The 144,179-nt window shown below is 39.1% G+C and overlaps 1 pseudogene; it reads right to left on the bottom strand.

Annotated features, from left to right (window-relative positions):
• Nucleotides 1-82,491: 82,491 nt before the first annotated feature.
• On the bottom strand, nucleotides 82,492-129,332 carry LOC114237080 (centromere protein V-like protein 3; annotated as a pseudogene).
• Nucleotides 129,333-144,179: the final 14,847 nt, after the last annotated feature.

The following is a 144,179-nucleotide window of genomic DNA, read 5'->3' as shown; positions in this document are numbered from 1 at the left end:
TTATTTTCCCTTTGTCCACTTAAATATATTGTGGGGGGATACTTGGAGACTATGGAAATATCCTGTTCTACCATCATTGATGATTCTTCCCTAAACCCACTAATATATGATGGTTGAAAAATCATGCGTTTCCAACTCCATCATTTCCCCCCATTTACTAGTTGGGATTCTTCTGCAATGAAGAGCTTTTCTCTGACCCTCATTTGTGAATTATTCATGTCTTCATTGATATCCTATGAGCTCATGGACATATATTTTATTCACTGGGTATATTCAACCCATTACCATCGCGATTCAGTTTGATGCTCCAGTTTGCCCAGATTTGGTCAGTGGAACAATGGAAGCCCCGTAAATCTTGTTCCTGTATCCTTTTAGATGTACCCCTATTTTTCTTTGAAAATTTCTTTTGGTACAGCAAGATATTCCTGGCTCTTCTTGTACTTTCCCTGTTCCGGCCCTGGAATCCGCCATTTCCCAAGGAGCTCTGGTTTCTTTAGTGTAGAATGGTATTTAGAATCAAGTCTGTGCTTTTAACTATTGTTCTCTTACTGGCAGTATGAATTTACACCCCCGTACATTTCCCTTAACTTCGTTACCCAATATGTGGAATTGGCATAAAAATAGGAATTTTTTTTTTTTTTTTGGCCGTGTTGCGCAGCTCGTGAGATCTTAGTTCCCTGACCAGGGGTCAAACCCAGGCCCCAGCAGTGAAAGCGCTGAGTCCTAACCAATGGACCACCGGGGGATTCCCCAAAACAGGGTTTTTGTTATTGGTATGTTGTAAGGTTTAGATACAGTAATGAAGCATGTAGTACAGTGCTTGGCACACAGGTAGTTTTAAACAAATAGCATAATTTCAGCATCAAAAAGAATAATAATAATGGTTTATCACCCAATGAATAAAATAAGAATCTATAAGTCCATTTGAAAATGTGTGGTAGCTATTTTCATCATCATTTTGGTTACTACCAAGTACTTCTGACTGTCAGTAAGAGATGCCTCTGGGAAAGACCTCAGGTTTGCAATAGTAGCCTTGTCAAGTCAAGGCCAACTCAACAGCATCACAGAGCTTGCAAAAATAGAAGCATGAAGAATGATTGCAGAAGCAGGCCTCAGGCCTCGGTGACTGACACCACTTCAGTATTAGAAACAAGGGACGTGAAGAGAAGGGTACCAGCTACTCCTACAGCCTGCTTCTGGCACCCAGGACCTCCCTTATCATGGCCCTAAGAGCACTGTGCTGTAAACAGTTGTTTGTCTGCTTCATTCATTAGACTGTGAGCCGACGATGGATGTAACTTGTTTGTGACTTATTCTCGGCCCCTGAAACAGTACCTGTCAGATAGGAGACATTCGGCAAATGTTTGCCGACTGAATGAATGGAAGTGTTGAGCAGTTTCGAATATCTCATTAGGATAACTAAGGAGAGGAGGAAACTAAGGCTCAAGAAGGTAGAGAAGTATCCCCAAGGTCATACAACTAGTAAGAGAGAGAGGTGGAATTCCATCCTGGTCTGACTCTAGAAGCCTGAAGTCTTAGTTGTATTGGCCTCTTTGGGCAGTGGGCCTTCCCAGAAAGATTAACTTGTCCAGCTTCCATGTTTCCCAGAGTCAGGTGGGAGACCCCTAGGCACCAGATTGCATATCCGAGACTGGTTCAAGGATCAGGCATTTAACTCAACAAATATTTATGGATCACTTACTATAGGCCTTTCCATCTCGGGGGACAGAGCTCTGAGCACAATAGTCAGATCCCCTTTGTTCATCTATATTTCATTCTAGTGTGAAAAGACAGACAGTGAAGATAGGGATAGATAAGAGTTAATGTGGTGGATAAGTTATAGCTTGATTATCAAATAAGTAATTATCCATCATGTGTGTGTACAGAAGAGAGAGTGGATGTGGAGGTGAGAGAGAGCTTGCTGGGGTCAGGGAAGTAGGAGTGGTTTGTAATGGCTGGAGGTAGAATGAGATGTAGACTGGGGGCTGAGGTGGGAAATTGGAAAGCAGAATCCACAAGAAAGTGAGTCACTTAACTTCCCTGAGATGAAGTGTTCTTTTCAAGAAAATGGGGATTTGAATATCTGAGAAAACGCATGGAAATGTCTAAGGCTGAAATCTAAAAACAGTAATTTTATTGTGATCACGTAATATGCATTTAAGATTCTTCCATGTCTTTTCATATCTTGAGAGTTCATTTCCTTTTAGCTCTGAATAATATTTCATTGTCTGGATGGACCACAGTTTATTTATCCATTCACCTACTGAAGGCCATTTATTGCTTCCAAGTTTTGACAATTGCGAATTAAGTTGTTACAAACATTTGTGTGCAGATATTTGTGTGGTTGTAAGTTTTCAGTTCATTTGGGTAAATACCAAGGAGCATGATTGCTGGATCATATGGTAAGAGTATGTTTAGTTTTGTAAGAAGTGCCAAACTGTTTTCCAAACTGACTGCACCATTTTGCGTTCCCACCAGTAAGGAATGAGAGTTCCTGTTGTTTGACATCCTTGCCAGCATTTGATGTTGTCAGCATTTTGGATTTGGGCATCCTAATAGGTGTGTAATAGTATTTCATTGTTGTTGAACATGTTTTCATATGCTTATTTGCCATTTGTACATCTTCTTTGGTAAGATGTCTCTTCAGATCTTTTTTTTTATATCAGGCTATTTTTTAAGCTTTATTGAGGTATAATTTGTATACAAAAAATTGCACATATTTAATGTATATAGTTTGATGAGTTTGGTCATGTGCATACACCTGTGATAGCATATCCACAATCAAGGTATTAAATATATCCATCACACCCCAAAATTTCCTTGTGCTCTTTTGTGTTTTTTGTTGTTGTTGTTGTTTTGTGTGGGGTAAGAACACTTAACATGAGATGTATCCTCTTAACATATTTTAAAGCACACAATATTATATTGTTAACTCTAGGTACTATGTTGTACAACAGATCTCTTCTTGTTGAGTTTTAAGAATGCTTTGTATATGTTGGATAACAGTTCTTTATCAGATGTGTCTTTTGCAAATATTTTCCCCAGGCTGTGGCTTGTCTTCTCTTTCTCTTGACATTGTCTTTTGCAGAGCAGAAGTTTTTTATTTTAATGAAATCTAGCTTATCAGTTATTTCTTTCATGGATCGTGCCTTTGGTGTTGCTAGCTACCGTGTAGGGCTGGTAAACTTTTTTTGTTGATGAGATTCTCCCAGAAAGGCTCACAGTTGCCGAGTGGTCTGCTTGGAAACTGATCTCAGAAGTCATAGAAATAGTGTCTGCAAAAATAGCATCTACTGTATCAAGTCCCTATTGGAAGTGGGTATCTTTCCAATCTGTGGTCTCTATAAAATATTAATTTGTTATGACAGCAAATACTCAGTTATTCCCACCGTATTTCCAGAAGTGTTCTGTGCCCTGGATATGCAAAGCTCAATGAAATATGGTATATCATAATCATGGATTTCACCATCTTGTGTTGGAAACAGACAGACAAATGAAAAAAGAAGGCACTGTAGACTCTGAGATATAAATCTGTACAGACTATAGTGGAAATACTAAGGAGGGACACAGGAAAAGTGGACCAGAGAAATGGACAGAGAAGGAGTATCCCAAAGTGTAGGATAAGGGCAGGAGAGCTGGCTCTTCCTTGTTAAGGTCAGAGTCTTCACCTTTACATGACCATTGATTTCTTCATTGAAGTCATCATATCCTTGCTTTTATCAGTATAAACCTGAATGAAATATATCTTTATTATGTGAAATAAGATAATTTAATTATCAGACACTTATTTGTTCAACTGTTTCTCCATCCAAAAAATAAAAACTGCTTGAGAAGCTATGTTAAAAATTAATCGTTTTATATTTGATAAGTTTTTGGAGAATTACCAACTCAAGTCCAACTGTAAGTTCAGATCAGACGGTCAGAAAATAACAGACTGTCCCAAGTACACTGTGAAATCATACGTGAAGAAGTTCAGAATGTGCTGGTACTAGATATTTCTCAAAACAGAGCAATGATCAAGTACATAAACTTTCTCTAAGTGAGGGTAAACTGAGTACAGTGATATCCTATATTCAGTAATTTATCATGGATTTTCCCCAATGAACAAATGGCTCATAAAAAATAGCCATGTTTTATTGGGTGATTATCAGATCATGGGTCATCTACATTTATACCATGAATGTTTATTGAGCACCTGCTGGACACATTTCCAGGCTATGTGCCAAATTCTGTGAACACGTGTGACGTGGACTGAGTCCCATTTTTCAGCGACTTCTCAGATTAATGAACATAAAAACACAGAAACAGATAACTTCTGGATTATTATCAAGACAACATGACAGAAGTAAGCACAGTGGACATTAAGAACAGAGAATGTGATGCTAATTCAAACTTTCTAAACTGCTTCTCATTCTTTATTAGATAGTTGCTATTATTATCATTCCCATTTTTCAGATAGGGAAACCTAGGAACAGAGAGAATGGTGCCAGGAAGGTAGCAGACACTCATCATTTGTGGGATGCATGAAAGTATTTGACCAGCGTTTCAGAGACAGATACTGTACGGAAGTAATTTTTTATATTAAAAAAATTAATCTCTTTTAGAGCAGTTTTAGGTTTATGAAATATGAGCAGAAATTACAGAGTCTCCATTACCCCCTCACAACCCCCTTCCCCTGTTATTAGCATCTTGAGTTAATGTGGTACATTTGTAACAATTGTGGAGCCAATATTAATATGCTATTAATAACTAAAGTCTGTAATGTATATAAAGTTTCACTCTTTGCATTATACCGTTCTCTGGGTTTTTGTAAATGTATTAGATGTATCTATCATTACAGCATCATACAGAGTAGTTTCACTGCCTGAAAATCCTCTGTGCTCCACCTATTTTAGCCCTTCCTCCCTCCCCCCCGCAACCCAAACCCCTTGCTGCCACTGATTGTTTTACTCTCTCCATAATTTTGCCTTTTCTACAGTGTCACATAGTTGGGATCATACAATATGTAGTCATTTCAGATTGGCTTCTTTAACTTAGCAATTAGGGATCCTCCATGTCTTTTTATGGCTTGATAGCTCTTTTTTTATCATTGAATAATATTCCATTGTATAGGTGTACCACAATTTGTTTATCCATTCACCTTTGAAGGATAGTTTGGTTGTTTCCAAGGTTTGGCAGTTATGACTAAAGCTAGTATAAACATCTGTGTGCAGATTTTTGTGTGGATATAATTTTCAACTCACTTGGGTAAATACTAAGGAGTTTTGTAAGAAACCGCCAAACTGTCTTCCAGATTGGCTGTACTAGTTTTCATTTCCACCAGCAATGAATGAGAGTTCCTTTTGCTCCATATCCTTGCCAGCATTTGGCAGTGTTTTGGATTTTAGCCATTCTAATAGATTTATAGCAGTTTCCCTTTGTTGTTTTAATTTGCAATTTCCTCAATAAATATGATGTTGAGCATCTTTTCACATGCTTACTTGCCATTTGCATATCTGGTTTGGTGAGATATTTGTTCATATCTCTTGTCCATATTTAATTGGGTTGTTTTCTTATTGTTGAGTTTTTTCTTTGTATATTTTGGATATGAGCCTTTTATTGTATCTATGTGTTTTGCAAAGATTTTTTTCCCCTGTCTTCAGCTTATCTTTTCATTCTCTTAAGAGTGTATTTTGCAGAGCACAGTTTTTAATTTTAATTAAATCTAAGTTATCAGTTTTTTCTTTCATGGATCATACATTTGGTATTGTATCTAAAATGTAATCGCCAGGGACTTCCCTGGTGGTCCGGTGGCTAAGACTCCGTGCTCCCAATGCAGGGGGCCCAGGTTCGATCCCTGGTCAGGGAACTAGATCCCACATGCCACAACTAAAGATCCTGCATGTGGCAACGAAGATCCTGCGTGCCACAACTAAGACCCAGCACAGCCTAAATAAATAAATAAATAAATGTATGTATGTATGTATGTAATCACCAAACCCAAGGTCACCTAGATTTTCTCCTATGGTTTCTTCTAGGTGTTTTATAGTTTCATGTTTTACATTTAGATCTGTGATCCATTTTGAGTTAATTTTTGTGAAAGATGTAAAGTCTGTGTCTCCACTCATTTATTTCGCACGTGGATGTCCAGTTGTTCCAGCATCATTTGTTGAGAAGACTTCCTTTGTCCATCAAATCGCCTTTGATTTTTTTGTCAAAGATCAATTGACTATATTTGTATGGGTCTGTTTCTGGGCTCTCTATTCTGTTCCATTGATCTATTTGTTTATTATTTTGCCAATATGACAAGGTGTTGATTATTGTAGGTTTTTTTTTGTTTTTTGTTGTTTTTTTAAAAAATTATTTATTTATTTATTTATTTATTATTTATTTTTGGCTGTGTTGGGTCTTCGTTTCTGTGCGTGGGCTTTCTCAAGTTGTGGCAAGTGGGGGCCACTCTTCATCGCGGTGCGCGTGCCTCTCACTGTTGCGGCCTCCCATTGCAGAGCACAATATCCAGATGCGCAGTCTCAGTAGTTGTGGCTCACGGGCTTAGTTGCTCCGCGGTATGTGGGATCTTCCCAGACCAGGGCTCGAACCCGTGTCCCCTGCATTGGCAGGCAGATTCTCAACCACTGCGCCACCAGGGAAGCCCCAATTGTAGGTTTATAGTAAGTCTTGAACTTGGGTAAAGTCAGCTACCAACTTTGTTCTTCAATATTGTGTTGACAATTTTGGTATTTTGTCTTTCCGTATAAACTTTAGAATAAGTTTGTCGATATCCACAAAATAACTTGCTGTTACTTTGATTGGGATTGCACTGAATCTATAGATCAAGTTGGAAAAGCTAACATCTTGACAATGTTGAGTCTTCCTATACGTGTACATGGAATATTTCTCCATTTATTTAGTGCTTTTCTGATCTTTCATCAGAGTTTTATAGTTTTCCTCATATAGATCTTGTGCTTATTTTGTTAGATTGTTTTACTTAGGCACTTCATTTTGAGGGAAATATTACTGTATATGGTGTTGTGTTTTTAACTTCCAATTCAAATTGTTCATCGTCTGTACATAAGAAAGCAGTTGAATTTTGTATATTAGCATTGTGTCCTGAAACTTTCTTATAATTACTTATTAGTTCCAGTTTTTGTTGTTGTTGATTCTTTGGAATTTTCTGTATAGACAATCATGTCATCTGTGACCAAAGATAGTTTTATTTCTTCCTTCCCAATCTATATACCTTTTATTTCCTTTTATGTCTTATTCCATTAGCTAGATCTTCCAGTATAAAGTTGAATAAGAGTGGTGATAGTGGACATCCTATCTTAGGGGGAAAGCATCTAGTTTCTCGTCATTGATGTTAACTGTAGGAGTTTGTAGTTATTCTTCATCAAGTTGAGGAAGTTCCACTCTCTTCCTTGTTTGCTGAAGTTTTTAATCATGAATGGGTATTGGATTGTTTCAAATGCTTTTTCTGTATCTACTGATATCACAATATTATTTTTCTTCTTTACCCTCTTGATGTGATGGATTACATTAACAGATTAGTAAATATTGAACCAGCTTTGCATACCCGGAATAAATCTCACTTGGCTGTTGTGTGTAATTTTTTTATACTTGTTGGATTCAATTTTTTAATATTTTGTTGAGGATTTTTGCATCTATGCTCATGAGAGATATTGACCTGTATTTCCATTTCCTAGAATAGCTTTGGTTTTGGTGTTAATGTAATGGCTGGACTCATAGAGTGAGTTAGGGAGTGTTCACTTTGCTTCTATTTTCTGCTAGAGATTATGGAGAATTGGTATAATTTCTTTCTTAAATGCTTGGTAAAATTCACCAGTGAACCAATCTGTGTTTGGTACTTTCTGTTTTGGAAAGCTCTTCATTGTTTATTCAATTGCTTTAATAGATGTAGGCCTATTCAATTTATCTAATTATCCTTATGTGAGTTTTGGTAGATTGTGTCTTACAAAGAATTGGTCCATTTCACCTATGTTATCAGGTTTGTGGGCATAGAGTTGTTCATAATATTTCTTTATTTTCCTTTTAGTGTCCACGGGATCAGTAGTAATGGCCCCTCTTTCATTTCTGATACTAGCGATTTGTGTCTTCTCTATTTTTTTCTTAGTTAACCTGGATAGAGGTTTAACCAGGTCAATTCTTTTGGCCTTTTCAAATAACAGATTTTGGTTTTGTTGATTTTCTGTATTGATATCCTGTTTTCAATTTCATTGATTTCTACTCTAAGTTTTATTATTTTTCTTTTTATTTTGAATATAATTTGCTCTTCTTTTTCCAATTCCCTAAGGTGGAGACTTAGATTACTGATTTTAGGTTTTTCTTCTTTTCTAATATATGCATTCAATAGTATGAACTTCTCTCTAAGCACTGCTTCCACTGCATCCCACAAATTTTGATAAGTTGTATTTTCATTTTTATTTAGTTCAAAATGATTTAAAATCTCTCTTGATATATCTTCTTTGACTCAGTATTTATTTAGAAGCGTGTTGAAGAAGTGTGTTTAGAAGAAGTGATCTGCAAGTATTTTGGGATATTCCAGGTATCTTTCTGTTATTAATTTTTAGTTTAATACCATTGTGGTCATTTTTGTTTAATTCCATTGTGGTCTTTGTATGATTTCTATTTGTTTAAATTTGTTTAGGTGTGTTTTAGGGTACATAATGTGGTCTGTCTTGGTGAATGTTCCATGTGAACTTGAAAAGAATTTGTATTGTGTATTCTGGTTTTGGATAAAATATTATATAAATGTCAGTTCATTCCAGTTGATTGATGGTGCTGTTCAGTTTAACTAAGTCCTTACTAATTTTTTGCCTGTTGGATCTGTCAGTTATATAGTCTCCAACTATAATAGTCGATTCATCTATTTCTTCTTACAGTTCTGTCAGTTTTTGCCTCACATATTTGATGCCTTGTTGTTAGGCACATACACATTAAAGACTGTTATGTCTTCTTTGAGGATTGACCCCTTTATCATTATGTAATGACCCTCTTTATTCCTGGTAATTTTCCTTGCTCTGAAGCCTGCTTCCTTTGAAATTAATATAGCTATTAATATAGCTATTAATATAGCTACTTAAGCTTTCTTGCTTAGTTTTAGTTTGGTAGACCTTTTTCCACCACTTTACTTTTAACCTGTGTCTCTATATTTAAAGTGGGTTTCTTGTAGACAATATATAGTTGGGTCTTGTTTTTTATCCACTTTGTCTTTTTATTGGTATATTTAATTGGTATATTTATTGGTATATTTTTATCCACTCTGTCATTTCAAACGATTATTGATATAGTTGGATTAATAGCTACCATAAGTGCTACTATTTTCAAAACCAGGTTTTTATCTTTTTTTTTTAAAGAATGAATACTCTTTTAATCATTTCATCTCCTTTACTGCACAGATACTAGCTACATTTCCTTGGCTTTGCTTGCCCATAAATTTGAAAACTAAATTTGCTCAGGATAGTATAAAATTGACCAGGAGAAAACATCCAAGGCAAAACAGGTAAAAAATCTCTGTTTTTGCCTGATGCCTAACTTAATCCTCATGGGAACATTTTGAACTATTTTCTGACATATGGTATGTGCAGTGATTTTCCTAATTCCACAATAGAGGAAGCAGAGGCACTTGATGAGGCATCTCAGGTCACTTGCTGAAGGTCCCACTGCCAACAATGGCTGAGGCTGGAATTTGAACCCAAGTGGTCTGGCTCATTGCTCATGTTCTTTAACTTATTCACATTAAGCAGTTGGGGCCCTGATAATTTTGAAGGGGGATGCGCAGCTGCATACACCAATATCTTCTGTGATCTGCTACTGGGGCTAGTGAAGAAGATTGCTCCTTCAGTGCTCTCTCTGGCCCCCAGGATCTCATTCATGCTGTTCCTCTGCCTGGACAACTCACCACCCACTCTCCACTGGGCTACCTCCTACTCATCCTTTAAATCTGAACTTACCAGTCACTTGGGGAGACTTATACCCTGAAGCAGCATTATAGTCCCCTGCCATATGCTGCTAGGGCTCACTGAATTCTGCTCATCACAAAGTGCACTCATCACAGTTGAAGATTATTTGTGGTCTGCCTCCCCTCAGCTGACTGTGAATTCCCTAAAAGCAGAGTCTATGTCTGCCTTTCTCAGCCGAGAAGCCCCAAATCCTCACTCTACAGGAGTGTGAGGTCCATAGATCTTAGAGGAAGTCTATTCCTGCTGGGACCAAATGATTGGTTGAGGGTGGGTGCTAGCATACATATGAATAATTCAACATCTTTTTCCTATTCATCCAGGAAAAATTCAAACATGGATAAAAAGATACAGCTAAAGATTGACATTTTGATGGAATGAAAAATGATGGATTTCTAGGGAAGAGACTGGTTAGGTTATTTTATTATAACATACTTATGTGTGTAATACACACATGAGATTATATACTTGAACCATTAATGTATTAACAAGATAAAATGCTCAAAGTATTTTCTATATATATTATATGTAGTATATAACATATATATGTTAATGCAGTATATAGACAGATACCTAGATAAAGGGAAATATTCACTTTACACAGTAATTAGTACTAGAACAGCTATTTAGGGTTTACAAAAGTGAACATTCTAGTACACTAAGCGAATGAAGCAGAAATTAGTAACTGAAATTAAACAGTGTCTCTAACAGAGTGCCTGTTATATAGTGGGTGCTCAGTAGGTATTTGTTGTGTAAATGAATCTGTGCGTCCTTATGGATAAAATTCCCTCATACTCCTTTTTTAACAGCTTTATTGTGGTGTAATTGTCATATACAAATCAAATATACAATTTGATCTTTTTACATATGTATATACTTGTGAAACAATTACCACAATCAAGATAGTGAATATATTCATGTCTCTTTCTCACCCCTCCCACCACTCCTTATCCCCATGCAACCATTGATCTGATTTCTATTATATTTTATTAGTTTATATTTCCTAGTTTTATATAAATGGAATGACACTTATGTAATTTCTTTCTGGGTTCTTTCACTCAGATAATTATTTTGAGATTCATCCATGTTGAATTATTTTGAGTTATTTCTTTGTGGTTGCTTTGAGGATTACAATATGCATTTTTTTAAAGGAATTCCTTTCTTTTTATTTATTTATTTATTTTATTTTTGGCTGTGTTGGGTCTTTGCGAGTTGGGTTTCTGTGCGAGGGCTTTCTCTAGTTGCGGCGAGTGGGGGCCACTCTTCATCACGGTGCACAGGCCTCTCACTGTCGCGGCCTCTCTTGTTGCGGAGCACAGGCTCCAGACGCGCAGGCTCAGTAATTGTGGCTCACGGGCCTAGCTGCTCCGCGGCATGTGGGATCTTCCCAGACCAGGGCTCGAACCCGTGTCCCCTGCATTGGCAGGCAGATTCTCAACCACTGCGCCACCAGGGAAGCCCCCTACAATATGCATTTTAATTAAACCAATCTACTACAGATTAATACTAATCTAAATGCAGTAGTGTATAGAAAGTTTGCTCCAGTATAGCACCCTTTTGTCCTATTATTTCATATGTATTACCTTTATGTTATAAACCCAAAGATGCAACAATGTTGTAATTTTTCATTAAACTGTCTTATATTTTCAAGGAAACTAAGAAAATATATATATATAATATATATATATAAATACTGTGTATAGTATTTACTCATATATTTACTATTTCTGGTGCTTCTCATTGCATCTTATGTTTTCAAGCTAATGCCTGATATAATTTCCTTTCAGTTTATAGGACTCCCCTTAGGATTTCATATAGGGCAGGTCTGCTAGCAATAAATCCTCTTAGTTTTCATTTATCTGGGAATGTCATTATTTCCATTTATTTTTAAAGGATAGTTTCATTGGATATAGAATTTTGGTTGACTTTTTTTTTCCTTTTAGTAATATGTCATTCTACCATCTTCTGGCCTCCATAGTTTCTGGTGTGAAGTCAGCTATTATTGTCTTGTTATTCCACTATAAGTGACTGGTCATTTTTCTCTTGTTCCTTTTAAGATTTTCTCCTTGTATTTTAGACTTCGACTATGATGTGTCTAGGTAGGGATACCTTTCTGTTTGTCCTACTCATGGTTGGTTGGGCTTCTTAGATCTCTATATATTGTTTCTATTAAATTTCAAAAATGTTGGCCATTATTTCCTCAAATGTTTTTCCACCTTTCTCTCTCCTCCCCTTCCGGCATTCCCATTAAATATATATTTAGGTGTATAACATGTTGTTTCACAACTCTCTGAGGCTCTGTTAATTTTTCTTCATTTTTTATTCTCTCTGCTCTTATTTTTAAATGTTTATTGACGTATAATTGACATACAACATTATATTAGTATCAGATGTATAGCATAGATTCAATATTTGTATATATTTTGAAATGATCACCACAATGTCTAGTTAGCATCTGTCACCATATATAGTTACAGAATATTTTTTTCTTTGTGATGAGAACTTTTAAGATCTACTTTCTTAGCAACTTTCAAATATAGAATACAGTATTCTTAACTACAGTTGCCGTGCTATAGATTACATCCCCAGGGCTTATTTTATAACTGGACTCCCTTCACTCATTTTGCCACCATTCAAGCCCTGCCCCAGCAACCAGCAATCTGTTCTCTGTACCTATAAGCTTTTTTTTTTTAAACATCTTTATTGGAGTATAATTGCTTTACAATGGTGTGTTAGTTTCTGCTTTATAACAAAGTGAATCAGCTATACATATACATATAATCCCATATCCCCTCCCTCTTGCGTCTCCCTCCCACCCTCCCTATCCCACCCCTCTAGGTGGTCACAGAGCACAGAGCTGATCTCCCTTTGCTATGTGGCTACTTCCCACGAGCTATCTACTTTACATTTGGAACTGTATATATGTCCATGCCACTCTCTCGCTTCGTCCCAGCTTACCCTTCCCCCTCCTTGTGTCCTCAAGTCCATTCTCTATGTCTGTGTCTTTATTCCTGTCCTGCCCCCTAGGTTCTTCAGAAACTTTTTTTTTTTTTAGATTCCATAGATAGGTATTAGCATATCATATTTGTTTTTCTCTTTCTGACTTACTTCACTGTGTATGACAGATTCTAGGTCCATCCACCTCACTACAAATAACTCAATTTTGTTTCTCTTTATGGCTGAGTAATATTCCATTGTATATATGTGCCACATCTTCTTTATCCACTCATCTGTCGATGGACACTTAGGTTGCTTCCATGTCCTGGCTATTGTAAATACAGCTGCAATGAACATTGTGGTACATGACTCTTTTTGAATTCTGGTTTTCTCAGGGTATATGCCCAGTAGTGGGATGGCTGGGTCGTATGGTAGTTCTATTTTTAGTTTATTAAGGAACCTCCATACTGTTCTCCATAGTGGCTGTATCAATTTACATTCCCACCAACAGTGCAAGAGGGTTCCCTTTTCTCCACACCCTCTCCAGCATTTATTGTTTGTGGATTTTTTGATGATGGCCATTCTGACTGGTGTGAGGTGATACTTCATTGTAGTTTCGATTTGCATTTCTCTAATGATTAGTGATGTTGAGCATCCTTTCATGTGTTTATTGGCAATCTGAATATCTTCTTTGGAGAAATGTCTATTTAGATCTTCTGCCCATTTTTGGATTGGGTTGTTTGTTTTTTAGATATTGAGCTGCATGAGCTGCCTGTATATTTTGGAGATTAATCCTTTGACTGTTGCTTCATCTGCAAATATTTTCTCCCATTCTGAGGGTTGTCTTTTCATCTTGTTTATGCTTTCCTTTGCTGTGCAAAAGCTTTTAAGTTTCATTAGGTCCCATTTGTTTATTTTTGTTTTTATTTCCATTTCTCTAGGAGGTGGGTCAAAAAGGATCTTGCTGTGATTTATGTTGTAGAGTGTTCTGCCTATGTTTTCCTCTAAGAGTTTTATAGTGTCTGGCCTTACATTTAGGTCTTTAATCCATTTTGAGTTTATTTTTGTGTATGGTGTTAGGGAGTGTTCTAATTTCATTCTTTTACATGTAGCTCTTCAGTTTTCCTGAGCTTGTTTTTTGTTTGTAGATTCCACATATAAGTGAGATCATACGGTATTTGTCTTTGTCTGACTTCACGTAGCATAATGCCCTCGAGATTTCATTATTTTTATGGCTGAATAATATTCCATTATATATGTATATATATATATGTATATATCCCATTTTCTTTATCCATTTATATTTTGATAGATATTTTGTTTATTTCAGTATCTTGACTATTGTAAATAATGCTGCAGTGAACATGGGGGTGCATGTATCTTTTTGAGTTAATGTTTTCATTTCCTTCAGATAAGTACTCAGAAGTCAAATTGCTAAATCATATTCTCTCTGCTCTTTAGATTAAGTAGCTCTCTTGGTATATAGTCAAGTCCACTGACTCTTTCTTCTGACATCTCAAATCTGCCATTGCACCCCTCTAGTGAATGTTTAATTTTATGATTGAATGTTTCAATTCCAGAATTTACATTTGGTCCTTTTTAATAGTTTCTCTTTATCTGTTGAGACTCTCTATTTGTTTTGTCATTGTCATCATATTTTCCATTAATTATTTTAGTATTGTTTCCTTTAATTCTTTCAGCATACATGCATACCTTGTTCTATTGTGCTTCCCTTTATTGCATTTCGCAGATACTGCATTTTTTACAAATTGAAAGTTTGTGGCAATCCTGCATTGTCAGGGTTAGAATTTTTTAGCAATAAATTATTTTTTAATTAAGGTATGTACATTTTTTTAGACATAATGCTATTGCACACTTAACAGAGTGTGGTATAGTATAAACATAAGTTTTATATATACTGGGAGACCAAAAAATTTGTGTGAGTTGCTTTGTTGTGATATTTGCTTTACTGCAGTGCTCTGGAACCAAACCCGATCTCCACTGTATGCATGTAGTTATATTGGGCTGGCCAAAAAGTTCGTTCGGGTTTTCCATATGAAAAACCCGAATGAACTTTTTGGCCAACCCAATAACTGCTTTGAATGATCTGTCTGCTAAATATAACATCCGGGCCAACTCAGAGTAAGTTTTGCCTATTTTTTTTCTGCTATGTATGTGTCACACTTTCGATTTGGTTGTCTCAAAACTTTGGGTGGTAAACTGGATATTTTAGATAATATATTGTAGCAATTCTGGATTTGGTTTTAACTTTATGAGTTTTTTTTTTTTTTTTCTGGAGAGTTGCCTAGCTTTAGCATTGTAATTTCTCATTCCATGGTAAGCAGCCACTGAGATCTCTGTTCAGTTTTTTTTCTAATTTTAATTTTTTATTCTGTCTTCCTGTTGGTTACCCCTGTGCCTACATAGTTTAGTGGTCAGGCAATGATTTGGGAAGAGGTTGTTCTCAGATATCTTGAGGTTGTAAGGCTTCCACTCTCAGCTGCTCTGGGAAGCACCGTCAACCAGATGAACAGATTTTACCATTTGTTTCCTAATGAGTTTACAAGCATTAGCTAAGGGTGACCTGTTTTTTTCCCATCTGACCCAAATGGAATTTACTTCCTCTCAGAGTAAAGCTGCTAATTTTGGGGGGCCAGCCCATAGTTTGGTAAAAGTATCCTTTTCACCTTCATAGCTGAAGGAGAATGAAGTAGGTGCTGTGTGGGAATAGCCTCATGCAAGGCCACAGACTCCTATTCCTATACACAGCTCTAGTAGTTTTTCAAGGCAGTGTCTCAGTAAGTTGTTTGCCTTCAGTAGACTTTCAGAGACATAAAATAGTTGCTTGTTCTGTGCCGCAGACCGGCTGCAGAAAGCTAGAAGTTCCTGGCGGTGAGGGGTAAGGAACTGAAAAGCACCAGTATGGGGTCAGAAGGGCCAAGACAACTGATGGTTGCAAGGCAAGTTTATTCAAAGAGCATGAATGTATATATAGGTTTAGTACGGAACGAATATCAGACAATAAATCAGTAAACCTTGTATTTCCGCATAATTCTGTCGCCACTATCTATGCGCCACTATCTATGCACCACTATCTATGCACTACTATCTATGCACCACGATCTATGCACCACTATCTATGCACCACTATCTATGCACCACTATCTATGCACTACTATCTATGCACCACGATCTATGCACCACGATCTATGCACCACTATCTATGCACTACTATCTATGCACCACGATCTATGCACCACTATCTATGCGCCACTATCTATGCACCACTATCTATGCACTACTATCTATGCACCACGATCTATGCACCACTATCTATGCGCCACTATCTATGCACCACTATCTATGCACTACTATGTATGCACCACGATCTATGCACCACTATCTATGCACCACTATCTATGCGTCAGCATGCCTTATGGGCCATTCTTTGGAGATACAGACTTCCCCCTCAGGGCAGCACGTCCTTCTTCTGGGGAACAACCAGGGGCTCTTAGATGCAGAGCAGGCACCTGGAGCGAAACTGGCCGCAAGCCATTTTCCTTTTTTACGCTCAATACCGCAGCATCAGGAGTGCATACCAAGAGAGAGACAAGCAGTTCTCCGGAAAGCAGAAAGCTGAATAAGCTTACAGCTTGGGGGCCACCACAGTTCTGTATCGGTCTCAGCCTATCAATAGTGATGCTCTCAGCTACAAATGCCTGGGGGCACTCATCTGGACCCCTACTACTTGTGGGGAGCCCCCACAGACATTTCCCCAATCAGAGCCAATCTGGCCCTTGTGATGCTTATTATGATAGCAAGACACACCTCAGCAGTAACCATCATGGAACTTCGAAAAATACAAGGTTTATTACTTACGAATCCTGGAGGGTACATGGCATACCCAGGGCCACAAAGGGAGGTCACAGGGAGAGACACAGAGAGAGAGAGAGAGAGAGAGAACCTGAACCTGAGGTTCTGCCTTTATTTGGGGTTGACGGTGGGGCACCTAGGGTTTCGTGGGTTCACTCTTTATTGGTGAATTTAAGAGGAGAGCGGGTATTAAAGCATGGGAAGGGAAAAGCAGGATCACTCAAATGGTCGGTAATCTAGGTCAACCAGGGATTTCTAAAATGGGTGAGGTGGCCTGGCTCCTTATCTAGTTGTGTATTGGGCAATGTGCTTGTTGGAGATGGATGTTGGAAATAGATGCCTCAGCAATCAAAAGCTTAATGTCAGGCAGTTACATTACAATCAGCAAAGCTAATTGTCTGGCACTTACTACATTACTTTTGACAATTTTTTCCAGTTTTATACTTGATTTTGGCAGAGAGGATTAGCCAAACTCTTCAAGCCACCATAACCAGAATTTTCACTCTATCAGGTAGAATTCTTCTCATTTTCTCACAACCAAACCTAAAAACTTTGCCACATTCACTCTTGTATCAGTTTGTTATTGCTGTACAACAAATAACCCCTATACTTAGTGGCTTAAAACGATACCCATTTATTTAGCTCTTCTTACTCTGGGTGAGCAATTAAGGCTTAGCTCAAATAATCAGTTCTTCTGGTCTCAGTTGGACCCATTCGTATTCCTCTGGTGAACTGACAGATAAACCAGGGACTGGATTTTTTAAGATGGCCCCAGAAGGGATGGGTTGTCTGTCTCTGCTACCTGTGGTCTCTCATCCTTCGGCCAACTGGCCCAGGATTATTCACCTGGAAACTGATCAGGGTTCCAAGAGTGAGAGCAGAAGTACTCGAGGCTTCTTTAGGCCTATACTCAGAATTAGCACAATACCATTTATTCAGCACTTTATTAGTCAAACCAAGTCACAAGGCTAGCCCCAATTCAAGCTGTAGAGAAATAGAGTACGCCTCTTGATGTGAGGAGCTTCAGAGTCACATTGGAAAGGGATGTAACCCAGGGAGGGGTAGAGAATTCCATTTTTGAAATTGATCACAGCATCCCTCTTCCCTTCCTTTCAAGTACAGTGGAATAGATGTTCTTTCTCCCACCTAAGATAAATCCATCTACGTGTGCTCTGTATGCTCACTTCTTCCACCTTTTAACTCTCTAGAGGGAAGGTATCATTGGAGCAATCAGGCAAAAAGAAGATGGTGGTTTTATTGACGGGTATTTCTTTGAGAGATCATAATGATGGATGGGTTTGTCCTTTTTGTGTGAATTTCCAGATACTCCCTTGTTCATTTGTAAGTATGAAAATGATGTCCTTGCCAAATATGGATGTTTTGTGTTACTAGATATTTTCCTTCTATTCAAGAATAGTCAAGGGTAGTATTGATAAAACATGCGTGTTCCCTAGGTCCTGATTACATTGTTGCTCTAATAATTATTATTGGCCCCATTTTACAGATGAAGAAAATGAGGCAGCAAGGCACTGCTCCGAGGTTAAGAAATGGGTAAGTACATATTTCAATCCATATATGCTCTTCTGGATTTTGTGTTTTCTCCATCACACATTTCAAGTGATATATTGAGGGTCTGGAGAAAAATGATCACAGCTGAAGTCCATTTTGAGGGATGGAGGTAACGTATAGAAATAAAGACTCTGTCACATTCCTGTTCCTGTCCCAGATTTCATTTGCTGCTCATCACATACCGCTTTTCATACAAGTAAAAGCTTGAAATTTCACTGGCTGGAGCTTGATGGAGGTTCATTATAACTATCTAGAATGGACCAAGGCCTAATTCCTCTTCAAACAAAGATCACTGGACATAAAGTCTGTTAGCGTGATTGATATATGTAGTCTAAAACATTACATGTTAACTTTTTTTCTGTTTCAGTCTGCCAGATTATTGAGTTGCGAAAGATACTTTTTGTTTGACTGACTTTAGTATTGTTATTTTAGTAGTATTTTTAGTTGTGAGAATGGAAAGTCATTAATGTATTTAGAAATGGGGGAAAAAAAGCAACCACTCATAACATTTTCACATATTTCCTGTTCAGTCATTTTTCTGTTTATTTATAATGGATAAATATTTTTATATTTTACATTTTTAGCAAATACGCAATATATAGTTTTTGTCTTGGGTATTTTAGTTCATTTTTCTGATGAAAAACATAATAATTTTTAAAGTAAAACATAAACAGTGGAGATTTGGGGGAAAAGTAAACAGTCTGTATAGGGTCCCCTACAAAATTAAAATGTACACTAACAAGCATAACGCTGGTTAAACAAATAATTCCTTATTTATAAGCAATTTGATTGTATATCTAGAAGAACGAAGAGAGTTAATGGTGAAAATAAGTCTCTTAGTCAAAGTGCTTGGTAAATCATCTATATGCACAACAACTCCCAGATTGGTATTTCCCAATATACCATAAATAATGACTTACTGACACTAGTCGTAAAAACAGAATATCTTAAGAATAATATAAAAGAGATATGGGTCCTATATGAGGACAAATATTAAATGGAGTGAGAATGAAAGGTGATTTGAACAAGCTGAAATATTTACTGTGCAACTGGATTTGAAGACTGTATTATACAGATATAAATTATTTTATACACGCAATAGATTTTCCAAAGGCACTCAATAATAATTCAACACCTATTCCCATTTTTTTTAAATGTATATTTTAAAAGTAGATATGTAGTAGGCTATATTGATGTGAGGTTTTGGGTTTTTTTTCTGTAAAAAGACACAAAGTGATTTTATACCACTGGAGGAAATTCCATTAAAATTAGGACCAAGACAAATATGCTCATTATCCCTACTACCTAATATTGCTTTAGAAATTCTCTCCACCATAAAAATATATTAAAAAGAAATAAGGCCTATAACTTTCAGGACGGAGAAAAAATAATCATTGCTTGAAGCTGAAAGCAGTGTATTCTTGGAAAACACCTTAGAAACAACATAAAATGCCTTGCTATACATGAGTTCTATAAAAAGCTAGAATAAACAGTGACTATTTAAGATATCAGTAACTTCTACGTGTGTCAGCAAGAACCACATACAAAACATAATGAGAGAAATGATGGCACTCACAACAGTTAGTTAAAAAGAAATGATAAAATTGAGAGTTTTGAAAGAAGGTTTGAATGATAAATGGAGAGACAGTTTTGCAGAGCTAGTGATGATTGAGGTGGTGGCTGGGATGATAAGGAAGCAATCACAATGCCCCTCTCAGCTTATAAAGTCCCCAGGTTCTAGCCGTGTCACAGGGATCCCTCGTAATCATTAGGCAGGGTTCCCATGTCTCATCTATGTGTCCTTTTGTATAATTCATTATAATTGAATAATTCAACACTTCCACAACGCATTATGCCCTTCCAGTCTTTGCAAAGACCTGTGTCAAAGGGAAGCAGAAAGAGGAGAAAGGCGTGCTAACACAGCAGGGGAGTTATGGGATAGGTGGTCCCCTAATGATGATGGTAGACAAAACTTTATTTCTAGAGCGCAAGGGCCATAACTTACAGGTTTAATACAATCCCAATCAAAATGTCAATGGAATTTTATTTGCAGAACTCAGCATAACCATGTTAATATTCACCTATTAGAATAACGTTGAAAGAATGCATAATTTAAGAAGAGTAAAATCATTTTCAAAAGCTTGGCATTCCAATGTCTGAATTTGCAATAATTATTAAATAATTTGCTAATATTGCTTAAATATTATTTGCTAACTGCTTTGAACTTTAGCTCCCATCTTTTAGCTTCACCACAAAGGAGAGAGACAAAAATAGCACAAAACTTGCTTTTGTAGTAGAAATTCAATCTATGGCCAAGGGGGTAAATGCTTAACATTGCCTAGGTAGAAGGAAAGGGAAGGGTTTAAGTCATCCAACATTGGTTGAGAACAATCTATGTGCCAGGTCCTGTGCTAAGCACTTCATCTTTAATTCTCATAATATTTTGCTATTGATGCTAATTATATTAAAGGAGACCAAAGATTAGAGTGGAGTTGGGATTTGAATTCAAGTTTTTCTGGCTCCCTATCCTGTGCTCCCTAGCCTGTGCTCCTTACACCACCACCATTACTTATCTAAAGAATTATTTCACTGAGTACTGTTTTTTTGGTTATGTCAGTTTTGGTGGTGTATAGAGTTTACAACTTAGATAAGTTCCTCATCTGCTTAAAACACTAGTTCCCTGGATGGTGTTGGCTGTGTTGGGTTTTTTCTTCTTCTGCAGGATATGATGAATAATCTTGAGTTTTATCGTAATACAGATCTGCATTCCAATTACATTCCCAGCAGTTAATAGCTGTGTAACCTTGGACAAACTGTTTAAAAAGTTGGAGCCTCAGTTCCCTCAACATGCATAAAACTTCATGTAGTCACTCAGAAAAGAGGACAGTCTACTTTGCCATCACCCCATGCAACCATTTTGATAAAAATCTTCACCTTCACAAGGGATTCCGTGACATTTTGGGTAACGATGATATTGTCGAGTTGCCTTTATTGTACCTTAACTGTTGGGCGTGTTTATCACCCAGCCTAGTGTAGAATGTGAAGAAACAAATCTGGTCCACATCTAGAAACATCCGAATCAAAGCCTCAAGTAAAAATTACCAATTTAAAAGTCATAATGCAGGAAAATTTGAATTTTCTGTTTGGTGGATTAGTAGTTTTCATAGAAGTGTTGGATACACTTTCAAATGGAATCACATTATCTTGCAGAGGAAGAGATCAAGAATGTATTTGATCAACTAGAATACACTGACACCAAGCATGTTAGGTGCTGTGCTAGGTATGGAGGTGCAGAGGTGAATCATATAGAAATCCTTCCGTCAAGATGTTAAGAGTCTAGTTGGGGGAGAAACATAAACAGATTAATAAATCATAACCTTTCTTGATGATCTACTCTGTGCCATGCAAACTTATATATATATATATTTATAATATATATATTTATAATATATATATATATATATAATATATACATAATTTTTTTTCTCAATGGGGTTTTCTCAATGTTGCTGAGAGGGTAAATAACTAAATAGTGCTAAAGCTGGGACTTACATACACTAAGTATTTTGACACTAAAGCTGATCCTCTTTCCACTCGTTATGGCAACACTTATTTCATATGTAGTAGCAGGTATAATTCCCACTGAGACAGTCATCCTGTTCCCAGTAGGATTCATGTCTGGAAAATCCAGGCATACAGCAAGGCTTAGCTTCCCTGTAAAGAACCAGATCACTCTCAGTCAGAGCACAGATAAGAAATGTGCTTTGTGTTAGTGTCAACTTAAAGAAAATTGCACAATGTAAAAGTTGTGAGTTAAGTTTTATTCTGGGACTTACTGAGGACGATAGCCCAGGAGACAGCCTCTCAGATAGCTCTGAGGAACTGCTCTGAAGAGGTAGGGGAGGAGCCAGGATACATACAAATTTTTTTGGCTGGGAAATACTTGTAGTCAAGCATACGTCTTGGTAAAAAATGACTGCTAATTACAAAGAACATATACTTCAAGTTAATGATTCTAGTGCTTTTCTATGTATGGGAAGATGCAAGGAGCAGGGGTCATTGAAATTCTTCCTTAGATATGCATCTTAACTATCTAGGGGCCCAGTATCCAAAGCACAGAATGTTCCATCCTTCTCCCACCCCCCCCCCCCAAACACATCCCGAGTTCCCTTAGGGCACACTGTCAGTGGGCTACTGCAGTCGGATGCAACTTAACCCTCTGCATAACTAGATGATGAGCAACACTCTTTGTTCTTTTTGTTTACATTAGGAATGAGTGGAGAGCTTGGAAAGTGAGAGCCACACTGTTGGGCCCTTCTGTGGAAGGTGGGTTTTACCCAGTATAAAGGGCTGTGAAGCTACAGTTGCCTCTTTGTTTCTGCCATCACAGTGGGGTCCAATGCTAAGAGAACATTTCCTCAGAAACAATTGTTCCATTGTATATATGTGCCACATCTTCTTTATCCACTCATCTGTTGATGGGCACTTAGGTTGCTTCCATGTCCTGCCTATTGTAAATAGAGCTGCAGTGAACATTTTGGTACATGACTCTTTTTGAATTATGGTTTTCTCAGGGTATATGCCCAGGAGTGGGATTGCTGGGTCGTATGGTAGTTCTATTTTTAGTTTTTTAAGGAACCTCCATACTGTGCTCCATAGTGGCTGTATCAACTTACATTCCCACCAACAGTGCAAGAGGGTTCCTTTTTCTCCACACCCTCTCCAGCATTTATTGTTTGTAGATTTTTTGATGATGGCCATTCTGACCGGTGTGAGATGATATCTCATTGTAGTTTTGATTTGCATTTCTCCAGTGATTAATGATGTTGAGCATTCTTTCATGTGTTTGTTGGCAATCTGTATATCTTCTTTGGAGAAATGTCTATTTAGGTCTTCTGCCCATTACTCAGCCATAAGAAGAAATGAAATTGAGTTATTTGTAGTGAGGTGGATGGACGTAGAATCTGTCATACAGAGTGAAGTAAGTCAGAAAGAGAAAAACAAATACCGTGTGCTAACACATATATATGGAATCTAAAACAAAAAAATGGTCATGAAGAACCTAGGGGCAAGACGGGAATAAAGGCGCAGACCTACTAGAGAATGGACTTGAGGATACGGGGAGGGGGAAGGGTAAGCTGGGACAAAGTGAGAGGGTGGCATGGACACATATACACTACCAAACGTAAAATAGATAGCTAGTGGGAAGCAGCTGCATAGCACAGGGAGATCAGCTCGGTGGTTTGTGACCACCTAGAGAGGTGGGATAGGGAGGGTGGGAGGGAGGGAGACATAAGAGGGAAGAGATATGGGAACATATGTATATGTAAAACTGATTCACTTTGTTATACAGCAGCAACTAACACACCATTGTAAAGCAATTATATTCCAATAAAGATGTTAAAAAAAAAGATACAATTGTTATTTTGGAAAGGGGCAGTTAAAGGCCTGGCTCAGAGCCTTCAGCCACTCAGAGCTGGGCAGATCTTTCACCTCCAGGGCTCCCCCGTGAGAGGTGTCAGAAAAAGTTTCTTTAGAGACTTCAACAGTTTTTTTTAAAAAATTAATTAATTAATTAATTTTTGGCTGTGTTGGGTCTTCGTTTCTGTGCGAGGGCTTTCTCTAGTTGCGGCGAGCGGGGGCCACTCTTCATCGCGGTGCGCGGGCCTCTCACTGTCGTGGCCTCTCTTGTTGCGGAGCACAGGCTCCAGACGCGCAGGCTCAGGAGTTGTGGCTCACGGGCCCAGTTGCTCCGCGGCATGTGGGATCTTCCCAGACCAGGGCTCGAACCCGTGTCCCCTGCATTGGCAGGCAGATTCTCAACCACTGCGCCACCAGGGAAGCCCTCAACAGTTTTTAAGTAGAACCAAAAGAGCCATGGGGCATGTTTTGGAAGCCAGAAATGAAAGCATACTGCAGGTTGGAGTCAAGAGACCCAGAATTGAAAATTGACTTTGCCACTAGCTAGCTGTGTGATACTGATTATATAACAGTTCCTGACATTTGTATTCACTCAATAAATATTCATCCATTGAATGAAGGTCTTTGTTTCCCCCACTAGATTGTGAGATCCTTGAGGGCAAGGGCAAGATTTCGTTGGTCTTTGTAAATCCAGCATCCAGTTCACTGTCTAAATCCTGTTAAGCACCACTAGATTTTGAATTAGTTACCCTTTTGTGAGTAACATTGATGAGAAAATCATTCGCCCAGTGTGGACATAGTACAGAAGATATTATTGATGTAGGCACCACATATTTTGCTCTTGCATACAGGTACCAAGCAAATTATTCTTTCTAATCAGCTGAGTTTTTGAGAGCAAAGAAATCTGACTCATTATCTTTGGTATTCCACACAGAAGCTAGTATTTATAGTACATGTAATGATTTACTGCAGCTTTACCTTGATCTCAATCATTCAAGTGTCAGTCTTACGGTTTTTGCTCTATCTGTGCACAATCTGTACTTTTATTAAAATGTTTTCATTTTTTGAAATAAAAAAGTATCTTTTAAAGTGAAACATAACTCTAAAAATTAAGAACACAAAATAATGTTATGAAATATCTTAAAATGAAATTAAGATTCAGTACAAGTAATAGTAAGCTAGTATGTGCATTATACTAACTACTTTATATATCTTCTCTCTTTCAATACTCACAATAGCTCTTCTAGAAAAATGTTCTTCCCATGACCACAGATGAGATTAAGACCCAGGGAAGTTAGGCAACAGTCCAGGGTCACACAGCTAGGATAAGGGAGAACCTGAACTCTAACTCAAGGTTTTTAGATGCTAACGCCCACATGGAGTGCACTGTCACTAACTTTATTATTCCCAAGTACTTCCCCCTGAATCCTTTCCCCTTTTTTTCACTGATACAGACTTCCCTGGTTTTCAGGCCAGCTCCTCTTCACACTTTCAGCAGCTCCTCATCCCATAGGCCACTCCCCAGATCCTGTGGCCCACTGCCTATACGTTCAACACTGAGGCTTGCTAGAACAGAGGAAAATGAATATTTTAAAGTCTTTCTGAGAACATAAAATAATTGTTATCTACCCCTTCCTGAGAACTATTAAGGGGTGAGCATCTGAGGAGGGCTCTTTGTGATTGAGTTTCTTGGAGTGAGAATGCAGATAGGGGCCTGAAGGAGAGATAGAAATTGTCCTCCTTGTGCAAAGGACTGGGGGAGGAGATGGAGTCTGGAGGATCTAGAGGCTGCTGTGGAGGGAGGAAGGGAGAGTGAGCTGCTGATCTGTAGGAAATGTGGGAGATAAGGGAGGGCTCATGGTGGGCACCCAGTAAATGTCCACAGGTTTTAACTAGAGAGAGATGTGGTAAATTATGGGGAACCATATAATCAGGAAGTTGCCTTCCAAATGGAAGCTGTGACCAGGAACTTTGCCTTTGGGTTAACAAAAATCTTTCTTCTGTTTCAGAAGCTGAGTAGTCAGATCAAGGAAACTTGAGGCAGCAGTGATTTGAGGTGAGATAGGATTCAAGGAATAATGAATCTGGAGCTGGTAGCTAAAGCCAAGGGATAGAATATGTAGTAAGAGGAAGAGGGAAGGGAACTATGTTGCTTATTGGCGCCCTTCCTCCACCATGTCAGGTAATTAATGTATATTACTCCATGAAATCTTCAGAGCCAATCTGCAAGGCAGTTGTTGCCCCCCACACGACAGATGAGGAAATAGGCTCAGAGTGATTGAATGTCTCGTTAAAGGTCACACAGATTGAAAATGTCAGAGCCCAGGGTGTTACCTCTAGTTGTTTGTGCCCCAAAGAAAAAGTTTATGAGGACTCCTGGATTCTAGAGTAGGAAGATGTGTTTGATAAAGGCGTCTCTACCCCCTTGGCAGAGAGCAGTGTGGTTCCCTGGAACAGACCCTAGAGCAACCACAGGACTGACCCAGGACATGTCCAGTTTCCTTAGACTCATATAATCATGGTCCAAGCCACAGCTTCCAAACCTGGTGAAGCTGAAGCAAACTCTGAGTGGACCATGGAAAGAACCTGTGTCCTTATTCTGTAGTCAAACTCAGAGCAGGGTGACAGTTAAGACTAGTAAATCGTCACTTTTCAGAACTATCTTCATACTAGAACTTCTAGGGGAGTCATAGATCTTGGGAAAAGGCTGACTTGGGTCAGGACTATGTGTCAGAACAGCTGGGGTAGTCTTTGGATTTAGTGAGATTACACTGTGGATAAAGAATGTCACCTGCCAGATCAGTAAACAAAGGATGTTGTGGCCATTAAGCCATCAGCCACTGTACCCCCCCTCCCCACGGTGCACCCTGAGGGCACTCAGGATGTAGAAAACAGGGTATTGGCCCTAGATAGCTAAGGTGCATATCAAAGGAATGATTTCAGTGAGCCCAGACTCTTGCATTTTCCCAAACATAGAAAAGTGCTAAATTCATTAACTTGAGATATCTGGTTTTTCTTTAATTAACAGTAATCCTTTGATGTTCCGACTACCTGTTTTTATTTGTTTGTTTCTCTTGGTTTTGGTTTGCAAAAACTCCTATATATATCCTGGCTCTTCCCTTACCTCTTTGGAACAGTCCCTCAGAGCTATCTAAGAGACTGTCTCTCAGGCTTAAGTCCTCAGCATGTCTGCTGAATAAAACATAATTCTCAACTTTTAGGTTGTGCATCTTTTTGCCAGTTGAGAATACTATGTCACTGAGGACAAGTCACGGAACATCTCTGAAGCTCAGTTTTGTAAAATGTGGATGATCTTACCTACTGCCAGGATCTTGTGGGGAATGGAGATAATATTAGGCAAGAGTTTGCCACAACAGGTTAAGACCATGATATTAGCAGCTCTGGTTTTCGGAACGTTTTAAAAAATTCCAACATACTTTGTATATAACTATGTGTGTATTTTTTTTAAACATCTTTATTGGAGTATAATTGCTTTACAATGGTGTGTTAGTTTCTGCTTTATAACAAAGTGAATCAGTTATACATATACAATACGTTCCCATTTCTCTTCCCTCTTGCATCTCCCTCCCTCCCATCCTCCCTATCCCACCCCTCTAGGTGGTCACAAAGGACCGAGCTGATCTCCCTGTGCTATGCGGCTGCTTCCCACTAGCTAGCTATTTTACATTTGGGAGTGTATATATGTCCATGCCACTCTCTTACTTTGTCCCAGCTTACCCTTCCCCCTCCCCGTGTCCTCAAGTCCATTCTCTACGTCTGCGTCTTTATTCCCATCGTGCCCCTAGGTTCTTCATGACCATTTTTTTTTTAATCACACTATCTTAATGATTATGGCTTTATAGTTGCCCTTGCAATGTAGCTTTGAAAGTCCTTCAAATTTCTTCTTCTGGATGGCTTTGGCTGTTCTTGGATCTTTGATATTCACATATATTTTAGAATCAGTTGGCTAATTTCCATTTACAAAAAATCAGCTGGGATTTCAACGGAAGTTAGATTGAATCCATAAATCATTTTGATGAGAAATCTCTCTTTGATTTAATTTTCATAATGTTGTCTTCTAATCAATGAACATGCTGTATCTCCAATTTATCTAGGTCTTCTTTAATATCTCTCAGAAATGTTATATAGATTTCTGGGCAGAGGTCTTGTGAATATCTTTTATTAGATTTGTTCCTAGGTATTTGATGTTTCTGATTTATAGTGAATGGCATTAAAATTTTTTTCTTTATAAACAAAGAATATAGAAATGCAACTCAATTTTGTAATATTGACCTTATATCCAGCAATCATGCTAAATTCATTTATTAATTCTAATATTTGATATATACATTCTTTAAGTTATTTTATGTAAACAATCTGTTATGTCTCTTCTATTTTTTAAAAGCTGAGAAACCATTCCCCAAAGACCCCAAAGCTACTTACATTTATATCTCGTTAACCACAACTGGGAAATATACAGTCACAAACCAGTCACTGGAGTAGTAATGAGGTTATTATGACCTGGTTAGTCAAACACACTGCCCTTTATATATCAAGTACATTGCATTATGATTATGATGCCACAATTTTTCCTTATTTTAACCAAATATATAAATATTTACATATTAATACTTAGATTAGAAGGTTGAGAATCAGTAAATATATGATGATGGATTTTTTGTGGAATATTCCTCCATGTAAATGAGTTGAAATTATAATTCTTAAGTTATGTAATTTCTTAAGCAATGACTAGTACGTTTCATATGTGAAAAACATTTGTAGCTTGTTGAAGAAGAATAAATTTTTAAAATGAAAAAAAATTAGTTCATTTCAAAAAATACCCTTTTGCTATTTATTAAAGCACAAAATTATCATAGAAAATTTAATACATACACATATCAAACTTTTAGCAATAGTGATCAATCACTGGTAGGATTGATCATGATGTAAATTTTGTCTTAAACTTTTTTGAATAATTTAAATGCTCTACTGCAGGGTTTGTCAAACTGGACACTGTTGGCATTTTGGGTCAGATAATTCTATGTTGTCAGAGGCTCTCCTGTACATTGAAGGGACTGAGAGCATCCCTAGCCTCTGCATACTAAATGCCAGTAGCACCTCTCCCTCCCCAATTGTGATGGTCTCCAGACATTTCCAAATCCCCACACCTGGGGGGCAAAATGCCCCCCTCCCTGTTGCATTATAGTGAATGAAATTCTAATATATGTAGAAAGCTAGGTAGATGTAAAAATAAATATACAGATGTAAACATAGATCAGTAGATAGAATACATCATGTGTTTTTTGTGTAAATATCATAGCCCACAGCATTAAAATTTTTTAAAAAAATCCTATAAATGCTGCATAGGTTTATTTTATGGACATCCAGTATCCTATTGGAAATAGGATTTCAGGTTATTTAAAATAAATGACACTATAATAATCACCTTTGAGCACATAACATTGTGAGTATATATGAGTATTTCTTTAGAGTTAATGCCTAGAAGAGAAATTGTAGTGTCAAATGGACATTTCATCGGCAAGATGCTATGAATTTATAACCCCATCCAGTAGTATATAAGATAGCCGGTTTTTTTTTTTTGTTTTTACAACAGCTTAAAATCTAAACAAACATTATAAATTGTTTTAAAAATGCAAATAGCTCTATTTTTTCTGAGTACAAGAGTAATGTATGCTCATTGAAAACATTCAGAAGATAAAGTATGAGAGAACAAAACTCACCCTTCCAGATTCTTTTCCTATGAGCACAAACATACATAAACACTATCTCTTAAACAGGAGCACTGGGAAAGAAAAAGGAGAGGGCACTGAAGACACACCAATAGAGTTAAACAGAGGGACTTCCTTAGCATAAAGTTTGAGATCTTAGAGAAGAGCAAATCAATAAGTGGGGAAAAACTATATACATCTCTATATCTATATAGATAGCTCCTTTAAAGAAAGCAGGGATGGGGGCATTTTAGTTATTACTAAGTCAAGGATCATGACTAAGACCCAGAGATTCTAGAAAGGAGGAGGAGGAAAAGAAAGATCTCAGAGAGTAAACTGAAATGACTCTTAAGAGGGAAAACTGGGGTCTATGAAACTGGTGAAAGTTGACGTATAGAATTAAGAGAATGGCCATGAGATAAGTTGGGGTTCATAACCCTAAATCACTAGGACAAACTACAGAGCGCATAGTGGCTAATATGGTCAGAACAGATCACTGATTCCCACTGTGACCCCAATATTCAAGCCTTCCCTATTCCAGGAAGTGACACCATCTACCCAGATACTCTGGCCCAAATGATTGTTGTCCTTCCCTTATGACCTCACAGCCATTCAAGTTTTCACACCTGAGGCTCCAGACATTGTGGAGCAGAGATAAGCCATTCCTGCTCTAACCTTTCTGAATTCTAGCTCTACAAAATCCGTGAGCATAATGAAATGGACATTATTCCACACAACACTGTATTATGGAATGGTAGATGACCAGAACACATTCTATTCATTTATTCTTCATTTAAGTCCATCCTGCATTTCGTCAGTATTTGATTTTACATATTCCATTAGCATTCAATTCCTATTCCATCCTTCATAATCTTGGATTCTGTTTTTCATTCCAAATTTCATTCCATTCTTTTATGGTACATTTAAATCTATAGTGCATATTTCATGGTCCATTTATTTCAGGCCATTGCATATTGTATTCCATACTATGGTCGTTTCCTATTTTGATTTCCTTCTATTTTCTTTAATATTTTATTTCACACTATACTACACACTATACGCCATTTCATTCCTTTTCTCATATAACATTTTTCTTTTATTCTGTAGGCCATTAGATACTGCCATTTTGCATTCCATTCCATTTTCCCATTCCATTCAATTTTCCATTCCATATCCTGTTCAAGTCCATATTCCTTTTCCATTTTGTTTCTAATTTCCACTACAGTCAGTGTCAATGTCATCACATTCTGCATTCCATTTCAAATCCATTTTCTACTCTCTATTATTTAACACTCCAAACACCATTCTATTCTATTTTTTGTGTTGTTTCAGTCCATTTGTTCATCCATTCCACTAAATATCCCATTCCATTCCACCAAAATCGCTGTAACCAGCAACTTTCAGGAGAAACCACTTTCCTAAATTCTTCTCAAAGAATTACAAATGTGTATGGTCCGTATTTCAGAATGTCCTTTTCTGGGAATTTACCCACAACAAGTTCACATTCGAGGATATGAACAATTTTTTTTTTAATGAAAGCTTTTCTTTACTTTCTTTTCTTTCTTTCTTTCTTTCTTTCTTTCTTTTTGGCTGCATTGGGTCTTCGTTTCTGTGTGAGGGCTTTCTCCAGTTGCAGCGAGCGGGGGCCACTCTTCATCGCGGTGCACGGGCCTCTCACCGTCGCGGCCTCTCTTGTTGCGGAGCACGGGGCTCCAGACGCACAGGCTCAGCAGTTGTGGCTCACGGGCCCAGTCGCTCCGCGGCATGTGGGATCCTTCCAGACCAGGGCTCGAACCCATGACCCCTGCATTGGCAGGCGGATTCTCAACCACTGCACCACCAGGGAAGCCCCTGAACAATTTTTAGTAAAAAGGATATGTCTTACACTGATGTGTTACAGAGAGTGAAAAGTTGGAAACAACATAAATGTTGATCAATATAGCAGTTTGAAAATGAAAGCTTCCTGGACTTCCCTGGTAGCGCAGTGGTTAAGAATCCGCCTGCCAACGCAGGGGACACGGGTTCGAGCCCTGGTCCAGGAAGATCCCACATGCCGCGGAGCAACTAAGTCCGTGCGCCACAACTACTGAGCCTGTGCTCTAGAGCCCGCGAGCCACGACTACTGAGCCCATGTGCCACAACTACTGAAGCCCGCACGCCTAGAGCCTGTGCTCCGCAATGAAGAGTAGCCACCACTCACGGCAACTAGAGAAAGCCCACGCACAGCAGCGAAGACCCAACTCAGCCAAAAATAAATAAATAAATAAATAAATTTATTTAAAAAAAAGAAAATGTAAGCTTCCTCCATAAAAGGAATATTTTGTAGTTACACAATGGCCTTGTGGAAATGTATTTATTGACATGGAAAGTGTGTTTTCTGGACACAATAAGCAGGTTACAAAACAATATGTATGCATGAATAATTCCATTTTTATAAAACGAAAGGACTATGAATTATTTATGAATGGCCATTCTACCAAAAAATAATTAAACATTCCCAGTACTTGCCTGCTGGTCTGTGGGAATCTAGGTTCTAGTTTTCCTACATTTACTTTTGTCTTGGGTACTGAACATGCAGTAATAATGACTTTTATAATAATGACTAAAAATGTGTCCAAATATTGCACTTCAAGCCTGTGCACCACACCATATTTATATGAACAGAAGCTAGAGAGTAGGTCAAATAAATTAATGTACGTTCATCAGTGGATTACTATGCAGCCCATACAAATGATGATGCATCTTTAAGGACAGCATCACCCTTAATCCCAGGCAACCTGTCTGTGTTCAGGGAGCAGGGCAGGGGGAAGCATCTTGCTGAAGAATTAACTGCCCCCCCGTCCCGCATATGTGGCAGCATTCTGAACATCCTGAGCCAAGACCCCCGTGTAGGACCCATCCGTTTGCTCGCTTTCAGGCCGCTCTCCAAGCAAACCTTCCTGTGGGGTCATCCAGATGCCCGGAGCAGTTCCGGGACCGTCCCCTCCAGGGTCACAGTTACGGGTCCAGTGTCCTGACTATATCCCAGGAGGGACACCTGGCTAAGGGTTGAGCCACCAGAGTGGTGCTACAAGCTAAGCTGATTCAGCGTGACTCGAATCATTTATATAGACAGCCTTGTGGCCCTCAACCCCTCTTTCGAGACGCATACACTCCTAGGGTAAGGATGGGGAATTCCCAGGATTGACCCGGCGGCTGCTGAGCAGGGCAGGGTGGAGCAAACTCCTGACGTGTGGAGCACACCCTTCTGTTTGGCGCTAGGTGGAGCCAAGTTGGCCCCCTCCCCGGGTGACGAAGGTCACGTGACATCCAGCCCACCAATCAGAAGCGAAGACTCCACAGGGCCCGCCCATCCTCCCTCTTGGCGCCCAGGGCTCCACTGAGGTAGCGTCGGCAGCCGCGTTCTCCTGTCTCTGAGGGAGAACCTGGCCTTGTGGCCGCGCAGTCGTGCTGTGAGAAGGAGCAGAAGCCACAGCAAGGTGAGATGCCCGCAGGGCCGAAGAACAAGGTCGCCTCTGCCCCTGGCGACACCCGTGGGACTGAAAACCCCAATCCCGGTGCCTTGGTCCCCACAGTCTCGAGCAACCCATCTGCGTCAGGTGGCGGCGCCCCACGCGGTGGCACAGCAGGTTCCTCATCCTGCGTGATGGCTGCTGCCGGCGCCATTTCGCTCACCGGGGAGGACCCGGGGCCTCCCTCCGTGGACGGTGTGCAGGAAGGGGGGCGCCCCGACCTCCATGGCGGCGGGAGTCCCCACGCAGAGCTGAGCTGTGTGGTGCCCAGGATGGGCCAAGGCGTCCAGACGGTGCCTGTGCTCAGTGGGGCCGCCGTCTGGCAAGCCGCCAGGGGCGCTGGCCAGCGTCCGACCCAGACCACGAGCCCAGGGAATGGACGTGGGAGGAAGCGGCCCAGGCGCGAGGAGGCTTCCCGGTCTCTGAAGCTTCCACGGCGCTGCCTGCTTTCCGGAGCTGCAGTGTCCCCATGGTCAGCGTCTTCGCCGCCATCTTCTCCAAGGTCTGAGCCCAGCAGCTGCGGCCATTTCCAGGTTTCTCTGTGGAACCGCGCATCACAGCCGGGTCCTGTCCTCCAAAGCCAGGCTAAAGCACCAGGCCCTGCTCTCCGCAGTCAAGCAGTCAGAGCAGGCCCAGCCCTCTGCCGCCGCGCCACCCAGTCTGGCCCTGCTGTCCGCAGCCGTGTATCGGTGCAACGCCCTGCTCGCCGCGGGCGCACCACCCCGTCGGCTCCCGTTCTCCACAGTCAGACAGCCAGGCTAGCTCTCCGTAGCCACGCATCCGGGTCCAGCGCTGCTAATCGTAGCCATGCAGCTGAGCAGAGCCCTGCTCGCCACCACCACCGTGCCCCCGAACCAGGCGCAGCTCGTTGCCATCTCTCCGGGCCGGGCACTGCTCTCCAGCGCCAAGCATCAGCGCCAGGCCCTGTTCAACGCCGCTGCTGTACACCCGAGCCAGGCCCCGCTTTTCGCCGCCGCCGTGCTTCTGCTCCAGGTCCTGCTCATCGTCGCCGCCATGCTTCTGCTCCAGGTCCTGCTCCTCGCCGCCGCCGTGCTTCCGCGCCTGGCGCTGCCATCACCAACCACTCCAGCCCGCCAGGCCGGGCTCATCGCCGCCGCTGTGCTTCCGCACCAGGCCCCGCTTCCCGCCGCCGTGCATCTGGGCCAGGCCCTGCCATCGACAGCCACTCCAGCCCGCCAGGCCCTGCTCTTCGCCGCCACCGTGCTTCTGCTCCAGGCCCTGCTCATCGCCGCCGCCGTGCTTCCGCGCCAGGCCTCGCTTCCCGCCGCCGTGCATCTGAGCCAGGTACTGCCATCGACAACCACTCCAGCCTGCCAGGCCCTGCTCGTCGCCGCCGCCATGCTTCCGCGCCAGGCCCCGCTTCCCGCCGCCGTGCATCTGGGCCAGGCCCTGCCATCGACAGCCACTCCAGCCTGCCAGGCCCTGCTGATCGCCGCCGTCGTGCTTCCACGCCAGGCCCCGCTTCCCGCCGCCGTGCATCTGAGCCAGGTGCTGCCATCGACAACCACTCCAGCCTGCCAGGCCCTGCTGATCGCCGCCGTCGTGCTTCCGCGCCAGGCCCCGCTTCCCGCCGCCGTGCATCTGAGCCAGGTGCTGCCATCGACAGCCACTCCAGCCCGCCAGGCCCTGCTCTTCGCCGCCACCGTGCTTCTGCTCCAGGCCCTGCTCATCGCCGCCGCCGTGCTTCCGCGCCAGGCCTCGCTTCCCGCCGCCGTGCATCTGAGCCAGGTGCTGCCATCTACAACCACTCCAGCCCGCCAGGCCCTGCTCATCGCCGCCGCCATGCTTCCGCGCCAGGCCCCGCTTCCCGCCGCCGTGCACCTGGGCCAGGCCCTGCCATCGACAACCATTCCAGCCCACGAGGCCCTGCGCATCGCCGCCGCCGTGCTTCCGCACCAGGCCTCGCTTCCCGCCGCCGTGCATCTGAGCCAGGTGCTGCCATCGACAACCATTCCAGCCCACGAGGCCCTGCTCATCGCCGCTGCCGTGCTTCCGCACCAGGCCTCGCTTCCCGCCGCCGTGCATCTGAGCCAGGTGCTGCCACCGACAACCACTCCAGCCCACCAGGCCGGGCTCATCGCCGCTGCCGTGCTTTCGCGCCAGGCCTCGCTTCCCACCGCCGTGCATCTGGGCCAGGCCCTGCCATCGACAGCCACTCCAGCCTGCCAGGCCCTGCTGATCGCCGCCGTCGTGCTTCTGCACCAGGCCCCGCTTCCCGCCGCCGTGCATCTGGGCCAGGCCCTGCCATTGACAACCATTCCAGCCCACGAGGCCCTGCTCATCGCCGCCGCCATGCTTCCGCGCCAGGCCTCGCTTCCCACCGCCGTGCATCTGGGCCAGGCCCTGCCGTCGACAACCACTCCAGCCCGCCAGGCCCTGCTCATCGCCGCCGCCGCCGTGCTTCCCGCCGCTGTGCATCTGGTCCAGGCCCTGCCGTCGACAATCACTCCAGCCCGCCAGGCCCTGTTCTCCGCGGTCGCGCATCCGGGCCAAGCCCTACCCTCGGAAGCCGTGCCGCCCAGCTAGGCCCTACCCTCCAAAGCAGCAGCACGACTCCAGGCTTTGTCCTCTGGAGCCCCGCCACCCAGGGAAGATCAGCCCCTAGCAGCCACCCTTCTCCACCTGGGCTTAATGGCCAGAATCCTCCTTCATCCCCTGGGTTCACCTTAAGAAGGCTAGTCTTCCAGAGCAGCTCAAGCTCTTCTGATTCTGAGGTCCCAAATCTTGCTTCCCAGCAGGTTTGGCATGCAGTTCGTATGCGTGCCTCCTCACCCTCACCTCCTGGGCCATATGGTGAGAGTTCCTTTTCCTCCTTCTCCTCCTCCCCCACTGCTTTTTCTGGCAGGAGTTCTCCTAGGTTTCCTGGCCTGAGCTCCATCTCTATTCCTAGCCCTGCTAGCCTTAGGCACATGTTGCTGCCCGATTTTGAGGTCCTGAGCCTTCTCTCTTCAGGAGAGCCGGCTGAAATAGGGAGCATGCCTCCCTCTCCTACATCTCCTATGCTGTGATCCTCCATGGGCATAATCATAAGGCCTACAAAAGAAATCAACATCCACCCACTGTCCTGAATGGGCTGCCTACTCCGCTGGTTAACTGTGAGGTTTCCAAGTGCTCTAGCTATTAAGCAACATCATGAGCAGTTTTGAAGTTGTTGTTTGAAGAGGCAGTTTTGAAGCCTCCCCCCTCCCCATAATGGCACTGCCTAGCACTTATCTGCTGTTGGCACTTGATTCCAGCCCCCGCTTATCCCCCAAAAAGGCCTGCCTTGGCCTCTGAGATTTCCCTTTTCCAAGTTGCCTTTCCATAATGACATTTTTGAGTTAACAAATTAAAATGTTGGTTTCACTTAAAAATTGTAGCTTCTTTTATTATCCAAAAAACGGTTAATCCTGTGTCTTATTTAGAGGACTTAAGAAAGTTGTTGGCATACTAGCTTACTCATTGCAAGGGAGGGGGAATAAAATATTATCCTAGCAATCATTTATTTCCACTGTCTAACATGGAGTTCTGTCCAGGAAAATTCCATTTATATGTTATATATGCTCTTTGCATAGGTGTTTTGCAACTATGGACAAGAAAAGGGGGCAGGGTTTAACTCAGGGTGGCTAGAGAAAAGGAGGGGTGATGGAGATATCCAGGTTGAAGAAAGAGGCAGGGCATGACCCTGTATGGATAGGGAGAATATTTCCTCCTCAGATGGGAGTCGGGGGTGCTAGAAGGAAGACTCAGGATCAGGAAGGGGGAGAACAGCAGGAGTTAGGAGCAGAAGGGGGAAGGTCTCAGTTTCTAGGGGAGAAAAAAATTTGTGTGTTGGGAACAGGGGCTCCTGAGGTCTGTGGGGAGAGGGGAGGGGAAGGTATGGGAGAGTGATTCAAGGTTAATGAGTATGTAAAAATGGTCGTATATTTAGTGAAAATTGTGTTAATGGATAATCCCATTTAAAAAATTATTGTGACTAAGTGTGAGCAGATATGCGAGGGTGAGTGTGTATGTGTGTGTTTGTGTGTGCACATATAGACATATTTGGAGACAACTGGATGGACATACACCATGCTGTGATCAGGGCATATATCTCATCTTTGGAATAACTGGTGGTATGGTCTTCTACATTTTCCACCATGACCATATTGCTGGTTCTATGATGAAACTCAACTCAGCTGTTTTTTTAAGAAGTTTAGTTGTAGAAACATGGTAGGAGACCACATTAAAAGAATAGAGTGAAAAAAAATTTAAACCAAACCAGTAAAAGGAAACTCCTCCCTACTTTCCCATATTTTTTTTCTCCTTGCTTTTCTGGTATGTGGCCAGTACTGGCATAGTACTGACCAAGAAGAACCCTATTCCTGGGCCCCACATTATAAAGGTTCCCACTCAGGCCCTCTTCGTGCTGTATCCAGACCACAAAGCTAGGGACATTGACCACAAGGACTATGGGATGTTCTCACCAGGTCCCAACACCCTGCAACATTTGTGTAAAACGTTTAGGTTTCCTTATTCCCCGAGGCTGCTTCCAGGTCCTGTAAGGCCTTACTTTCAGGGTCCTTCCTAAGGAAGGGAGGTCTGGGCCTATAGTATACAAACTCAGGCCCAAAAGGTGGCCAAGTGGCCACTGTAGAAGCAAAGGGTAGACAAAGCTTGGAGATGTAGGCTGAAGTGTTCTCTGGGTTAGGTGTGAGCGATCTCTTGGTGTAGGACATAGCTGGCAATGGGAAGAGATCAAGGACATGGACCAAGGGCCTTCATTTGTACTTTTGTGCCAGACATACTGCAAATGTTAGCGACTGCCCTGTATGTATAGTTAGCTCTGTAGCCCAGCCCCAGAGAATGAGAGACACTAAGGGATATATCAATATATTTAGGAAGCCACATCTTGTCCCTGGAAGTGGCTCTGACCATACAACGCCCCCTCAATATCTCAGATGTTGAGGGAAGCAATATTTCAGGTCCTAGGTTTGGTCCTTCCTGCAGTGAGCTAGCATTCAGTGGGCTGAATCAGAGATGCCAGCACTCTACTGCATGTTAATGTTTTAGTGCATCTCCTGGGCATTTGATCTGTTTGGGAGTGGACCTCAATCCAATGTCCTTAACTCAAGCCCACCATACTAAAATTTACATAGCTGCTATTGACCATAAGCATTTCTTCCTTCTCTGGACCCTCCCTATGAAGGTATCAAATGTCATCACATAGCAGACCTTCATTCTGCAAAATCCAGTGGACACTTCCTAGATTTCATCTTTTTTTTTTTTTTTTTGGCTGTGCAATATGTGGGATCTTAGTTCCCCGACCAGGGATAGCACCTGGGCCCTTGGCAGTCCTAACCACTGGCCCACAAGGGAATTCCCAGTACACTTTAAATTTTTTTTCGTTAACTGTGGTAAGATACATATAACAAAATTTACCATTTGTAAGTGGACGGTTCTATGGCATTCACTGTTAATGCAACCATCACCACATTGCATCTCCAGAATTTTTTCATCTTCTCCAACTGAAACTCTGTCCCATCAAACCATAACTCCCCATTCCTCTCTTCCTGAAGTCCCTGGCAATCAACATTCCACTTTCTCTTTCTATGGGTTTGACTACTCTTTTTTTTTTTTAATATTTATTTATTTATTTATTTATTTATTTATTTGGCTTTGTCGGGTCTTAGTTGCAGCGCACAGGCTTCTCTCCAGTTGTGGTGCTTCGGCTTAGTTGCCCTGTGGCCTGTGGGATCTTAGTTCCCCGACCAGGGATTGAACCCACTTCCCCTGCGTTGGGAGGCAGATTCTTAACCACTGGACCACTAAAGAAGTCCCTGTTTTGTTTTTTGATAGCAGCCATCCTAAGAAATGTGGGGTGATATCTCACTGTGGTTTTGATTTGCATTTCCTTACTGATTAGTGGTGTTGAGCATCTTTTCGTATGCTTGTTGGCCATTTGTATATCTTCTTTGGAGAAATGTCTATTCAAGTCCTTTGCCCATTTTTAAAATCAGTTTTCTTGTTATTGAGTTGTAGGGGTTCTTTATATGTTCTGGAAGTTAGCCTCTTTTCAGATATATGATTGGCAAATACTTTCTCCCATAGGTTGCCTTTTCACTCTATTTAAACTGTGTCCTTTGATGCAGAAAGTTTTCATTTTGATGTAATCCAATTTATCTATTTTCACTTTTGTTGCTTGTGTTTTTAGTGTCAAATCCTAGAAATCATTGCCAAACCCAACATCATGAAGCTTTTTTTTTTTAATTTTATTTATTTATTTTTGGCTGTGTTGGGTCTTCGTTGCTGCACACGGGCTCCCTCCAGTTACGGCGAGCAGGGGCTACTCTTCGTTGCAGTGCGCGGGCTTCTCATTGCAGTGGCCTCTCTTGTTGCAGAGCACGGGCTCTAGGCGTGCGGGACTTCAGTAGTTGTGGCTCGCTGGCTCTAGAGTGCGGGCTCAGTAGTTGTGGCACACGGGCTTTGTTGCTCCTCGGCACGTGGGATCTTCCTGGACCAGGGCTCGAACCTGTGTCCCCTGCATTGGCAGGTGGATTCTTAACCACTGCGCCACCAGGGAAGCCCTAGATTTCATCTTAATTCACCTTTTGGCAGCATTTCACCTTTTGGCAGCATTTGACACAGTTAATCATTCCCTTTTCCTTTATATATGTTCTTCTTTAATCTTTGAAGACTGTTCTCTTTATGTCCACCCCACATTCTCCTAGACCTCTCTCATTTTCCACACCTCTAAGTGTTGGATTGCCCAAGGCCTCCGTGTTTTTTTTTTTTTTTTTGCCTTTTTTGCCCTTTTTCCCTATACACATTTACTTCCTAGGTGATTCCATCTAGTCTCACATCTTTGAGTATTGTTTTAGGCTGGTGAATCAAAATATTGTATATCCACTCCCATCTATTCCCTTGTACTCCAGTCACGTATATCCAGCTACCTAATTGACTTTTCCACTTGAGATGTCGAAAAGGCATCTCAAACTTCAGTAATATGGAGTTCTGTCCAGTAGAAATATAATGCTAGCCACACATGTAATAGCATTTTCTAGTAGTCACATTTAAAAGTACCTAAAGAAACACATTTAATTATTTATTTAATTTCATCTATCCAAAATATTATTTCAACATGTAATCAATATAAAAATTATTGAGATATTTATTTTTTAGATAAAAAAATATTTTTAATTGAAGTGTAGTTGATATACAATGCTGTGTTAGCTTCTGGTGTACAGCAGAGCGATTCAGCCATGCATATATATACACACTCTTTTTCCTATTCTTTCCCATTATGGTTTATTACAGTATATTGAATATAGTTCCCTGTGCTGTACAGTAGGACCTTGTCTATGTATTTTATACATAGTAGTTTGAATCGGCTAATCCCAAACTCCCAGTTTATCACTTCTCTACCCCCTTTCCCCTTTGGTAACCATAAGTTTGTTTTCCATGTCTGTGAGTATGTTTCTGTTTCATAAATAAATTCATTTGTGTCATACTTTAGATTCCACGTATAAGTGATATCCCATGGTATTTGTCTTTCTCTTTCTGACTTACTTCACTTAATAATTTATGAGATATTTAAAATTTTTCCTACTAAGTTTTCAAAAGCTGGTGTGTAATTTACACCTGCAGCATATCTCAGCCACATTTCAAGTACTCAATAGCCACAAGTGTGGACGTGTGTATACAGCACAGTTTTAGACCTTCTCATTTCCTTAGTCTCTCTTATTCATTTCCTACTGAATCATGATTCCAGTTCCAGAGGTTTCTCATATGGTGGGCTCCTGTCCTAGAAGGGAGCCCTGAAGTGTCAGTTTTGAGAGTTCGCAGGGGCTACGATGCTTCCAGCCCCTTTAGTGCCTTTTCAGCTGGGCTCCCTGCACTTACCTGGTATTGAAAAGGGCAGACACCCTGCCAGTTTCAGTTTCTCTTTCCAGTGAGCTGGCTAGTTTGTGGTTCTCCTATTATCAAGTTAGTAAAATGCTGTGATGTTACTTCTTTTTCTTCCTGCACAGACACCGGTACCATGTAAGTAATGCAACTTTTAGTGGTTTGTCCTCATCCACTTGAATTTTGGAGGCTGAGGGGATATCTTATAACCTAGATTTGTTGAAAATATTATTCATGCATTTTGCTTTTGCTCTCTAGTTGCTCTGTTTTTATGTGAGTGTTTGGAGAGATCAAAAACCTATATTGCTTCTGACGCCACCATCTTCCCAGAATCTCTACCACCAAGTGTCCTTACTCCTTGAAAAATGTTCCACCCAGTCAACCCTTTGGTAGCTCTGAAGGAACACAGTGGGATCCATCATCTGTACAAAAATGGAAAAAAATTAAATTCAGGAATTGGAACAAAAACCTATGGGGCATACTACTAAAAATCTTTAGAACTAAAGGAATTATTTTTGAGAACACATTTTAAAAACTTTGTCATGTCACTCTGTTGGCTCACAAACTGGCCCCTGTGCATGAAGGGCAAGGAGAGATGGAAGAAAGAGGCAGACCGCTCCAGATAGGTAGGTGGCAGTTTAATAAGCAAAGAACTTACATTATTTTCAGAAAATATTGGCCTTTAACATTTAAGTCTTTATTTATTTATTTGGCCGCACCATGTGGCTTGTGGGATCTCAGTTCCCCAACCAGGGATTGAACCCAGACCCTTGGCAGTGAAAGCACAGAATTCTAATTACTGGACTGCCAGGGAATTCCCCACAAGGGACTTACATTTCAGGCTTGTCTTGAGCAGCTGCAAGACAGTAGATCTCCATACCTGCTTGCCAGAATCTTGAAAGTTTACATAGAGGCCTTAATGGGGTTCGGTCACATATACCAACCAGATGGTCTCAACATCACATTACTGTCTCAAGGCTGTGTCCTTGAAAACGGCTCCAGCTTTGAGAATGGTGGACTGAAGGTACATTCCAAGGATTGGAGAGGGGATGAGGAGCCTCTGATTGCCCAGGTCCGGCTTGAGAGTCAGCAGTTGGTCACGTCCTCTTGATGACCTCCACCAACATACTAATTCTTTTTTCTTTTTTAACATCTTTATTGGAGTATAATTGCTTTACATGGTGTGTTAGTTTCTGCTGTATAACAAAGTGAAAGAGTTATACATATACATATGTCCCCATATCTCTTCCCTCTTGCGTCTCCCTCCCTCCCACCCTCCCTATCCCCCCACTAGGTGGTCACAAAGCACCGAGCTGATCTCCCTGTGCTATGCGGCTGCTTCCCACTAGCTATCTATTTTACGTTTAGTAGTGTATATATGTCCATGCCACTCTCTCACTTTGTCCCAGCTTACCCTTCCCCCTCCCCATATCCTCAAGTCCATTCTCTAGTAGGTCTGCGTCTTTATTCTCGTCTTGCCCCAAGGTTCTTCATGACCTTCTTTTTTAAGATTCCATATATATGTGTTAGCGTACGGTATTTGTTTTTTTCTTTCTGACTTCCTTCACTCTATATGACAGACTCTAGGTCCATCCACCTCACTAAAAGTAACTCAATTTCGTTTCTTTTTATGGCTGAGTAATATTCCATAGTATATATGTGCCACAACTTCTTTATCCATTCATCTGCTGATGGACACTTAGGTTGCTTCTATGTCCTGGCTATTGTAAATAGAGCTACAATGAACATTTTGGTACATGACTCTTTTGGAATTATGGTTTTCTCAGGGTATATGCCCAGTAGTGGGATTGCTGGGTCGTATGGCAGTTCTATTTTTAGTTTTTGAAGGAACCTCCATACTGTTCTCCATAGTGGCTGTATCAATTTACATTCCCACCAACAGGGCAAGAGGGTTCCCTTTTCTCCACACCCTCTCCAGCATTTGTTGTTTGTAGATTTTTTGATGATAGCCATTCTGACCGGTGTGAGATGATATCTCATTGTAGTTTTGATTTGCATTTCTCTAATGATTAATGATGTCGAGCATTCTTTCTTGTGTTTGTTGGCAATCTGTATATCTTCTTTGGAGAAATGTCTATTTAGGTCTTCTGCCCATTTTGGGATTGGGTTGTTCGTTTTTTTGATATTAAGCTGCATGAGCTGCTTGTAAATTTTGGAGATTAATCCTTTGGCAATTGCTTCATTTGCAAATATTTTCTCCCATTCTGAGGGTTGTCTTTGTGTCTTGTTTATGGTTTCCTTTGCTGTGCAAAAGCTTTTAAGTTTCATTAGGTCCCATTTGTTTATTTTTGTTTTTATTTCCATTTCCCTAGGGGGTGGGTCAAAGAGGATCTTGCTGTGATTTATATCATAGAGTGTTCTGCCTATGTTTTCCTCTAAGAGTTTTATAGTGTCTGGCCTTACATTTAGGTCTTTAATCCATTTGAGTTTATTTTTGTGTATGGTGTTAGGGAGTGTTCTAAATTCATTCTTTTACACGTAGCTGTCCAGTTTTCCCAGCACCACTTATTGAAGAGGCTGTCTTTTCTCCACTGTATATGCTTGCCACCTTTAGCAAAGATAAGGTGAACATAGGTGCGTGGGTTTATCTCTGGGCTTTCTATCCTTTTCCATTGATCTATATTTCTGTTTTTGTGCTAGTACCATACTGTCTTGATTACTGTAGCTTTGTAGTATAGTCTGAAGTCAGAGAGCCTGATTCCTCCAGCTCCGTTTTTCTTTCTCAAGATTGCTTTGGCTATTCGGGGTCTTTTCTGTTTCCATACAAATTGTGAAATTTTTTGTTCTAGTTCTGTGAAAAATGTGAGTGGTAATTTGATAGGGATTGCATTGAATCTGTAGATTGCTTTGGGTAACAGAGTCATTTTCACAATGTTGATTCTTCCAGTCCAAGCGCATTGTATATCTCTGCATCTATTTGTATCATCTTTAATTTCTTTCATCAGTGTCTTATAATTTTCTGCATACAGGTCTTTGTCTCCTTAGGTAGGTTTATTCCTAGATATCTTATGCTTTTTTGTTGCAATGGTAAATGAGAGTGTTTTCTTAATTTCACTTTCAGATATTTCATCATTAGTGTATAGGAATGCAAGAGATATCTGTGCATTAATTTTGTATCCTGCTACCTTACCAAATTCATTGATTAGCTCTAGTAGTTTTCTGGTAACATCTTTAGGATTCTCTATGAATAGTATCATGTCATCTGCAAACAGTGACAGCTTTACTTCTTCTTTTCCAATTAGGATTCCTTTTATTTCTTTTTCTTCTCTCATTGCTGTGGCTAAAACTTCCAAAATTATGTTGAATAATAGTGGTGAGAGTGTGCAACCTTGTCTTGTTCCTGATCTTAGTGGAAATGGTTTCAGTTTTCACCATTGAGGATGATGTTGGCTGTGTGTTTGTCATATATGGCCTTTATTATGTTGAGGAAAGTTCCCTCTATGCCTACTTTTTGGAGGGTTTTTATCATAAATGGGTGTTGAAATTTGTCAAAAGCTTTCTCTGCATCTATTGAGACGATCGTATGGTTTTTCTCCTTCAATTTGTTAATATGGTGTATCACATTGATTGATTTGCATATACTGAAGAAGCCTTGCATTCCTGGGATAAACCCCACTTGATCATAGTGTATGATCCTTTTAATGTGCTGTTGGATTCTGTTTGCTAGTATTTTGTTGAGGATTTTTGCATCTATGTTCATCAGTGATATTGGCCTGTAGTTTTCTTTCTTTGTGACATCTTTGTCTGGTTTTGGTATCAGGGTGATGGTGGCCTCGTAGAATGAGTTTGGGAGTTTTTCTCCCTCTGCTATATTTTGGAAGAGTTTGAGAAGGATAGGTGTTAGCTCTTCTCTAAATGTTTGATAGAATTCGCCTGTGAAGCCATCTGGTCCTGGGCTTTTGTTTGTTGGAAGATTTTTGATCATGATCTCAATTTCAGTGCTTGTGATTGGTCTGTTTATATTTTCTACTTCTTCCTGGTTCAGTCTCGGAAGGTTGTGCTTTTCGAAGAATGTGTCCATTTCTTCCAGGTTTTCCATTTTATTGGCATAGAGTTGCTTGTAGTAATCTCTCATGATCCTTTGTATTTCTGTAGTGTCAGTTGTTACTTCTCCTTTTTCATTTCTAATTCTATTGATTTGAGTGTTCTCCCTTTTTTTCTTGATGAGTCTGGCTAATGGTTTATCAATTTTGTTTATATTCTGAAAGAACCAGCTTTTGGTTTTATTGATCTTTGCTATTGTTTCCTTCATTTCTTTTTCATTTATTTCTGATCTGATCTTCATGATTTCTTTCCTGCTGCCAACTTTAGGGTTTTTTTGTTCTTCTTTCTCTAATTGCTGTAGGTGCAAGGTTAGGTTGTTTATTCGAGATGTTTCCTGTTTCTTGAGGTAGGCTTGTATTGCTATAAACTTACCTCTTAGCACTGCTTTTGCTGCGTCCCATAGGTTTTGGATCGTCGTGTCTCCATTGTCATTTGTTTATAGGTATTTTTTGATTTCCCCTTTGATTTCTTCAGTGATCACTTCGTTATTAAGTAGTGTATTGTGTAGCCTCCATGTGTTTGTAATTTTTACAGATGTTTTCCTGGAATTGATATCTAGTCTCATAGCGTTGTGGTCGGAAAAGATACTTGATACGATTTCAATTTTCTTAAATTTACCAAGGCTTGATTTCTGACCCAAGATATGATGTTTCCGGGAGAATGTTCCATGAGCACTTGAGAAAAATGTGTATTCTGTTGTTTTTGGGTGGAATGTCCTATAAATATCAATTAAGTCCATCTTGTTTAATGTATCATTTAAAGCTTGTGTTTCCTTATTTATTTTCATTTTGGATGATCTGTCCACTGGTGAAAGTGGGGTGTTAAAGTCCCCTAGTATAATTGTGTTACTGTCGATTTCCTCTTTTATGGCTGTTAATATTTGCCTTATGTACTGAGGTGCTCCTATGTTGGGTGCATAAATATTTACAATTGTTATATCTTCTTCTTGCATCGATCCCTTGATCATTATATAGTGTCCTTCTTTGTCTCTTGTAATAGTCTTTATTTTAAAGTCTATTTTGTCTGATATGAGAATTGCTACTCCAGCTTTCTTTTGATTTCCATTTGCATGGAATATCTTTTTCCATCCCCTCACTTTCAGTCTGTATGTGTCCCTAGGTCTGAAGGGGGTTTCTTGTAGACAGCATATATATGGGCCTTGTTTTTGTATCCATTCAGCCAGTCTGTGTCTTTTGGTGGGAGCATTTAATCCATTTACATTGAAGGTAATTATCGATATGTATGTTCCTATTCCCATTTTCTTAAATGTTTTGGGTTTGTTATTGTAGGTGTTTTCCTTCTCTTGTGTTTCTTGCCTAGAGAAGTTCCTTTAGCATTTGTTGTAAAGCTGGTTTGGTGGTGCTGAAGTCTCTCAGCTTTTGCTTGTCTGTAAAGGTTTTAATTTCTCCATCAAATCTGAATGAGATCCTTGCTGGGTAGAGTAATCTTGGTTGTAGCTTTTTCTCCTTCATCACTTTAAATATGTTCTGCCATTCCCTTCTGGCTTGCAGAGTTTCTGCTGAAAGAGCAGCTGTTAACCTTATGGGGATTCTCTTGTGTGTTATTTGTTGTTTTTCCCTTGCTGCTTTTAATATGTGTGTATTTGCACATTAAAAAATATAAAGGTCTGTAATTCGTAGGCAGTAAGTTGTTTTTGTTTTCAGTTTTTATAGTTATGATGAATGCTGCAATAAATTCATTCATTACAAAGGTTTTAATAAAACTCCTTTGCCAGCCAAACATCTAATAGAGTTCAGTTTATGTGTCAGTTTATATGTGTGTATGTGTCGTATATACATCCTAGTTATTCTATTTGAACATATCTAGATACATCAGAGATGCTTACTGAATACTTATACATTTATTTATTTAAAAAATAAAATTTATTTCCAAATCCTTAAACGAATAAATAAGACTTACGGAAAATAAGAAAAATTTCAAAAAATTCTTAATTTTTTGCTACTTTAAGCAACGTTCAGTGTATAACGTAATTAAGGCTTAGGCCACAGAGTTACATTTCTGGAATTATGGCAGGGACCAAGTCCTACTGAAAACAAACACAAAATGCTATGGTAAATAACACTGTGATCTATCCTTTTGGGAGTATTTTATCTGAAATTATTAATTGTTCCTGTAAGAAAATGTGAATTGATTTTTGTTTTGTTCTATCTCAACAGTCATCATTCAGACAGCCCCAAGTCATTCTAATATTTTGTGGAAAAGGGCACTTCCTTGGCTCAGGAAGGAGGAGATTAGCAGGTAGCATACCATTAATATCCATTTTAAAGAAAGTGGTTCTGACAGATACTTGGCAAATGAGTGCTTCAGGTGCTCCTCCTCTGTAATACAGTCTCTTCCTCATGGCTTTAGCATGCCATATCCACTAAATGCTCAAAGTCTTTTCTCAAACTCTTTTTGATGATAGATTTTTCTAGAGAAAGTTGAAAAATCACTGTTATTTATAGGATGTTAACTATATTCCAGGAACTGACTTAATTTACCCCCAAATCCAAGGGAATACAAACTGTTAAATCCACAAAACAACATAGACAATACAGACAATTAATTACTGAGTTTAGATATAAGGAAAGTGAAGCTCAGGATAAGCAACTTATCCAAGGTCAAATAGTTAGTAGCTGAAAAAACTAGAGTTGGTGTTAGGGGAAACACTGACTGAAACTGCCTGCCCTGGCCAGGCAAAGACAGTAACAATTTGCATGAGTAATTTTATGACAGGAGATCCTGGTAAGGGACACGGAACTAACAAGCCACCACCAACCAGAAGAATACGGGAAAGGTGAAAAGGAGAGGAGACGCCAGTCAGTCTGTCCTACCATCCTCCCAGAATCCTCCTCGCTGGAATCCATCTTGGCTGGGCGGTTGCGCTCACCACCAGGAAGGACCCCGAGTCAGAATGATTGGCCAGAGACAACCCGGAAACTAACCCCATTATCATGAAACCCAAGACTGTGTGCCACGTGGCAGAGAAGTTCTCCTGGGTTCCCTTACCCTGCTGCTCTCCGCCCGGGTGCCCCTTCCAATAAAGTCTCTTGCTTTGTCAGCACATGTGTCTCCTCATACAATTCATTTCTGAGTGTTAGACAAGAGGCCACTCTCAGGCCCTGGAAGGGGTACCCCCTCCTGCAACATTGGAACTTAACGTGGTCAGTGGTATGCTGGTAAATGTTTAAAAACCATCAAGGGAAGAAGGAGAGGCCTGGGAGTACATATTTTGTAGAGTTTTCTGATTTCTGTGGTGGAAATAATCCACCATAACCAATTTCAAGGGAGGGATGCATACAATCAGTTCTCAAGAGCCAGTGTGAGCCAGCTCCGGCATACCACTACAATGGGGCAGGCAGTTAAACAGTCAGCATCGTAATTTCCTCACTGTAAACTGAGAATGAGAATAACTGCACTGAAGGAATGCTCTGAAGGCTTACTGGGATAACAGTGGGAGAGTGCCTAACACTGGGCTCGGCCCACAGGTGCTATAATAGTGAGAAAAATAACTGCTTTCTGTGTAACAATGAAACAAGATCATTACCACTTTCCTTAACCAACTCCTGAATTGAATTCACTCTTTATCAGCAATAACTAACATATTTACCAGAATATTCCTGTATGGGCCTTTCCCTAGAGACAAATTTAAAAATTAACATATGAACAATAATTTATAACATGTAGGTCAGAAAACTATAGACTGACCGGGTTCTGTGTGGCACACCTTAACTCTCAGTTATCTGACCTTTCTGAGTTATAGCTCCTAATTAAACAGGCATCATATGAGTTACACTTCAAGTCTGGTAGGATAGTGACAGAATTTGGCGGCACATCTGGCACGGAGTCTGGTACATAGTGCAAGCACTTCTACATGGTACCTTTAGACTCATATAGTAATTCACACCCTGAAGCTTTCCCTGATATAGTAATTTTCACCCTGAAGTTAGGGAGGATGTTCTTCTTGCCCCCAGGGACACTGAGAAATGGAATATTTCCTGCCATATCAACAAACAAAGGATGTCACAGTCAACAATGATTGCAGCCCTGCAACGTGAGCCAATGAGCCAAGGAAATTCAGGGCTGAAAAGAATACCTGCCATCTAGCAGCCATCAGACTGCAGCCACTCCCTGCGGTGAGCCCTGAGGAAACTCAAGATGTGTCCAGATACTGGCCCCAGACAGCTGAGGTGCATATCAAAGGAATGATTTCAGTGAGCCCAGACTCTTACATCTTCCCATACATAGAAAAGCGCTAAATTCCTTAACTTGAGGTGTCTGGTTTTCTTTAATTAACAATAATCTTTTGACATTCCCGACTACCTGTCCTTTGTTGCAAAACTCCTATACATCCTGGGTCCTCCCCTCGCCTCCTTGGAGCAGTTTCTCAGAGCTGTTGGAAATGCTATCTCCTGGGATGCAGTCCTCATTTTGCCCCAAATAAAACTTAACTTGCAACTCTCACGTTGTGGATATAGTTTTTTAAGTCAACACACCAAACAAGACTAGGAGAAAAGATTGTTTCCTTACCAGTAGCATAGTGTATGCTATCAGGCAGAGGCTCCATGGGACCGGTCCCCACATAGGGTGCACATACTTCCCAGAGTCACCAAGCAGCTTCAGAAATCTCACAGGTTCCTGAGATTGAAAAAAAAAAAACAAAAAAACAAAAAAAAACTCACACAACTATCCTTTTGGTCTCATAATGTACGGTCAGTAAGTAGAATGGCTTGCATTTCCTGTTCATTTGTAGACGCTTTTAAGTGCCTTTCTGTACAATCAACCTATTCTGGAGTGATGCCTCATTAGCAGGCACCAATGGTAGAGAGGTTATGACCACAGGCTCTGATTCAGGCATTATTTTTTGGAATCTGTCTGGAAGGAAAACAACTTTTTCCTTTCATTTTATTTTATTTCAGGTTGTGTATTTCAGGACCATTTTTTCCAATAAGTAGCTGTATTTCAGTTTTCCCAAATTACAGTAATGTTCTGTAGGAGATGATATCAATTAGATGTTTAGTTTATGAGCTTCCCTTTTGCTTTAATCTGATAGCTTTCAATATCAACGTACATCTTAGAGGGAATCATCGTCAACTTAAAAAAAATTTGTCTGTTTTTGCAATTACCAAGATGCCTATTTAAAAATTCCAACCATATGACAGACACTTTACGGGTATGTGGTGTTAAGACCAAAAATTTAGGCTCAGTATTATGTATTGCCTTGACATGTGGTGAAATTAGGAGGCTGTTGAATGACCTAAGCACGAGTTCCCCTCCCCAGCTGTACCATGGATAAGGTCCTTTAATCAAACAGCCTTCCTTATCAGGATGACCAGGCACAGTTCCTGCTTATCCCTGAGTAGCAGGTTTCACTTCCCTGAATGCCTAAGGAATTATTCAAACAAGCCAATCAAATCCTCCCATGGGAAACAGGGGCACCTCAGCCTCTTAATACTACAAAACCTGCTTTACACGACACTAGTTGTCTACTCTGTTCCCAAGTGCAACCGCTGTGTGGCCCTGCATGGCATGAGGTGTCCTTCTCCCCCAGGTTGTGGATATAGGTGACTGATAAACTACTGTTGATTTCATCTGTTCGGTGTCGAGTGTCATGTGTTTGGCCATCCCCATAACCAAAGCACAGGAATATCTCCCTCAGCAAAGCAGTGAATAGGAGGCAATCTTACTGCTAATTATCACAAAACCCCCTGTGGCATAGGTGTTTTTATTACAATTTGACTAATGTCAAGAAATTAAGATTCAAAAAACGATAACTTTTTCTCCCAGTCACACAGCTAGGAAGGTGCCACACTAGGGTTTAACTCAGTCCTTTCACGCTTCAAAACCTGTGCTTGTGTTAGCTAACTTATCTCAAATGTCCAAAACATTGAGAAAAAATCTGCTTATTTTAAATATCCAATGTAATAAACTTATTTTAAAGAGTTCATATTAAAACAAGGAAACAAATAAGCTAGATACTAGGTGCGTGCACTGTAAGGTAAGCTCTTGTCAAAATGAACCCATATTTGCATGTGACTGTATCTCCCAAAATGCTTTGAAAGAGGTATTGTGTTTTCCTTGCAATGAACATTCATTCCCAGTCATTTCTATTTTTCTCCCCTGAATCTCAGTGGCTGGAGACCTGGAAAATATATTTTTTTCCTAGACCTCGACCTCCTTGTCAGCAGGAATGTCCATGTTTTTATGTGTTCAGCTAAAAAGATGACCTCTTATGAGACTTGGAAGGTGCAGGGGAAGCAGAAGCCATTTTTTCCCCAGCTACAGTGGCTTATACATTGGTTTTGGTGAACATGGGTTTTGCAGGGGCTTCTGCTTTCCCTTATCAGTCATCTGCCTCGGAAATGCAGAGGATTCATGGAGTTTGCTACAGTTTTCTGATCTCTGGGTGATAGCAGAAACTTCTGTTTTTTCAATTCTGTGGCAAAGAACCTAAAAACTAGAGATGAACCCTGTATCAGTTTCACTCACCTAATTCCACATATTAAATATCATCCACTGGTAGCCTCATTCTTTTCCCTATGTCCACTGCATCTTCAGGACTTTTCACTCATCTCTGTTAATAGATGACCAATTTATATCTCTGTCTAAGCCCCATATTGCATGATCACTTCCCAAACTAGGTCTTCAACAAGGGATCCTTCTCAGAATCTTTACTTCTTAGAGGAGGCCCCTGGAAACACAATTCTTTCTCACTCTCACAAAAGCTGAAAACAACTTTCCCTGACACAATATAACTAAAACACTGATATGGTTCAGGTTGAAAACTAGTTTGAATTAACCGGACAGTTGCTGGAGGTTCTGAGAAGTCTCTGGAATAAAGAGCTGGTAGAAACTCTTAAGAGGACATTAGATTACAAACTTTGGGGAATTTCTTAGTGAGAAAAGAGAAGGGAATCAAGGCTAACTGTTGGGACAATAATCAAGATGGGGGCTGGCTATGCAAGTCTTGAGTACACAAGCAAAAAATGGGATTGAATACTACTTCTGAGCATAGAGTTGATTATAATATTTACTTATTATCCCATAAACCCTAAAGGGTCTGTAGCAATAGCCCCTCTTTTATTCCTGATATTGGTATTTCGTGTGTTCTCTCTTTTGTTCTTGATCAGTCTGGCCAGAGGTTTATCAATTTTATTGACCTTATCAAAGAACCAGCTTTTAGTTTTATTGATTTTTTTAGTATTATGTTATCAACGATAATGATTTCTACTCTTTTTCCTTCCTTTTGCCTTCTTTGAGTTTCATGTTGTTCTTGCTTTAATACTTTTGAGGTATCATTTACTTACCATGAAATTCACTGATTTTAAGTGTCCAATCAGTGGTTTTTAATAAATTTACAGTTATGCAACCATCACCAAAATCAAAGTTTAGAACATTTCTTCACACACACCCCCCAAATCCCATGTGCCCATTTGCACTCAATCTCCATTCTCATCCCAGCCCCAGACAACCATTAATCTACTTTCAATCTCTGTAGTCTTGCCTTTTAGCCTTTTAAGGTCCTTTCTATAAATTGTATAATACAGTATGTATTCTTCTGTGTCTGGTTTTTTTTTTTTTTTTTTTACTAGCATAGTGTTTATGAGATTTATCTATGTTGTAACATTTAACAATCCTGAGATCTTTTTATTGCTGAACAGCATTTTGCATGGATATGATTCAGGTTGCAAACATTCACAGATTGATAGGCATTTGGGCTGTTTTCAGCTTTTGGCTATTAAGAATAATGCTGTTGTAGACATTCGTCAAGTCTTTGTAAGGACGTATGTTTTCATTTATCTTGAGTAAATTCCTAGGGGTACAGTCATATGGTAAATTTATGTTTAGCCATTTAATAAACTGCTAAACTCTTTTCCAAAATGGCTGCTTCATTTTACATTTCCACCTACAATGTAAAAGAGTTTCAATTTCTCCACATCCTCATAAACACTTCTTGTTGTTTGTCATTTTGATTATAATCATATTCTAGTGGGTGTGAAGTGGTGTAGATTTGTATTTCCCTAATGAGTAAAGATAAGTTTCTTTTTATGTGCTTATTGGATATTCATATATTGTCATCAGTGAAAAACTATTAAAATGTTTGATCAATTTTGGTTGGCTTATTTGTCCTTTTGCTATTTAGTCATATAAATTCTTTTTATATTTAAGATACAAACCCTTATCAGATATATGATTTGCAAATATTTTACCAGTGGGTGGCTTGTTTCTTCTTACTCTTCTGAAGTGCAGCTCTACTGAGGTTGACAAAGTACAATTTATCATTTTTTTTCTTTTTGTGGATTGGGTTTTTAGTGTTGTATCCAAGAGCTCATTGCCTAACCCTAGGATATGAAGATATGAATCTGTTTTTTTTTTCCAAAAAACATTATATATAGTTTTAGCTATTACATGTAGCGTTAAGATCTGTTATGAGTTAACTTTTTGTATAGTATGAAGTAAGGGTCTGAATTTGTCTTTTTGCATGTGGATTTCCAGTTGTCCCAGCACCATTTTTTTCCAGCTCTATTGAGGTAGTATTGACATATAACGGTGTGTACGTTTAAGGTGTACAATGTGATGATTTGATACACTTACATATTGAAAATAATTACCACAGTAGGAGTAGTGAACACATCCATCACCTTGCATAATTACCATTTCTTATTTATGGTGAGAACATTTAAGATCTACTCTCTTAGCAACTTTCTAGTATATAAGATAGTATCATGAACTATAGTCACCCTGCTGTAGTTAGCTCTCCAGAATTTATTCATCTTACAACTGGAACCTTATATTCTTTGACCAACATTTCCCTATTTCCCCCTGCCCCCAACCTCTGGCAAACACCATTCTATTCTTTGTTTCTGAGTTCAGCTTTTTTAGATTTCACATATAAGTGATAGCATACAGTATTTGTCTTTCTCTGTCTGACTTATTTCATTTAGCATAATGCCCTCAAGGTTCATCCATGTTGTCACAAATGGCATGATTTCCTTCTTTCCCATGGTCTAATAATATTCCATTGTGTATGTATATATATATACATACACACACACACCACATCTTCTTTATCCATTCATCTATAGACAAGACACCTAGGTTGCTTCCATATCTTGGCTGTTGTGCATAATGCTACAATGAACATAGGAGTGCAGGTATCTCTTCAAGATCCTAATTTCGTTTTCTTTGGATGTAGACTCAGAAGTGGGTTGATGGATCATATGGTAGTTCTATTTTTACTTTTTTTGAGGAACCTCCTTGCTGTTTTCCATGGTGCTGTACCAATTTATATTCCCACCAACAGTGCACAAGGGTTCCTTTTTCTCCAAATCCTTGCTAACACTTGTAATCTCTTGTCTTTTTGATAATAGCCACTGTGAGGTGTGAGGTGATATCTCATTGTGGTTTTGATTTGCATTTCCCTGGCAATTGGCGATGTTGAGCATCTTTTCATGTACCTGTTGGCCATGTGCATGTCTTCTGTGGAAAAAATGTCTACTCAGTTCCTCTGCTCATTTTAAAATCACATTATTTGTGTGTTTTTGTTTTTGTTTTGCTGTTGAGTTATATGAGTTTCTTATATATATATTGGATATTAATCCCAAATCAGATATAAGGTTTGCAAAGACATTCTCCCATTCCATAAGTTGCCTTTTCATTTGGTTGATTGTTTCTTTTGCTGTGCAGAAGCTTTTAAGCTTGGTGTAGTACCACTTAATTATTTTTGTTTTTGTTGCTTGTGCTTTTGGTATCGTATCCAAAAATTCTTTGCCAAGATCAGTATCAAGTAGCTTTACCCCTATGTTTTTTTCTAGCAGGTTTATGGTTTCAGGTCTTATGTTTAAGTGTTTAATCCATTTTGAGTTAATTTTTGTGAGTGGTATAAGATAAGGTTCCAACTTCATTCTTCTGCATGTGGTTATCCAGTTTTCCCAACACCATTTATTGAAGAAACTGCCCTTTTCCCATTGAGTATTCTTGGCTCCCTTGTCAAATATTTGTTGAACATATTTCTGGGCTCTCAGTTGTGTTCCATTGGTCTATTTGTCTGTTTTCATGCTAGTACCATACTGTTTTGATTAATATGACTTTGGTCAGGTTTGTTAATATTTTGTTGATAATTTTTACAAATATATTCATCCAGGAATATGGATGAAATATTAAATGTTTGGTGAAATTCACCATGAAATCATCTTGTTCTGAGCTTTTCTTTTTGGGAGGTTTTTGAATACCAATTCAATGTCCTTATTTGTAATTGGTCTGCTCATAGTTTGTATTTCTTCATGATTCATTCGTGGTATGTTGGATGTTTCTGAGAATTTATCCATTTCTTCTAGGCTATCCAATTTGTTGGCATACAGTTATTCATAGTTTTCTATTACGGTCCTTTGTATCTCTGTGGTATCAGTTGTAATGTCTCCTCTTTCATTTCTCATTTTACTTATTTGCATCTTCTCTTTTTCTTAGTCTAGCTAAAAGTTTGTAAATTTTGCTATCTTTTCAAAAAACCAACTCTTAGGTATGTTGGTCTTTTCTGGTCTCTATTTCATTCGTTTCTTTCCTGATGTTTGTTATCTCTTTTCTTTTGCTAACTTTCGGTTTAGTTTGTTTTTCTTTTTCTAGTTCCTTGAGGTGAAAAGTTAGGATGTTTGTTTGAGATCTTTCTTTCTGCTTAATGTATGTGTTTATTGCTATAAACTTCCTTCTTAGAAATGCTCTTGCTGCATTCCACAAGTTTTGGTATGCTGTGTTTTCATTTTCATTTTCTTCAAGATTTCAAGTTTCTCTTTTGTTTTCTTTGACCAATTGGCTGTTCAGGAGTGTGTTGTTTAATTTCCACCTATTTGTGAATTTTCCAGTTTTCCTTCTTGATTTCTAGTTTCATACCATTGTGGTTGGAAAAGATATTTGGTATGATTTCAGTCTTCTCAAATTTGCTAATACTTGTTTTATGACCTATCATATGATCTATCCTCAAGTGTGTACTTGAGAAGAATATTTATTCTGCTGCTCTTGGATGGAATATTCTGTATATGTCTGTAAGGTTCATTTGGTCAAGTTCAATGTTTCCTTATTGATTTTCATCTGTATGATCTATCCATTGTTGAAAGTGGGGTATGGAAGTCCCCTAGTATTTTTGTATTTTTGTCTATTTCTCCTTTTAGATCTGTTAGCATTTGCTTAATATATTTGGGTGCTCCAATGTTGTGTGCATATATATTTATGCTTATTATGTACCCTTGATGAATTGACCCCTTTATCATTATATAATGACCTTCTTCATGTCTTGTCACAGCTTTTGAGTTAAAGTATATTTCGCCTGGTATAAGTATTCTATTCCTGTGCTCTTTTGGTTTCCACTTGCATGGAATATCTTTTTGCATCCCTTCACTTTGAGCCTATGCGTGTCCTTAAAGCTAAGCTGAGTCTCTTGTAGGTAGCATGTAGTTGGGTCTTGTTTTTTTGTCCAGCCAGCCACTCTCTGCCTTTTGATTGAAGAATTTAATCAATTTACATTTAATGCAATTATTGATAGGTAAGGACTTACTATTGCTGTCCTATTAATTGTTTTCTAGCTGTTTTGTAGTTCCCTTGTTGCTTTTTTCCTCTCTTGCCACCTTCCTTTGTGAACTGATAATTTTATGTAGTGGTATGCTTTGATTCCTTCTCATTATCTTTTGTGAATCTGCTTTAGGTTTTTACTTTGTTGTTACCATGAGGCTTACATAAAACATCTTATAATAGTTATTTTACACTGATAAAAATTTAACTTTAATTGCATACAAAAACTCTATCGTTTTACTCCCCACCTTTTTTATGTTACTGCTTTCACAATTTACCTCTTTTTTATTGTGTAGTCATTAACCAGTTATTGTAGCTATGGTTTATTTTAAATATTTTGTCCTTTAACCTTTATACTAGAGTTAAGTGGTTAACACACTGTCATATTAAAACATTAAAGTATCTGAATTTGAGCATATACTTACCTTTACCAGTGTGTTGTGTATTTGCATATGTTTTCATGTCACTGATTATTGTCCTTTAATTTCAGTTTGAAGAACTCCTTTCACCACTTTTTGTAAGGCAGGTCTAGTGGTGATGAATTCCCTCAGCTTTTGTCTGGGAAAATTTTTTAACTCTCCTTCATTTCGGAAGGACAACTTTGCCAGATAGAGTATTCGTGGTTGGCAGTTTTTGTTGTTTTTTTTTCCTTTGAGCACTTTGAGTATATCATTCCACTCTCTCCCGGCCTGTATGGTTCTACTGAGAAATCCTCTGATAGGCTTATGACGGTTTTCTTGTAAGTTACAAGCTTCTTTTCTCTTGCTGCTTTTAAGATTCTCTCTTTGTCTTTGATTTTTGACTGTTTTATTATAATATGTCTTGCAGAAGATCTCTTTCAGTTGAGTTTATTTGGGGACAGTTGAACTTCATGAAGTTGGATGTTCAAATCTCTCCCCAGATTTGGGAAGTTTTCAGCTGTTATTTCTTTAAATAAGCTTTCTACTCCCTTCTCCCTCTTTTCTCCCATGACTCCAATAATATGCAGATTTTTAAAAATGATTTTGTATCAATCACATAGTGTTTCTTTACTCTTTCCATTGTTTTTTCTTTATTCTCTGACTGGATAATTTCAAAGGTCCTGTCTTCCAACTTACAGATTCTTTCTTCTTTGATCCATTCTGCTGTTGATTCTCTTTATTGCATTTTTCATTTCATTCACTGTACTATTCAGCTCGAGAATTTCTGTTTGGTTCTTTTTTATTATTTCTGTCTCTGTTAAACTTCTCATTTTGTTCATTTTGTTTTCCTGATTTCATTGAATTGTCTCTCTGTGTTTTCTTGTAGCTCATAAAGCAGCTATTTTGAATTCTTTATCAAATAAATCACAAATCTCCATGTCTTTTATGTCAGTTACTGGAAGATAATTGTGATCCTTTGGTGGTGTCATGTTACCTTTATTTTTCATGCTCCTTGAAGTCTTGCATTTCTGTCTTCACATAGGAAGTAGCTGTCACCTCCTCCAGTCTTTCTGACTGTCTTTGGGAGAGAAATACCTTCCGTCTGCTCTGCTAGTGATTGTGAATTTTTCTCAGACCTTCTATGGATATGCCTGCTCCACACTTCTTGCTCCCTCTGTCACAGAATATTGAGCATATATGCTTTCTTTTAATTCTGCAACATACCAGGCTGAGTGCTGACATCCTCCCTTTGCTTTCTCAAGGGCGGTGCTAAATCTGAAGTTTGTGGTCTCTCCCTGGCTCACACATTTGGGCCATCTTTCTTTATGTGCTCACTAGCCATCTGCCAGGCTTGCTCTTGCCACATTCAGGCGTACACCCAGGGAGCTGGCCACAGGGTGGGGGATTGTGTACATGAGGCGTGTGGAGTGCTGGAGGTGCCTGTGTTTCATTGGGGGAGATCAGCAAGTCAGGTTTCACCAGTGTTTCATAGTCAGACTTCTTAATGGAGTCTGCAATGTAGTTAGTAGAATCTGTTCCCGTTTAATGCCCTCTGAGAGTCCTATCTGCTGCTCTCCCAGCTTCCTCCTTCCCCCTCCCCTGCAGTCATCAAATTAACATCTCAGTGCTCTGGATGCAGCAAGAGAGAAATGGGCCTCTTTGGCAGCATCCGACACAGCTGGAGAAGCTGGACAGTTACTCACATGGTCTCACATTCCCCCATGGGAGAAATCACAAGCTGAGAAAGTCTCTCTTGGCACTAAATTGTGCTGCCTTAGGAGAGAGGGGACACAGGTAAAGTCAAACTGTTCCTCTTAACCTCTCCAGTGCATCCAAACTCATTTTTTTTTTTTCTCTAACAGTGTGTTGGAACTTCTCTGCTGGACTCCTGCACTCATGGACTTCCATGAAGGCTCCCTTTCTATGCATGATTGTCTAACACAGTGTATTCCAAGAGCCTATAAACTATGGCTGAGAGGGACTGGTGCCAGTTCAGGGGCCACTGTAGGGTCCGCAATCAGGACCAAGGTCTATATGCCTATTACCCAATGCACAAATGGGCAAATACACTCTCAGGTCCCTTGGTGTATGGTGTTGGATTCTACAGCTCCCACAGAAGCACTCTTGTCTGTGGGTGGATGCCAAATTGTTGTTGTTGAGGGGGGGATATGAGCAAGGGACATCTTATTCGGGCATTTTGCTGATGTCACTCTTCCCAGCACCATTTGTTGAGAAAACTATCCTTTCCCCATTGAATTGCTTTAGCATCTTTGTAAAAAATTAATCATAAATGTAAGAGATTATTTCTGAACTTTCAAAATTATTCCATTGAACTATATGTCTTTATGCCAGTAAAAGTGTTTTATTACTGTAGATTTATAAAAACCTTTTAAACTGAGTAATATAAATCCTCCAACTTTTTTCTTTTTTTTCAATATCATTTTGCCAATTTTAGATCTCTTGTTTTCTGTATTTTGAATCAGATTGCCATTTTCTGTAAAAAAGACTACTTGAATTTTGGTGTCAGGGTAATGGTGCCCTAGTAGAATGAAGTTGGGAGTGTTCCCTCCTCTTCAGTTTTTTGGAATAGTTTGAGAAGGATAGATATTAGTGCTTCTTTATAAGTTTGGTAAAATTCCCCTGTGAAGCCACCTGGTCCTGGACTTTTGTTTGCTGGGCATTTTAAAATTACAAATTCAATTTCAATTCTAGTAATTGGTATGTTCGAATTGTCTGTTTCTTCTTGATTCAGTCTTGTCAGATAGTATGTTTCTAGAAGTTTGTTCATTTCTTCTAGGTTGTGAAGTTTGTTGGCATATAACTATTCATAGTATTCTCTTATGATTTTTTTGTATCTCTGTGGTATCGGTTGTTATTTCTCCTTTTTCATTTCTTATTTTGTTTATTTGGGTCCTCTCTCTTGATAAGCCTGACTAAAGGTTTATCAATTTTGTTTATCTTTTCAAAAAACCACTTCTTGGTTTTATTGATCTTTTCTATTGTTTTTTAGCTTTATTTTATTTATTTCCTTTCTGGTCTTTATTATTTCCTTTCTTCTGCTGACTTTGGGCTTTGCTTGTTCTTCTTTTAGGTGATAGGGTAGGTTGTTTATTTGAGATTTTTCTTGTTTCTTGAGGAAGGCCTGTGTCACTCTAAACTTCACCCTTAGAACTGCTTTTGCTGCATCCCATAGATTTTGGAAAGTTGTATTTCCATTTTCATTTGTCTCAAGGTGTTTTCTGATTTCCCCTTTGATTTCATCATTGACCCATTGGTTTTTTAGTAACATGTTGTTTAGTCTCAATGTGTTTGCTCATTTCCCACTTTTCTTTATGTAGTTGATTTCTAGCTTCATATCTAGTCTTTCTTTTTTATCTTAGTCAATGTAAGTTTTTCAAAGTTGTTTATCTTTTCAAAGAACCGGTTTTGATTTCATTGATTCTCCTTTGTTTTCCTGTTTTCTCTTTTGTTTATGTCTAGTCAATCTTTATCATTTCCTAACTTCTGCTAGCTTTGGGTTTAGTTTTCTCTTCTTTTTCTAATTACTTAAGGTGGAAAGTTATGCTATTGACTTGAGATCTTTATTATTTTCTAGTATAGGTATTTACAGCAATAAGTTTCCTCTCCGAGCACTGCTTCCACTGCATCACTATAATTTTTGGTATGTTGTGTTTTCATTTTCATACATTTCAAAGTATTTTAAAATTTCACTTGTGATTTTTTCCTTTGACTCACTGGCTATTTAAAGTGTGTTGTTTCGTTTTCAGATATTTGTATATTTTCCAGTTTTTCTTGTATTAGTTTCTCCTTTCATTCCATTATGGTCAGAGAGAGTACTTTGTATGATTTCAACCTTTTAAAATTAATTCAGACTTGTTTTGTGATCTAACGTATTGTATATTCTGGAGAATGTTTCATATGCAGTTAGGTTTATCCTATTCTGGGTTCACTAAGCTTATTGAATCTCTATGTTTATATCTTTTGCCAAATTTGGGGAGTTTTCAGCCATTATTTCTTTGAATACTTTCCAGTCCCTCTCTCTCTCTCCTCTCCTTTTGGGACTCTGATGATACAAATGCTAGCTCTTGTTTTATTGTCTCACAGGCCACTGAAACTCTCCATTTTTTCAGCACAATGTCTCTCTGTTGTTCAGTTTGGGTAAATTCTATTGATCTGTTTCCAATTTCACTAATTCTATCTTCTGTCATCTCCACTCTAATTTTGAGCCCTGGAGAGACTCACTGAATGTGAGAGGTTTTTAAAAAATTTGTTTATTGTGTTTTTCATTTCTACAATTTCTATTTATTTCCTTTTCATAAATTCTATTTTTTTTTGCTGAGATTTTCTATTTTTTCATTTGTTTTAAGAGAATTTATTATTTTTTTGTTGAAGCATCTTTGTGATGGCTGATTTAAAATTCTTATTAGAAAATTACAGTATCTGGTTCATCTCAGTCTTGTTGTCTATTGATTGTCTTTTCTTATTTGTGTTGTGATTTTTCTGGCTCTTGGTATGACATTTGATTTTCTATTGTATATGGGACATATTAGCTATTATATTGTGAGGCACTAGATCTTATTTATTTAATCCTCCTCCTTTTAAACCTAGTGTAGCTTCTGTCGAGGTATAGCACAAGGGCCAGGTGAGTGTGTATGTTCAGCAATTGCTGGTCCCTACCTATAGTATCCTGGCAAAAGTAAGTACTCACTAACACTGCCTCATTGCAAACTGCTGGAGTGGAAATTCAGCTTCCTCCTTTGATCCCACTAACTTCTTCATGATGGTAATAGGGTACCAACTTTCACTGTATCTGTTTCCTCTGAGTGCTGGTGTAAACCCAGATCCCAATTTGGCCTTTTGGACACAATGTCATGGGTAGCAGGAAAGTGAAGTGCCAACTACCTTCACCTCACAATATCATTCTGTCTCATTGATGCTGGGTGGGGAGGTGGAGGCTTCAGCTCCTCAGCCAGCCCTGCTGACACTGGCAGGAATGGCAGGTGAAGCATAGTGGTGACTAGCTCTACCTTGAACTCCCTCGTTAAGTCTCTTTGCTTCCGTATGTGGTTGGACATCCAGCTCACTACTGGACCCCACTGACAACATCCTGGCGGGAGAGTCTGCATTGCCTGCTTCCACCAAGTGAGGGGTGGGAGATCAGCTCCCCTTCACACCATCCAGAAGTACAAGCCCTGCATGGGAATCATTAGAACATCACAGCCTGCTCCCTTCAAATAGAAGTGGAGGATCATTTTACTTCTTGGCACACGGAAACTATTCAGTGGGGCAATAAGAGCACTACCTGCTTCTTCCAGGTGGGAAATGTAACATTAGCTCTCTGCTCAGCTTCACCAATACCACTGGGTTAGAGAATTACAGGACTGTCACTGTAGGGGGAGGAGGGTGTAGTTTTTTCTTTGATGTTTGGCTGGAGTAGTGCCGATATTGCTAAAAAGATTTTCTATTGTTAGGGCACACTTTTCTGGTCCTTTGGCTAAGAGGAACAGCTTTTTTCTTGAAGCTTTTTGTCTATGCCTGTTAGCAGTTCTGGGTTGGAGGCTTCTGCAGAGCTCTGTCTGTCTGGAATATAATGGAGGCAATAAGGAAACTCGGGAAATCACTACCCGTGTCGTTCCTTGAGTCTCAAGGTCCCTAGGCAGCCTGATTTATTTCCACCTTTCAGGTGTTTTCATATTTACAGTGTTATGTCTAGATATTTTTAGTTATAAGAAGGAGAACCTTAAAGCAGTGGGGCTGCTCCATCTTGCATATATCACAAATTTTGAAAACATTATATTTTCATTTTTATTCAGTTCCAAATATTTTTAAATTTGTCTTGAAACTTCCTCTTTGACTCATGGGTCATTTATAAATGTGTGCTTTTGTTTGAATATAGTTAGAGATTTTCCCAGATACCTTTCTGTTATGAATTTCTGGTTTAATTGTGCTATGGTTGAGGAAGATATCTTATATTCTTTCTATTCTTTTAAATTTGTTAAGCTTTTCTCTTTTATGGCTCAGATGAAGGCCTGTCTTCTTTAGATGTTCAACGTGTACCTAAAAAGACTGTTTATTATACTGTTATTAGGTGGGGCATTCTACAAATATCAATTAGGCCAAGTTGGTCAGTGATATTGTTTGGGTCTTTTACAGCCTTGCTGATTTTCAAACCACTTGTTTTATTGATTGCTGAGAGAAGAGTGCCAATTCTGAAAGTTTAATTATGAATTTCTGTAGTTCTGCTTCATGTTCTATCAGATTTTGCTTCATGCACTTTGAAATTTTGTTCTTAGTGCACACATATTTAAGATTGTCATTCCTTCTTTGTGAATTAACCCTTTTATCATTAGCTACTGTTCCTCATTATGTCTGATACTTTTTCTTGTTCTGAAATTTGCTTTGACTGATGTTATTTTAACTATTCCAGCTCTCTTTTGATTAGACTTTGCATGGCATCCTTTTTCTATCTTTTACTTTTAGCCACCCGTGTCATTTTACTTAAGGAGTGTCTCTTATAAAAGGCATATAGTTTAATCCTTTTTCCTTTACCTAATCTGACATCTATTTATAATTAATTTGTTTTGAACATTTATATTTAATATAATTATTGTTATATTGGATTTAGCTCTACTATTTTATTGTATTTTTGTTGTTTTTGTTGTTGTTTTCCCCATGCGTTTTAAATTTTTCTGTTCATTTCCTCCCTTATTTTATGTTATTTGAATAGTTTTCATATGCCATTTTATTTATCTTTTGTTTTTTTTAACTGTCTCCTTATATTAAAATTTTTAGTGGTTGTTCTAGGGATTAAAATGTATATACCTTACTTTAAAAAATCTACTTCAGTTAATGTTTTACCATTTCAAGTAAAATCACCTCCCCTTTATAGTTGTTGTAGGTCTTACATCTACATACTGTGGTAACCCCACCAGTTAATGTTACAAGTTTTTGCTTTTTATAGCCATACATATTTTGAAAAATTTAAGAAGAGAAAAATAGTCTACTATATTCATCTAGAAATTTACCCTTTCTATTTTTATTCATTCTGAAGTTCAAAGTTTTCTACTCCTATCATTTTCTTTCAGTCTAAAAACTTTCTTAGCATTTACTTTAGACTTGATTTTCTAGCAGCAAACTCTATTAGCGTTCTCTTTATCTGAGAAGGTCATTATTTAAATGTCGTTCCTTTAAGGGTATTTTTTTGCTGAATGTAGAATTCCAGGTTGACAATTATTTTCTTTCAGCATTTTCAAGGTATTGCTACACTGTATTCTGGCCCTGATGGTTTCCTAGGAGCAGTGCACTGTTATTTGAATCATTATCCCCTTATATGTGTTGCATTATTTTTTATTGGCCATTTTCAAGGTTTTTTTTTTTAATCTTTGGTTTTTAGAAGTTTGATTTTGATTTTTCTGGGCATGATTTTCTTTGAGTTTATAATCTTTGTGGTTCACTGAGCTTCCTGAATCTGTATATTTATGTCTTTCACTTATTTGGGGAATTTTCAGAAATTATTTCTTGAAATGTATGTTCTGCACTAGTATCTTTTCCCTCTCCTTTTTAGAGTCCAATGAATACCACAATTTATGAGTCTCTGCTCATTTTATTTCCATCTTTTTTTCCTCTTTGCTTATGTGATTGGATGTTACTCAGTCTGTCTTTATCATTTCTATTCTTCTATTGAGCCCATCTAGTGAACTTTTAAATATCTGATATTGCATTTTTGATTTATGAAATTTCCATTTGACTTTTAAAATAATTTATATTTCTCTGCTTAGAACATCTGTCTTTCCCTTCATTTCAACAGCATCTACCTTCACTCCACCTTCACCCATGGAGGATGGTTGTAATACCTTCTTTAAAATCTTTATCTGACAACTCCAATATCTGGGTCACCTTGAGGTTGGCACATGTTGAATTTTCCCTTACACTTCTTTTCAAACTTTCCTTGTTCTTGATATGTAGTATATTTTTGGATTGTATTCTTGACTATATAGTTGTACTGTATCCTGAATATTATATTGTTTGACTTTGGGTCCTATTAATATCCTCTGGAGAATACTTTTTTGTTTGGTTGGTTGGCTTAGCTAGAAATCAACCTGGTTAGGTTTAAAGTAAAAATCCTGTCTCACCTTTGGATGATTATTCCATTTTAAGTTCAATTTGCAAAGAAATCGCTATGCTGTTTTGACTGTCTCACACATGCACCTCTCAGGATTTAGTCTGAGACTTGAGTGGTGGTTTATGGCATAGTTAAGTTCAAAGTATCTTACTATGCTGCTTTGGGTCTATGCTGTGCATGTGCAACTTAACAATAAGCCTGAAATGTATAGAAATTTCATTAACAGAATTAGGATATTCCCTTCTTGCACACTCTCCTCTCCAAGATTCCCCTCTCCATATTTTCTGGCTTCCAGAGGCCCCTGTAACTAATCTTCTGTCCAGAGAGATAGAGGTTCTCTTGGGTTTTTAATTACCCATGCCACCACAGGGGAATTCTGTGGATGACAATTCTCTAGCTGTGAGTGGCACAGGGCTTTCAGGGAAGACATGACCTCTTCTTTCCCAGATAACAGCTGTTATTGAGAAGCTGCTCTCTTTGAAGAATGGACCCTATTTGAAGGGCAGAACAGAAGAAGCGGCTCTGTTTCCCAAGTCCTTTAAACTCTGTAAGGTACCCATCCGTCTTGTACTGTCTTTGACTTTTGTTGTTTAGGTCACATGCTCCATCTTCACCAATGGAAATTTGGAAAGATAGAACCCAATCTTGTTGGTTTCAAAGAAGAGCCTTTTAGTTTTGGTCAAGAATACTTTATAGGGATGCTATGCCCTGTGAGGTGCCTATATTTTTCAGGAAAAATAGTATTGGAAATGGATGACTATCTTAGGAACAAAGACATTTGTATCTCAGCGATTCTAACATAACTGAATTGCTTTTATCATCCAAAACTGAATATTTATCTACATGCTGTGAAATAGAAAATGATCCATTGCACTCAAGTTCTTAACTGCATGACAAAAAAATTGTATCTAGCAGTATAATAAAATCTGTTTCCATTTTCAAATAATTAAATATATATTTTTAATTTCCTCAATATTAAAAGCTAATTTGGAAAAATATCCCCTTACATGAGTCTACAGCAGATATCTCCTCCTCATGCCTAAGTCCTTGAGCTAGAATTTAAACTCTGTAACCTCTCCCCCACCCCCACTCTCTACAATAGCCTCTCTGAGAATAATCCTGATGGTCACTACTTTTTGATACATTGCAATTTAAAATCTTTATCTTTTTCTCTCTTTCTGGAACACGCTATCTACAGTTAGTCATGAAAACTTTTCTTTTTAAACAAAATAATTTCTTGTATCCAAGGGCAAGATGCAAATGGAAATCAGTGGCTAAGCTTAAAGTATACTTTTAAAGAACAATATAGGTCTGTTTGCCAGTATCCATTTCACTTCACCAAACTTGGAATCCAAGGTTCCACTATTATTCCTAAATATTATACTGGAGCATAGAAATTTTACTGACAAAATGTGTAGCTCCAGGACAGACTTGGGCCGGAGGCACAGAAATAATTTTTAAAAATTTAACATTGTCTATTCATTCATTCCAGACAGCCTGGATGGACACACACACACACGCATGTGCATTACAGCAAAAGAATCTCATATAAATTCTACGTTGGGAATGTTTGTTTACGGAAGATGCTGTGTTAAGCAAACAGGGATGTTGGAAACATCTGACCACTGATTTTAAACCAATTACCTCTGAACTGATTTTCACAGAAATATTGATACTAATGCTTATTGACTACTTAGGATATGCCAGCACTGCTTTAAGTACTTCATGTTCAGGGACTGACTTAATCCTTACTGCAATGTGGGCACTATTACTTTTTAAATATCACACATGGGTACATGGGGAACCTTAGCTGATTTACACAGCCAGCAAATGGTGGTGCTGAGATATGAATCCAAGCATTAGTCTGGTCCCCATATCCACAATCTTAGCCCACTACAGTACACTATTTCTTTCTTATTTGTGAAAAGAAGAAACAGAAAGACATTCATTTTAATACAGAAATACAGACATGGTAAGAACATAACACTTTCTCTTATTAAACCATTCTCTTTCCCTCCCCTTTGCTGCCACAGTCCATCAAATCCATGCTATGTGATATTGCACACTTCTAAATTCAAGTGCTCCTTTGACATTCTTTGACTACAACCTCAAAATAAGTGGATACTCTGGGAGAGACACGGTTAATACCAGAGACAAAGAGCCCTTTTGGCATGTTAAAGGAGCTGTAGCCCTTGGAGGCTCTCCAGAAAGTGGAAGTGATTGACTATAGCAGTTTCTCCTGAAAACAAAATGTCTTGGTTGTCAGATTACCTGCAAGGGGTGTATTAGGGAAAATGGATCCTAAGTTCATTCTTAAGTCAGGGGTGGATAAAGGAGCAGGGATGGAGGGTAGAGGGTGGGGGGCAGATATAAAGGGAAGGTGGGCATCTCTGTGTGATGGGTGTGAGGGCTTAATTGTTTCTACCCCACACAAAATACATCACTACTTCTTTGGATTCCAAAAATACTAGGTCCCTTGGCACTGGACAGTGTCTGCACAGTAGAGGGCTGCCACTCCTGGGGTGGTGATTTGTGATGAGAGGTGATTCATGAAGAAAAAGTACAGGAGGTTACAGGGTACTGGACATGGAGTTACAGCAAAGGGACAGGTTGGAGAACCTGTTTTTTTTTTAAAATTCTTTGGGTGGCAGGCAGGGACTTTGGGAGGCAGAGGAGGGTGGGAGGGTTGAAGGGGGTGGGCTTCTCTGTGTAACTGGCATTATAGGTTATTTCTATTTTACTATGCTCATGTGGGAATAAATGACTCTTCATTTGAATTTTTATGGATTTTTACAAATAGTTTATAATATTCACTTGGTAAAGAATTTAGTAATTTTCCAAGGGAATTAAGTGTATTGATCAATAGATTCTCCATCCATTTTTACCTAAGTGTAGCACATTGTACACACTGTTCTGTACCTTGCTCTTTGGAATTAGCACTGTAACCATAGACAACCAGAAAAAAAACCCTAAATGTTTACCAATGTGGGCGGTGATTAAATGAATTATATTATAACCATGAAATTGGATATCATGGAAACATTAAAAATGATGATGCAGGCATATATTACTTGACGTAAAAGTATATTCACCTTCTAAAGCCAAATGAAAAAAGTGGCTTTTGAAATAGAGAAATGTGTTTGTGTGTGTGTGTGTGTGTGTGTGTGTCTGTGTGTCTGTGTCTGTGTGAGTGTGCATGCATGTGCATAGCCAGAAGTTTGGAAAGATACACAAACACAATCATGGCTGACTGTGGACATCTCTGAGTGAAGGCGTTATAGATGCTATATTTTGCCATTTTTATGTGCATTTTGTTATGTTTATGTTTGCTACCATGTGAACAAATTGCATATTTGATTGTTTTATTTCTGATTATAAGTCTTTCACAGAATTAAAAAATGAGCAAATAAGACCAAGATCTTATTCGGGCTCAGAAGAATTAAATTGAAAATAGAAGTTGGGATTTCTGTGAAGGGTTTTCTTGCTCCCCAGAAAGGACACAGAGGAGAGAGCAGCCTTCTTTTTCTGCTGAATGTAGTTGTGCCTAGACTTGATGCCTGGAACTCTTATGGCAGAGGAAAGTGTCATAACTGAAGTATCTTTTGATGTCAGAAGGCTCAGTTCTTTGACCCTCTGGAGACAGAAACCATCTATCTGCCAGCTTCAGGGAATCTTTCCAGACTTGCTGAAAAGGAGCCAGCCAAAACTTTGGCTTCACAAGGAACCTATCCAGGATTGTACAATTCCCCCCAATATCCACTGGAGGTCGCTACTCCATTGCTGCTATCATTTGCCATTTTCCAGTGAGAGTAAATGTGAATCATTTACAGCCTATTATTTATTATAAGTCCTCATAGCACAGAGCACATAAATGTAAAATAAAATAGGTCCAGGATTTAGTTGTATGGTCAAAAAGATAAAATAGAAATTGTAATGTTCCTGCCACTGGCCTTATTTCCCCCATCCCTGGCCTGAAGACTCCTGGGGTCCTGGCATGCTTCCCTCCACACTCATGCATGGCTGACAGAGGCACAGTGTGAATGCTCTTCCTGGAATGGCGTGTACCATTCAGCAACTCTACGTAAAGGATGCCATAATCCAGGACTGAGGGATTATCTCCAGCTGTGAAGTGCAAAATGGCTTATTCTAGACAAGATTATTAACTGTTTGCTCACCTATTCCACCACCTTCATGTGTAACTTTCCAATCCAGGCCTAACCGCAAAGCCCTTTCTCTTTCCTGAAAGTAAGAGCTCTCAGAAGTGTGGAACACAGAAAACTGGTGACACCCAGAATAATTTTAGTGCTACTTGGACACTAAAAATTTAATAGTAGGGCTTCCCTGGTGGTCCAGTGGTTAAGACTCTATGCTTCCACTGCAGGGGGCACGTGTGTGGCATGGCCACACAAAAAAAATTAATAGTAATATATGTGTTTTATTTGGCAGTAAACATATAGCTAATCACAGCCACTTCAAGGCCTTGGTGGGATGATGGGGAGTGCGTTGACATTACACACTCCATGGAATATCACCATAAATTTTCCTGTAAATATCGTTGCTCTTTCTCCCAGATTTCTTCCTTTATTGGCAATTGCCCAGTTTCTCTCTCCCCACCCTCACTCCCTCTCCCTGTCTTCCTCTCAATCCTCCATCCCTTATCATACTTCTTGATTCTCCAGGAATAGAAGCTGCCTCTCCTTCCTTCCCCTCTATCATCTGTTTTTCCAGAAGCCAACTCTAAGCTTCTCATTTGCATACTTTCTACCAGAAACCATTTCTGCAATAAAGGACTCTCCTCAGGGTACAGTTTTTTGTATGACGGCAGGACAACTGTAAACAGCAATGAATTTTCCCTATTAGAAAGTATTCAAATAAATTACCCTGTCCCCAAAAGACAGAAAACATAACTACATTTCAGGAAGAAGAATGCCATACTTAGTCTCACTGGGGTGTCGTGAACATCTTGCCACAGGATCTGGGGAGATGTCTCAGGGGTGATAAATCGGCTGATAGTATTGAGAGGAAATGGGATGTAAACTCCATAAAACTGTGTCAGAGAGAAAAGGAAAGGGACGATTGTTGGTAGATAATTAAGCTGAGGAACACGTGCACGGCCTGCTCAGCAGTCTTTGTGGGCCTTGGCATCGTATGACTGTGGGTTTCCATCCTAAGTCTGTGACATAGCACTTCTCTTACTTTGTGCGTGTCTCCAAACTTCTCAGATCTCAGTTTACTCATCTTGAAAAATGGAAATGGTATTATGCATTCTGGATTGTCTTATGAGAATTAGATGAGAGAATACGTATGAAATGTTAAGTAGTACGGACATCAATTCATTTCACTCATTTTATTTCAGTTTAAAATTTAAAATGAAAATGTAAAAAAAAAACTTTTAAACATCTTATTGTATTTATTTTTCTAGTTATCTTTCAATTACCATGATTTTTCATTTAAATCTTAAAAGTCATTCAATTTTCCTGAAAATATTAGAAAAAATCAGCACAGTGGCATCCGGATATGTTAGAGTCTTAAAAGTGGGGAACGAGTGACTGAGTTGTGAGAAATGCTAACCCAACTTATGCCCTGTGGTGTGGACTGCTGGCTACAGTGAAGGATGGCACTGAAAATGGGTCAGAATTCCCCTCTCTATTGTACCTCATAGCGCAATAGAGAACTTTACTTGGCACCTAATGCACAGCAGCCAAAAGCACTGGAGACAGAGTAAGGCTTCTAAACACCAGGCTGAGGGGTGGGCAAATGTGATCAGGCTGTAAAAAGGCTTAACTTGGTCAGGGACATAGCGGTGTAGTCAGTTCTCATCACTAGTGGTCCATGCAATGTACATTACCCCAAGCTCCCACCTATAACAGTGTCATCACTTTTAATTCAGGACTTAAATGTACACTGCCCCCTCGCTCTGCTGTCACTTCCATGGTGCCTTCTCTTTCCTGACTCACTATAGAGAAAAGTTGTTGGTTTCAGGCCTATTGGTTTCAGAGCAGCAATTTTGAGATCTAACTTGGCACTTTACAGGGATACTCTTCCCTGATGGGTTCCTAGATTTTGCACGTGTGAACCCTATCAGAAAACATAATGCACGTCTCATCAGGAAGGACAGGTATGACTCAGTAAGTATAATGTAAGTGAAATGTCATAGTGAGTGGATGAAGGTCTGGCTTTGGAAAGAGACAAACCTGGATGTGGGTCCCAACTCCATCACTTACCACCCAAGTTACCTAACATCTTTCAGCCTGTTTCCTCATCTGTAGAAGGCAGGGGGTGGGTATTGAAAAATACCTCTCAGAGTAGTTGGGAAAGAAAAAAAATCCACATATTAAGATGATCTGTTTATGTTTCTGTATTGTTAGACTGTAAGTTCTCAGAGGGTAGGGACCTTTTCTGAGTCATCTCTGTGACCTGAAAATTCCCAGAAATATGTCCAGCCCAGTACAGCCACTCTGTCTAATTTCTCGTGCCACTTTTCTGAACCAGGTTTCAGCTGCTTCTGCTCCGAAGTGACAATGCTTATCTTGAAGATTCCTTCTTGCATATCTTGGAGTTTCTTTCTTGTGTCCTAGAGGTCTATGGAAACTTTTCATGTGCCAACATTGATGGTCATCTCCACAGACGAAAGTATATTTTGCTCCATTGTGACTTTTGCTGTCATTTGAGTTATTGAGCTACACTTGGATGGAGCTGAGCCAGAAACAATTTGTCACTCTCTCTGCCATGTTAAATTTTATACACAGATGATTCGAGAGGCAGGCTGGAGGCCTTTTAGAGGTGTATGACTTTATTACCAGAAAGGTTGGAAGGATGTGAACAGCAGCAGCTTCTTTTACTCCATCTGCCAGGGGCACTCTCATAATATCCCTGTCAGAGCCCTAATCCCATTGCACTGTAAACAGTGGTAACTTGTCTATCTCACCATTGTGACCTTCCAGAGGCAACGAAATGTATTTATTCCTCTTTTTATTCCCAGCACCCATGACAGGTTCCTGGTACATAGAGGACATTTGATAAATGCTTCTTGAATAAATGAATGAGAGCTTTTGTGAATTTTATACAACTATGCGGAGGAGATAACAGGCTAAGAGTATTCCTAAAACAATCTTAATGTCACACAGCTTGCAAGTGAGAGAGGCAGAATTCCATCCCAGTTCTGCCTAAAGCGGGAAGCGTGCACTCTTTGTTGTATTGGTTTTACTAGACTCTGGGACTCCCTACAGCTTAACTTGGCCACTTTCCATGCTACTCAGAATTCAGAATTCATCCTTGTTTAGGATGGACCTTGTATCCAAAGCTGGTTCATCGATCAGATTATTCCTGTAACAAGTATTTATTATTCATTTAAAATGACTAGGCACCCCTGTAGGTGATGGTATTCAGCAGTGAAGAAAACTGACAATGCCCTTCCTCTATTGAAGCTTTATTCTAGTTCAAGGAGGCAGAAAATAAACACAAAATACATAGCAATGCTCACTTAACAGTGCTCCTTGAGGATTAATTACTATAACAAAGTAGGTGCTTAGCACATTGCAAAGGAGTTAAATAAATAATAGTAAATAGTATAATAGTCTATGTTATTTATTTTTATACCTGCAATTAAAGGCAAGTGATATTTTTGAATTAAAAGCAAGACTGTGCAAGTAAAATCGTATAAAGAGCCTTGATTTTTTGGAACAAATATCTGATTAAATAGCCAGTGCCTCAAGTCTCCTTCACCAACTCGCACAGCTTCTGAGAGCAGAAAAACTCTTTAGTGGAGAGTACTTTTGACTGACACATTCTTTCTCTAGCTGTGATATCATTATGGATTCAGTCTTGTCAAATTATGGCAAATTTTAAATACAAACTGAGCCACTAGTTTACTCAGCAGGTATTTCATGTATACCTACGGTGGGCTTAACATCAAATTGGGTACCAGGGGCACAAAAGAATGCTAAATCATGTTCTCTGCCTGTAATGATCCTATAGCCCAGCTGGGAAGACAGTGCATCTTGACCTCCTACCCTGGTAAACTGAAGGCAGTTTGGATTCAGGTGAAGGATATGGGATCCAGATTCATAATGTACCCTTGATTACCAGTTCTTGGTCTGGGGACTCTGGACATGACCCTGAACTTTTCTGAGCTTGTTTACTCATGTGTAAATTAGAGAAAATAAAACTATCTCCCAGAGTTACCAGGAAGAACAGAAATTACTGCTGTATATTGTAGAATCAGGTATTATTGGTCTCGTACATTGTGAGCATCAGGGATTAGCACAGAGCTATCCATATATATTAGGCATTGTTACTGATGTGCATTTTTATGGTCAGAAAATGGGAGTGGGAAATAATTAAATGCTATGTGATCCATACACAGAGGACAAGCAGAAATCCTTAGAACAGATTAAATATTGATCTAACACTGTGATGGTCTTATTAGCCCCAGGAAACTCAAGGTCTAGCAACACAATAATTTGGTAAGGGGTTTGCCACTGGGGTCAGAACTAATCATAATAAGGATGAGAGGTATATTTTTGAGGACTAACTATGTTCCGACATCCATTTTAATCCTTAGAACAACATTATGTGGTAGGTACTGTTATTTTGCCCCATTTACAGGAAGAACAAAAACCCTAAAACTCAGAGGCTACTGAACTTGCCCAGAAATACACAGTCAGTGAAGGAATGGGTCAAGATTCAAACCCGGGCACTCTGATTTCAGCACTTAACACCTACTAGGGACTACTTTTCTAAGTGTTTCACATCTACTATCTGACCTAGTCCTCACAGTTACACAGTTCTTTATTAAAAAGTACAGAATGGCTATCATTATTTATTTTACAAATAATAAATGCTGGAGATGGTGTGGAGAAAAGGGAACCCTCCTACACTGTTGGTGGGAATGTAAATTGGTACAACCACTATGGAGAACAGTATGGAGATTCTAAAAAACTAAAAATAGAACTACCATATGATCCAGCAATCCCACTCCTGGGCATATATCCAGAAAAGACTAAAACACTTAACTCAAAAAGATACATGCACCCCAATGTTCACAGCAGCACTATTTACAATAGCCAAGACATGGAAACAAACTAAATGTCCATCAACAGATGAATCGATAAAGAAGATGTGGTATATATATATATATATCTATATATCTATATATCTATATATCTATATATATATCTATATCTATATACAATGGAATATTACTCAGCCATCAAAAAGAATGAAATAACGCCATTTGCAGCAACATGGATGGACCTAGAGATTATCATACTAAGTGAAGTAAATCAGAGAAAGACAAATATCATATGATATTGCTTATATGCAGAATCTAAAAAATAATACAAATCAATCTATTTACAAAACAGAAACAGACTCACAGACATAGAAAACAATCTTATGGTTATCACAGGGGAAAGGGATTGGGGGAGGGATAAATTAGGATTATGGGATTAACAGATAAAAACTACTGTACATAAAATAGATAAGCAACAAAGATTTACTGTATAACATGCAGAAAAATATTCAGTATTTTCTAATAACCTATAATGGAAAATAACCTGAATATATATATTTATATTTGTATAAAACTGAATATATATATAAAACTGAATCACTTTGCTGTACACCTGAAACTAACACAGTATTGTAAATCAACTATACTTCAATTAAAAAAAAGTACAGTTCTCACTGAGAAAGATTTGCATACAGAAGTTTTTTCAAATCCAGAAACACTGACATTGCTGAAATAATAACAAACATCCAACCTACTTTTAGCTTCTCTCTCTCTCTATCTCTTTATCTCTATCTCTGTCTCTATCTCTATTTCTAACTCTATGTGTATCCGTATCTGTATCTGTATCTCCTCTTCCTCTCTCATATCATATGCAAATTCTCAGAATGTTACTGAGAGCTCCTTTGCCATTCTTTTGCCATGAGGTAAAGGACTGTCCCTGCAAAGACAAGGGTTAAAACCATAGAGAACAGAGCACCAAGCATAGTAGAGTCTTTGCATTGGTCCAATACACCCAAAGATGATGGTGACTGCCTGGAGTAAGGGGGTCAAGACCAGTGGTGTGCTGTAGGCAGCTCATACCAACTCAGAGCAGATGATTAAAAATAAATTATTTGAACTTAACAATAAATTAATTATATAAAAAGGTAAAAATACTCAAAACTTATTGCTTCCTAAGTATTTTATTACATTTTACTATTATCTATGTTCTTGAAGTTATTTATATCTTTTGTATCTGTATTGTGGAAATGTTATATAATGGTATGCAACTGCATATCTCTACTTAGATATGTATCCAGTGCCTTTACATTGGTAGCTGGAAACAGGCCACGGTGAAGGTATTTACAGCACACCACGGAGATCAGGAAATCAGGGTTTGATCGATTGTTATGTTGATTGTCTAGAATTAAGAAAGTGATGTAAAATATGTTTTTGTTTTTGTGGGGGGGGGTCTTTGTTTTCTTTGTCTGTGAGACTTGGGGGATGTTAGTTCCCCAACTAGGCATTGAACCCGGGCCCACAGCAGTGCAAGCGCCAAGTCCTAACCACTGGACCACCAGGGAGTTCCTTAAAATATGTTAATGCAGATTAAATTTAAATGTGTTTTGTTTCTGTAGCCATTACATTGTGAATAGAATAGCACACAGAATTGAGAAACTAGTCTTCTGGTATTTGAAAAACTATTGTGCAATTCAGTAAGGAAGTCGTGGAAGTCATTAATGAATTAGTGAAGTTCTGATATAGGTCTTCACCTCTGTTTGAGTTTTGTCTTACTAGTTAACATAAACAAAAACCAAAATTCATGTCAGAACTACACTTGGAGCGACACATGTTAAGTATTTACCAGTATTTATTGGGTCAGTACCCTTAACTCCCCCCCTCCCCCCCCCCACACACAAAATAACCTGGCCTCCCAGCACTGACTAGTGGTTCCGGAGCAGTGTAGGTGACATCGGAAGAGATGATTAGAGAAAATGAGCCATAAGGTCTTGAAGCAAGGGGTGGGGGTTGGGTCCAAATGGAGGAGGAAGGAGAAAATAATGAAGAGGGGGAGGAGTTAGGCCGTTTCTATGAGTAAACCTGTGTGAGAATATATATCTAATGTTTACTTTAGATTTGTTCGTTTACAAACTTCAAAGCATATTCTATGCAGATCCAAGGATATACATGTACACAAATGTACACGCACAGATTTCAAGCATATAAATATGATAGATGTACTGAATTTTATTTGTTCATTTTTAAATCAGTTAAAGCATAGACATGGCAGCTTTTACAGTAAATGTTCAAGAATTTTCAAAAACACTGGTTGGTTCTTTCCCCACTTTTTGTGCTCAGATGGTAAATACATTTTTCAGAATTTCTTACCATTGGCAAGAAATAGCTCTATTTTAATTTACATACTTTCTGAATAAGTTTGAATTTTATGAAAAGCCAGTAGTAGTTCTACTTCAATGTCTGGCATGTTGTGGGTGCTCTTTAGTTTATATATACATAGATATTTATTGAATAGTGATGTATCAGATGCTGTACTGAGCACTTGGGCTTTAGAAAGAATTGGTTAGGATCCTTACCCTCAAAATGCTCGCAGAGAACAACAAACAAATACAATATTGAGGCCAGAAGTCTGTTCCTCATGTGCATCACACTCTCTCCAACTTCTAAGACATCATATATATTATTCATTTCCCTGGAAAATTCTAGTTCCGTTTTACACCTGACCAACTCCTGTTTACTTCTTATGTCTCACATGGCAAGTCTCTTTCTTTGAAAGTCTATAGCTTGCCCCCATCTTGATCTGTGTTATCAGGACATGTTGAATTCCCCCATCACTGTGAGCACCTACCAGAGTTTCTTGTAGTTTCTGTCTCCTCCAACACGCTGCAAGCTTGGCAAGGACTGAGACCAGGTGTAATCCCAGAGCCTATTTCAGGATGTCAATGAAAAAATGTCGCTTGCCATATCAGGAAACAAAAGATGTTGCAGCCATCAACAATATTACAACCACCCCGATGGTGAACCCTGAGGGAACTCAGGATAGAAACAGGATGCCCACCATCAAGCCATCAACCACTGCATCCACCCCCCAACAGTGCACCCTCAGGAGACTCAAGATGAGAAAGCAGAGGATACTGGCCCCAGATAGCTGAGGTGCATATCAAAGGAATGATTTCATTGAGCCCAGAATTTTGAATCTTCCCATACATAGAAAAGCACTAAATTCATTAACTTGAGATGTCTGGTTTTCTTTGATTAACAGTAATCTTTTAAAGTTCCAACTACCTGGTCTTTGTTGCAAAAACTCCTATATGTCCTGACTCCTCCCTTACGTCTTCAGAGCAGTCCCTCAGAGCTATCTGAGAGGCTGTGTCCCAGGGTTAAGTCCTCAGTTTTGTCTGCCAAATAAAACTTAATTCTCAACTTTCAGGTTGTGCATTTTTTTCAGTCGACAAGTACATACCACACTAGTATTAAAAAAAGGCACTATGGCAGCTGGAAGTCTGAGGTTACAGGGTAAGGATAAAAAGCAGATAGAAATAATGCATCCACATCAATTTCTTATTCACATGTCCCAGGCAAAGCTGGATGAACAGACATGGCTAAGGACTGGAAATTTATTGATAGGGGTTCTTTTCTTAAGATACTAAATAGTGCAAGATCTTATTCAGCCAGAAAAAGAAAACTGAAAATAGAACCTGGGAGCAATGATTTTGTTAAAGATTTCCTATTTCATGAGAAGAGACACACAGAAAGAGACAGGTCTTCTTTTTCTGCTTGACACTGTTTTTCCTGGTTTTAATTCCTGGAACAGTTATTGTAGAGGAAAGCATGCCACCCACTGGGGTTCTTTGCCAGAGACTCTGAGAAAGAAAGCTTCACCCATTCCCTTTGAATTTCTCAAGTGTTGCAACAAAATCATCCAGTAATGTGACATTACTTACAATGTCCACCGGAGGGCGATATGCTCCTACTGATACCACCTGTTGCATAATCTGCGAGGACTAACTTTAGTTACTTGTAGTATTAAGAACACATAATAAATTAAATAAGTAAAATAAAAGACGCCCCTTCGATATATGTAAAGACATAGAGGAAAAGATGTAAATGGCACCAATCCTGCCCCCACTCCCATTTCCTTACCCATGGTCCCAGGGTAGACTAGATTCCCAGGGGTCCTGGAATGCTTCTGTTCCACACTGATGTGTGACACAGGGCACAGAGTTAATGGTTTCCCCTGGAGTATAGCTGGTCTTCTTAGGTTCCTTTGTATCTCATCCTGGAGAAAGGACAAGATTAGGAGATGAGTATTATTATTGTAACCATTTTAGAGATGAGGACCCTGAAACTGAAGCCCAGAGAAGTTTATTATCTGGTCCAAGAATAGGGGCCTCATCTCTGTGCTCCCACAGCACACTGTGCTTTCCCTAGCCACACTCTGTTGTAAGCTGACTGTTATTTGTCTTTCTCATCCACTAGATGGAAGTGATAGATGCCTAGGGACTGCATTTTTTAAAATGCAATTTTTTTATATATATATACATTTATTTATTTATTTTTGGCTGCACTGGGTCTTCGTTGCTGCGCGTGGGCTTTCTCTAGTTGTGGTGAGCAGGCTTCTCATTGCAGTGGCTTCTCTTGTTGTGGAGCACGGGCTCTGGGCGCACGGGCTTCAGTAGTTGTGGCACACGGGCTCAGTAGTTGTGGCTCGCGGGCTCTAGAGCACAGGCTCAGTAGTTGTGGCGCACGGGCTTAGCTCTGCGGCATGTGGGATCTTCCCGGACCAGGGCTCAAACCCGTGCCCCCTGCATTGGCAGGCGGATTCTTAACCACTGCACCATCAGGAAGTCCCTGCATTTTAAAAAATTTATTAAAAATTTAAAAAGTTTATTTTATTGAAGTATGATTTGATTTACAATGTTGTGTTAATTTCTACTATACAGCAGAGTGATTCGGTTATACATATACATATACATTCTTTTTCATATTCTTTTCCATTATGGTTTATCACAGGATATTGAATGTAGTTCCCTGTGCTATACAGTAGGACCTTGTAGTTTATCCATCCTATAGATAATAATTTGTATCTGATAATCCCAAACTCCCAATCCATCCCTCTCCCACTCCCCTCCTCCTTGGCAACCACAAGTCTTTTCCCTATATTCATGAGTCTGTTTCTGTTTTGTTTCATTTGTGTCATATTTTAGATTCCACATATAAGTGATATCATATGGTGTTTGTCTTTCTCTGGCTGACTTACTTCACTTAGTACGATAATCTCTAGGTCCATCCATGTTGCTGCAAATGGCATTATTTCGTTCTTTTTGGTGGCTGAGTAGTGTTCCATTGTATATAGGTACCACATCTTCTTTATCCATTCATCTGTCGATGGACATTTAGGTTGCTTCCATGTCTTGGCTATTGTAAATAGGGCCGCTATGAACATAGGACTGCATGTATCTTTTCGAATTATGCTTCTGTAGGGACTGCATTTTGTTCACTGCTCTATCCTAGCATGGAGAGCAGTGCTAGGCAGCTAGTAGGCATAAAATGGAGTAAAGCTGGAGAGATAATAAGGTATGAGGTGGGGTAGGATGAGGTTCTATCTGACATGATTCCTCTGTTAGTGGCTTGGATGAATGAAGACAGGTGTATGTCTGAGAGGGCAGAGAAGAAATGATGTATGTTGTCTGATGAGTCCATTAAATGGGGAAGGAGCATCTAGCATCCTGCAGACTTGTAGCCTATTACTTCTTCTATCCCGCCGCTAGACTGCTCTGACTCTCACTTTAAGTGGCCAAAAATGGCACCTGAGAGAATGTATGTTAAATTATCTGGATCCTAGAGCCAACTACAATCATGATCATTGATCCTTCTTATCAATGCCCTGATATAATAACAGCAACAACACTAGCAAATTCTTATTGCGTGCTTGCTAGGTGTCACTCACTGTGCCAAGAGATTATATGCATGACCTCATTTAAACCTCACAGTGAAGTTGAGTGTGGGCTTTTCCAGACTTTGCAAAGCCAGACATCAGTAGGTAGAAGACTTGGGATTTCAGCCCAGGCCCAAATGCCAAGTCCTTGCTCTTCCCTTGAAGTAAGAGATGCCTAAAGCATGGCACATAGACCACTGTAAGTGTCCGCAATGACTTTAATGGTACATGGATGAACATCTCATATACAATTTTAAAGTGTATTCTATTTTTTGTGCAGTAGAAGAGAAGACAGCTAACACATGAAGAAATATTGAGGACTTCTTCGGAGGCAGGGGGAAAAACATTGAAATCACACAGCCTGTGCAAGACCCTTTAAAGACTCCCTTGAACACCTCTGTCCTTTCCCCACTGGGTCTAAGCTGCTTATCGCTTCTCTTTCCCTCCAATTCCCCATCCCCAAACACCTGGGAGGTCATCCCCTTGCCCCAACAGCTGGTCCAGTGTCAGGTTCTAGCACTTTCTCTCATCCCTTTTCACCAGCACAACAGTTCTCGACTTGCATTCTCACACCAGCCCAGGACACATACATTGTATGCCAGCTTAACAATGCTGTCTGAAACTCCTGAACATGGGTTTTAACCAAATAAACTCATGAATGATTTGCACACGGCATAGAGAAGCAGAAAATAGTCAACATTCACTTTGAAAGAAAAGTCACTCTGAGGAAAAGAGAAAAATCATATATACACATTTCTTTGTACAAAAACACTAACATGATAGAAGCATGAAGTCTTGAACCATTTTTTTTTTCTTTCTCTCTCTGGATCCCATCCATGCAATGGAATGTCATATAGGTGTAACTCTAAGTGCAATTTAGTATTTTCTGACCACCAAGATGATGGAATCTCCTGGGGCATATATGTAAGTTAATGTTCTCCCTCCCTTTCTACCTCTTCTAGCTCAGCTCAACCTCTAGATGGTGAAGGGACAAGCTATTCCAAATAACAAAGGAGGAAGCTTGCGGAGTAGGGGGACATGTTAGAGAAACCGGGTCATAAATTCCCTCCCTCCAGTTTGGGGTGGGGGATGATGGAAAAATGAGGGGTAGGGATTGAAGGATGATAGCTTCTCTGTGTGATGGTACAGTCATGTTACTCACAATTATACATGGAAACATATCTACTTAGTTGGATTTTATTTGTTTATTTATTTAAAAAATACATTTAAATGCTTTTATTATTATTATTATTATATTTTTTGGCTGCACCATGTGCAGCTTGTAGGATCTTAGCTGCCTGACCAGGGATCGAACCCGGGCCCTCGGCAGTGAAAGCAAGGAGTCCTAACCACTGGACCACCAGGGAATTCCCCTGAGTTGGGTTTTAATTTTGTTGATAAGTTAAGCAATTCAATGCATATTGTATGCCCATCTAATGAAACATATGTACAGAAGAGAAACAGCAAGAAAATGACAAATTGAAAGAACTCCAGACCCTTTTACCCAAGTGCTAGAACACTGAAGATATTTATTGGAACTTTACTCCTATGAAATATTATTACCTTAGTGAAAAGCTGGAAAAAAACTAAACATCCATCAGAAGTTGGTTAAATAAGTTATGGAAGAGCCATATTTTAAAATTCTATGAAGCCATTAAGTGATGATGTTTATACATATCGTTTGGCATGAAAAGACGCAGACCACCTATTGTTTGATAAAAATCTCCAGTATCAAGAAATTACTTATAAATTAATGCTGATTTTGTCATAAACAACATAGTAATACATATTTTCTACTTATTAAGTATTTATTTCTGAATACTTAACACATGTACAAGACAGGAATTTCAGAACATCAAACAGGGATAGAGTACACAGATACCTCTCTCACTCTTCTGTCTCCCTGTCCCCCTACCCAGAGACAGATTCCAAAACAAAACCAAGCAAAATGACAGCATCATTTGAAAAATAAGCACAATGAGGTATGTAATACTAATAAATCTTAAACATAGTATATAAAAATACATTAAATAAACAATGTAGCTGAAAATAACACCTATGTCTAAGTAGCGAAAATGTGAGTGCCGACCTGAAACACACACAGGGATAAGCAATAGAAAACGTCCTAAAAATGTTTAGGAAACCGTCTGGATGTAGTGGTCCTATGTACCAGATGCAACTGCTAAAAACAATCCTGTTCACAATAGCGCCATAACCGTACAGTACATATGAACAATCGGCAAATGATTTGTGAGAACTGGGTGATGTAAAAGATGACTTGAAAAAGTAGAGCCACTACTTGTTGATTGGACTGGAAAATGATCATTATCGTTGTACCCAGACAAATGTGTGCTCAGGTTTTTTGTTTTTACTGTCATTATGAGCAAGTCCATTGGAAAACACTGGCAGGGCAGGAGTAGAAACTTGGCGCGACATCACGGGTTCGCCAGTCCAGAAACAGACCTCCTTCACACACTGTCCTTGACAAGCACTGAGGTGGTTCCCTCGTGTTTCAGGCGTGTTGCGGGCCCAGTGCCTGCCCCTCTTCGGGGAGAGAGGCAGGGGCTCACTTGGTGGACCCAGTCTGGACGGCTTTGTGCTCCTTCATGACCCCCTCCCCCACAGTCGCCACTGTTGAGCTCCTCGACGACCACGCTGCGCACGGTGCTCGCGTCCAGGCAGTGCGTGCCCGCGCCCAGGAAGTGTGAGGCGACGCCGTAAACTCTGGGGTGAGAGACTAACGCGTGGAAAGTCCGCACCCCGCACCTGCCGCAGAAGCTCTGCAGAGCTGGGTGGGTGCGGGATCGGTACGTCATGATGCTCCTGGCGCCCAGGAAGAGCATGAAGCACGAGACCGGGACGAGGAAGTGTGGGTGCTGCTTCTTCCTGCACAGCCTGCAGCTGCAATCCAGAACTCACAGGTTTGCAGGGGCCCAGGCTCAAATTTAACCGTGCGGCAGTGGTTCACCCCCAGTGTAGTTCACCAGGCCTGGGGACTCGAAGGTGTCCAACAAACTTGGCCGTATGCATGCAGCTGAGGCCTCACAGCTTCCCCAATGTCTCCAGCGCTCTGGCTGCACGCCCAGGTGTATCTCGTTGAGGGGGACACGGAGGGCGCCGGCAGCTTCGGGGCTTGCGGCACGCCTTTGGAGCCCGCCTCCCGGGCCCGCCGCCACCAGCGCTTCTGCTGAATCCTGACCGCATCCCACCTGGCCGCCGCTGGCCTCCTCCCCGCCGCGTGGCTCCCCACCCGGATTTGGATAGGTGGGCACCGCGTGTCCCTGACCGGACGGCTGCGCAGGCGGCGGCAGGGTCCCCGGTTTCCTTTCGGACCCGCGGCTGAACGTCCGCGCTGCTCCTCACTCTGCCCAAAGTGCCTGCAGCCTTCAAGTGTGTGCCCACCGCCCCTGGTTTCCCAGTAAGTTACTGAGCAGCCTCATTGCATCAGCCTGATTGACCACTTGTGCTGTGAAGAGACCCTTCCCTTGACCCTATGAAACAGCCTTTACTGGCCTGCAATTCTAGCTGAGCCTATCAGCTGCTCCTTCTTCTAACTACTGTTTTCTATTGTCGATGTAAATCAGCAGCCTAATCTTAAAATACTGAAACACTGAAAATACTGAAGACCTTTTAGCTAGCAGGCAGCAGCAGGCAGAATAGTTCAAAATAAGCATTGTTCACCTAGTAGAGTCAAACTGAGGCATACAAAAAGACTTTCAGGGATGAGAGTGTGTAGTGTGAGTAGTTGTGCTAAAGTTGGGAGTAGTAAAGGTGATGACCCACAGTAGTGTGTTACAACACACCAGTGGATCCACAGAGAAACTGGATGTTAACCTCAATACAGGACGAAAAGTCACTTACTTAAATTCGTTCTCTAAGAACAGGAAGTAAAAGAAGAAACAATACATTAATTTGTCCATCTGTACCAAGAACAAATTAACAGCTCTGGGAAGCATAGATAGGAAGCTGAACCGTTCTCTGGAGATTGATGTGATCATTGGGCATGGCCAGAGGAGAGACCCCACAAAATGAACACAGATCCTATTCCCTGAGGTGTAGCAGTTAAGCAGTGAGGAGTCTTCAAAAAATTGCTTCCTGAATTAAGTAGTGACATCTACACATATTGGCTGCAAGCAGAGATGCACAAATCCACCCGCAATCTAAATTCAGTCATTCTTAACATTTTGTCATATACACATATCTATATGCATGCATATATGTATGTAGTTTTTCAAAAACATTTTTAAGTAAGATACACGTATCAGTGCCATTTCGTCTCTCAGTACTTCAGCACTCCTGGCCTAGGAATAAAGACATAATTTATAGCCACAATATCATTATCACACCTATAAGTCAATGATAATTTCCTAATTTCATCTAACTTCCAGCGTAATAGGGAAGACCTTTTGTAGTCTATTACAAGTTAATCACTAAAGGGATGTTGCCTAAAAAGCTTAAATTATACATAATGGCCCATCTCTGGGAACCCTGCCTCCCAGGTAATGAGTGTTAAGCTAAAATACTTTTGTTTAGCTCATAGGAAATGTCCTGACCAGGCCCACCTGTGAATGGCTGTACAAAGGAACAAATTAACACATCCCCTCCGGAGTCTGGCTGGAACCAGGGCTTTACCCCCTCCCCTTTTAGTATAAAAGAAGCCTGAATTTTAACTCAGGGAAGGTGTTTCTTTGGGACACTAGTCCACCCTCTTCTTGGTCTGCTGGCTTTCCGAATAAAGCTGCTATTCTTTGCCCCACCCAACAACTCATCTCTCAATGTATTGGCCTGTCGTGCGGTGAGCCGCACAAGCTTGGACTCAGTAACACCAGTATATATTTTAAATTTCCAAATTGTTTCCTAAATGTGTTTTTAAAATTTCCCCCCTCAACACAGGATCTATTAAAAACCACACATTAAATTTGGTTATGAAAAAAAAATTTGGTTATGTCTTTTTAGTGTGTTTAATCTAGAACAATCTCACCACCCATTTTTCTCTCCATGATACTGATTTTTTTTTTTTAACAGACCAGGTCTGTTACCTGCTGATTTTACCTGATTGCTTCCTTGTGATGTCATTTAGATTGTTCTTCTACCCAATATATTTCCTATACAGCTAAAACTCAGGGCTAAAGGTTTGATTAGATTCAAGTTACACATTTTGGCAAGTATGTTGTTTTGGCAGATGTTGTTGCATACATCATACTGCATCACATCAGAGGTTCATAATGTCAAGTTGTCCCAGTAGTAATGACACTAAATGTTACTCTTCATTAAAATGATGATTGCCAGGTTTCTCCGTTGTGAAGGTACAGTTTTTCCTTTGCGATAAACAAGTAATCTGAGAGGTGTTATTTTGACACTGTGTAACTATCTTGTTCCTTTCCAACCTTTTGCCTAATGGTTTAAGAATCCATTGATAACCTTTGATTGAACCAATTATTTTATTGTTAAATTACAAAATAGTGATTTTCTGATTCTAAATTTTCTTCTACTTTTATTAGCTTTCATTCATCCGTAAAGATGAGCTTTCTCTCATCAACTGCAGATGGACTATTTCTCCTTTAAAGGCAGGGTATGTACTTTATTCTTTACTCTGCAAACTGACAATTATAGGTAAAGAGTAGGAGTAATATTCTAATTCGAAAAGATACATGCACCCCAATGTCATAGCAGCACTATTAACAGTAGCCAAGGCATGGAAGCAACCTAAATGTCCATCGACAGATGAATGGGTAAACAAGATGTGGTGTATATATATACACAATAGAATTTTATTTGGCCATAAAAAAGAATGAAATAATGCCATTTGCAGCAACATGGATGGACCTAGAGATTATCATACTGAGTGAAGTAAGCTAGACAGAGAAAGACAAATATATGATATCACTTATATATAGAACCTAAAAAATAATACAAATAAACTTATTTACCAAACAGAAACAGACTCACAGACACAGAAAACAATCTTACGGTTACCAAAAGGGAAGGGGGAGGAGGGATAAATTAAGAGTTCGGGATGAACAGATACACACCACTATACATAAAATAAACAACAAGGATTTAGTGTATAGCACAGGGAACTATATTCAATATCTTGTAATAATCTATAATGGAAAAGAACCAGAAAATATGTATAAATGAATCACTTTGTTGTACGCTGAAGCTAACACAATATTGTAAATCAACTATTCTTCAATAAAATAAAAATTTAAAAAGGGTAGCAGTAATAGTTATTTCCAATTACTGAAAATTATTCCCTCTCTCTGTCTCTTTCTCTGTTTTCCTCTGGGTATTATTTTGGACTCATGGATTTTTATTTATTCAGTAATTTACAGTCAATTTTTTAAAGTTTAAATTGTCCCAACTTTGGCCCACGGGAACCCTTTCAAACAAGCTCCTTCCTGTATCCTTTTGCATTTACTCATTAATCTTTGAGCACTTCCTTGTTTTCCAAATCAACTAGATGCCCCAGGCTCTCCTTGGACTTTTACTATCCTGGCCCTGGAATTACACATTTCTACAAAGAGCTCTGGTTTCTTTTAGTGGAGCATTGTATTCAGAACAATGCCTGGGTACATCATGACACGCTTTTTATTACTGAACTTTTTATTGTGGTAATTGTGGGTATGCATACAGTTGTAATATATAACATGGAAAGATTCCTTGTACCCCTTACCCAATTTCCCCCAATGATAGCATTTTGCAAAACTATAGTATAACAACTAGGATATTTTTATTGATGAAATCCATCAGATTTCCCCAGTTTTATGTATACTCTCTTGTGTGTGTGTGTGTGTGTGTGTGTGTGTGTGTATTTATTGATAGTCCTATAGTATAAGCCTGACAGTTGGCTTTTCTTTTTGTAATGCAAGTACCTGACTTAAGCTTTGATTGTCTAGGCATCCACTACAAAGGTGGCTATCTCAATAAACACAATTGCCACCTATGTGACCACATAAAGAACCTGGCTGAACCCCACAGTCACCCCAAACTCCTTTCAGAGATCTTGGATGATTTTTATAGCTGACCGTTTGGGCCGCTTGTCTTTTTTTCTTCCCGACCTTTAAATTCCCACTCTTATGTTTTAAATTCACCAATATAAAGTGCAGACAAAAAAATGTTTCTTGCCATTTCAGTAAACAACAAATGTTGCCCACGACCAAGCCATCAGCCACTGCAGCCAACCCCCCCCCCCCACCTCCGCAATGGTGCACACTGAGGGGAATTCAGGATGGAGAAAACCAGGATACTGACCCTAGGTAGTTAAGATGCATATATATCTAAGGAAACATTTCAGTGACCCCAGTTTCTTGCATCTTCCCCTACATAGAAAAACACTAAAATCAACTTGAGATGTCTGTTTTTGTGATTAGCAGTAATCTTCTGATGTTCGACTATATTTTTTTTTCAGCAAAAACTCCTATATATCCCGGCTCCTCCTTTACCTCTTCAGAACACTTCCTCAGAGTTGAGAGGCTGTCTCCCAGGCAATAGTCCTCAGTAAGTTCCCTGAGTAAAACATAACTCATGACTTTTAGGTTGTGTGTTTTTCTTCCATCGACAAGAGGGAGCCCATAAAACACAAGGCCCCCCACTCTAGACCTCTAAAAGCAGAACCCCAGATCTTGCCCTCTCTCTCTACCTGTGACCTTGCTGTGTGGCCCCAGGTGTGCTATGTCATTTCCAGGACCTGTAAGTAATAAACCTCTTTTTCAAAGTTTCTTGATGGTTATTGCTGCATGTGTCTTGTGATTATAATAAGAACCACAAGGGCCAGTCCAGCCACAACATTGATTATTGATAGGTTGAGACCAGCACAAAACAAGTTCTATGCAATTCTATCACATATATAGGTAATTATCCCATCATCACAATTATTAACCACTGGTATGATAAATCTGTTTAATGTTTCTAAATTTTGTCATTTCCAAAATTTGATATAAATGAAATCAAACAATATGTAGCTATTTGAGATTGGCTTTTATTCACTCAGCATAATACTCTGGGTAACGTCCAAGTTGTTGGGAGTATCAATAGTTCATTCTTTTTATTGCTGAGCAGTATTCCATGGTGTCTGTTTTATACAGTTTGTTTAAAAATTTACCTGCTGAAAGACATCTGGGATGTTTCCATTTTTTAGTTATCACAAATAAATCTTCTATGGACACTATGTACAGGTTTCTGTATGAACATAAGTTTTCTTTTCTTTAAGATAAAGAGTTCATTTGCTGGGGTGTATGGTAGTTGTATATTTAGTTTTATAAGAAACTGCCAAACTACTTTCCAGAGTGGCTGTACAATTTTACAATTTTACCAGCAATGCATGTGATCCGATGATGTCTCCATATTCTCCCCAGTGTTTAGTGTTGTCATTAATTTTTATTTTAGCCATTCTGATAGGTGTGTAGTGATATCTCATTGTGGTTTTCACTTGCATCTTCCTCATGGTTAATGATATTGGACATCTTTTCATGTGCTTATATGCCATCTGTGTATCCTCATGTCTTTGTCCATTTTCTAATTGGGTTTGGTTGGGATATTTTTTTTTTTTTTTTTTTTTGGTTGGGATATTTTTGTTGTGCACTTTTACTGTTGAGTTTTAAGAGTTATTTATATATTCTAGATAGTTTTTTGTTGGATATGTGGTTTACAAATATTTTCTTCTAGTCTGTTCTGATTTTTTCATCCTGTTTACAATGTGCTTTGCAGAGCAAAAGGTTTGGATTTTCATGACATCCAATTTATCAATTTCTCTTTTATTGATCATGATTTGCTGTCAGGCCTCAGAACTCTTTGACCCTAAACCCCAAAGATTTTCTTAAGTTTTGTCCTCAAAGTTTTAAAGTTTTATATTTAAGTCTGTGATTTGCTTTAATTTTTATATGAAGTGTTAGGTTTAGGTTAAGGTTTCTTATTTTTTTTTTTTTTTTGTCTATGGATGTCCAATGACTTCAGCACCATTTCTTTTTCTAAAACTATTTTATTTTATTTTATTAAAAATATTTTTTTTTATTTTTTAGCACCATTTCTTGAAAAGGTTATGGAAAAACTATCCTTCCTCTATTGAACTGTTCTTGCACCACTGTCAAAAACCAGATGAACATATTTGTGTGGGTCTATTTCTTGGTTCTCTATCCTGTTCTATTGATCTATGTGTCTATACTCACACTAATACCACACAGTATTAAGTATTGTAGCTATATAGTGTGGCTTCATATCAGATAGACTAATTCTTTGCACTTTATTCTTCTTTTTCAAGATGATTTATGCTATTCTAAGGCCTGTGCCTTTCCATACAATTTTTTTTTTTTTTTTTGCCACACCACGCAGCATGCAGGATCTTAGTTCCTCAACCAGGGGTCAAACCTGCGCCCCCTGCAGTAGGAGCACGGAGTCTTAACCGCTGGACCACCAGGCAACTCTTCCATACAAATTTTTTTCTTCTCCAAAAAAGAGCCTGAGAATTAGATGATTTATTTTCTTATTTTTATTTTTTTAGAACCTGGAGGGAGATGGCTTTTATTTTTTTTATACATCTTTATTGGAGTATAATTGCTTCACAATGCTGTGTTAGCTTCTGCTGTATAACAAAGTGAATCAGCCATATGCATACATATATCCCCATATCCCCTCCCTCTTGAACCTCCCTCCCACCCTCCCTGTCCCACCCCTCTAAGTCATTGCAAAGAAAGCATGGAGCTGATAAATAAGCTTCTCTATGTCTACAAAAACCTTGCTGGAATTTTGATATTGAATTGCATTAAACCTACAGATCAATTTGGGGAGAATTGATATCTTTACTATGTTGAGTCTTACAATTTCTGAACATGGTATGCCTCTCCATTTATTTAGTTATTCTTTGATTATTTTCATCAGTGTATTTTAATGTTCAGCATAAAAATCCTGTACATGTTTTGTTAAATACATACCTAAGTATCTTAGTCTGTTTGGGCTGCCATGACAAATTACCATTGACTGGGTGGCTTAAACAACAGAAATTTATTTTCTCACAGTTCTGAATGCTGGAAGTCCAAGATCAGGATGTCAGCATGGTCAGGTTCTGGTTAGAGTTCTCTTCAAGTGCTTACATTGCATTTCCTCAGTGCATGCATGTGAAGGGGAAGGGGGAGATCTCTTCCTCTTCTTTTAAGGCCACGAATCTTACTGGATTAGGACTCTGACTTTTTGAACTCATTTAACCTTAATTACTTCCTAAAAGCCTTATCACCAAATACAGTCACATTGGGGCTTAGGGCTTCAACATATGAATTTGGGTGGGGACACAATTCAGGCCATAGAACTAAGTAATTCATTTTCTTTGGCGTAATTGTAAATGGTATTGTATTTTTAATTTGGTTTCCACAGGTTCATTGTCAGTATAAAGAAATGGGATAGATTTTAATGCATTGATCTTTTATACTGTGACATGGCTGACCTCACTTATAACTAAATAGTCGGACTTTTTGGTAGATTCCTTGGAATTTTACACATAGACCATCATGTCATCTGCAAATAGAGACAGTTTTATTTTTCCTTCTAATTTTTATAATGTTTTCTTTATCTTGCCTTATTGCACTACCTAGAATTCCAGTATTATGTTGAATAAAAGTGGCGAGGGCAAAAATCTTTGTCTCCTTTTCAATCTTAGAGGGAAAGCATTCAGTCTTTCTTCATTAACTATTTTGTTGGAAGTAGTTTTTTTGTAGATGCTCTTTACCAAGTTCAGGTAATCATCCCCTCTATTCTTAGCTTGCTTAGAGGTTTGGTTTTTCCTTCAGTTTTTTAAAAAGTTGAAATTTATTTGACATATAACTGTACATTTCAAGTGTACAACATGGTGATTTGATACATTTATATAATATAATACGACTGCCATTGTAGCAATAGTTAACACCTCTATACCATCACCTAATTATCATTTCTTTTTTGTGGTGGGAATAAATAAGATCTAGTCTCTTAGCAAGTTAGATGATTATAACACAATATTGTTGTCTATATTCACTACACTGTGTATTTAATCTCCAAAACTTATTTACCTACTAGTTGCAAGTTTGTACCCTTAAACAACATCTCTCTCATTCTCCCCACTACCCAACCCCTGATAACCAACATTTTACCCTATGTTTTTATGAGTTTGGCCTTTTTAGATTGCACATGTAAGTGACAGCATACAGCATTTGTCGTTGTCTGATTTATCTCACTTAGCATAATGTCCTCAAAGCCCATCCATGTTGTCACAAATGGCAGAATTTTCTTCTTTCTCATCGCTGAATAATATTCCATTATGTATATAGCAGACACACATCTCACATCTTCTTTATCCATTCATCCATTGATGGATACCTAGGTTGTTTCCATATCTTGGCTATTGTGAATAATGCTACTACAAAGATGGGAGTACATATATCTCTTTGATATCCTGTTTTCATTTCCTTTGGGTATACAGCCAGAAATGGAATTGCTGGATCATATGGTAGTTCTATTTTTTAATGTTTTTGAGGATCCTCCAGTAGACAGAACTTAGAGCAGTGCATCTCGTTGTTCATTTGGCTTGAAGGCGAGATGGTCAGATATGTGATTATATCCCAATTCATGGGCTATGGCCAGAGGTTTGGCTGGATGGTCAGGGATTTAGAAAGAACATAGAAAATTGTTGACAAGGAAATTTGGGGAAGAGGTATGTGAATAGACCTCTCTGAATGGGCAAAAAATACAAAATTATTTGTGTCCCTTGTCCATGTCCTCTTAAGGGTGACCTCAGCAAAGGATGATTTTAATAATCCACTGACACATGCTCTAAATACCAGTCAGCCTCCTTCACCAGCCACACCATACTCCCTGTCATTGTTTATTGGGCTCATGAACAAAGTGACCATGGTGTGAGGGATGGACATTATGCATGGTCCCAGCCACATGCACTTCCACTCACCAAGGCTGACCAGGCTGCAGCCACTGCTGAGTGCTCAGTCTGCCAGAAGCAGAGACCAATGGTCCCCAATATGGCACCATTCCCTAGGGTGACCAGTCAGCGACCTGGTGGCAAGTTGATTAAATGGGACCCCTTCTATCATGGGAGGAGCAGTGTTTTGTTCTTACCAGAAGAGGTGCTTACTCTGGATATGGATTTACATTCCCTGCATGCTGTGCTTCTCCCAAAACTATCATATGTGGGCTTACAGAATTACTTATCCACTGTCATGGTATTCTACGTAACAATGCTTGTGCTTCTGATTAAGTTAGTAACTTTATAGCAAATGAAGTGCAGCAATGGGCCCATGCTCGTGGAATTCACTGGTCTTACCATGTTTCACACCGTGCTGTTCTATTTTGATAGAACAGTGGAATGACTCAGTTACAACTCCAGCTAAGTGGCAATACGTTGCAGAGCTAAGGCAAGTTTCTCAAGAAGGCTGTATATGCTCTGAATAAGAGTCCAATATGTGGTGCTGTTTATCCCATAGCCAGGATTCATGGGTTCAGGAATAAGGATGTGGAAATGGGAGTGGCAACACACATTGTTACCCCTAGTGACCCACTAGTAAAATTTTTGCTTCCTGTTCCTGTGACCTTATGCTCAGCTGGCCTAAAGGCCTTAGTTCCAAAGGGAAGAATGCTTCCACCAGGAGACCCAACAATGATTCCTCTGACCTGTAAGTTAAGACTGCTGCCACCACTTTGATCTTTTTGTGCTTCTGAATCAATGTAAAGAAGGGAGTTACTGTGCTGGCTGGGCTGATCCCGACTACCAAGGGGACATTGGACCACTACTCTATAACGGAGGTAAGAAAGAGCATGTCTATTTTGCATTTGGTAGTGTATATATGTCCATGCCACTCTCTCGCTTCATCCCAGCTTCCCCTTCCCCTTCCCCGTGTCCTCAAGTCCATTCTCTATATCTGCAACTTTAGTTAGTGGGAAGCAGCCGCATAGCACAGGGAGATCAGCTTGGTGCTTTGTGACCACCTAGAGGGGTGGGATAGGGAGGGTGGGAGGGAGACGCAAGAGGGAGGAGATATGGGGATATATGTTTATGTATAGCTGATTCACTTTGTTTTACAGCAGAAACTAACACACCATTGTAAAGCAATTATACTCCAATAAAGATGTTAAAAAAAATAGCAAAAAAAAAAAAAGAAAAAGAAAAAAAAAAAAAGAAAGAGCATGTCTGCAACACAGGAGATCCTTTAGTATTTCCACACCCTGTGATTAAGGACAATGAAGAATTACAAAAACCCAATTCAGACAGGATTGCTAATGGCCCAGACCCTTCAGGAACAAAAGTTTGGGTCACCCCACCATGTAAATAACCATGACCAGCTGAGATGTCTGCTGAAGGCATAGGGAATATGGAATGGGTAGTAGAAGAAGGAAGTTGCAAATACCAACTACAGCCATGTGACCAGTTACAGAAATGGGGACTGTAATTGTCATGAGTATTTTCTCCTTATTTTGTTATGAATATGTTTTTGTGTATATATACATAAAATAAGCATGTATCTTTTTTCTTTCCTTTCTTACCTGCTTATCATATGACACAAGATGTATTAACTTCATATGATAATATTTAAATGTTTTTAATTTTACATCATGGTATTTTTTTTTTTTTTTGAGCAGAAACCAGTCTCATTTTATTTGGAAGACCAAGATCGTCATGGCCATAGTTCAGTGGAATGCTACCTAAACTCCATGGGTTTTGAGCAAAAAATCAGGACAGTTACACACTAAGTTTGAATTTGCCTACAGGGGAGAGCTTTTATATAAATGTATTCCAAACCGTCCTTCCGTCTACATGGGAGATCTGCTGGCTCTAGGGAATCTGGCTGGAATACCAAAAGCTGCTATAAAATGTATATTTTGTCGCCCCTTCTGATTATGTCTGGTTACTGCCATATGGTCTTATGAATTCACAGTTATTCTTAGAAAATATCCTTAGGGGTGTGGTAAAAATGCACAGGACAGAGAAATATAGGCAAATGAGAGTTTGGTTTTCAACCACAGATTCAACAACCTGGCCCTAAACAAGACTTCTGGCCTTACAACTAAATGCCTAGGAGTGGAGACAAGAAAACAACAGAAAAATGTAGCCAGATCTGTCATTATTACTCCTGGTAGCAAGCGTAACATGCCTATATTAGTTTCCTAGGGCTGCTATAACAAATTGTCACAAACTGGATGACTTGGAACAATAGAATTCCATTGTCCCACCATTCTGGAGGCTAGAAGTCTAAAATGAAGGTGTTAGGAGGGCCATGCTCCCTCTAAAACCTATAGGGGAGGCTTCGATTCTTCTTAGCTTTTGGTGATTTGCCAGAGGTCTTTGGCATCCCTTGGCTTGTAGATACATCACTAAAATTCTCTGTCTTCACATGGCCTTATCTCTGGGTGTCTTCTCAGTTTCTTCCCTCTGTGTCTGTCTATGTGTCCAAATTTCTCCATATGACAATATCAGTCATATTAGATTAAGGCCCATCCTGACCTTATTTTAACTTGATTACATTTGCAAAAACCTTATTTCCAAATAAGGTCACATTCTGAGATACTGGGGGTTAGGACTTTGACAGATTTTTTTTGGGGGGGTGGGGCATAATTCAACCCATAACCTCCTAATGCAGTCGTATTATTCTTTTTTTTTTCCCATGGTTGAATAATATTTTATTTATTTATTTATTTATTTATTTATTTATTTATTTATTTATTGTGTGTGTGTGAATCTTTTTTTTTAAAACATCTTTATTGGAGTATAATTGCTTTACAAGACAACCCTCAGAATGGGAGAAAATATTTGCAAATGAAGCAACTGACAAAGGATTAATCTCCAAAATTTGCAAGCAGCTCATGCAGCTCAATATCAAAAAAAAAAAAAACCCAATCCAAAAATGGGCAGAAGACCTAAACAGACATTTCTCCAAAGAAGATATACAGATTGCCAACAAACACAAGAAAGAATGCTCGACATCATTAATCATTAGAGAAACGCAAATCAAAACTACAATGAGATATCATCTCACACCGCTTGGAATGGCCATCATCAAAAAATCTAGAAACAATAAATGCTGGAGAGGGTGTGGAGAAAAGGGGACACTCTTGCACTGTTGGTGGGAATGTAAATTGATACAGCCACTATGGAGAACAGTATGGAGGTTCCTTAAAAAACTACAAATAGAACTACCATACGACCCAGCAATCCCACTACTGGGCATATACCCTGAGAAAACCATAGGTCAAAAAGAGTCATGTACCAAAATGTTCATTGCAGCTCTATTTACAATAGCCGGGACATGGAAGCAACCCAAATGTCCATCGACAGATGAATGGATAAAGAAGATGTGGCACATATATACAATGGAATATTACTCAGCCATAAAAAGAAATGAAATGGAGGTATTTGTAGTGAGGTGGATGGAGTTAGAGTCTGTCATACAGAGTGAAGTAAGTCAAAAAGAGAAAAACAAATACAGTATGCTAACACATATATATGGAATCTAAAAAAAAAAAGGTTCTAATGAACCTAGGGGTAGGACAGGAGTAAAGATGCAGATGTAGAGAGTGGACTTGAGGACACAGGGAGGGGGAAGGGTAAGCTGGTACAAAGTGAGAGAGTGGCATGAACATATATACACTACCAAACGTAAAATAGCTAGCTAGTGGGAAGCAGCCGCATAGCACAGGGAGATCAGCTCGGTGGTTTGTGACCACCTAGAGAGGTGGGATAGGGAGGGTGGGAGGGAGGGAGACATAAGAGGGAAGAGTTATGGGAACATATGTATATGTATAACTGATTCCCTTTGTTATAAAGCAGAAACTAATACATCATGGTATTTAAGTATGGGTGATCAAGGAGAAGAGTAACCATCACCCAAGAAGTTTGTATCTTTTTCTGAGGAAAAGGTTAGTGCATTTTCAGTTGTAGGCAGGATAGCTGTATCAGGTTAGGTAGAAGGATGACCTTGTTATTGTCTTTATTTGGAGATTAAGTATAAGGAGATGCATACAGGTGCCAAGTTGACATGGGATGAACCTGTAATGCTTAATTTTATGTGTCAACCTGGAGGGTGTTTTTGGATGAGATTAACATTTAAATCAATGAACTCTGAGTAAGCAAATTGTCATCCATAATGTGGGTAAGACTCACCAAATCAGTTGAAAACCTGAATAAAACAAAAAAACTGGCCTCCCAGAGCAAGAGGGAATTCTGCAGCAGATTGTCTTTGGACCTCTTAAGCACCATTGGCTTTCCTAGGTCTCCACCTGCTGGCCTTCAGACAGGAACTGCGCCATCAGCTCTCCTGTGTTTCCAGCCTGCCAGCCAACATTGCATTTTTTGAATTTGTCAGCCTCCTAATCGTGTGAGGCAATTATTTATAATAAGGCCACATACACACACACACACACACACACACACACACACACACCCTATTGGTTCTGTTTCTCTGGAGAACCCTGACTAATAGAAATACTTTTTCAGCCCCACATTCTTTCTCATCTCCTTCTGGGACATCAGTGATATGAATATTAGATTTTTTGTTAGACTTCAACAATTCCTTTATACTCTGCTCATTTCATTTTTTCAGGAATATACGTTCTGTTCATTAGATTCAGTAAAATTTATTGATCTCTCCACAAGCTCACTGATTCTATTTTCTGTCATCTCTACACTACTATTGAGCCCATCCAGTGAATTTTTTGTTCTGTTATTATGTTTTTTGGTTCTATAATTTCTATTTGACTCTTTTATATACTTGTACTTCTTTTCTTAGGTTTTTTTCCTTTTTTCAAGCAAATTTTTGATTACTTTTTAAAAATTAACTTTTTATTGAGGTGTAATTGACGTGCAACTTTCTGTTAGTTTCAGGTGTACAACAAAATGATATGATATTTGTATATATTGAGAAATGATCACCACAATAATTCTAGTTAACATCCATCACCTCATATAGTTACATAATTTTTTTTCTTGTATTGAGAACTTTTAAGATTTACTCTCCAGAGTGAAGTAAGTCAGAAAGAGAAAAACAGATACCGTATGCTAACACATATATATGGAATCTAAAAAAAAAAAAAGAAAAAAGGTCATGAAGAACCTAGGGGCAAGACGGGAATAAAGACACAGACCTACTAGAGAATGGACTTGAGGTTACGGGGAGGGGGAAGGGTAAGCTGGGACAAAGCGAGAGAGTGGCATGGACATATATACACTACCAAATGTAAAATAGATAAAATAGATAGCTAGTGGGAAGCAGCCGCATAGCACAGGGAGATCAGCTAGGTGCTTTGTGACCATTTCCTCTAAGATCAGGGACAAGACAAAGGTGCCCATTCTCACCACTATTATTCAACATAGTTTTGGAAGTTTTAGCCACGGCAATCAGAGAAGAAAAAGAAATAACTGGAATCCAAATCGGAAAAGAAGAAGTAAAACTGTCACTGTTTGCAGATGACATGATACTATATATAGAGAATCCTAAAGATGCCACCAGAAAACTACTAGAGCTAATCAGTGAATTTGGTAAAGTAGCAGGATACAAAATTAATGCACAGAAATCTCTTGCATTCCTATATACTAACAATGAAAAATCAGAAAGAGAAATTAAGGAAACACTCCCATTTACCATTGTTTTTAATTTTATAATAAAAATTTTTATCTGCAACTGTTGGCATTTCCAGATGGCAGGTTTCTCCAGCACTCTGTCTGGGATATATGGCATGCAAAAGGAAAACCCAGGGACCTCACCACTGTCTTGTACCTCAAGTCCTGAGGTTCTGAGGCAGTCTGCTTTCTTATTTCCATCTTTCAGAATCTTCCTATGCTTGTTTTATCTTTGGATTTTTATTTGTAAGAGGTAGAACCAGGAAGTAATGGGGCTATTGCATTTTGGCCAGAACTAGAGGTACAAATATATGTTAAAAATTTTAAAATTCAGCATTATGAGCAAAAAAAGATCTGAACTTGTTGAGAATGCTTTAACTCATTCAGCACACAAATGATTTATACATACCTCAAAAATAGTCTCTGGATCATATTTCATTACATAGAAAACAAAATTTTCACTTTAAATGAAAAAAGTTACACATTTTTATATAGAAATACTGCCATTTTTCAACAGTAAACCTCAACTAGCATGCTCTTGGAACATTCTTTGGTTATCTCTTGATAAACTGCATATCACTGAAAATTTTGCAGTTCTACCCATGAAAGCAAGTTTATTTTAAAGCCACACACACACCCTAGTAAAATCCCTGTCTTTACAATGAGGGGTGTTAAGACCCCAAGAAGACTAGACTTCCCTTTGATCCTAGCATGGATGCTTAGTGTGATAGGCTAGTTAAGCCATTTATTTATTTATTTTTAAAATTTTTTCAAGGAAAAGTAAAATTTGTGTTGGTTTATATGCAGGAATTCACTCTATATAAACTTCACCTATAATCTAACCTGCTACTATAAATATAGCCATTTATAACTATATAAATTTTTAAAATACAACTATTTAAATTTATCATGTATTTGTTTTTAAATATGTAAAACAATGTCCATGGCAAAGACTCAATGCATGTTCTATGTATATCTGAGCAGATACTGATAGTTGGATGAAGAGTTGCTACTTGGATAGATAAGTAAGTTGTCCCCAGTGGTAGCAAAATACATATTCAGTGGACAGCCTGGGGAGGGGAGGTTTTGGAAGATGTTAGTTTCTGTTAACATGAACTTTTCAGTACTTGTCATGGAGTCAGATGAGGGCAGACTAGAAAGGCTAATATTTCTTGTCTGTCCAGGCTCTCAGACTATGACCTTGGGCAAGTTATTTGAATTTCTTGTAGGTGGATGTTGTTACCTATAAGATGTAGCCAATAATAGTACCTACCATATAAAGATTATTCTGAGTAATTAAAGTGCTTAAAATAGTGCATGAACATGATGTATTATCATATTTATATATAAGAATGCTTGCATCTGTATTCATGAAATATTTGGTCTGTAGTTTTCTTTTCTTGAAACATCATTGCTTGGTTTTGGTACCATTGTATTGCTGGCCTCAGAGAATGAGTAGGGAAGTATTACCTCCTCTTCAAGTTTCTAGAAAAGCTTGTAAAAAATTGGTATTATTTCTTCTTTAAATATTTGGTAGAATTCCCCAGTAAAGTGATCTGAGCTGAAAGAGTTCTTTCTTGGAAGGTTTTTAAAAAAATGTTACTTATCATAATCAACCTTTAAATAATACTGTACTGCTTCATGTATGAAATAAAAACCATGCAATATTATACTTTCATTTCTTTTGCCTCCAACTTTATGCTAATATTGCTATGTTCTACTTCTACATGTGACATAAAACCTAAAATATGTTATTATGATCTTTGTTTTACATAGTTGATTACTATTTTTTATAGGTAAGGATTTTTCCAAGAGGGGGGAAAGAGACTATTGCATAGGGAAAATTCTCTGACCGTGAGATCTGCAAGCATCTCAAAAGTTAGGGAGAAAGAGCTTTTCTTTTTTTTTGACTTTTGTATTTTGGGACAATGTGACTTATTTTAAAAAATTGTGGTAACATAAGGTAAAATTAACCATTCTAACTAGTTGTAAATGTACAGTTCAGCGGCATTAAGTTCATTAACATTGTTGTACAAACATCACCACCATCCATCTCCAGAAATTTTTCATCTTTCCAAACGGAAATTCTGTATTCGTTAAACAACTATGCATTCCCCTCTCCCTCAGCCCCTGTAAACCACCATTCTACTTTCTGTTTCTATGAATCTGACTACACTAGTAAATCATATAAGTGTAAACATACAAAATGTCATTTTCTGACTAGTTCTTTCACTTAGCATAATGTCTTCAAGATTTATCCATGTTGTAGCATGTGTCAGAATTTTCTATCTTTTTAAGGCTGAATAATATTCCATTGTCTGTATATACCACCTTTTATTTATCCATTCATATGTTGATAGACAACACTGAGGGTTACATCAACCTTTTGGCCATTGTGAATAATGCTGCTATGTTCATGAGTGTACAATAATCCGTTCAAGCCTTTCCTTTCAGTTCTTTTTGGTAAATACTCAGAAGTGGAATTAATGGATCATACACTAATTCTATTTTTAATTTTTTGAGGAACAGCCAAACTGTTTTCCGCAGCAGCTGCACCATTTTACGGTCCCACAAGCAATGCACAAGGGTTGCACTTTCTCCACATCCTTACCAAATTTGTTTTCTCGATTAAAATTTTTAAATTAAATAACTAAAATAATTTTAATAATTAAAATAATTTTCATTGAGGTAACATTGGTTTTAACATTATATGTTTCATGTGTATACCATTATATTTTGACTTCTGTATATACTACAGTATGCTAACCACCAAAAGTTTAGTTTCTATCCATCACCATACAATTGACCCCCTTTACCCATTTTGCCCTCCCCCTACACCCCCTCCCCTCTGGTAAACACTACTTTGTTCTCTGTATCTATGTTTTAGTTTTTGTTTTGTTTGATTTGTTCATTTATTTGTATTTGTTCATTTAAAAAATTTTTATGTTCCGCATATGAGTGAAATCATATGGCATTTGTCTTTCTCTGTCTGACTTATTTCACTTAGTGTAATACCCTCAAGGTCCATCCATGTCATTGTAGATGGCAAGATTTAATCTTTTTTTATGGTTGACTAGTATTCCATTGTGTGTATATGTGTGTGTGTGTGTGTGTGTGTGTATAAATCCCGTCTTCTTTATTCATTCATCATCAGTGGGTACTTAGGTTGTTTCCATATCTTAGGTATTGTAAATAATGCTGTGATAAACATAAGGGTGTTTTTCAAATTAGTGATTTTGTTTTCTTGGGATAAACACCCAGAAGTAGAATTGCTGGATCATGTGGTAGTTGTTATTTTTAATTGTTTGAGGAATATCCATACTGTTTTCCATAGTGGCTGCACCAATTTACATTCCCACCAACAGTGCACAAAGTTTCCCTTTTCCACACATCCTTGCCAACAATTGTCATTTATAACCTTTTTGGTAATAGCCATCCTAACAGGTATGAGGTGATATCTCACTGTGATTTTCATTTGCATTGCCCTAATAATTGGTGATGCTGAATGTCTTTTCATTTGCCTGTTGTCCATCTGTATGTCTCCTTTGGAAAAATGTCTATATTCAGCTCCTATGCCCATTTTTTAAATTAGGTTGTTCATTTTTTTGTTATTGTTGAGCTGTATGAGTTCTTTATATATTTTAGATATTAACCCCTTATTGGACATATAATTTGCAAATATCTTCCCCCATTTGGTAGGTTGTCTTTTTATTTTGGTGATGGTTTCCTTTGCTGTGCACATGATTTTTAGTTTGGTGTATTTCCATTTGTTTACTTTTTTGCTTTTGTTTCCCTTGCCTGAGGAGACATCCAGAAAGATACTGCTAAGACCAATGTAAACGAGCATGCTGCCTATGTTTTCTCCTAGGAGTTTTACTGTTTCAGGTCTTACATTCAAGTCTTTAATATATTTTAAGTTGACTTTTGTGTATGGTGTAAGATAGTGGTCTAGTTTCATTCTTTTGCATGTGGCTGTACAGTTTTCCCAACACCATTTATTAAAGAGACTATCCTTTCTTCATTGTATGTTCTTTGCTCCTTTGTTATAAATTAATTGACCATATATGTGTGGGTTTATCTGGGGTCTCAATTCTGTTCCATTGATCTGTGTGTTTATTTTTCTGTCAATGCCATGCTGTTTTGATTACTGTAGCTTTGTAGTATGATTTGAAACCAGGGAGTGTGATATCTCCAGCTTTGTTCTTTTTTATCAGGATTGCTTTGGCGTTGGTTATTGCATAAATTTTAGGATTTTTTGTTTTATTTCTGTGAAAAATGTCATTGTGGTTTTGATAGGCATTTGATTGAATCTGTAGATTGTTTTAGGTAATATGGACATTGTAACAATGTTAATTTTTCTAATCCATGAGCACAGATATTTCCATTTCTTAGTGTCTTCTGCCATTTCTTTCAATGATGTCTTATATTTATTAGTGTACAGGTCTTTTGCCTCCTTGTTTAAATTTATTCCTAGGTATTTTATTCTTTTTGTTGCAATTGTATCAATAAATGGGTTTGTTTTCTTAATTTCTCTTTCTGCTAGCTTGTTGTTAGTGTATAGAAACACACAGATTTTTGTATATTGATTTTGTACCCTGCAACATTACTATATTCATTTATTATTTCAAATAGATTTTTTGGTGGAGTCTTTAGGGTTTTCTATATATAAAATCATGCAATTAACAAATAGTGACAGTTTTACTTCTTCCCTTCCAATTTGGATACCTTTTATTTCTTTTTCTCGCCTAATTGCTCTGGCTAGGACTTCCAATACTATGTTGAATTGGGACATAGAGTGGGCATCCATGTCTTGTTCCTGATTTTAGAGGGATAGCTTTCAGTTTTTCACCATTGAGTATGAAGTTACTCAATGTGGGTTTGTCATATTTGTCCTTTATTGAGGTATGTTCCTTCTATACCCATTTTATTGAGAGTGTTCATCATAAATGGGTGTTGAATCTTATCAATTGCTCTTTTGCATCTATCGAGATACTCATATGATTTTTTATCTTTCATTTTTGTTAATGTGATGTATCACATTGATTGAATTGTGGATCTTAAACCATCCTTGCATCCCTGAAATGAATCTCATTTGATCATGACATATTATCCTTTTAATGGATTTTATTCAGTTTGCTAATATTTTGTTGAGAATTTTTGCATCTGTGTTCATCAGAGATATTGACCTATAATTTTCTCTTTTTTGTGGTATCTTTGTCTGGTTTTGGTATCGGGGTAATGTTGGCTACATAAAATGAATTGAGAAATGTTCCCTCTTCAATTTTTAGAAGAGTTTGAGAAGGATAGGTATTAAATCTTCTTTGAATGTTTGCTAGAATTCTCCTATGAAGCCATCTGTTCCTGGACTTTTGTTTTGGGGGAGGTTTTTGATTATTGTTTCAATCTCCTTACTAGTGATCAGTCTATTCAGAATGTCTGTTTCTTTGTAATTCAGTCTTGTATGGTTGAATGTTTCTATGAAATAATCCATTTCTTCTAGGTTGTCCAGTTTGTTGACATATAGCTGTTTATAGTATTCTTTTATAATACTTTGTATTTCTGTGTTATATGTTGTAATTTCTGTTTCATTTCTGATTTTATTTATATGAGCCTTCTCTCTTTTTTTCCTTAGTGAATCTAGATAAAGGTTTGTCAATTTTGTTTATCCTTTCAATGAACTATCTCTTAGATTCATGGATATTTTCTATTGTCTTTTTAGTCTCTATTTCATTTATTTCCACTCTAATCATTATTGTTTTCTTCCTTCTACTAACTTTGGGTTTTGCTTGTCCTTTTTCTAGCTCCTTTAGTTGTAAGGTTAGATTGTTTGTTTAAGATTTTTCTTGTTTCTTGAGATAGGCCTCTATAAATTCCATCTTAGTAGCACTGCTATAAAATCCCTCTTAGTAGCACTTTTGCAGCATCCCATAGATTTTGGTATGCCATATTTTCATTTTCATTTCGTTTTCATTTTCATTCTTCAGGTATTTTTTTATTTCTCCTTTGATTTCTTCATTGTACCCAATAGTTGTTCAGTAGTATGGTGTTTAGTCTCCACATATTTGTGATTTTTTCAACTTTCTTCTTGTAGTTGATTTCTAATTTCATACCATTGTGGTTGGAAAGGATGCTTGACATGATTTCAATATTCTTAAATTTATTGAGACTTGTTTTATGTCCCAATATTTGGTCTATCCTCGAGAATGTTCCATGTGTACTTGACAAGAATGTGTGTTCTGCTGCATTTGGATGGAATGTTCTCTACAAATCTATGAAGTCCATCTGGCCTATTGTTTCATTTAAAGGTACTATTTCCAGACTTCCTTGGTGGCACAGCGGTTAAGAATCTTCCTGCTGGGCTTCCTTGGTGGCACAGTGGTTGAGAATCTGCCTGCCAATGCAGGGGACACGGGTTCGAGCCCTGGTCTGGGAAGATCCCACATGCCGCGGAGCAACTGGGCCCGTGAACCACAAATACTGAGCCTGAGCGTCTGGAGCTTCTGCTCCGCAACAAGAGAGGCCGCGATAGTGAGAGGCCCGTGCACCGCGATGAAGAGTGGCCCCCACTTGCCGCAACTGGAGAAAGCCCTCACGCAGAAACGAAGACCCAACACAGCCAAAAATAAAAATAATTAATAAAAAAAAAAAGAATCTTCCTGCCAATGCAGGGGACACAGGTTCGGTCCCTGGTCTGGGAAGATTCCACATGCCATGGAGCAACTAAGCCTGTGAGCCACAACTACTGAACCTGCACTCCAGAGCCCACAAGACACAACTACTGAGCCTATGCACCACAACTACTGAAGCCTGTGTGCCCTAGAGCCCACACGCCACAACTACTGAGCCCACATGCCACAGCTACTGAAGCCCGCATACTCTAGGGCCTGTGTGCTGCAACTACTGAAGCCCGCATGCCTAGAGCCCATGCTCCGCAGCAAGAGAAGCCACTGCAATGAGAAGCCCTCACACCACAATGAAGAGTAGCCCCCACTCGCCACAACTAGAGAAAGCCAGCACGCAGCAACAAAGACCCAACACAGCCATAAATAAGTAAAATTTAAAAAAATAAAGGTACTATTTCCTTCTTGACTTTTTGTCTGGATAATCTTTCCATTGGGTGTTAAAGCCCCCTACTGTTATTGTGTTGCTGTCATTTTCTCACTTTAGGGGTCTGTTAATAATTGCTGTTTATATTTTGGTGCTCTGATGTTGGCTGCACATATATTAATAATTTTTATGTCCTCTTAATGAATTGTCCCATTTATCATTATATAGTGTCCATCTTTGTGTCTTGTTGCCATTTTTGGCTTGAAGTCTATTTATTCTGATATGAATATGGCTACACTTGCTTTCTCTTGGCAGTCATTTGCTTGGAGTATCATTTTCCATCTCTTCCCATTGAACCTGTGTTTGACTTTAGAGCTGAGTCTCCTGGAGGCAGCATATAGTTGGGTCTTGTTTTTTAATCCTTCCAGCCACTCTGTGTCTTTTGACTGGTGAATTAAATCCATTTACATTTAGGGTGATTATTGATACATGAGGGCTTAATACTGCCATTTTATCTTTTGTTTTCTGGTTATTCTATATCTCCATTGTTTATTTTTCCTTGTGTTTCTGTCTTCCATTTTAGTTTAGTGGTTTTCTCCAATGTTTTTCTCAGTTTATTTTTTTTTATGTCTTGTGTCTTTGCTCTAGATTTATGTTTCATGGTTACCATGGGGTTTGTATAAAACATATCATAGATAAAATAGTCATTTTTCTGTTGATAGCATCTTATTTTCACTTGCCTATGTGGCTTCCTTCATTTTCCTCTTTCCCTTTTATATTTCTGTTGCCTCAAATTATCTCTTTTTATGGTGTGAGTTAGTTGCCAAATTGAATTAGCTATAGTTATTTTTATTGCTTTTTCTCCTTTAAACTTTATGCTATAATTGTTTAAGAACATACTTTTATATAGAGTTGCAACTTTCTGATTCTATTTATCATTTTACTCAAAATTTTGTGTACTCTTGCCCTTTCATTTCAGGTAGAAGAACTCCTTTCAACAATTCTTGTAAAGCAGGTCTAGTGGTTATGAACTCCCTCCATTTTGGTTGTCTGGGAAAGCCTTTATTTCTCTTTCATATCTGGAGGATAACTTTGCTGGATAGAGTATTCTTGGATGACAGCTTTTATCCTTTTGTATTTTGAGTATGTCATTCCACTCTCTCCTGGCCTGTAGAGTTTCTGAGAAATCTGCTGGTAGCCTAATGGCAGTTCCTTTGTAGATTACCTTTCTTTTTTCCCTGGCTGTCTTTAAAATTCCTTCTTTGTCATTGACTTTTGACAGTTTTAAAATAATATCTTGGAGAAGGTCTGTTTGTGTTGTGGTAATTAGGTATTCTATTAGCTTCATGGACTTGAATACCCAATTCCTTCCCCAGGTTTGGAAAGTTCTCAGCTATTATTTCTTTAAATAATTTCTTTGTTCCCTTCTCCCTCTCTTCTCCTTCTGGGATACCAATTATCCTTATGTTGACCTTTCTAATGAAGTCAGATAGTCTCATAGAATTTCCTTCTTTCTTTCTTTCTTTCTTTCTTTCTTTCTTTCTTTCTTTCTTTTCTTCCTTTCTTTCTTCCTTTCTTTTCTTCCTTTCTTTCTTCCTTTCTTCCTTTCTTTCTTCCTTTCTTTCTTTCCTTTCTTTCTTTCTTTCCTTTCTTTCTTTCTTCTTCTTTTTAGTTCTTAGTTCTTTCTCCTTTTATACCTGTATCATTTCTAGATTTCTGTCTTCAAGCTCACTAATTCTCTCTTCCATACTGTTGGCATTATTTCCAATGATTTCTAGTGCAGTCTTCATTTCATTTATTGAGTTCTTCAGCTCCAGAATTTCTATTTGGTTCTTTTTAGTTTCAATCTCTTTGGTAAGGTATTCATTCTGTTTGTTAATTTTACTCCTTAGCTCATTGAACTGCCTTTCTGAGTTTTGTTGTAGCTCATTGAGTTTCTTCATGACAGCTATTTTGAATTCTCTCTCAGTTAGATTGCAATATTCCATGATATTAAGTTTGGTTTCTGGAGTTTTGTCTCTTTTTTGTGATACCATGTTACTGTGGTTTTTCATGGTGTTTGATGAGTGGTTCCTCTACTGGTACATTTGAAATAACAAACACCTATCTTCTTTACATAGTTCTTTTTTTTTTTACTTGATTCTAACAATTCAAGAGATTAGTGATTAGAGGGCTTTCTTTTGTTTTTCAGTAGGTGGCGCTAAAGCACAAGTTTTTGGTTTCTCCTACCTGAGCTGCCTCTGGGTATATTTGAGAATCTACACTTTCTACACTCTACTACCTCTGACAGAGGTGTCATCTGATGCCCTCTTTGTCACTGCTTGTGCCTCTGGGGTTGCTGGTGCCTTGTTGCTGCCAGTGTCACTGCTGTTGATGGCATTGCCGCCTGGGGCACTGGGTTGGTGGGTGCTTCCACTGTGTCTGGGTTGCCTGGGTTGCAGGCTCCACTGCCTCAGGGAGAGGGGGAGGTTCGGGGGCATGCCTTTGCCACATCTGGAGTTGTCAAGTTTGAAGGTGCAGCCACTGTGGGCTGGGGGGCTGGAGTGGCAGGTGCCTCTGTGGCTGGGAGGATGGGGTTGCAGGCTGTGCTGCCACTGCTGTTTGGTTCCTGTGGTAGAGAGCGCTGCTGTCACTGGGAGGCTGGAGTCATGTGTGCTGTCTCCGCTACTGCTACCAGGTTCTCTGGGGCTGGGGGGCCCATCACTGTGCCTGAGGGGCTGGGATTGCAGGCACAGCCTCCACTGTTCACCCTGGTTCCGCCTCCTCTATGTATTCTAGTCCACCCACCTTTAGATCTACAGACGTGTAGAACTTTCTGGCTTCTGGTGTGTTGGGCAGAGGAACCTTTGTTGAATTATGGATGATTTACTGGTTGTAGATTGAAGGGGAGAGACAAAGGAAGTGTTTCATTCTCCATTTTTTTTTTTTTGGTAATAGCCATCCTAATGAATGTTAACTGCTATCTCATTGTGGAATTCATTTACATTTCCTTAATGATTAGTGATGCTGAGCATCTTTTCATGTGCTTATTGGCCATTAATCCATCTTCTCAGGATAAGTGTCTATTCAAGTTCTTTGCCTATTTTTAGTTGTTTTTGTTTTTGCTGTTGAGTTGTAGGAGATCTTTACATATTCTATTAACCCCTTATTAGATACATTTGTAAGTATTTTCTTCTGTTCTGTGTGTTCCCTTTTCATTCTGTTGATAGCGTCCTTTGATGCACAAAAGGTTTTAATTTTCATGAAGTCCAATTTATCTGGTTTTTGTTCTTTTGTTGCCTGTGCATTTGGTGTCATATCCAAAAATAATGACCAAATCCAATGACATGAAGCTGTCCCCTTATATTTGCTTCTAAGAGTTTTACAGTTGCAGCTCTTATGTTTAGGTCTGTGATCCATTGTGATGGATATAGTGTAAAGTAAGGGTTCATTCTTTTGCTTGTGGATATCCAGTTTTCCCAAAACCAATGGTAGAAAAGGCTGTTCTCTCTGCATTGAATGGTCTTGGCACACTTGTCAAAAATAATTTGATGATATACAGACAACATAATGCTATTAAACCAAAAGATTCTATAAAAAAAAATCTGTTAGGACTAATAAATTCAGCAAAGTTACAGGATACAAATTCAACACACAAATATCAGTTGTATTTCTATATACTAAGAATAAACAATCCTAAAAGTAAATTAAGAAGACAATTCCATTTACAATAGAATCAAAAACAACAAAATACTTAGGAATAAACTTAACCAAGCAGGTGAAAGGCTTGCTCACTGAAAACTATAAAACATCACTGAAAGAAATTAAAGACACAAATAAATGGAAAGACATCCTGTGTTCATGAATTAGAAGACTTAATATTGTTAGAAATCAATACTACCGAGTGTGATTGATAGATTCAATGTAATTCCTATCAAAATCCCAATATTTTTTGTAGAAATAGAAAAATAAATCTAAAAATTCATGTGGAATCTCAAGGGACTTCAAATTGCCAAAACAATCTTGAAAAACAAGGACAAAGTTGGAGGTCTCACATTTGCCAATTTCAAAACTTAAAACAAGCCTACAGAAATTAAAACAGTATAGTACTGGCATAAAGACAGACATATAGACCAATGGAATAGTATAGAGAGCCTAGAAATAAATACTTGTGTATACCAAAGTGATATCAAAGTCTTGTGATGAGGACTTTTAACATCTAATCTCTTAGGAACATTCAAATACACAGTACAAGATTGCTAACTATAGTCACCATGCTGTAATTTCAGCCCCAGGACTTAATTATCTTATAACTAGAAGTTTGTACATTTTGACCACCTTCACTCATCTCCCCCACTCCTCACTCCCCACCTCTGGCAACCACCAATCTGTTCTCTCTTTCCCTGAGTTCAGTTGTTTCTGTTTTTGTTTTTAGATCCCACATATGAATGAGGTCATTCATTATTGGTCTTTCTCTGTCTAACTTATTCCACTTAGCATAACGAACTCAAGTTCCATCTATGTTGTTGCAAGTGGCAGGATTACCTTCTGTTTTATGGCTGTATAATATTCCATTGTAAATATATACTACATTTTCTTTACCCACTCAGTCATCAGTGGACATGTAGGTTGTTTTCATGTCTTGGCTATGGTAAATAATGCTGCAATGAACACAGAATGCAGATATCTCTTCAAGATAGTGATTTCATGTCCTCAGGTATATAACCATAAGTGGGATTACTGGATTATATGGTAGTTCTATTTTTAATTTTTTGAGGAACATTTCCAATGGCTTCCAGTTTTCCCAGCACCATTTTTTAAAGAAACTATCCTTTCCTTTCTTCATTACATATTCCAGGTTCCTTTGTTGGAGATTAATTGACCATGTATACATGGGTTTATTTCTGGGCTTTCTATTCTGTTCCCTTGATCTATGTGTCTGTTTTTAAGATGATACCATACTGTTTTGAATACTATAATTTTTTAATATAGTTCCAAATTAGGAAGTGTGATGCCTCCAGCTTTGTTGTTCTTTCTCAAGATTGCTTTGGCTATTTGGGATCTTTTGTGATTCCATACAAATTTTTAGGATTTTTTTTTCTATTTTTATGAAAAATGTCATTGGAAGTTTAATAGAGATCTCATTGAATCTGTAGATTGCTTTGTGTGGTGTGGATATTAATTCTTCTGTTCCATGAGCATGGAATATCTTTCAATTTATTTGTGTCTTCCGTTTTTTTCATCAAAGTCTTATAGTTTTCAGTGTAAAAATTTATTCCCAAGTATTTTATTTAAATTTATTCCCAAGTATTTTATTCCTTTTGATGCTGTTGGAAATGGGATTGCTTTCTTAATTTCTCTTTCTGATAGTTTGCTATTAGTGTATAGAAATGCAAGTGATGCTTGTATATTGATTTTGTATCCTGTAGCTTCACTGAAATAATTTGTTAGTTCTATTAGTTTTTTGTAGAGTCTTTAGGGCTTTCTATATATAATATCATGTCATCTGCAAATAGTGACAGTTTTACCTCTTCCTTTCCAATTTGGATGGCTTTTCTTTCTTTTTATTGCCTAATTTCTCTGACTAGGACTTCTGCTACTATATTGAGTAAAAGTGGCAAGAGTGGGCATCCTTGTCTTTTTCCTGATCTTAGAGGAAAGCTTTCAGCTTTTCACCATTGAATATGATGTATTTGTGGGCTTGTCATATGTGGCCTTTATTATGTTATAATTATTTTTATTTCTGTAAAATTGGTAGTAATAGCTCCACTTTCATTTCAGGTTTATTTATTTCAGTCTTTTCTCTTTTTTCTTAGTATAGCTAAAACTTCATCAATTTTGTTGATCTTTGGACAAATCAACTATTGGTTTCATTAATTTTCTCTATTGTTCTTCTATTTCTATCTTATTTATCAATGCTCTAGTCTTTGTTATTTCCATCATCTGCTAGCTTTGGATTTAGTGTGTTCTTTTTAAATTCCTTATGGTGTAAAGTTAGGTTGTTGATTAGAGATCTTTCTTCTTTTTAATGTAAGCATTTACAGTTATAAACTTCCCTGTTAGCACTGCTTTCACTACATGCTATAAGTTTGGGGGTTGTGTTTTTATTTTCATTTGTCTCAAAATATTTTATAATTTCACTTGTGTTTTCTTCTTCAACCCATGGTTGTTTAAGAGTGTGGTGTTTAATTTCCTCATATATGTGAATTTTCCAGTTTTCCTTCTGCTTCTGATTTCTACTTTGATTCTATTGTGATCAGAAAAGGTACTTTGTATGATTTCAGTCTATTAAATTTATTAAGATTTGTTTTGTGTCCTAACATATGCATCTATTATGGAGAATATTCCATGTACACTTGACAAAAATGTTTATTATGCTGTTGTTGGGTGGTGTAGCCTTCATATGTCTGTAGGTTCAATTAATTTACAGTGTTGCTCAAGTCTTCTATTTCCTTGTTGATTTTCTGTCTGGGTGTTCTATCCATTATTGAAAGTGGGGTACTAAAGTCTCCTACTACTTTTGCAGAGCTCTCTATTTCTCTCTTCAATTCTGTCTATGTTTACTTTGCCTATTTTGGGACTCTGATGTTTGGTGCATATATGTTTATAATTGTTACATCTGGCAAAATTGACCCTTTTATCTATGCATAATGTCCCTCTTTGCCTCTTGTAACAGTTTTAAATTTTTAACTTAGAGTCTATCTTGTCTGATATTAGTATAAACTCTCTGCTCTCTTTTGTTTACTCTTTGTATGTAATATCTTTTTTCATCCTTTAATTTTAAACCGATAGGTGTCATTATAGCTAAAGTGTCTTTGTGTGTATTGATCTAAGATATAAAAATGAGAACTCCTTTTGTCCCTCATTTCTTCCATTACTGTCTTCTTTTTTGTTTAGTTAGTTTTTAGTAGTGCCATATTTGATCCCTTTCTCATTTCTTTTTGTGTATTTCTATAGATATTTTCTTTGAGGTTCCCATGGGATTTCATATAACATCCCATCCTAAAATTATAACAGTCTTTTAAAAATTAATATCAACTCCTCTTCAATCACATACAAAAACACTACTCCTTTACAGCTCCACCTCCCCCATTTTATGTTATTGATGTGACAAATTACATCATTATTTAGTGTGTAACCATTAACATCAATTTATAATTATTTTATGCATTTCCCTTCTACATCCTATAGGATATAAAAACTGTACATAAAAAACAAATTATAATACTACTGTCTTTCATATTTGCTCATGTATTTACCTTTAATGAAGAACTTTATTCCTTCAAAAATGGCTTTGAGTTACTATGTAGTGTCCTTTCATTTCAATTTGATAGACCCCCTTTTACATTTCTTGTAGGGCAGGTCTACACATAATGAACTCCTTCAGCACTTGTGTATCTGGGAGTGTCATAATTCCTCCTTCATGTTTGAAGGATAGTTTTGCTGGATGTAGAATTTTTGTCAGTTTTTTTCGTTCAGCATTTTAAGTGTCATCCCACTGCCTTCTGTCCTCCATGGCTTCTGATGAGAAATCATAAATTTATCTTATTGAGAATATCCTTTATGTGAAGAGTCATATCTCTCTTGCTACACTCACAATTCTTTGTTCATATTTGTCTTTTGACAGTTTGCTTAAAATGTATTTCAGTGTGGATCTCTTTGAGTATATCCTACTGGGAGTTTTTTGAGCTTTTTAATACGCAGATTCATGTATTCCATTAAACTTCTTAAGTTTTTGGCTAGTATTTTTTTCAAATATTCTTTCTGTCCTTTTCTCTCTCTCTTCCTCCTTGGACTCCTATAATGTGTATGTTGCTCTGCTTGATAATACCCCACAGGTTCCTTAGGCTCTCTTCACTGTTCTTCATTATTTTTCACTCTTCTTTTAGACTGGACAATTTGAATTGTTCTATCTTCAAATTTGCTGATTCTTTATTCTGCCTGCTCAGATCTACTGCTGAATTGCTCTAGTGAATATTTTCATGAATCCACTGCTGTACTTTTCAGCTCCTGAATTTCTATTTGTTTCCTTTTTACAATTTCTATCTCTTCATAGATTTTCTCATTTTGTTCATATATTGTTTTCCTGATTTCCTTTAGTTCATTGTCTATGGTTTCCCTTAACTCTTTGATCATATTTAATACAGTTGATATGAAGTATTTGTCTTTTTAGTAATTCAAAAGTCTGGAATTTCTCAGGGATTGTTCTTTCAATTTAGGGTTTTTTTTTTCTTTTCCTGTAAATGGGCCATAGTTTTCTGGGGGTTTTTTGTTTGTTTGTTTGTTTTTTATACCTTGTGGGTTTTTGTTGAAAACTTAACATTTGAATAATATGATGTAGTAAGTGTTGAAGTCAGATTCTCCTCTTTCCCCAAGGTTTTCTATTTATGATTGTTGAAGGCTGAAATCATTCATTTATTTAGTGACTTTCCAAACATTTTTTTAAACATCTTTATTGGAGTATAATTGCTTTACAATGGTGTGTTAGTTTCTGCTTTATAACAAAGTGAATCAGCTATACGTATACATATATTCCCATATCTCCTCCCTCTTGCATCTCCCTCCCACCCTCCCTACCCCACCCCTCTAGGTGGTCACAAAGCACTGAGCTGACCTCCTTGTGCTATGCAGCTGCTTCCCACTAGCTATCTATTTTACATTTGGTAGTATATATAAGTCCATGCCACTCTCTCACTTCATCCCAGCTTACCCTTCCCCCTCCCTGTGTCCTCAAGTCCATTCTCTACGTCTGCGTCTTTATTAATATGCGTGGATTTACGTCTAAATTTAAACGTTTTCTCTTTCTTCCCTCGATCTATATTCCTCTGTTTCCTCATATTGCCTTCTTTTGTTTAAACATTTATTAGTATTCCATTTTAATTTACCTGTTATGTTTTTTACTTTATATCTTTGTATAAATATTTCAGTGATTGTTCTAGGGATTTCCGTATAGATACTTAACTTTTTACAATCTACTTATAATCCATATTTTTCATTTCAAGTGGAGTATAGAGTCTTTAACACCTTATGAATCCATTTATTTCTCCCTTTGTTATATTTGTCTTATATATTACATATGAATACACTGAAAATCCCTTTGAACAATGTTACAATTTTTTCTTTCAACCATCAAACATATTTTAAAGAATAGTAGATGAGAAGATTAGTTCATTTTATTTACCCAAATATTTATCATTTCTCTTGTTCTTTATTTTCAATATTCCAAGTTTCCTTTTGGTTTTATTTCTCTTCAGTCTAAACTTCCCTTAATATTTCTTTCAGAGAATGTCTATTGGCAGTGAATCCTCTTAGTTTTCCTTCTTCATGGAATGTCTATATTTATTGCTCATTCATTAAAGATATTTTTTCTGGATATAGAATTTTGGGTTGACAGTTCTTTAACACTTGAAAAGATTTTTGCTTCCTTTTAGCCACTGTGGTTTCTGATGAGAAATACACAGCTATTCAAATTATTGTTCTCCTATTGGTAAATGTATCATTTTTTGTTCTGTCTGCTTCAATGTTTTTTATTTGTGTTGTTTTTCAGCAGTTTGATTATGTTGAATGTGGGCATGTATTCCTATGAGGTATTTTGTTTGAGGTTTCCTGATCTTAAATTGGTTGGTTTGTGATTGTTACCAATTTGGAGAAGCTTTTAGCAATTGATATATCTAATAATGTTTTAACAGTAGGGTCTTTTTCTGTATTTCTGAGACTCAGTTGACACAAATGTTAGGCCTTTGATATTATATCTGAGTCTTTGTTCATTTTTAAATATTTTAAAAATATTTTTTATATTTTATATTTTTTATATTTCAAATACCTATGAGGTATTTTGTTTGAGGTTTCCTGATCTTAAATTGGTTGGTTTGTGATTGTTACCAATTTGGAGAAGCTTTTAGCAATTGATATATCTAATAATGTTTTAACAGTAGGCTCTTTTTCTGTATTTCTGAGACTCACTTGACACAAATGTTAGGCCTTTGATATTATATCTGAGTCTTTGTTCATTTTTAAATATTTTAAAAATATTTTTTATATTTTATATTTTTTATATTTCAAATACCTATGAGGTATTTTGTTTGAGGTTTCCTGATCTTAAATTGGTTGGTTTGTGATTGTTACCAATTTGGAGAAGCTTTTAGCAATTGATATATCTAATAATGTTTTAACAGTAGGCTCTTTTTCTGTATTTCTGAGACTCACTTGACACAAATGTTAGGCCTTTGATATTATATCTGAGTCTTTGTTCATTTTTAAATATTTTTTATATTTGTTTACTTTATTTATTTTCTTTATCTTTTTGGCTGTGTCGGGTCTTAGTTGTGGCATGCGGGATCTTTCATTGCAGTGCACGGGCTGTTCGTTGTGGCGCTTGGGCTTCTCTCTAGTTGTGGCATGCAGGCTTTCCCTCTAGTTGTGGCGTGTGGGTTTTCTCTCTCTAGTTGTGCCTCGTGGGCTCCAGGGTGTGTGGGCTCTGTAGTTGTGCCTCATGGGCTCCAGAGCATGTGGGCTCTGTAGTTTGTGGCACGCGGGCTCTCTTGCTGAGGCGCGCAAGCTCAGTAGTTGTGGCATGTGGGCTTAGTTGCCCCATGGCATGTGGGATCTTAGTTCCCCCCCGCCAGGGATCGAACCCTTTTCCCCTGCATTGGAAGGCATATTCTTTACCACTGTACCTACCACCAGGGAAGTCCCTCTGTTCATTTTCAAATGACATTTCTTCCTGAAAATTAATTGACCACCTATTAAACAACACTTGAGTGAGAGAATAAATAGAAATGATAATTATGGAATTTTTTTAAAAGATAGTGAAATTAGTATATATCAGGATCTTTGTTATACATGAAAAGCATGGTTAGAGGAAAATTCAAAGTCTTACACTTTTTATCAATTAAATAACATTTAAAATAATTTAAAATTATAAATAACAACTAAAAATAATAAAAATGAATTAAATTTATAGTTCAAACAGTTAAAGAAACAAGATAAGTCAAAAGGAAGTATGAAGAAGGACATACTATGGGCTTCCCTGGTGGCGCAGTGGTTGAGAGTCTGCCTGCCAATGCGGGGGACACGGGTTAGAGCCCTGGCCTGGGAAGATCCCACGTGCCATGGAGCAACTAGGCCCGTGAGCCACAATTACTGAGCCTGCGCATCTGGAGCCTGGGCTCCGCAACAAGAGAGGCCGCTATAATGAGAGGCCCGCGCACCGCGATGAAGAGTGGCCCCCACTTGCCGCAACTAGAGAAAGCCCTCGCACAGAAATGAAGACCCAACACAGCCATAAAATAAATAAACAAATAAAAAAAATTTTTAAAAAAGGACATACTAAATGTAAAATTAGCAAGTAGAAACTCATTCTTAATACAGTAGAAATTGATAGTTTTTTAATGGAAGAAACACTAGAGGCACTTCCACTAATATCAGGAACTAGTTAAAGTTGTCTACTATCTCCACTGTTATTCAACATTTTACCAGAAGTATTAGCCAATGCAATGACAAGAGAAGTTCATTTATGGCATAGGAATTGGAAAAGGGGATATACTGTTATCTCTATTTGCATATTACATGAAAGTGTACCTGGAAAACTTAGAGAATCAATCGTAAAAATAACTCAAATAATAAAATATTTTATTAGAGGAGCAGGCTATAAAATTGACATAAATAAATCAATAATCTTCATTTACACAAATAAATAATAACCAATTAGAGGACACGATGGTAGAAAAAAACCCATTAACCATAACAACAAAGAGGATAAAATACTTAGGAATACATTTAACCAAAAAATGTGAAAAACTTATATGAGATAAACTTTCAAATCCTCATAAAAGGCAAAAACAGAGACTCTAACAAATGGCAAGATATCCCTTGTTTATGACAGGAAGACTCAACATCATAAAGATGTCAGTTCTTCCTAAATTAATTTTAATTTGATGCAATCTCAATAAAAATACCAACATAGATCTCTATGGAACTAGACAAGTTGATAACTAAACTTCATATGGAAAAATAATCATTCAAGAATCTCCAGGAAAACACTAAAGAAGAAAAGCTACAAGGGGAGGGGGGACTATCCCTACCATACATTAAAACACACTGTAGAGCCTCTGTAATTAAAACAGTGTGGAACTGGCTTATGAATAGACATACCAGTGGAATAGAATAGAAAATCCAGATAAAGAAGATGTGGTACATATATACAATGCAATATTACTTAGCTATAAAAAAGAATGAAATAATATCATTTGCAGCAACATGGATGGACCTATAGATTGTCATACTGAGTGAAGTAAGTCAGACAAAGACAAATATCATTTGATATTGCTTATATGTGGAATCTTAAAAAGTGGTACAAATGAACTCATTTACAAAACAGAAATAGAGTCACAGATGTAGAAAACAAACTTATGGTTACTGGGGGGAAGGGGGGGCAGGATAAATTGGGAGATTGGGATTGACATATACACACTACTATATATAAAATAGATAACTAATAAGGATCTACTGTACAGGACAGGGAACTCTACTCAATACTCTATAATGACCTATATGGGAAGAAAATAATGGATATATGTATATGTATAACTGATTCACTTTACTGTACAGCAGAAACTAACATAATATTGTAAATAAGTACACTCCAATAGAAATTTTTAAAAATAATAAAAAGTTATGTTTACACTGTAGGAAAAAAACAAAAAGAATCGAAAATCCAGAGATAGACCCAAATAAAAATGGAATAGAATTTTGCTATATGATAAAGGTGGGATCTCAATACATTGGGACAAAAATGGACTTGTAAAATAAATGGTACTTGGACAACTGGATAGCAGTTTGGGAAAAAATAAGATAAAATTAGATACACACTTCATACCATATAGAGAGTAAACTTCAAATAGATCAGGAATCTAAATGTTAAAAATACCATAAAAGTGCTAGAAGCAAATATGGATGAATTCCTCTTTAGCCTGGGTATAGGAAAAAGTTTTTAAACTATGACTCAAAATCCAGATGTAATGAAAGAAAAGGTTGAGAAATTTGACTGCATAAAAATTTTAAAAGATAGCTTCTGCATTGCCAAAAAATCCCCCACATCATAAATAAAATCAAAATTCAACTAGCAAATAGGGAGAATATATTTGCAACATAAATAACAGACAAAAGGCCAAAATCCCTAATATTTAAAGAACTCTTAAAAATTTAGGGGCAGAAGATGAGAGTTTTTGTTTCAGAAGTCACATTTATGTTTCTGCAGTTTTTTTTTTCTCTTAACAGTAAGGTTTAGGGTTTTATTACTCTCAAATACAAATAGAACTACTTCATTCTGTTTAATTCCTTCATAGTAGAACATTCCACAGTGTGGCGCAATTAATGAACCATATAGCTTTTGAGGGTATTAATTGATTCAGCACATGTCTATTAAGCACCTACTGTGTCTCAGTCAGCACTGGATACCCTAAAGATAATAAGGAAAGAAACAGCCCGTGCTCTCATAGAGCTGATAGTTTAATAGTGGAGACAGACAGGAGAGAAGTGCATAATCTAGTATAAGAATCCTCTCCTGACCGTCACATCCCACCCTAGCTGCTCTTCTATATCTCCTTCAAGATTGAGATAGCAGGTTACCCTACCTGCCTCCACCCACATTTCTGGTAGTCATTCCATACCCCCTGCCCAATCAGATGGTTTCTGACCTACTGTGTTTGGTCATCACCAGTCACGTCCAATGTGAACATCCCAATGAGTGTTGATTAGTCCTCATCTCATCTTAGTTAAAGCCTGCAATCATTGACACCTGGTGACATTTTCCACTTCCTTATTTTTTAATTCTGTCTCAGGCCACTATTCTTCAGTATTCCTTGATGAAGACTGAGCAGCAAAATTGTTCTCACCAACTCCAACCCCATATATCCAATTGACTGCTAGACTCAAGTTCAGTGAGAATATAAATGAACTCATCTTCTTTCATGTACCAAGTTTCTCTTAGTTCTCAGTCCCCTATTTGTGCTAATGAGTTTCCAAAGATGGCTTCTGATGAATGTTGACTCAGTATTCACAACTTTGTATAGTCATTTTCCACACTGAATATGGGCTAGCTCTGTGACTAAAGAATAAAGAAGTGATGATATGCCATTTCCAGGCCTAAGCTTTAAGAGAGCCTGACAGCTTCCCATTTCACACCACAGGGAGTCCTGATATACCCTGTAAGAAGATCAGCTATCTTCTTGTAAGGAACAATTAAAAAGCTAGTGTAGTGAGGGAGAGGCTCTGAGACTACTTGAAGAGAGAGAGAGAGGCCTAGCAGTCTCAGTTGAGTCTGGCTTTCCAACTGTCCCCTTCCAAGGATCCAGATATATCTACATAAACTGTCATAGATTTTCCAGACTGGTCAAGCCCTTGGATGACTGCTGACCCAGCCAATATCAAGTGGAGCAGAAGAAACAACCAGCATATAATCTAAGAGGTAATAAAACAGTGGTTATTTGAAGCCACTGTCTATGCACCATCTTACCCAATACCAACCACCATATAACCCAAACAACGATACAACAAAATCCTTCTCTCCATAAAGACTACCATCTGCTCAGCCCTGCCTATACCAGGGTCTTCTCATCACATTAGGTGGGATACTCTACACATTCCTGCTCCTACCATGGAGGTTCTCTTCCTTGTAGGTAGGCTTCTAGCCATTCTTACCCACACCTCACTCTTCAACACCACTACATTGCAGTGTCATGGTTCAGTTCCATCATTAATCTCTGTCACATGTGTGTTCCTTTTTTATTTAAGTTCTATTATATCACTCCTCTGTCATACATAGGGATTCCACAGATACCTATATAATAAAATTTTCCATATGTGTGGTGCTAGAACCTATACTTGGATTTAGAATATACATTACAATTATTGCATTATGGTTTTTCCCATGGTTTTCATATGCTCTGTGTGTCTGTGTGTATACCCTCATTTCCTCCATTCAAGTGACTCTGAATGGGCCAGTGGGCACTGGGCCAATTGTCCAAGTTGTAGTACACAAACTGATGCAGCTACTTCACTATTTACAGTATTTCAGAGACCCGTCCCAGACTCTACTTTTAACTCTTAGACCCTGTATTCTATGCCCAGTTGTTCCTCAGTTAGTTTCCTATTGCTGCTGTAATGAATTTCCACAAACTTAGTGGCTTAACAATCCTACAAATTTATTCTGTTACATTTTTGGGAGGTCAGGAGTCAGAATTGGTCTTACTGGGCTAAAAATCAAAGGATCAGCAGGGATGTGTTCCTTTTGGAGGCTCTGAGAGAGAATTCGTTCTTCTGCCTTTTCCAGCTTCTAGAGCTGCCTGTGTTCCTTAGCTCATGGCCCCTTCCTCCATCTTCAAAGCCAGCATAGTAGCATCTTCAAGTCCCTCTCTTCCATGACCCCTGCTTCCGTGATCTCCTTTTCTGACCCTGGATTTGACCCTCCTGCCTCCCTCTTGTGATGACATTGGGCCTGTCTAGATAATCCAGGATAATCTCCCCATCCTAAGATCCTTAACCACACCTGCAAAGTCCATGTTGTCATGTAAGAAAATATATTCACAGGTTCTGGGAATCAGAATGTGGATCTCTTTGGGAGTCCATTCAGCCTATCATGGCCCTCAATCCCAATTCTCTCACCTCAATGGCCTCACCTTTCAAATGGGTCATTGACAGAACTGTTTGACACCAACACAGCATTGCTGTTGAACAAAGGACTTCAGATTCTCCCAATATTCATGCTCTGCAACTGGTGTTACAATTTCCAAAATCTTTCTAATCCTTCCCAGACTCAACTGTACCTTCCGACACCCTAGCCCAGTTACAGTTCCACATGTCTAGAAAGGGAATTTGGACAGGTTGAGTGGTGGGTAAAATAACTAGGGTGGAGGTCCCTACCCAAAGAAGAAACATTTGAGAAACATAGGGATGAGTGCACAGATGAGAGTCACCTCAAACTGCTTGAGGGAATCAGGGAATCTTCCATGGAGACAAAAATTAGGATCTGCAAGGTGAATGGGATATTGACAAGCAAAGAAGCGGCAGAGAGCAAGAAGGAGTTCTGAGATGAAAGAATAGCATGTACAAAGATGAAGAAATAAAAGAGAGTGTATCTGATTTAAGAATCCTACAAAGTACTTCAATAGAGCTGAAGGGAGAAAAAGAAAGGTTGGGGTGAGATGGGAAATAAGGGAGAGTGGAGACAATAGGAATGACAAACATTTAATGCATGTTGGGCAATATGCTAGTTGATTTATGTGCATTTCCTTCACTGAATCTTCACTATTAGCCTGAGTGAGCATTTTTATAGATATTACAGAATTGGATGGCATTAGGTGGCAGACTTGAAATTCCAGTGCAGCTCTGCCTAGAATCAAAGATCATGGTCTTTTCACAAAGTCACTGCTGCCTCAAATGTGGCATGCAAGCCATGGATGGTGCCCAACAGGTCATTACTGGTACATGGACAAAGTTGTTGTGTTTGTTGTTTAATTATAATATATTTGTTTATGATTTTAAAAATAAGATTTAATCAACACGCAGGCCTTTATGGGAAATGAACAAGAGCATTTCCAGGGCGTAAACTAAGGGGCAAACTTCCTTAAATCCCCTCTAAATATGACACTTCCTTTTCAGATGTTCCTCATGGGGCAACAGTTGCCCAATCAAAATCCTACATGCTCTGGTACTTCACGTCTACACACAACATTTGTAAGTCTCTCTTCTGTCCCCACCACTTACTAAATGTGTATTCTTTTTTTTTTTAATTTTTATTTTATTTATTTATGGCTGTGTTGGGTCTTCGTTTCTGTGCGAGGGCTTTCTCTAGTTGTGGCAAGCGGGGGCCACCCTTCATCACGGTGCGCGGGCCTCTCACTATCGCGGCCTCTCTTCTTGCGGAGCACAGGCTCCAGACGCGCAGGCTCAGTAATTGTGGCTCACGGGCCCAGTTGCTCTGCGGCATGTGGGATCTTCCCAGACCAGGGCTCGAATCCGCATCCCCTGCACCGGCAGGCAGACTCCCAACCACTGCGCCACCAGGGAAGCCCTAAACGTGTGTTCTTCATTTTACTAACTGCTCTCTGCCTCAGTTTCCTCATCTATATAATGAAGGTGATAATAGGAGCTAACATGTTAGATTATAATTAGGACTAAATGACTTAAAGTTCTTAGATAAGTGCTTGACATATGGTAAACACCATACAAATATACTTTTAAAAACTTCAATAGACAAATCAATCTCTTCCAAAAAGATCTTCCCTTGTATACCACCCCATGTTGGGTCCAAAGCTTCATTGCCTGCTGGCCACCTGCTCTAACTCCAGTCGCCTCTCCAACTTCCTGCCTCTAGCCATCATCCCTCATATTGTTTCATAAAGGTGACAGTATGGTTTCTCAGCTCTTATTTATATTTTCTCTCTAAGTTATCAGCTTTGCACCACAAATTCTCCTCATAAACCACAATTCTTAGTGAATATCAGAAAAATATAAATACCAATTATCTCTTCATCTCAAAAATACTTAAAAGCAAAGTAGTTTGTTACAAAGGGTTAGTTTCAGGGAGGATACTCTACCCTGTAGAAGATGACATGGAGTAACAAGATTCCAAAGGAGATAACTAAGCAAGCAATCAGGTTGGCTTGCCAAAAGTTGGTAAGTGCTGAGGGTAGATAATGAGACAATGAATCAGAGCAAGACAGTTTATTACAGCACAGCAATAGCAGGAACATCAGTATGGTAGCACTGGTTTCCCTGTCCCCAAGTCCCACAGGGCCCAGAAGGTGGCTTCACACACAGTGGATTGCACCACGGCTGAGGAACCAAAGAGCAAGGGCTCTGCACCTTTTGTAGCAAGCAGCAAGCAGGTAAGTTCTATTTCCCAAGGAGTAAGCAGTCACATAGTAGTTAAGGTAAGGTCACCTTGACCTATTTAATTGCCTATATGACCAGCTACAGAAACTGCTCAGTGTTAAGGGACAATTAGGCACTGCAGTTTGGATGTGCAGACACTCAGGGCCCATGGTGGACTGCTTTTCCCAACAGGTAGAAAATCCATGTACACTATTGTAATATATCACAGAGGGTGAAAAAAGAAGTCAATGTTGGGTGTGCACAGCATTTAGCCACTAGATCTGGAGGGAAGGCTCAGGAATGAGGAGCATCTGAAACTGTTAGAAGATAGGATGAAAATTGTGAAGAGCTGTAACAGAGAGGAAGGGCAAAGGAAAGAGTGGGAATTGCCAGATCATTAGTAAATTGGGGGTTTCCTAAATTACAGGCCACTGGAACTTTAGAATAAAATAGTCATAGGATTGAATTCTGGCTCTGTCACAGGTATATTAGGGAATAATAATACATGCATTGAGAAAACAATGAGAAGAGCAATTTAAATAGCTTATATGAGACACAATTAAATTTAAAATCCCCTGCATTTCTTATAATTTAAGTTTCCAAAATCTTCCTATGTTTTGTTTTCATTGTAATTATATCTTTATGTCAATTAATCTTACATAAAAATATTAGGCATATAATTAAATGAGCTGTGTAACTGACAAAAACCCTAGGGGTAGTATAAGAATGAGGTATAAAAAAATGTTGTTCAAGTCATGGTGTATATGGGCAATTTTGCTAGTGTGTGTATAGGTTGATGTAGAAAAATATGTGAGAATTCCACATTCCCTGGTACACAAAGATCTCACATATAGTTACATTTGGCAGATAGGATCTACTGTACTGACTCTTAATTGGAAAGAGGGCTATTTCTCTATCGAGTGTTATTACCATAAATTAATTTTTCAATTAAGCATTTATTGATGTCTACTAGACTTCAAGAAGTATACTTTGCTGGATATGCAAAGACCAATCACTCAAGGCCCTACCTTTCAAAGATCAAACATCTTAGTGAAAGAAGCAATCATGTAAGTATATAGGTCTTAAAGGATAAGTTACTGAAGGTCACAGAACTAGTAGTGGTAGTAATAAATTGTCTGCTCTAGTTCTGCCAGTCTATGGTCCCATGAAATTGTTCTCTTATGATCTCCATTTTTACTTATCTCACTTCCCCTGGCTCTGCTTGCCCATAAATTATTAAAATATGCACACTAAGTTAATAGACTTGGATCAGGAGGCAGCTTCCAAGAAGAGATTGCTGGACACCTCTCTGTATTTTCTTGGTGGTTCCCCAGAGGAGAATTCTGGAAATAAAGCTCTGCCCATCTGTGAGTGGTACAGGGATCTAAGGAAGGCCTTTCACCCTCCTTTTCTTAAGTAATAGCTGTTCCAGGGGAACTGCTTTCTCATAGTCATTTAAGGAGTAATGATAAAAGGGACAGCTCCAGCTCCCAACCTTCTTAAATTATCCTCAGAGACGGCCCTTAGGGGGGTTTCTTTCATTGTCCAAATTGCCTAATCCTTTCTGATGTATAAAAATGTCAGGTAGTTGGACGCCAGGCTGGTTGGTTTCAGCATAGATCTCTGAACTTTGACCTAGGCTTTTGAAGGATGCTACAACCTTGGGAGTTCCTGGATTTTCCAAGTGTCCTCCTGTGTTGGCAGGAATATGACTTTGTTGTCGGGAATGACATCTACATCTCAGCAACTGTAACATAAGCAGGGTTTCCGTGGTGAATGGAGAAAGGCCCACTTTTGGAATTCAGCAGGCCTGGATGTGAATCCGAGTTCCACCACTTAACTACCTAATTTACCTAACTCATAGCCTATTTCTTCAACTGTAGAAGGGGAATAATAATATATTTCTCACAGGTCTTTGAAAAATAACAAGTGTAAAAAGTTGAGTATGCAGTTGATATTCAATATAGGTTATCACAGAAATATGTTTATGTTGTTCTTTCATATTGTTGAGCTCCTCAAGGTATGGCCCCTGTGTGAGTCATCTCTGTGTCCTTTAAACTCCTAGCACAACTCTTGATTTTTTTACAGTTCTGTATACAGGCACACCCCCGTTTTATTGCACTTTGCAGATACTGCGTTTTCTACAAATTGAAGATTTGTAGCAACCCTGCGTCGAGCCAAGTCTCTCAGTACCATTTTCCATCATTTGTTGGTTTCATGTCTCGGTGTCACATTTTGGTAATTCTTGCAATATTTCAAACTTTTTCATTATTATTATATTTGTTATGGTGATTGATAATCAGTGATCTTTGATGTTATTTCTACAACTTGCTGAAGGCTCAGACGATGGTTAGTGTATTTTAAGCAATAAAGTATTTTTAACTAAGGTATGTACATTACTTTTTTAGACATAATGTTATTGCACACAATAGACTATAGCATAATGTAAACATAACTTTTATGTACACTGGGAAACCAAAAAATTCGTGTGACTCACTTTGTTGTGATGTTTGCTTTATTGTGGTTGTCTGGAATTGAACCCCCAATATCTCCGAGGTATGCCTGTAAACTACTTATATGCCAGCGTTGTTGATACTGATCTCTGTTATAATAAAGTAAAATGTTGCTTCCTGTAACTCTCTTGCCATGATGATTTTCATTTGTGCTGTTGAGCTACATGGGACTAGGACTTGACTACAGCATTTCTCTTCCTCAAATCCAGACAGGGCAATATGCAAAGGCTGAAAGATTTGGTCTCTCACCTCATATGCTCTTTTTTAAGAGCAGAGAAGTGTATCCAAGAATCACCTCAGCAGACTTCCCCTCAGGGAGCATTGCCCAGCACTGGGCCACACGCACAATCTAAATCAAATGTAAGGAAGGTCTTGTAAAAGAGGTGTGTGTGTATGCACGTGTCTGGGGCAGGAAGGATGCAGTTGTGCATGTGTATGTATGTGTCCACGCCCAATGAATGGCTCATACCTGGGTCCATCAAGATGGTGCAGAGTGAAAATAGTCCGATAGTTTACAGATTTCAAGGAATAGGGGACAGCCAACATGAAATTTGCATATAATTTTACCTGTTTAATGGCATCAGGATAAGATAGCCCATTGTATATCTAGTAATTGTTAAAGCCTTGCAAATGGGATCTGACATATGCATAATCCCCTGGGTAAGACTTTTTCTACCCTGGACAGTGCTGGAGTGGGCACTATGATTGTTTCCATGGCTGACTAAATATTTACCTCCTGATTGATCATTTTTTTCTGTAACTGTTATAACATTTGAATGGTTTTATGCTTAAGTTTTTAAAGACTCTTTGCAAATATCTTCCCTGATTTTATAGTTCAAACTTAGAGAACAAATATATTTACCTGGAGTCTCAATGTTGCCACCACCCCCCATGAACACCCATTGGAAAGCTTTTACATTCTGGGTTTTTCTCTCAGGCTTCTATATCGGTACATGTTCATGTAAGGAGCTCTTTCCCATGGGGTAATTCTGGCTTCAGATAACAAGTGTAAGGTCTGAATGAACTAGTGGTCACTTGTCACATAAATCCCAAGAGGCATGGAGATGCTACTGCAAAATTGAGTTCTCTGAAATATGACAGATTTGAGACATGTTCTCCAGTGGCACAGTGATAGCTAATGTTTATTGAACGCTTATGAGATACTTTTCTGAATGCTTTAATCATATTAATTAATTTAATGATCAAAGCAAGGTCCCTATTAGTTTAGGTATAGGCATTATCCAATTTTATCAATAAAGATATTGATAGAGAGGTTCAGTGACATACTGACAGTCATTCAGCACACAATAGTAGAAGCAAGATTTTTACCCAGTCAGTCTCCCTCCAAAGTCCAACCTTGTAACCACCATGGCACAGGGCTTCCACTCCAATGGCTAGTTCAGGAGAGATGCTCAGATTTGTTTATTATTTGGGGGAGGTCAGTGAGACACAGTGCAAAGGGCATGGATAATGTGAGTAATAATGTGCCTTCTGATTTTCTCTGAGGATGAATGAGAGAAAATATCATGCTTAGCACCTGGAATGTATGTAGAAGCCCAATGAATGATAAATGGGATATACAGAAAAAAGGCAAAAGAAGAAAACAATCTTTTTTGTGTGTTCAGAGTGGTAATAACCTAACTGTGGGAAAATAGACTGTCAGATTATTTTGTAACTCTTTTCCCAGACCATCCCCTAGGGTCTGAATGAGGTTTCTTCTGAAAAAGAAAAATGGTCTGCTGTTACACACTCTAAATGAAGGTGAGTCCTGGGGCTTAAAATCAGGGTACTTTAGAATTCCCCCTTCTTAGACTGAGATGAGGGAAAAGTTTTCCAACACTCCCCTTTGGGCTGGGAGTAAGTTTGGCCATGATTGCGAGGTAGAAAGGCTAGTAGAAAATACTGGTGTTGGAGGTGATGAACTGCTCCTGGCCATTTGGAGGCAGTCTGGGAGCAAGGTAGGACCCTGGCATAGTGAGAAATCCCAGAATGGATCAGAGGTCTATAAATGGTTGTAAGTCCTAGTATTTGTGTTACATTTTTCTCCCACAGTCCAAGAAGTCTCAATAAAATCTCATTAAATATTACAGCCTGGATTCTGCTGTGAGATGGGAAATCTGTTAAAGCCCCAAATCCATGCCTGGGTAGAGGTCAGAGAGCAGGATCCCCTCCACTGAAGCCTGAGTGCTGATGGCTAGAGGCAGTCACCAGCCTGGAATCAAAATGCCCTATGGAAGAACATCATGAGGGTCAAAAGTGTCAGAGCTAGAGTGGTGTGGCAGTAAAGGCAAGAAGTCCAGAGTAGACGGGACTCCAGGGGACTTTTTCACATCACGGGGAAAGAAGCAGCAGAACCACCTCTAGCAAATCTGATTCATGAAACCAAATTATAAAAAGGACTCCTCATCTCTTTGATCAGGAAGATGGCCTTGGTTTTCTTGCTTTTGTCATTTTAACAAGGAGAGGATTACCATCAGTACAGATAAACACTGTACAAAGGCTGAAAACTGTTTTACCTTTTAGTTTTGTTTTGATTTTGCTCTGTTAATCCCAAACCTAGATAGATCATGAAAAAAGAGATGAGGTATTGAAATAAAGAGCAAGTCTAGGTCTTCAGGGTAGCAAGGTTTGATGATACCCAAGATTTCAGTGAAGGTCACAGGCTCTGGAGAGAAACATTTCTATGCTGAAAAGTATGGTTCCACCATTAACCAGCTGAGTGACCTGGTGATTGTCACCTGTGGAAAGGAGCTGATGATGGCACCTATGTGAAATTTTTAAACTGGTATAGATTTGGTGAAACAATCACTCTCATAAACTTCTGGTAGTACTGTGAGATCATTCAATGTTTATGGAAGTCAGGCTGCGTCTAAAGATTAAATACGCAGAACCATTGAATCAACAACGTCCCTTCAACAGTTTATTCTGAAGGAAATAAATGGACATGTGTACAAACATGAGAGTAAAAGAGCATTCACTTCTGCACTGTCATTCACATAAAAAAATGCCTTAAATGTACATTGTCTCAGTTTAGACTTCATTAACTTCCTCTGGGATACATTTTTGGGCTACACTTAAACAAGCTTATTTTCTTCCCTTCCTAGGAAGGTATGAGGCCCTTCCTGGGGTCAGTTCTGAGTTGGTCTCCTAGGGCCTGGAGGCGGCTTCTGGATGGTCTGCAGAACGTGTTGTGCCTGGGGAGTGAGAGTGTTGTGGGGTGGGAACCTTGGGCTCTGGGGTGTGCAGTTCTCCTCAAACCCTAGCACTCACAACCTCCAGTCAGCACCTCCCTACATTTCCACTGCCTCCGTGGCTCCACTCCTGTAGCTATGCATCAGCTATGCCCTCTGCAGGAATGCCCTTTTTAGACAAAGTGCTCAGAAAGGCTTTCATGGGATGTGCTCCTGTGTAGCAGCCCCATGCTTGCCGGCTTGCCCCTTCACGGGGATCCATGCACTTGGGGACATGAAACCCTACCTTCTCTGTTTCCATGTTTCTGACTTTGCCTCCCTCCTCCTTCCCTGGACTCCATACCTCTTCTTTACTGACCCCTTCTTCTGCAGCGATGTGAGTTTCTGAGAGGAACTGTATATCCAGCTTCTCCATCTCTGCCATCATCCTGGACACAGGGGGAGACGGAAGAGGAGGAAGAAGGAGATGAAGGTTAGACAAGGAAGAGAAGAAAAGAAGAGGAAAAGACGAGAGGATGGGGTGAGGAGAAGAGAGAGGAGGAGGAAAGGAGAAAGGGGGAAGGAAGGAGAGGAGGAGAGAGAAAGAGGAAGGAGGGGAAATAGGAGGAGGTGGAAGACGGGGAGGGCAGAGTTGATGGACAAGGTAGGGAGAGGAGGGAAGGAGGGTGGAAGGAAAGGAATATAGAGAAAGACTGGGGGAAGGTAGAGCATTGGGAGATAGAGGAGAAGGAGTGGAGGAGCAAGTGAGGGAAGAGGGGGAAGACTAGAGGGAGGATTTTGTGTAGAGGGGGAGGGGGAGAAGGATAGGGAAGGAGAAAGAAGAGTTCAGAGGAGGATGAAGAGAAGGATAAGAGAGGCAGAAAGGAAGAGTTTAAAAAAAGAGAGAAAGAGAAGAGGGTTGTATGGAGGTATGGGGGGATTTGTATGTCTGAGGATCTCAATTCGTGCTCCCCAGGGACAGCTTTCCCAGGTGGGGTATGAGTCCAGCCCTTCCCTGCTTCACCCACAGGCAGCCCCTTATGAGGGTGCTCCCTGCCCACCTCTGGCGCTGGCGCTGCAGTTGCTGGTGTTGCTTGGAAGCTGCCTCCAGGAACTCCTTTGTCTTCCTGTTCTCTTCCTCAAGCAGCTGCCTGGAGGGCCGGCCACAAGGGTTGGGGGTCATCAGTCCATCCCCCAACTCCTCCCTTCAGCCTCCTTCCATTCTGCTATGGAAGAAGAGCCTTTTCGCCGAGTACAGTGGCCCTTCCCATAGAACAGATGGCTCAGCTGATGCTGCTAATCCTCCTTCACCTGTATGAGTTTCTCTGTGGAAGGAAGCAAGGCAGGGCGGGGACCTCTTACCTCTGAACCTCACTTTCCATTCCCTTGCATTGCATCAGGAAGATCTTCAGTGTCTCTGTGGGGAGAGGAACCGAGGAGGCCCTGTGAGAGTTCACAGGAGGAATCGAAGTTGGGCAATTAGGTGGAAGATTCCAAACTAATTTAAAGGAATTCCGCTTCTGTGCCTCCATGTCCCACCTCCAGAGTCCCTATTGTATAGATTGGGCCCCTAGAAGACAAACCTGCATTTAATTAATCCATCCTGTTGGCCTTGGCACATAGTAAGGGCCCTGGCACAATTGCCACATATTTGCATGAACTGAACAGAATCCTTAGGTGTCATAGCAGTCTGTACCTGTGTGTGTACCTGTAGGTGTTGCTCTCTTCCACCAGCTGGCAGAGCGGGAACTCCATAAATGTCTATCAGAAATGGGCAGTTTGTTCTGCGATCATTTAACCTGGCCACTGAGGCATCAGGTTTTACACACCACACACACAGATACACACACATACACATAAATATATACAGCAAAGGTAGGCTTCTGAGAAAAGTCTGGGGTTCCCATGACCTTTGCCTCTATTCCTGGATGATTCTTCTTTTCTCCAGGAAATGATGGATGGAAGTTGGAAGGATTTATGAGTGTACAGGTGGATGACTAAATGACTGGATGGATATATGAAGAGAGAAAAACACATGGTTGGATGAATGGATGGAATGTCAGACAGTTTAATAAATAGATGAAAAATAAATAGTGGAAGGATTATGGATGAATAAGTAAATGATTGGATGGATGGTTGAAAGGAATGGGAAATGGCTGGTTGGATGATGGTATGAATTTTTGTGTGGATGAATGATGGATAATTGGATGATGGTTATTATATAGATGTATGCTTGAATGGATAGATGAACATCTGTTTGGATGACTGAATTGATAGATGGTAGGTAGATGGGTGGATGATGAAATGGATGAATGGATGGGTGGATGGATAGATGGTTGCATCAATTGCTGGTTAGAGGAATAGATGGATGGGTAGATAGTTAGATGGATGGACGGTTAGATGCAAAGAGTGGAAGAATGGAAGAGTGGATACACTGGATAATTTGGACGGATAGATAGATGGATGGATGAAGGCTGGGTGAATCAATAGCTGGTAGGATGACTGGATGGTTAAATGGATGGAGAGATGGTTAGTTGAATTGGATAGTACTGCTTTTAAGTTCTTGCATGGTTTTGGCCTGTTTGGCTCCCTGTGTATTTTCTTTCTTACCCTGGTTTCCTCTTGCAGTTTCCTTAAGAGAGGCTTGGTTAAAAATAATAATCTTTCATCCTACTAGGAATTTATTCCATTCATTTGTTCCATAAACATTTATCCAATGCCTATACTATGTGTCAGACTTTGGTAAAAATTCAATGAACAACAAAAAAAGGGTGATTAATTACCACTAGGGAATCAACAGACTATAGGAGGCAAATATTAAGTTCATTATGATACAAACAACTGTCATTATTTATGAAAATTATAATTATCAGTGAGTGGAGTGTTCCAGGCAAAAGGAATGGCAGAATTAAAAGTTCCGAGGTTTTGAAATATGCCTAGTGAATGTCTGGGAATGGTGAGGAAATAGAATGACTGGAATGAACTTAGCCAAGGGAAGTAGTAAAATGGAGAGCTAGAGGGGCCAGATAATATCTAGGCTGCAGCTCATTGAGAGGACACCTGTGTTTACTATGAGTGAGATGGGAGGTAGGAAGGGGTTTTATTATAGGAGAGATGTGAATTGAGTTACATTTGAACAGGATTAATCTGTCTACTATAGGCAAAGTAGTTTTTGTGGCTAGGGCAGAAGCACAGAGAGAAAGAGAGAGAGAGGAGACAGGGAGAGAGGGAAAGGTGGAGAGAGAGACACACAGAGATACAGAGAGACAGGGAGAGAGGGAAAGGTGGAGAGAGAGAGACACAGAGATACAGAGAGACAAAGAGAGAGAAGCTATTAAATACCTTGCTTTTTCCTCAAGATCCCCTCCAGGCGCAGCTGCGCTAGGTTCACTGAAAAAAAAATAGTGACACTTTCAGACATCAGGGACCAGACCCTGCCCTGCCCCCAGCCCAAACTCCAACTTCTGGGAAGGGACTTGTTTGATGTCACGTCCAAGGTCTTGTACAGACCCAGGAGTGACCTGAGTGTCTTCTATCCCATCCCTTTTGCTACTATAGATCACTCTGAGACCAGCCCTCTCCCCTATGTGTTCTCATATTCTCTGTAAGTGCTAAAAGGCATGGCTTTTACAAATGGCAGTGTGAGTATGGTGCAGGATGAACATAGTTTTACACAAACTTTACATTGCATCGGAGAGCTACGATAACGAAGATGTAAATATACCAAGTCAGGTAGGGATAAGGGCTGTAAAGAAAAAGAAGCAAGGTAAGGAAGAGAGGAATGATCGGGTAGGGGCAGCTGCTATTTCTTCGATGGGAAGATAAGTTAAAATCTGTATAAGGAGCTGAGGTTTGAGCTGAGAGCTGAATTCCTAGAGGCAGTAGGATGACATCAAGGGTGAAAAGCACTACAGACAGAAGAAACAGAGTGAAAAGTCCTGAAAGTGAATGTGTGCTCTGTGTTTGTTGTCATTTTAGTGGAAGGGGGGCTGGGGTGAGAGGTAGAAGTTGAAGCCAAAGAGGTGGCAGGACACCCAAGTGGGCCTTGGGGACCACATTTAAAAATCTGTGTGTCTGCCGGTCAGAATGGCCATCATCATTTGTTCTTTAATTCTTCTAGGTGTTTTTTCTTTAATTCTTCTAGGTCTTTGTTAAACATTTCTTGCATCTTCTCGATCTTTGCCTCCATTCTTTTTCCGAGGTCCTGGATCATCTTCACTATCACTCTTCTGAATTCTTTTCCTGGAAGGTTGCCTATCTCCACTTCATTTAATTGTTTTTCTGGGGTTTTATCTTGTTTCTTCATCTGGTACATAGCCCTCTGACTTTTCATTTTGTCTATCTTTCTGTGAATGTGGTTTTTGTTCCACAGGCTGCAGGATTATAGTTCTTCTTGCTTCTGCTGACTGCCCCCTGGTGGATGAGGCTCTCAGTCATCACTTTTGTATCTCAATATCTTTTCCAATTAAAGCAAAAACAGGAAACACAGGAAATTACCCAGAGCCATTCTGTTAATATATCTCAAAAAGTACTACTGCAGTTTATATGCACATACCCCAATGGGGAAAAAAACCCATCATTTGCTCAGCTGCCTAATTTTACATTCTGTGATGCTGGTACCTACAACTACCACAAAATGCATAAAATTTCACTGTGGTAATAATATTCAACAACAAAACTAACAAAATTAACAAGAGTACCTAATTGCAGTTTTATGTTCACTTTATTGAGCAACTTCCTCACTGTGGCATTTTTGCAGCTCTCCATAGGTGCTCATAGCTTTTCTCTCTTCTGAAAAATCCTCTCTTGAAACTAAGAAATTCCCATTAGAAATTAGCTCCCAAGTGCTTTTAAATACCAGGAGATAAGATACCCATGTTGGTCTGCAGCCAAGTCTGGGACCAGCAAACCTTCAGTCTATATCTGCCCACTGCTGTGTAGGAGTCAGGATTAATGGTGAGTGACAAATCATCCCATCCCTCATCCTGAAATGTTGCAGGGGACAGGAGAATTTTTACTGCTTGTAAGAAAGAAAGGGAAGGATTACCTAATGAAGAATGAAATCTCTTTAAAATGGTATAAACCAAAATTTCAGGTATTCTATCATCACCCAATTACTACATCAAGGTGAAAGTGGCTTCATTTCTGCAAAGCATACACATATACACAAATTTAAGAGAATATTTCCTGACACAGATGTAGAGAACAGATATATGGACACCAAGAAGGGAAAACTGCGGTGGGGTGGGGATGGTGGTGTGCTGAATTGGGCGATTGGGATTGACATGTATACACTGATGTGTATAAAATTGATGACTAATAAGAACCTGCAGTATAAACAAACAAAGAAACAAAACAACTAATACTAAACTTTCATTGGGTTATTTGTATGGAAATATGTTAATATAAATGTTTCAGACATTACATGAAATTTCTAAAAATCTTATATGTTCTGGTATAATGTTATAAGTCATAATTCTAGTTATTACTTTAAAATGTATATCTCAGAAATAACTAAATTTCCTTGTCAATTGCATTATTATGAACTTTCATCAAAAAAAAAAAGAGACTATCTCCAACATTTAGCTATTTATCCTCTACTTAATGAAGATTCAGTTCCTAATAGCATTTTTTTTTAATTTATTTACTTATTTATTTTATTTTTGGCTGCATTGAGTCTTCGCTGCTGCACACGGGCCCCCTCTAGTTGCAGAGAGCGGGGGCTCTTTGCTGCGGTGCGCAGGCCTCTCATTAGGGTGGCCTCTCTTGTTGCAGAGCACGGGCCCCAGGCTCATGGGCTTCAGTAGTTGTGGCGCATGGGCCCAGTCGCTCGGCAGCACGTGGGATCCTCCCAGACCAGGGCTCGAACCCGCGCCCCCTGCATCGGCAGGCGGATTCTCAACCACTGCGCCACCAGGGAAGCCCCCTAATAGCATTTTTAATTGAAACAGCCATGATTTTTTTTTATAATGTCAACAATAGAAATACAGCAGTCATAAAAAACCACTGACACACTCGTATGGTTTGAATTGTTTAAATTCCCATGAAGGAGCAGACGAAAAAGGAAGCCAAAAGCTTATTTCACAACAATTTCTCACCTTTATATTCACACTGAAATATTCATCTCTCCCCACTATGAACACAGCCACACATTTAAAATTTGCTGAAATTTACCCAATAGGGATTTACTCATCCAGCTAAACATTATTCTTTTTGTTTTTATTTGCCTAGGAAAAAACCAACCTCCCTGAGCTCCCAAGTTCACAGGTAAAAACTACTCACAGGGCATTTCCTATGATGCACTATAGTCATCTGTTTTCAGGGTTGTCTCCCACACTAGCCTGAGAGACTCTGGAGCAAGGAGACTATGATTACACCATTCTGCATCCTCGGCACTCGGGACAGGCTCTGGACCAATGTATTTTCTCTGCCTTTCTTTAAAGCAGTGGTTCTTTAAGTATGGTCCCCTAACTAGTGACACTAACCTTGCCTCAGAACTTGTTAGAGAGATGCAGATCCTTCGGCCCAGACCTGACATACTGCATCAGAAAGTCTGGGAGTTGGAGCCCGGATACCTGTGTTTTAATAAGCCCTCTACATAGAGCATGCATTCCAATGAGTGTTCAAGTGTGAGAACTACTGCTTTAAAGAATGAACACCAAATCTCAAGACAATGAGAATTACATATCGTAAAGACTCTGATTTATCTAAATGTTAATGATATCACTATAATTTTTGCATCATAGGAATATTCTGTTCCAATTATGATGAGCTTACTTACTAGGGGCTACTAAGTATTCTAAACAGATGGAGATGTATACTATAATCATGGATTACAAGTGTCAACATTGTAAAAATATAAATTCTCTCTACATTAATCTACAGATTGAATACAATCCTATTCAAAATCTGATAACCTTTTTGACCGAATTTGTGGAATTTGACATGTTTCTAAAATTGATATAGAAATTCAAAACATGAAGAGTAGGTAAAGCAATATTGAAAAATATGAATAAAGCTGGAGCACTTACACTACCAGATGTCATGAGCTTTTACAGGGCTATTGTTATTGAGCCAGCATGGTATTCTTACGAAGATGTGGTCAACTTCATTAATCATCAGGGGAATGAAAATTACAACCACTACTCACACCACCAGAATGGTAGTACATAACTCAGGCTGGGGAGAATGTGAAGCAACCCTGCTGGTTGCTGTGAAGCAGTACATTGCTGGTGGGAGGGTACATTTGTAAAAATTTGTGAAGAAAAAACACTTTGGAGGGAACTCCCTGGTGGTCCATTGGTTAAGACTCAGCACTTCCATTGCAGGGGGCACAGGTTCAATCCCTGGCCAGGGAATTAAGACCCTGCAAGCTGCGATGTGCAACCAATAAATAAATACATAAAATGGGTGATTAAAAAAACATTTGGGAAAACTTTTAGGCAGGCTCTACTAAAGCTGAACATATGTGTAACCTATGACTCAGCAATTCCAATGGAAGAGGAGGGGGAAGAGGAGAAGAGTCTGTTATCTTAGAATGCACAAACAGGTTACGAAATAGAAGGTAGGGATTTCAAAGTGCCCCAGTGAGATAGATAGGATTATCCCCTAACGCTTAAAATTTATCATCATCATCTGGGTTCATGGAAGTATCAGTACACAATATGGGGGCACTTTGTCTCAAAGACTATAGCCTGGCAACTAGCTCATGAAGGGGAAAGCCCTTTTCAAGAGAAAGGGCCTTATGGGGTTGTGCAAAAGAGCTCTGGAGTTATCCTCTTCTGCGGGTCACCAGGAAGGCAGCTCCAGAATGGGCCTCCCTTCATTCCCTCACATCACCAGAAAGGCCTTCCAGAAAAGGTCATTAACTCAGCCCCTACCATGTTCCAAGCCTTCCCCGTCCAGGTGTGCAGATGCCCACTCTCCATTGACAACTGACTCAGATTTAAGTAGAAGGTATCACACAACCTCCTCCATGAAATACTATTTCAAAATCAGCATCTTTGTGGGGTGGATATCACTGCCTTAATTGTCATCGAAGACTTCAGAAATGGCAATTTGAGAGCCCCAGGGGCTTGTAGGTGTTCCTCAGCACTGAACCTGACCTCTGCATGACACCATGGCCTACGTATCCTCAAATGGGTATCCTGTCTCTGAGATGCATGGGTTTCTATCTCACGGCCACCGCCTTGTGACCTCCTTCAGCTGCTAATACCCACTGGCCCTTATCCCACTGAGATGGAAAGAATAGAGGTGTGCGTGTGTGTGTGTGTGGGTGTGTGAGTGATAAGGCTGCCTAGGAAGGGACCTCAGTTTTCTTTGTAACTGAGGTCCTTGCACAGTGCCTGGACACTGCATTAGTGATTGAGGAGTGACTGGAGGAGCCAGCATGCACCCAGTGTTGAAGAAAGAAGCCATCATTTCCAGGGTAATCACAGTGGAAATAGCGGGAGTGCTGTGAACAGCAGTCACTCATCATTCTTCTCTGGTCATTTAAGCAGGATCACTAATCGTTTCCACTTAAGCTTACATGCTGAAGGGTAATTTAGCTGGATGTCTTTAGAAGGTCCTGTCACCAGGCTTCAGCCTGATTTATGAGAAAAATTTCCCAGGTTCCTTTGCTTTGTCTTCCTCTGGGTTCAATCCAAAGCAGAAAATAGTGAAAACAACTCCTGAAGATGGTATATTAGGTCAGGGAAGCAAAAATATGAAAGTAAGAGGCACCAAGCTCCCTACCCAAGTGGATTGTCTGATTATTGAAAGAATAAAACCCAGTCATGAGGAAGACCCTAGTCTGAGAACATTTTCAAAGAAGGGAAAACACAGGTGTTGAGACAGAGAATCCGTTGTGTTCTGAGGTATTGAGAAGCTTTCCATTAAAGGCAGTAGCAGAGGTCTCTTTCCTAGAAGGGAGTTGGGAGCTGGGCCAGAAAGCAGGGAAGAGACGTGGATTAGCAGAGAGTAGGAAGCCAAGGCTTGTGAAAAATCCTGAGAGAAATGGGGAGTTGGAACAGAGTGTGTATCTGTGTATGGGAAATGATGGTTAGGGATAGGTAAATTGATGAAATAAGAAAAATGATTGTGAGATACACCAAGGATGCAGGAGGGCATGTGTTGTTGGCAGTGCTTGAAAGCCAAGCACAAAATTAGAGTCCATGCAGGCAGATACCTGTACAGAAGCACGATGGGTGGCCTGCATCTGAAGAAGGCTCGCCCAACACAGGGCTTCCCAAAGAGTTCATAAGGGAGCCCTAGCATTCTGCGGGAGTCAGGGGTCACTAAACTGAGAAGGAAGAAGAGGTGCTGGCTGGGCAAGAGCCTAGGTTCACGGCCCTCACTTCAGTTACAACTGCTCTGCCATCCTTGTTTTCATGGACTGGGGTGCACAGTGAAATTATTGCTAGCCTATTTGGGGGAAATTATTCAGGTGGATAAAGGGATTATACTAATAAAAAATTGGAAACAACCGTATGCCATTTTTATATGAGTACTGGCCTCAAAGGACCATAGACCCAAGTTTACCCACCACATCTCTAATCAGGATAGCATGAGAACCATTTAGATATTTTGCAAAGCTGTCAGCTGCTTAAAGAGTGAGGACAGGGAGTAGAGGAGTGTTTTCTTTTTTTTAATGGGAAATGAGTGTTTTCTTTTTTTTTTTTTTTAGCCTTGGGCTAAAGAGACCAGTGTGGAAGGAGGCCTTATCTTCAGACAACAAATAGAGCAGAAAAGATAGGATGCCTAGACAATGAAACTTCAGTGTGTATGGTGGGAGAGTAAGTGAAGGAAAACTGGGGATGACAGGTGTTTTGGGGCACAGAAAGAGGCAGGGTGCCTCAGTCATGGAAGGATGAATTATAACGTCAGGTATGACCATCTTATTGGCTTTCTGATTTTGGATTTGGAGAATATAATTACCTTAACTGTAGCATTCCAAGCAACTTATATACTAATGTGGGAAGAGCATTAGACGCTAAGCTATTTGTCTCTGAGCACATCAGGTGGCCAAATTACTGGGTCTATGATTGTCTAATACCAGTTCCAGGGTTCATAGTACAAGTGAAGACCAGAATTCAGTGGTATTCTGAATTTAATGTTAAACTCTAACACAGTAGAATAGAAAATAAACATATGAAAATACATTAATCTTCATTAATCATTAGGGAAACTGTAAAAACCACAAGGTGATACCTGTCAACTGAAAAAATGCACAACTTAAAAGTTGAGAATTATGTTTTATTTGGCAGACAAAACTGAGGACTTAAGCCTGGGACACAGCCTCTCAGATAGCTCTGAGGGACTGCTCTGAAGATGTAAGGGAGGAGCCAGGACATACAGGAGTTTTTGCAACAAAGACCAGGCAGTCAGAATATCAAAAAATTACTGTTAAAGAAAATCAGATATCTCAAGGAAAGGAATTTAGCACTTTTCTATGTATGGGAAGATGCAAACTTCAGGGCTCATTGAGATCATTCCTTTGATAATGTACCTCAGTTATCTGGGGCCAGTATCCTGTGCTATCTCATCCTGAGTCTCCTGAGGATGCACTGTTGGTGGGTGGATGCAGTTGCTGATGGCTTGATGGCAGGCAATCCTGTTTCTATCCTGAGTTGCCTCAGGGCTCACTATTGGGGAGGCTGTAATGTGATGGCTTGATGGCTGCAACATCTTTTGTTTACTGATATGGCAGGCAACATTTTTTCACTCACATACTTTTACACAAACACCAGAATTGCTAAAATGAAATAAAAGAAAAATACCTTTTCTTTTCTGGTGAGGATATAGAGCAATAAGTATTCTCTTGTACTGCCAGTGAGAGTGGAAGTTGGTACAACCACTTAAGAAAACCATTTCCCTATCTTTACTAAGCTGAATAAATGCATGCCCTATGACTCAGCCATTCAACTCCTGGTATATATTCCACAGAAATTGGTATATATGTCCATGAAAGAACATGTAAAGGGGTGATCATAGCAGCATTATTTATAATGATCATACACTGACAGCAGCTCAAAGCTCCAGCAACAGTGGAATGGATAAACTGTATCACAGAGACACTGAGCAACTATTTCTGCTCTCCTTATCAAACAAGTTGCTTGGTTAAAGTTTATTCGTATTTTGTTGGTTTTTCACAATTAAATGTGTATTGCTTTAAAATAGTACTAAAACAAAAACCAAAAGAGTGAAATCCACATAAATCCTATACTTATTATTTCTGTTGAAGGGAAGGTTCTGTGGTTCCGTGCAAAAGGAACTTTGAATATTTGATCTTTCCAGGCCACACTGCCCAGTAAATCCCATGGTTTCCTATCAAAGTCCCCAACCTTAAGAGCTGCCCTCATAGGGCTCAGATAATTCCTTGTGCCTCTTCCATTTTCCACAGATATTTCAAGTTCATTCACTGGAAAGGACATGGGTTGTGAAGTCTATAATGCATTCCTATTTCTGAACACATCCTTCTCTCATGCCAGCCTCCCTGCAATCCTGCTCTTACAACCTCACCTGTTCTTCATCCACATGGGAACATCTATGTGTCCTGTTGCCCTTCACATGAGTGGCTTACTCAATTTCAGCATGATGGGCACTGAGTATTCAGAAGTACCTGCTGTACGGCTGCTGGGAATCAGAGACTTCCTTGAGGTTGACCTTGGGCTGCCTGGAGCACTCTTGTATTCTCTGCTCCTCTCACTAGGGTAGGCTTGCAGCTGACCTTTGAAACATTAGACCCCCATGACATATACACTGATTAATGCTATTTACTGTCTAGGATGTCTGAGGCCTTCTGCGGAAGTGGAGAAACCCTATCTTTGTGAGGGAGTGGTAGGAAAACTACCTTGGCATCCCTGAGTGGGTTAAGGAGACCAGCCAATCCTGAGCTTGTAAAAGTGCCAGATGATGCCAGCATGATGTAAGTACAGTCCCCAAGGTACTTGCTGATTTTTTATTGTAAGCCTTATCCTTTCTCCACCCTTCTGCCTGTATCCCACTGCTGAAGCTGACTTGCAGATCCTGTTTTTGGGTGTGGGCAACGAGTGGCATGCCCACTCTATAAGGGCTATGAACTGAGAAAGGGCAGAAATGAACTTTCCTTGCTGATGTCAACTATTTTCTGAGAATGGGAGAAGGGTGTGAATATGAACAAATTCCATGAAGGGGAGAGTATGGTACAACTGTCCCATGGAAGGTTATCATCCTCCAATCTTTGGAAATATTCCCCCATCTGGAAACTAAACTGGGTTGGAGTGGGATATTAGAGGTGGAAATATATATTGGAAGTTTCTTACTCAGAAATATGGATAATATGTTAACCAGGAATAGTACCATAATCTGAATTGAACCCTTTCCTCTGGCCTCTACATCCCAACCATGTCCACCACCTTTGCACCTCATAAGCAGTTGCTGTTGAGCTAGTTTTGTTCCTTTCTCTGATTTACAGCAGTTTCAAAGATTGCTTTTATTACTAAATATATTCATCATGCCTCAATAATTTATCTCATTTTCCAAAAAGCAAGAGCTGCTGATCTCTGATTTTCACATAATTCTTTCCTCACTTTTCTTAAATGATCTATCAGTGACAATTTTTACAAAGCTGTTATTCTCTCCCAAAGCCTAACATCTTTAAATGCTTGGGTCAAGTGGTCAAACAATTTCTAAGCAATAGTGATGACTACAGTACCTGCCAGGCTGCCTTACTACATTTCCGTAGATTGGCTAGTAAGGAGACAAGGAGCCCAAGAGGATTTAGGCAGTTTATTACACAGCAGGCAGCATGAGCATGAGCTTCACGTTCACATTAGTTCCCGCTGGTTCCCAAGTCCTTCATGGTGTCTTGTGTCACAGCTGAGGAACTCTGAATTTAGGAATCCCCCAACCTTATAAGGATACTGCTAGCAAATTGCCCATACTATGCCCTAGAGGAAAACATTATCATTATTATTCTGGTTAGGAGATAAATCTGTCCTCTGACTCAGAGAGAGACGTTACCTTTATCACTCTGGAATGTCTGAAAAGGGAAGTCAGACATTATTACCCTGGAATGTAAGCAAATATGCTCCTTGAATGGGAGCAGCTCTGCAAACATCTTTGATAAAAACTGTCAATGCCATTCACTCAGATGTGCAGAAACACCAGGTCCACGGAGAATTATCTTCCAATAGTTTGTCACTTCCTACATGGTATGAGTTTTATCACCTTATTTGCAACAGGAACCACCTTCAGGAGGAAAAATATCACTTGGATCAAAGAAAAAAAAGACATTTAAAAATTTTAACATTCCATCTTAATAAAACCTCTCGGTAAACTATGAACAGAAGATATACATCCTTAACTTGATAAGCATATAAATGATAAAGAAACAGTATATAAGATGGTGAAACACTAGGATAATTCCTGCTAAGGTAAGGCAACCTGGATGCCTGATAGCACCATTTTGGTAAAGATTGCACTGGAGGTCCTATTCAATTCAATTAAAAAGGAACAAAAGCAAAAATAAATATAATAGAGAGATTGAATGTATAGTATGAAGACTATAGTAAATAATACTATATTGAATGATGGAAATTTATTAAGATAGTAGATTTCAGATACTCTCATCACACACAAATAAGTGGTAACTTTGTGAGGATATAATATGTTAATTAGTTTGACTGTAGTAATCATTTCACTTTGTATATGTATATTGTCATTACGTTGTGCACTTTAAATAGATATAATTTTATTTTTTAAATTGCCCCAAAAATAGGAAGAGCAAAATTTTATCATGTTGCTCCAAAAATTTGATTGTCCACCAAGAGAAGTGAAATGTAGGTGAAGCAATAGAAAAATACCAAAAGTTAAAAAACAGCACTTATTTAGTTGGAATTATGTCAAATAAATATATGAAATTCTATAGTTTTGTAATATGTGATCCATCACAAAATGGAAAATAGTAAAAAAAAACAGTGCGTTTAAAACAATTATGAATTATGTCTAACAATAAACTTACGAAAAGTGTTCCATTGCTAAACAAAAGAACATACAAAACTTTACTGAAGGCCAAGAAAAATCTGAACATATACATATATCATATTCTAATAAGACCTGCACAAAAAAAAAAAAAGACCTGCATGACATATGAGAAAATTTTAAATTTTACAATTGACCTTAAATGTGATTTAGATGCATATGCATGGCTATATAAGAGATACATAACCAAGGTAGTACTGAAGAAAAGAAAATAATAAGTGTGAAATTGCCCTCAATAATAGTAAACTTAATGCAGCAATTAAGCAATGTGATTCTGGCATAAGAATTGGCAAATTAATTAATGAAAAAGTATAGCAGGTCCAGAAATCAATCCAGGTATACGTGAAAAAGTCATATATATGCCATAGGGGAAGGAAAAGAAAAAGAAACTGGAAGAGATCATCAGCATTCTAGAGAAGCAACAGAATTAATTTCTGCAGGAAATTTTCTTATCTCTGAAACAGATGAAGCCCTATAGAGCCACATCACCTCCACCCCGGCTATCAGCTCTGGAAGATCCCAGGGAGGGATGGCCAACTGAATCCAGTGGCATTTCCTTATTCTTTCTCAGGTGACTGGGAGATAAGGACCTTGGTTTGAGATGGGGAGGCCTCAGACCAGCAAAGGATCCTAAGCCCTGACTGTAGCTAAGGGGATGACCCTAACATGAGGACAAAGGCCATACTAACACCATATACATTGGACCCTATAGAGTCTGGTTGGTCCCTGCTCTCACCCCTGGGAGGTCCCAGGAAGGACTGTCAGGATGAAACTCCCCAACTTCCTCCTCAGAGGTCTCCTGGAGGTGAGAGCTAAGGTCTGAGGGGCAGGCCTCAGGTCAGCAGAGAAGAAGAAGCCCATTCTATTCCAGGACTCAAGTTGAAGGCTCAGGGGACCACCCACTCCGGAACAGTGAGGATATCACAGAATCCCACCCCTGCTGTCAGCCCCAGAAGGGCCCTGGCAGGGGTAGCAGAATGAAGTGGGGTTTTTTTTACTTCCTTGCAGAGATCTTAGGGAGGTGAAGCCTTGGTTAGAGAGGTGGGGGTGTTCAGGTCAGTAGATGGGAAGGAACTCATTCCCTGCCAGGAGCCAAGATGGGGATGCTGAGTGGGAATGAAAGGGACAATCCACTCCAGAACAGAGGGTGTCCCACAGAGTCTGATCCCTGCTATCAGCCATGGGAGGCCCCAAGCAGTGCTGCCCTTCTGAAGCTTCCCCTCACTTCCTCCTCAGGGGCCTTTGTGAAGCTTGGACTTGGTCTGAGGGGTCAGCCTCAAGTCAGCAGAGGGAAGATTCCTAGATCCTGCCAAGAATCTAGGTAAGGGACTTGAGAGGGGATTGAGGAGACCATCCAAGCCAGAAGGGAAATGGGTGTGGGGGAAGGTGCACAGATCCTCATTCCTGATATCTGCACTCAGAGGCCTAGAGTAGAGCTGACTGGAAGACATACATGATTATTTTCTACTTTTTTTGTGAGGTGGGGCCTTTGTCTGAGAGGAGAAGCATCAGGTCAACAGAGGAAGGAATCTCAGGTCCTGTTAGGGGTCAAGGTGAAGATTTGCCAAATTCAGCAGTTCCTAAGCATCCTCACATCTGACACCAACTTCAAGTTTGAGAGTCCTCAAGACCATCCTCAGGTTTGATAATTCACTAGAAGGACTAACAGAATCCACTGAAAGCTGTTATACTCACAGTTATGGTTTATTGAAAAGATACAGACTAAAATCAGCCAAGAGAAGAGATGCATGGGGCAGAGTCCAGGAGAGTTATACACATTCCACATACAGAGCTTCCAGTTGTCCTCTCCTCATGGAGTCGTGGACAGTGCTAATTTCTGCTGACAGCAATGTGTGAAATATACATGGAACATTGCTAACCAGAGAAGCTCAATTGAGCCTTGGTGTCCTGAGCTTTTATTGGAGCTCAGTCATGTAGATGTGGTGACCACCCATGTAGCTAACTTTTCCTTCAGCTCCTCTTGAGATGGGACTCATACCATGTGCCCCCGCCCACCATAAAGCAT

The sequence above is a fragment of the Balaenoptera acutorostrata genome, chromosome X (genome assembly GCF_949987535.1).
Source record: "Balaenoptera acutorostrata chromosome X, mBalAcu1.1, whole genome shotgun sequence".
NCBI classification, from domain to species: Eukaryota; Metazoa; Chordata; class Mammalia; order Artiodactyla; family Balaenopteridae; genus Balaenoptera; species Balaenoptera acutorostrata.
The sequence above is the reverse complement of the archived record's forward strand: the minus strand, read 5'-3'. Positions and strand labels throughout refer to the sequence as shown.